At 36.5% G+C, this 144,179-nt stretch overlaps 2 protein-coding genes across 3 annotated transcripts; one reads left to right on the top strand and one right to left on the bottom strand.

Annotated features, from left to right (window-relative positions):
* Positions 1-33,047: 33,047 nt before the first annotated feature.
* UGP2 (UDP-glucose pyrophosphorylase 2) lies at positions 33,048-43,483 on the top strand (the record flags this gene model as incomplete). The annotated part of the gene is made up of 8 exons (XM_084234850.1): positions 33,048-33,107; positions 33,581-33,766; positions 35,435-35,568; positions 36,696-36,993; positions 38,040-38,237; positions 38,749-38,991; positions 41,855-41,959; positions 43,376-43,483. 8 exons carry the CDS (start codon positions 33,048-33,050, stop codon positions 43,481-43,483), a joined length of 1,332 nt encoding a protein of 443 aa, XP_084090976.1.
* Positions 43,484-45,685: 2,202 nt separating this feature from the next.
* Positions 45,686-107,780, bottom strand: VPS54 (VPS54 subunit of GARP complex; the record flags this gene model as incomplete). 2 transcript variants are annotated; one of them, XM_084235479.1, is made up of 22 exons in its annotated part: positions 45,686-45,791; positions 56,430-56,524; positions 58,782-58,889; positions 62,155-62,235; positions 62,349-62,470; positions 62,987-63,074; positions 63,944-64,049; positions 66,303-66,366; positions 70,278-70,390; positions 70,963-71,144; positions 72,025-72,154; positions 75,290-75,630; positions 78,031-78,127; positions 79,669-79,724; positions 81,545-81,652; positions 82,819-82,945; positions 89,677-90,062; positions 93,491-93,622; positions 96,614-96,648; positions 100,051-100,129; positions 106,029-106,270; positions 107,645-107,780. In XM_084235479.1, 22 exons carry the CDS (start codon positions 107,778-107,780, stop codon positions 45,686-45,688), a joined length of 2,934 nt encoding a protein of 977 aa, XP_084091605.1. The 2 variants fall into 2 exon arrangements, with proteins under 2 accessions (XP_084091605.1, XP_084091606.1); XM_084235480.1 differs by having other exon boundaries at positions 106,029-106,234.
* Positions 107,781-144,179: the final 36,399 nt, after the last annotated feature.

The raw sequence follows: 144,179 nt of genomic DNA, 5'->3' as shown, positions 1-144,179 counted from the left end.
TAGTACTTTAATAAAGCCCTAAAATGTCAAGATTTGTTCAAGGTAAGACGCTTCTTCTTATATCTTGGGTTGCTTCAGCTAACTTTGGGTTCTGATAGTCGAGCGGTTGGTGGGTTGTTTGGAAGTGGAAATGTTCATACTACTTGCAACCCCCCTTCCCTTTTTTTTTTTTTTTTTTTTTTTTTAAATTAAATTGACATCTGCACTGCCTAAGAGCAGCTGGGTTGGTCTTTCAGATACCTATACCCTGTTCTCTTCTGGGTTTACTTCTCCCTCCCTGAAATCAGGTTAGCAGCTCTTTGACTTCTCAGGATAGTGGCTGTAAATGATGATGAGACAGAAATTTGGCTGTTGATAATTCCTGTTCTCTTTTCCTTTTCGGTTTCAAGGTGCTGTGTGCATGGACAGGAGGAGAACAGGGAGGATTGAGGGAAGGCAGGTGGGGTTTGCCAGGGTGGTAGGTCGAAGCTTTAGTGTTCTCGGGTTCTGCTCCGGGTTTGTGTGTACGTGGTTTGAGTCTCAGATTCTTTTATTGCGAAACCGGGAGTAGCTTGTAGAAGCTGGAGGTCATTTCGGCAGGAAAAATGACTTTGCTGCATTGCTGTTTATTTTTATTCTTTGAAATCGGGGATGATTATTAAGATTTCTTTGAAATTTGAAAATCGTCCCTAATTTCTACATATGTATTTAAAAGGAATTAGGGAATGCCTCACAGTAAGTTAAACTGTAACAGTGAGTATATGTGTATGTGTACAGTGTACACATTGAAATTGGTGCTACCTTACACTACCCTGTCATCAATTTGTACACAGAATTTGCCTTCTGGTATGCAAGAAAACCCTTTTATGGACTTAAAAAAAAAAGTTGTTTCAGTAATGGCCATCATGTGACCCTGGGGATAAAAATGCAGAAGTAAGTTTTACCTTACTTTACTGACTCTTTTTTGAGTTTTGTATGACAGATTACAAAGAATCTGACTGCCCGCATTGTAGTGGAGACCGATGAGACACTTATGCTTGACTTAAGCACTAAACTAGATATGCCACTTGTCATTAGACTTTTATATGTATGTGCATATAAACTCTCAAACTTTGTATGTGTTGAGATGTATTACCTATGTTCTCTTTAGTCAAGAATAGAAAGGCAGAGATAACTTAGAAATTTGCTGGTTTTCTAATAGTGACAACAAAACAATTGCCAGAAAGCTGGTATTTTGCAAGAATATGATAATGAAAAGTGGACAAGTCTTTTTAAAAGTTAAGGATTTTATTAAACTCCAGATGTTTCTTGTAGTTATACTTTAGAGTAGCCTGCACAGGTAGTGTGTATTGTTTGATATTACAGCCATTCCTGTTAATGACTAACTGTCTTCAGGAGATTCTAAATCAAATGGCAGTATTTAAGAGTTGTTATAATTAGTTTGTTGTGTTTTTAGTTTCTCTTGGAATAAAAAATTAAGTTTTTCTAATCTTGGAATAATTTTATTTAAAAAAAGCTGCATAATTGTCAGAACTAAGAAATGATTATAGGCACATTACTGTTAACTGTACTATAGACTAATTCAGACTACTGTCCCATGATTCAATCCATAATACCGCATTCCATTTAGTTGCCATCTATGTTTGCTTTAAATGGTAGTTTTCCTTTAAAACTGGCAGGTTTGCACAAAAAGATGACCCCTCCCCTCACAGAAAATTTTAATTTGTTGGTGCTTCTACTGTTTAAATTTTGTACTAAAAGTGTAAAGCCCTGTATCTATTTAATTCTGCTAATAAACCTTGTTGGCAAAGATTTGCTATTTCCACAGACCAGGTTTCAGTGTAAAAGTCAGGAATTTTGGTTTTGAATGTTTTTGTAGCAAATCAAATTGTTTGATCTTTGCTGTAGCACTCATTAATATTTCTGGTCATTGACACTGAACTCATATCATTTAATAGGGAAAAGATTGATCCAGTATTAGGCTCCTGACTGTTTTTCATATGTTGTCTCTTTTAAGCTTCACAAGTGCTGGGGCAGGTACTTGTCATCATAATCTCACAGTTGAGGAAAGTTAAGTGTCTTACCCAAAGTTTGCAGCTAGTGAGCATTAAAATTCATATATATAGGACCTCCCCTGGTGGTGCAGGTGGTTGAGCACAGCACTGTGAAGCTGTCTGCAGCCTCTGCAGCGCAGGTTTGATCCTGGCCTGCGAGAATCCCACATAGCGCAGCAGACCTCTGCTGTCTCGCCTGCTGCTCCCCTCAACAGTGTATTTCAGTCAGTCTGCTTGTTCTGTTCCCTGCTCTGTCTCTGGTGAATCCTCTCACCCTCCCACGAATCTGGCCTGTACCCGGGTTCTTGTATGCATGAATAAATAAATCTTTAAAAAAAAATTCATATAGAAATGTCTAAAACCCTTGTCCTTTCCAATACCTTTAGTTGTTGCTTATTTTAAAAGCATATCTAAGCAACTTATTTTTTCAAACAGACTATTTGTTTCCTGGGGACAAAAATAATACTATATCTCTGGGGGAAATAGTAGTTTCATGAAGTGGGGAATGTTGTAAAAGATTTTGTCATAATGACAAATGAGAAACTGCACTTTCTATGTAATTTTCAGTAGGTAGCCTCCATTGTTGGTTGTAATTTTTTTTTATGACACCTCTTAGATTACATAAATGTTAAAATAAAAAGGTATGGATTTAGGCTTGAATCCTGTTACTAACAGTTGATCTTAGACACATACTTTTTCTGAGCCTCAATTTCTACTTATATAAACTTTGGGTACTAATGCTTATGCCATAGGGTTAATAAATTGAAATGGATTATGTGAATGTATTGGTTATGTATTAGATGGCCAGTCAATTTTACTTTTCTTTCATAAGTTGATGGGGGCCTTTCAGATAGCATTGCCACCGTAAGTAGAACCACATGTCATCGACAGAAATAAACAGAAACAAGACAAATATGACAGTTTATTTTCCTACTTCAGGTTTGATGTTCAGGGTGGCAGCTTATGTTTGGGGGGAAAAAAAGGTAGGTAGATGGGAGGCAGGAGATGCTTGAACAGTATTGTAAATAACCTAGTTGGTTTTGTTTCAGTCCAGTCAGCAAAAAAAAATTTTGAGCACTTTATATGTACACTGTTATGTAGTGGGATTTCTCATGTACCTCTTATGTTGGACACCTGCAGTTCAGAAGATCTGGGTGTTATGCCTGTGTGCTCTGTACATGTGTTTTTAAATGTCCTGGAACTTGGGGTTGCTACACTTAGCTTGAGATATTCTCCCAAATCTAGCAATGTGCTTAAGGGACTCAAAGGAAGACTTTTTTACAAGACCTGGTACATAAGGTCCCTAGTGTGCATATTCTAGCCTCAGGTCACCTTCTGCTTGCTTGTGAAATTATTTCTCCAGTTGCTAGTTTTCTGTACCCTAGGGGCTGTTGCAGGGCTCTCACTTGTAAATGTGCGTACTACCTAAATGAGAAGGGATTCCTTTGTCACAATTGGATGGACGAGGGGTCATAAGAAGATTTAATTATTTTTTTGTCAGGTTTGTCAAAGTGTATCTGGGGTTTTGCTTTTGAAAGTTCTGAGGATGATGGGGTGATCTCCCTGCATGATTTGAAATTTATAAATGGCCCAAGGACTGACGACATTCAGCGAGCTAAAGCCATGTCATATGCTTGTACTGTAGTACTAGAGAAACTTCAAACTTTTTAATAGGCCATTATCTATCTAAATTATGTAAAAGGACCCTTAATGTTCTTAAATTGAGGTACTTTCATATTCCAGAGGAAGGCATTTGAGTGCCTGTGTCACCAAAATAGTTGAGGCCTGTCAACTTTCCCATTTGTTGAAATTCTCTTTTTTTGACTTTTGGTGATTCCTGTTTGGTAGATGGTAGCTAGCCAGGGAGGATTAACTGAGCTAATTATAACTGGAGAGGTCTCAGATGAATACAGGGATGAGAAGTATTCTGGTGCCTGGTTCTTCTCAAACCCAAAGACCAAATTTAGCCTGTTGCTGATTATTTAGATGACTAGGGTGCTTTTAGCCAAGGGGATTGTGGTATGAGGCAGGACTAGGGATAACGAAACAGTGACTAATACACACTCATTTTTTTAAAGATGTGATTATGTCATTAGAGAGATTGGGCTTATGTGCAAGAAAGGGGGATAGTTAAAATAGGAGTCATGGTTTAAAATGGAAATAAAAAGAAAGTAAAAAATATTTTGCTACAGATTTATTAATTGCAGGGGAGAAGAGTAGTAACTTTACAGTGGAGAGAATGGAAAACTCAAAGTTAGTACCACCATTGAGGGTCACGATGTGCCTCTAAGGTGTGCAATCCTGAAAAGGATATAACGTACTTATGTAGTATTGTATCCACAAGCATAACTTATTTCTAGTCATGAGAAAATTGCAGAAAAACCCAAAATAAGGAATACTCTTTTAAAAAGGGAGAATTCTGTTGTTATCAATGATAATGTAATTATCATTGAATTACAGAGTAGATTATACAGTGGATATAAATTATAAATGCATGTGTAAGCATGTATATACATTATGTTATATATTATAAATATATAAATGTGTATAATATAAATATATGTGAAAGAGAATGATCAAAAGTATGAGATAAAATATTAATACATCTGAGTAAAAAGTATATGAGTATTTTTTGTACTATTGCAATTTTTATCTAAGTGTGAAATTGGTTTTGAAACAAAGTTTTTAAAAAGGAGTTAAGCTAATGAAAACTTTGTTTGCTAACACGGACCTTGTACTCTCTATGGTTAGATTGCATTTGCTCTTTTTTTTAAAAAAAAAAAGATTTATTTATTTATGCATACAAGAACTGGGGCTAGGCCACAGGTGTGGGGGGTGAGAGGATTGACCAGAGACAAAATGGGGAGCAGAACAGGCACATCTCCTGAAATATGCTGGTGAGGGCCGCAGCGCGCAGGCAAGGCAGGAGAGGTCTGCTGTGTCATGTGGGTTAGCTCCCTGGCCAGGGGATCAAACTCATGCCGCAGTGGCTGGACAGCTTCATAGCTGTACCACCGAGGCCCCTGCATTTGTTCTTGATAACTGGGTGTTTCTTCTCCTAAGATGGATAATTTTCATTGTGAAAACCTGTGGAGGAAAAAGAAATTGAGAAGGAACATTAGAGAAATAAGAAATATTAACTGGCATATTACTCATAAGTGTCAATTTAATATTTAAAAGATAAACTAAAAAATAAGTTGGAAAGGAAATTATTCTAATATGTTAATTTGTTTTGGTTTAGTTTTGTTATTCTTTTGTTTCCTCTGTATTCCACGTGAGTGAAAAGCATCTGGTGTTTATTTTTCTTAGATGTTAATTTTGGACATTAATTTTGGACATTTTGTAATGTTTTCACAGAGACCATTCTCGGTGTATATATGTTATTTTTACTTTCATAGAAAGTTGTGAATTACAGTAATTTTATTTTTTTAAGATTTATTTATTTATACATATAAGAACTGGGATATAAGGCAGAGGTGTAGGGGGATGAGAGGATTCAGAGACAGAGTTGGGGAACAGAACAGGCAGACCTACAGAAATACACTGCTGAGGGGAGCAGCGGACAAGACAGGAGAGGTCTGTTGTGTCATGTGGGTTGCTTCCTGGCTGGCTGGGGATCCTGGGGAATCAAACTCCTGCTGCAGTGACTGGTGATAACTTGATAGAGCTGAGACTTTAACCCATGCACCACCAGGGAAGCCCTTGAATTATAGTAATTTTAATTAAAATAATGGGATACTTAGTTTGTGTGAGGAACATTGGTTGGTCTAATAATGAAAATATTCTAGCTAAAATAATGATTACACGGTAGTTTTCCAGTTTCCACCAAGTTGTATGTGCAGATTTTTGTGAAAGCGTTACTAACTGAAACATTCGTTGCTTGATGTATTTTAGCCATTTGACCAGACCAAGTTGGAGAGTCATGGTAAAGAGGATTTTATAACTGAATCAAGCAAGGGGACATGAAATTGATATCAAAGCACTGTCTCTCTTTCTAAAGGGAGTTGGGATTTTTATAGGACTATCAATATTTGGACAGGGCTGTGACAGGGTAGCCTGTCTGGAATTTTGGCTGTGCAGTTTCATTACCAGCGCATGCCTCTGCATGGATTGCATGATCAGAAAATGGCAGCTAAGCACCCCTCTTGGGCAGGGATTTTATTATGCAAATAGTATTAATGAATTTAAGGTAATTTTAGGTCAGCAAGGGTACTTTGTGTGCTTATTGCTATAGAGTTTAACCAGTTTGGGCTGGAATGAATACCTGACCCTATACTAAACAGCTCCAAATAACTTTAAGGATTTTTTTAAGGTCAGCTTTGACAGCCTTCTGCCCCTGGGAAGCATAAGTGCCTGTATTAGGAGTACCAGAAAGTCAGATGTATCCGTTACAGAAAAGTTAATATAAACAAATATTTGAAAATCAGATTATCTCTGGATTATCTGTAAAAATGAATATGAAGAGTTGACTGTACTAACTTAATGTAATGCTTTTTTTCTTGATATCCAGAACTTAAAAAATGGTGGGAGATGTTTTCAGAGTTTGGTATTTAGTGAATGAGGAAACATGATTCACTTACCATACTTTTTTGACTGCTTGGGATCTGGAAAAACTGGAGCTTTTCTAAAACACTAGTGTCCTCTGACACAGCCTATAGTTTGTTTTCCAAAACATCGTATTTTCAACTTCCTGTAATAGTGTTTGAATTGTGGACATTGTGGTTATGGGTAACTTACTTGATTGTCTAGTCACAGTGACTATTAGTTGGAACCATATTTCTTAAATCTCAATAATTCATCTACGGGGCATGCATCTCTCTGTTTATAAGTTATTAAATTCTTTGAAAGTTGCTTCCCAAGCTTTTGAATGAAAATAAACTTTGTATTTTTTTTTGAGTGGGTTTATGTGTGAGAAAGGGGATGATAGTCCATTTGAAAGCTGTTTCCCAGCTCTCTTGATTTCTGATGCAGGCATCTCCTTTAATTTGCTCAAAGTAATTGTTTAGGGCTCAAATTCTGCCTCTGCCAACAGTCCCATTGTTTATTTTTTCAGTCATTGCCAAATGAAATCAATTGTGCCCCAGACCATCTTGACAATTAAGGATTGTTTTTCAGAACCATGGAAAATTTGGCAGTGTTATCTTAGTTAATGTACATAAACAACAAAATTCCACTTTCTAAAATATTTCTGTTTTTCTTATGTGTACTGAGAGTTCCCCTTGTCTCTGTGATTTCATTTGTATCTTTCATTTGTATCTTTTATTTGTTGCATTTATGTACATGAAATAATCATACTATATTTAGTCTACTTCTTGCTAGTCACCAAATTGTAAAAAATACTATTTTAGGGGATGCTACCTTTAACAATTGCTCCATTTGCTCCATAGCTCCAGAGACCTGCAGATAAAATGACTGGAGTTTGTGTATTCCTCTGGTTGCTGCTCTGGCAGAGGCTGATGCGATGTTTCATTTATGTTATAACTCTGCCTAGAATTTTAGAACTTCCAAAGAGTGTAGGAAAATGTAATAATAACTACTGTTTTGGGTTCATTTATGCCAATGAAGAAATACTTAAGTCTTGGTAATAAAATATTTATAGAGTGCATAAAAGCTTTCTTTTTTGTTTTTTTTTAATTGCCCAGAAAGCAAACAATATAGAAGGAAAAGTTGAAGCGCATAAGAGAATGCATTTTCTGATATGTAGGTTTTTTTTTTTAAAGATTTATTTATTTATGCATACAAGAACTGGGATACAGGCCAGAGGTGCGGGAGGGTGAGAGGATTTACCAGAGACAGAGCAGGGAACAGAACAGACAGACCGACTGAAATACACTGCTGAGGGGAGCAGTGGGCAAGACAGGAGAGGTCTGATGCGCCATGTGGGTATCTCTGTGGCTGGCCTGTATCGAACCCATGCTGCAGAGGCTGCAGCTCAACCGCAGACCTACAGAAATACACTGCTGAGGGAAGAAGCGGACAATATAGGAGAGGTCTGCTGTGTCATGTGGGTTGCTTCCTGGCTGGCTGGGGATCCTGGGGAATCAAACTCCTGCTGCAGTGACTGGTGATAACTTGATAGAGCTGAGACTTTAACCCATGTACCACCAGGGAAGCCCCTGAATTATAGTAATTTTAATTAAAATAATGGGATACTTAATTTGTGTGAGGAACATTGGTTGGTCTAATAATGAAAATATTCTAGCTAAAATAATGATTACACGGAAGTTTTCCAGTTTCCACCAAGTTGTATGTGCAGATTTTTGTGAAAGCGTTACTAACTGAAGCATTCGTTGCTTGGTGTGTTTTAGCCATTTGACCAGACCAAGTTGGAGAGTCATGGTAAAGAGGATTTTATAACTGAATCAAGCAAGGGGACATGAGATTGACCTCAAAGCACTGTCTCTCTTTCTAAATGGAGTTGGGATTTTTATAGGACTATCAATACTTGGACAGGGCCTGCACCACCATTAAGATTTAGTGTTACACGCCTAGAGGTGCTAAACCATGTAAAGGCACTGTAATCGAAGAGACCTTCCTTTAGGAAGGAGAAGCAGAACATCAGGCAGCAGGCTTGGGATTCTAACCCCACACTGCTGCTGTGCCCTTAGACATGGCAGCATCTCTTCTCTGGTCACCTTTCATCTCCGTTATAAGGGAATTGCACTAATTCACTTTAAAGCCTTTCCAAGCTAAATGCAAATATACCTAATTATAGGGCAGGGCTGCCAAATAATTTTTTTTCCTTGATGGTGACTTTATGTTTTATCCCTTTGCTCTCCTCTCAGCCAGTGAGTGATAAAGGCCCCTTGGCATGCTTTCATGCTTTAATGTAAAGCGATCTTACTTAACTAGTAGACACATCTCTTTTCTTTTTTCCAGTGATTTCTTTCTTTCTTTTTAAGATTTTAAGAGCTACTCTTGTATGATAATTATTAATAAGAAGTCTGGTTTATGTATAAATTTTAACAATTGTTTAAAGTAATGGATAATTAGCATACATCTTAATTAGCAAGTAGCTCTGCATATTTAGGGTTGGAACAATTCTTGAAAGCTGGTACCTTTTTATTTTTGTTATTAAAAAGCATTTATTAAATATATATGTAAGACTGAGTTGTTTAAAAATCTATGTAAATGTGAGCAGTGATACTACAGTTTGCAATCTAAAATAATCTATTGACTTTAATACTAAAGATATAAAATTGTAGGTACTAATTGATTTTTCTTATTGAATGGCATGGATTACATTTTTCCTAAACCAAAATAAATCTTTTTTTTTTTTTTTTGCATAGAACTGGGCCAGAGGTGCGGGGGTGGTGGTAGAGGGGTTAGAGGATTTACCAGAGACAAAGTAGGGAGCAGAACAGGTGGGTTTACTGAAATACACTGCTGTGGGGAGCAGCAGGCAAGACAGGAGAGGTCTGTTGTGCCATATGTGGGTTAGCTCCCTGACTGGGGATGGAACTCGGCCATAGTGGTGATAGCACTGAGACTTAACCCCTAAGCTACCAGGGAGACCCTAAAATAAATCTAATTATGAAAATTTCCAATATTATTAATCTCTAAAGTTAGTGAAAACATACTTATACAGGAGAATAAAAATTGAAAGAAATTTAAGATTTAATTTGTCTAGACTGCCTACCAGTTTGGAATTTCTTTGACTTTATCCCTAGTATTTGATTTATAAATCAGCTTCTGCTTAAGAAGCCTTAGGGACTTGAAGTACATGAGACACAATTCTTACTTTTCTTAGTCCTGCTTTCCCATGATTAGAAATCATGGTTCTTAAATGATTCCTGTTTGGCCTTATCAGATAATACCTCCACTAGACTGGGTTCTACTTCCTTTACTCAGCACATGGCTGGATTATAATAGACTCTTACACATTTATTTTAAAAACTGCTTGAGTACTGTCTTGAGCTCTGTCGAGCTATGGGAATATAGGTAGGGGGACTATTGTGTGAACAAAGTAGACATGATCTATTCTTAGATTATAATCCATTGGGTAAGATAGACATTGAATAAAATTTTACAAGTATTATGTTATGATGATGTTCTAATGGAGAGGTACAAGGATCTACCATGTGAGAATTAAATAGACAACCTTGTTTAGAAAGATTTCTAGGAGGGGATTACATTTAAATTGAACTCTGACAAATGATATATAAGTAACTGGTCAATATACATGAGAATTATATGGGAATTTAATAAATATTCATCTTCAGTTTATTTACGTATTATTGAGTAGCTACCTGTGCCATGTGGTGAAGTAATTGTGGGGGGGGGTAACTGAATGTTATAATATAACACACTTTGTATGTGTTATGTGTTACAGACATATCAAAACAAAAGGTGAAGTTTTGGGTGTGTTTGTATCATATAGAGGCAAAAGTAATTAAAACTTACATACGGAAGAATTGCAATAGAAAGGAAATCCTCTTTGAATGTTCAGAAGCTACTACTTAGAACAGTAGGAACACCACCCATACAAATGTCAGAAGCTACTCATGTCACAGAATTTGAACCTTTGGCAGCGAAGGATCAGGGAGGTTTCCTAGAAGTTGGGATGATTCTCATGATTTTGTAATTCACAGCTGAGCCAACTGAATATGTGTGTTTTGGAACAATCTTACAATAGGTTGTTTTAATTTAATGGAGCAGAACAGTATCAATTCAGGTGTCTTTAAAAATGAGAGACTTCTATCACATAAATCTTGAAGTAGGATGTTCCAGGGTTGGTTATATATTGGTTAATAGTACAAAGACTGCACCTTTCTGTTCTGTTCTCGGAAATATTTGTCTCATTCTTGGGTCAGCTTCCTTCAAGGTCACTAAATAGTAGAAGAAACTGGAAATGAGGGGTGGGCATTTACTTATTATGTCCAGTGGTGCTGAAGGTTCTATTTCTTCTCATATGTCTCTTTTTTCAGTGACAAATGCCTTTTCCAAAGTTCTTTGGCATACTATACCCACTGGTTCACTGGCTAGAATCATTATATTTCATGCTTGAAGTAATGACTGGGAAGGCTTTCAGCAAATCTGGGTCACATGCCAATTATGAAACACATGGTCTCTGAATAGAAGATAGGTGACAGAATAGATTGGGATAGGAAGAAAAACAAGAATCATGGCTATGAACATACTAAGATAAATGGAATATAATCTATATCAGAGCTATTCAAAGTTAAACAACATTTACTTATGAGAAATTAATATTCTCCCCCATTCCAGACCCACTGAGTCAAAAATCTCTGCGAGTTTGCCCAAGAATCTGTTTTAACAAGCCCTTCAGGTTATTTATATACACATTATAAAGTTTTAGAAGCACTACTGAGATGTCACAAATGAAGCAGGAAATTGCAGCCTTTAGGCATTCTGCGTTAGCACTTTCATTAACTTGACTACTCATAAAGGTGCTTCAGCTTGTCTTTTAAGATTTGCCTTCCTAAGGAATTTATATTTATTTCAGTAGATAATGAAAGTCCCATCAAATGAGGAAGACAAGTGACATGATTGAGTTGCAACTTAGGGGGACCAGTCCATTTTGCTTGGTACCACTAGCTTGGTGTGACATGGCAGACTGGTTAGGAGTTGTCATCCATGACTAGGAGAGGGAAAATAAGGCAATAGCTTGGGAATAGAAAGCAATGAATGGAATTGTGCTTTAATTAAGAAGTTTGGTATTAGATTGGATGTAATATAAGGGAAAAGGAGGGAAGAGCCCAGTTGTGAGTAGGATTTCTAGGTCACCTTGGAGGACTAGGACAGTGTTAATGCTGTGGAGAGCATAGAAGGTAGGGGGATAAATTTAGTAGGGAATGTGAGCCTGGAGCTCTGAAAGAGAGATCAGGAAAGGAGGCACATATTTGATATTATCAGTGAGGAGATTGGTGAAGGAATAACTGAGGGGAGAAATAGTCTAGGGTTAGAATTTTAGGAAACCCAAGGAGTAAGAGAAGGAAGGAAAAGCCTGTTTTGGAAACTCAGACCTGGCTTTGGAGGTAGGAGAAGATATAGGAAAATTTTGAGTAATGTAGCCCAAAGAAGAACTTTGCTAGGTGAATATTAACAAATAAAAGAAAGGATTACAGTGAAGCCCAAAAGCTGTTTAATTGGTCATAAATCTTGTCAGTGTATGTCTTTATCTCTATTCATGGTTATTTCCAGTTGCCACAGCATTCTTGGAGTTTTATACTTCGGTGGACCACAAGTACTCTCCTGTTTAAAGATCAAGTGAGCTCTCCGGTTCTGAGTGTGGATACCTCTCAATGCGTTTCCAAGGAAGGTTGGGACTGTCAGACCTAATGAGTGATAGGAGCTGGCCTGGGAGATGATCTCCTCTTTATTGCGCTTAATGTTATTTCTATAGCCTTTCCATGGCCTGTGTACGATGAAGCTTATTTTTCTCTTTAGAATGTGGATTGTTTATGCCTGTATCAGGATATCAGGGAAAGGTATCATGTGTACATCTAGTTACTGAAATGGAAGAAATAAAATACCTGAATTAAGATGAAAACATTAGTTAGATTGAATGTCACTTACCTCTTGAATCTATTGCTTTCCTTCTTATTCTTTTTTTTTTTTTTTTTTTTTTTGCTTTTTTCCCCCCATTTGGATAAGGGAGAGTTCATGATGTTGAAATTTTAGTTCTTGTAAACAAGGAAGAATTAGGAAATTGAGGTGGTATAGGGGAGGCTTCTAAAAAAAAAGTTATTGCCTATTCTATCCCAAATTTGCTAAATTGTGATTGTCATCCAAGATAATTCTTTTTATTTATTTGTTTATTTATTTATTTATTTTTTGTGGGACCCTCGCCGGTGGCCAGGGAATGAACCGGCGCTGCAGAGGCTGCGGGCAGCCTCGCAGCCCAGCGTTCAACCGCTGTGCCACCAGGGGAGGCCCATCCAAGATAATTCTAATAAGCTGGGTTTTATCCCATAAGGAGTATCCTTCTGTTCTGTTGGGCATAAAAAGACATTCTTATGCTTTTGGAGGAGGGTGTTATTTAAGGACTTTGTGCCAAGGATTAAAGAGACCCAGATTAGGAGGGAAAATGAGCACCTCATTGTGGTAGAATGTAGCTCAGAATAAATTGGCTTTGCTTCTGGGCTCCAGCATTGCCTACTTTGTGACCCTGCATAAATTATTTAACTCTTTCAACTTCAGTTTCCTCATCTGTAAAATGATGAAGGTAGATTGAAAACTCCCTCTCACCTCTAAAAATGTTTTATGACTGAGGTAATGAAACATTTGGTTCCTAAACCATTCTCTATCTGAATTAAAAAGGATCAATTCTTTATTGCTAGGAAGTGAGGACAAGACATTTTAGGATGTTAGAAATCTTGCATCATTCAGGGATTCTTTAATTGACCTTTCTTTAGAAACACAGTTGTCATTGCCAGAGTGTAACCTGAGAATGTAAAGTCCAAGAAAGCTTCTAAGATCTGACTTCTTTTCATACCAGCAATGTCAGACCTTTCTTTAGAAAAAATCCACATGGATAGATAAGAGGTTACTGCCAAAGGAAATGGCTGCTTCCTGGTTTGTGCCTGGTACACAGGTAGAGGTAAAATAAGCTCTTCTTCATAGCGCTGTGAAGCTATCCCCAGCCTCTGCAGAGTGAGTTTGATCCCCGGCCAGGGAGCTACCCACATGGTGCAGCAGACCTCTCCTGTCTTGCCCGCTGCTCCCCTCAGCAGTGTATTTCGTCAGTCTGCCTGTTCTGCTCCCCACTCTGTCTCTGGTGAATCCTCTCACGTCTCACACCTCTGACCTGTACCCCAGTTCTTGTAATTATAAATAAATAAATCTTTTTTTTTTTTTCAAAAAAGCTCTTCTTGATTAGGCATACATCCTTGTTCTTCTTGAGGATTTTCTTTTCCCTTAAACACTTTCCTTATACGCTTACAACGATAAAACCATAGTAACACTTTTGCCTAGGGAAGGGCAAGGGAAAAGTGGAATGAAATGGAGGAGGTAATAGGCTAGTTGTAATGTTCTTTTGTTGTGTAAGCTGTTAATATTTGTAAAGGGGGTATAAGGAAGACAAAATTGCTTTTTGTTTGTGTTTGGTGCTTTATCAAACATGGAAGGAATAAAGGTTAGGGATATTTGTCACAACTTGAGTTTGAATCTGTGTCTGTTTTTTTCAAATCTGTATGGGAAATTTGGATCTGCTGCAGCTGACAAAGATCACATGTGGTAATAAATGTGAGTCTTTCCACCAACCTTTCCTAGTTTTCCTTGATAGGGTGGGCCCTGACAGTGGTTCTGTGTGTTGCAACCTAAAATCATGTACATTGATAGGCTGTTGTTCTGCAGGAGTCTCTAAATTTTTTCTTTCTCTTTGATCTTCCATTTATATAAATCTCAAACAGCTACTAAAGTTATTTTTAAACTTTGCGGCTACCTTTACTTTTATCTCATTTTGGCATTTACCCAAAATATAAGTAAGTGAAATGTTTCCATGACTATTTTTTTGGAATGTGACTTGAATGCTGCCCTTTAGGATCTAGCTTCAACAACAGATACCAAGTCTGTAAATGTCTTTGAGTCTAACCAAAAAAAAAAAAAAGTATTTAAAAAAATCATATAGTTAATTTTTTAATCTATTTTTATCATTCTCTAACACAGAGAATCAACCAAATCATGTGTGCTTTAATTTAGAGCTTTTATACTTAGCTGATTTTTCTTCAAAATTATTATAGACATTAATATGGGAGTTGAAGATTGGGGAAGAGGAATTTAGGTGTTCATCGGAATGCAGGGTGGGCGACTTATAACCTGTGACAAATTTTAAATGACAATTAAATCTGCCAGTGGATTACTGTGTGTGGATGTCACATTAACTCTAGTTAAAAATGTTCTGTATGAGATCCTGACTGTCTTATCATAGTTATGCAAATATGCTCACTGTTTAGGTTCTAACAGATTATAATCAAATTGCTACCTGTAGTGGCAGCATCTTTAAATTGTTTATGGAACACATACACACACGTGTTACTTAACTTACAAAGAAGTTATTTATGAACCACAGTTTGTGTCAGTTTGGTAGTTTTACTGGAATCCTTAAATTTAGTTGTGTTGTAGTTTATGCCTATAAAGAGGGCACAGTTAGAAAATGACTGTTTTAGGATTTTAGTTTCCTGGGACATTTTCTCTTGGATTTTAGTGTGTAAAAAAGATTTTTTTTAAAGAGCTTTGTTAAATATCTCATTTGTTAACACTTATTTTAAGAACTTTTTATTTATTTTATTATTTTTTTAAAGATTTATTTATTTATTTATATAGGCACTGGGTACAGTCAGAAGTGCGGGAGGGTGAGAGAATTCACCAGAGCCAGAGGGGAGAGCAGAGCAGGCAGAGCGACGAAGTATACTGCTGAGGGGAGCAGCGGGCGGCAGGAGAGGTCTGCGTGCCATGTGGGACCCTCGCTGGCGGCCTGGGATGGAACCGGTGCTGCAAGAGGCTGCGGGCAGCTTCGCAGCCCAGCGCTCAACAGCTGCACCACCGGGGAGGCCCATTAAGAACTTTTTAGATATTTGAGAGAGGCTGTGTACATTAATAGCCTCAGGAGTTATATAATTTACTAATTTCTCCTCTCAAAAGTATTTAAAAATATTATGTTGGCTTTAATAATGTCTGTTTAAATGTTTCCTGCTGCCCAGATATCAAATGAAGGAATTTGGGGGAGTTTTTAGCCTTGTTGAAATACGATTCTGCTCATGAATGTTTTGAACAAATAATTATTAAATGAAATGTTTGAAAATAATCTTCAAAAGATATTTTTCTATATTTATAAAAATATATTTATAAAATACATTAAGTTAGATATTGAGAAAGGGGGAAAATCTGTTCCTTGTTTCATAAGTAGTACATAGGATAACTACTGTCTACATAGTAAAGTGTGTAAAACATCTTATGTTGGCATTTTTTCCTCAAGGACATAGGCTGTTTTCTTTTTCCGTATTTTTCTAGTTTCTGTTTGTTTTCTTCTATAAGTATTTCTGTCACCTTTAGTGAGATCCATCTGACACAGAGGTGCACAGCTACACCAGACGTCCTGACAGTCTTGTCACACACAGACAAGATTGGCTTAGTCGGGAACTAGAAGTGGAGATCCAACCCTGTGCCCCTCTCCTTTTAAAGTGAAAATGTTGATGCCAGGAAAGTAGGGCACCTTGGAATTCCACTATCTCTCAAGGGATTCGTCTTTAGTAAGGAGTATGAAACTGTCCTGAAGAATCTTCTGCTTCAATTGCCAAACCCCTTCAGTCCTCTCATGGGAAAGGAGTTCCATAAGGGCATGTTCTGTAAAGTGGTATTCCAATTTTCATTTTTCTCCAGTTTTGATGGCTAAGAGGGAAACACTAGAAGACAGGGAAGTATATGATCAAGTGAAGATTGATTATTTTACTTCCACCTGTCCCCAACGTGTGACTGTTTCAGATACATGATTAAAACATATAGATGGGCCAGACTTTTAAATTTGACCTCATAGGATTATAATCATCCTGTTTAGTTGACTGCTAAAATGGGAACTTAGGATTGGGCCCATTTCATTTGCTTGAACAATAGAAAGAAATCATTTGTGGCTTACCAGCTAGCTGTTTGTGTGTCTTTATGATTTCTCAGTTGGTGGTTTTATATTTTTGTTTTAAGATCTCAGCAAAGCAATGTCTCAAGATGGCGCTTCTCAGTTCCAAGAAGTCATCCGACAAGAGTTAGAATTCTCTGTGAAGAAGGAACTAGAAAAAATACTCACCACAGCACCATCACATGAGTTTGAGGTAAGGACTCTACAATGTGCTTTGCTTTCCTCCATTTACGTGCTAATTTGCTGTTGCTACTACTGTGCAACCAGCCTGAAATAAGCACAAGAGTAATAATAACATAAAATATTAGGATTGCTTAATGGTTAAAGATTTTCAACATTTTCTCATTATGAAACCGTTTTTTTCCCTAGAAAGTTTCCAAAGTCTAGAAGAAGCAGAAGAAAGTTATACTTTATTTTTTCTCTTTTGATATCACTGGGTGGAGAAATGGGTTCTATTGTTCTAAGTTAGAATTGTTAGTTTATCAACCATCTATCCTGGATATCTTTTTCAAAGAGTCCATCCTTATAGAACCATGATACTTTGACAGCTGTAATAGATTTTCCAAAATAGGCAGGTGATTTTAAGTTTATCCCGGTAAACCAATAGCTTATCCTTTTCATTTTCAAATTATATTTAATATTTTGAGGGTAGCTGCATTTTGTTCTTTATGTTCTTTTGGTGAATATTAATTTTCACTTAAAAGAGGTAGAGAAATATTGGTGACTAAAAGAATGAAGTGGAATTCTCACAGACCAAGTGATGTTCCGATTATATGATACTGGAAGACAAGGGGAGGATTATTTGCTTCTACTCTTTTTAAATGTGGTTCCTGTTACCTTTTCTTTCTCTTTACATTGAGTTGTAAAAAAACTCTCTGTTGTACTCCAAGTTCCAATAGTATAAGAATTTCATTTACATATATTTTAAATATATAATGCATTTATTTTTATTAAATAATAGGCATTCTGCTAGTTGTAACAATGACTTCTGTTTTCATAGCACACTAAAAAAGACCTTGATGGATTTCGGAAGCTATTTCATAGATTTTTGCAAGAAAAGGGACCTTCTGTGGATTGGGGAAAAATCCAGAGACCTCCAGAAGATTCGGTAAGTTTTAGATAAAATAGGAAAATTTAAGGTAATTTAGGGAATTGTTTTAATTTTGGGGGTGGTACAGTGTAGAGGACCTGTAACAACTATTACTTAAAACAGAAATTGCTTTGCATTCTGTTCTCTCAGGCTGAAACTATAGAGTACACTTCTGTAATTTTTCCTTCTGTTGGCCCCATCTTTCTAGTCATGCAGAGGACTTATGGAAGTCTAGTCACCCTAAATACTACTCCATAACTTTAACATTCCTGAATATGAGACAATTCTTTTGTGAAGTAACAAACACATGGTAAGAACTGCATATATGCTCTGTTCTTCCTTCTCTCTCCCAAACTGTCTGATTTCTCATTTCTTGTAGGGTCATGTACAGATGCGAAGTCAGCCATTCTAAGCCCTCTCCACATTTTAAAACCATTTTTTACAGCTCTGGTCCCCTGCCTACCTTTGTGAACCATCTCAATACTCATATATCCCTACTTCTAGACTTCTTGTATGTTTCTTCCTTAGAAGGATATGATCACTTTGGGTCTCCCTGGTGGTGCAGGGGTTAAAGTCTCAGCGCTATCAAGCTATCACCAACCACTGCAGCATGAGTTTGATTCCAGGCCAGGGAGTGAACCCACATGGAGCAGCAGACCTCCCCTATCTTGCCTGCTGTTCTCCTCAGCAGTGTATTTTAATAGATCTGCCTTTTCTGCTCCCTACTCTGTCTCTGGTGAATCCTCCCAACCCCTGTACCTCTGGCTTAGACCCCAGTTCTTATGTGCATAAATAAGTAAATCTTTTTTTAAAAAAGAAAGATATGGTCACTTCACCTATCAAAATTTTGCCCATTCGTCAAGACTTAGTCCAAATGCTTCTACCTTTGTTATCAGCATTAAAGAGGTATAGTGTAGTAGTGTCACAAGTTCAAATCCTAACATCAAACCCTAGCACTACTCCTTATGAGTTTTGTATAAAATGATACTAATACCAAGGACCTTATGTACTTCACAGGGTTTATTAAGGAACACATGTGGAAACAAGTTAAACAGTGAAGCATTTTGCAGATATTTCGACCATCATGTTGTATGTGGCTGGTTTAATTAGTAGTAGTTATTATATGCATGTTATCTTCATGTTAGTCTCTGAGACCAAGCTATCATGTGTCCTGAGCAAATGTTTGTGGAATGGTCGATTTATTTATTTATTTATTTTAAAGTTTTTCTGCAACTTTTTATTTTGAAGATTTATTTATTTATACAAGAACCGGGGTATAGGCCAGATGTGTGGGAGGGTGAGAGGATTCACCAGAGACAGAACAGGGAACAGAACAGGCAGACTGGCGAAATACACTGCTGAGGAGAGCAGCGGGTGAGACAGGAGAGGTCTGCTGCACCATGTGGGACCCTTACCGGCCAGCCAGGATCAAACTGGTGCTGCAGAGGCTGCGGACAGCTTCACAGTGCTGTGCTCAACTGCATGTGCCACCAGGGGAGGCCCTATTTATTTATTTTTTAAAGAACCTGGGGTGCTGATGGTAAATTCATGAGGATGCTACATATTTTTTTAAAGATTTACTTATACAAGCCCTGGGGTACAGGCCAGAGGTGCGGGAAGGTAAGAGAATTCACCAGAGGCAGAGCAGGGAGCAGAATAGGCAGAAGGACCAAAATACACTGCTGAGGGGAGCAACGGGCGGGACAGGAGAGGTCTGCCGCGCCATGTGGGCATCTCCCTGGCCGGCCGGGAATCGAACCAGCACTGCAGAGGCTGCGGACAGCTTTATAGCGCTGTGCTCAACCCCCTGTGCCAACGGGGAGGCCCTGAATAGTTGATTTAAAGGAAGCAGTTGTCTAAGGAATAGGTACTGTTAACACATTGACCTTTTTAACAATCCTAATTGTGATAACTTAGGATTATCACAATTATTTTGAAATATCATTTGTCCACCATTAGGCTAACAGGAGGGTTTGCTTATAAAATAATGCAAGATGATTTTTTTAAAAAGATTTATTTATTTATGCATACCAGAGCTGGGGTACAAGTCAGAGATGCAAGGGAGTGAGAGGATTCACCAGAGACAGTGTGGGAAACAGAACAGGCAGATGGACTGAAATACACTGCTGAGGAGAGTAGCAGGCGAGACAGGAGAGGTCTGCCTCACCATGTGGGTTGTTCCCTGGCTGGCCGGGGATAGAACTCGTGCTGCAGGGGCTGCGGATTGCTTCATAGTGTGGTGCTTAACCCCTTGTGCCACCAGGGAGGCCCGCAAGGTGATTTTAATAAACAGCTAATCCTACTCACATAAACAAATTGTGATATAAGCAGAGATTGACTTCCTATATCCTCTGCTAGAACTCTTTTCCAACTCCCTGGGTCATCTACCTTTGTCCTTTCTAATCCATACTAAAGTGGAATGTTCTTTGAAAAGTACCATTTTAGCTGATAAGAATATGGGCCTAATGTCTCACAAGGGTAACTGATTTCATGACTTTACTTGACTTCCATAAAAGGTTGAGGAACATAAAGCTATTGGTAGTTTATCATTATTTTTTTTTTACCTTCAGTGTATATTACTTTCACCTTTAGCAGTTATAGAAACATCCAAATCTTTGAACTCCCTAGAATTTCTATTTTAAAATTTTGAATACAGGAAGATTTAGGAAGCAGTTAGCCTCTAACTTTGTACCTCTTATTTTGTACCTCTTACTTTGTAGGATCATTTGCCATCTAAAGCCACACTGTTTCTTTCTTTCTTTTTGTCACCTGCGTTTTCTGCAAGTTATTTCATTGTCAACTCTTTTCTAATTTATCAGCTTTAAAGTACACAGTTATAATAGGAGAATTATAATTGTTCATCTCTTTAGCATTTTGGAAATTGCTACAATTTAAAAAAATTGTTGAGCAGCATTGGTTTGTAACATGCACATTTCACATGAGTTGCTGTAATTTTTAATGAGATGGTAGGTCTGAGAGTTTGGAAGGCCACAATATCAAGAGTAATAAAATGCTATTTAAAACACAAGCATTGAACAAGTGAGAAGCAATTTACAATAAAAGTTTTTAAATCAGCTTTTAATTTTAGGATAGTTTGATTAATAGAAGAGTTGCTAAGACATACTGTGCTTTTAGTTAGAAACATTCTATAGTTATCCAAACTGATTTTTGTTTCCTGTTCTCCATTTTTAAACTTCTTGCTGAGTCAAAAGAAAATACAAAATAATTGTAGAACATGCTGGTGGAATTTTTCTGCCAAGTTCAAAATGGAAAATAAACAAGGGGTAGTTGAAAAGAAACATGGAAGTAAGTACCAGAGGGGTACCTGTGATTAGAGTAAATGATGGGAAAGAGTTGAAGTAACTTTTTTTTTAAGATTTATTTATTTATTTATACAAGCACTGGGTACAGTCAGAAGTGTGGGAGGGTGAGAGAATTCACCAGAGCCAGAGTGGGGAACAGAACAGGCAGACTGACAAAATACACTGCCGAGGGGAGCAGCAGGCACGGCAGGAGAGGTCTGTGCACCATGTGGTACTCTTGCTGGTGGCCGGGGATCGAACCGGTGCTGCAGAGGCTGCGGGCACCAGGGGGGGCCCTGAAGTAACTTTTTAAGGAAAGATTTCTACTGTAGATGGGCTTAAGACAAGTGTCTTCATTGTAATGGTTCAAAAGCCACCAGGAGACTGGAAAATAGTCTATTTCAAGTGAGTATGAAACAAATACCATTCATCTCTTCCTTTTAAAGAAATATTCTGTCATTTTTATGATGGAAGTACTTTAATGGTGTGCTACCATTGCCAACTCTGCCTGCAATGAATGTCCTCTTGGAGTCTGAAACAGACTGTGGTGGATTATTTAAACCATGGAAATGAACAAATAGAGAAATCAGGGTGTTTTGGGGTTCGTAGTACAGTGGGGAAAGGGAACCAGTCTTTTTTATTTTGTGCCCCTTAATTTTTTTTTTTAAAGGTTAACAAAAGGTTTATTTACAAGGAAAGGGTAATGAAGAAATGTACAACTCAGGGAGAAAAGAGGGAGAGAAATTCTTAAATGTGTCCTACCCATTCTGCTGACCTGGAATCCCAAATGACCTGCCAAGAGCATGAGCCAGTGTACCCGACCCTACTAACATGGCTGGTTTTTATTTATAAACAGAGAAATGGCTGCTTAATTCCGCCCTTAGGTCCTCGCCACTTCCCTTTGGGGATCCTGGGATTTGTAGTTCCCGGTGTCTTGATGGAGGTGGGGTGGCATCCACAAAGCCTGTATGGAATTAGCTTCACTTTTTGTCACCATTTCCATGGTGTTGAAGATTAAATGTGTGGATGCTGGGGTACAGTCTCAGATGAAAATTTTTCTCAAGGTTCTCATTGGAAAGAAAACCAGTCTCTCCAGGTAGTGTCCATTGTGGAAAGCAAAAGTCCTCCATTCCTGGGAAATAGTTTATCAGTCCAAGCAAAAAAAAAAAGAAAGAGAGAAAAAATCTGGAGGCATTAGGCAAAACAAAACAGCAAAGGTATCAAATCACAGGAAAACTTAAAATTGATTCAACTTACGCAAAAACAGTTTCTCTCATCCTTGATCCCAAATTGTTTCAACAGCATAGCAAAAGTTTGCAAACCAAATCTACTTTGCAACCATATTACCTATTTTTGCATAAAATCACAGGGCAGAATAACTAAACAGCAATTTTAGCTGGCTTTGTTGGAATACTCCATAAAGGATCAGAGCGAACTCTTGACATCTGGTCCACGTAGGCTTCAAGAACAAAGTTGGTCTCATCAGACTCCACGTGGACTTCCTCTTCTCAAGGGTACCAGGGCTTTTTCTTTTTCCAGGTTGTCTAGTCCTGCCCATGGAGGCAGCTTCCCCACCTCTCTTGGAGTTCTCTGGAGCCTACAAACAAAGCAACAGGGGAACCAGTCTTTAAAAGTTACCAGCATACCACTAGTGGAATCCATAGTTCCTGGTCTGGAAGTGACTGTATTCTGTGAGGGCTCCAGCCTTAATCTTAGTACTTCTGTTTTCCTTGGTAAAATTTGCAGGCATCTCTGATTTCCTTATTAATCACATTCAGGCTCCGGAAAACTATGTATTTATATTCCCCTATACTGTAAGCTGACAACCAGTTATCCTTAGATTTGCAGACTCTCCATGCCATTCCCACAGAAACAGGCTACTGTCTCCAGTGACTTTCGGTATTCATACACTCCATAAAGTTCCCATATACCCATATATGAACTTTGGTTTCAAGTTGGGAACAACAAGGAACCCTGAACTTAACCTCTGTATTCTACCTCTGTTTCCGTTTTTCTCCATGATATTACCAGATTTGCAGGGGTAAGATACTTTCCTGCTTTCACTTAATTTTGTATGGAAACTTTGTAGAAATTCTGTGTTCAAATCTATCATATCTGGGTTGATGTTTTTACATTGTAAGAGAAAGTAATTTTAAAAATCTTTTTTTCTCTTGACAAATCCTAGCTTTTATGCCACCTGTCTTGCTACAGACATGAAAACCTACTGGCCACCAGAAACTAAAGAGAATTTTTTTTTCTGATTTATTTCTACTATGACTTTACTGTCCTAATCTTTCCTAACCATATCTCCCACAACTTTTTTGCATATTGATGCTTTACTTGGCTAGAGATGAGGTCCTGTTCATAGATATGCAAATGGAAAAGCACATGAAGATAAGTAAAATTATTAACTTCTTTATGGAGGTATCAATGTCAGAGCAATGTAAAACTGTGTTTTCTCCAGTGACTGGGGGAATATAAGGAGCTGGTATGTCTCATTTTATTTTTTGATGTGAAAGAAGATGTTATATATTCAAAGACTATTTATTTTTTAGACGTCAGGTGCTTTCCGGGGCACATTGAAAACAACAAAATTGTATTCAAGCTTACAGATAGCAATTCCTTTTTAAATTCTATTAACTTTCATATTTATGTATTCTATTTTTCTTAGGGTATAAATATATTTTGTATATTTGCATGCTTAATTTGATATGTATTTCACTTATGGTCATGAATATCTTATTGCTTTTTCTGTTTGTATTATGCTTAGCAAAATATTGAATATCTTATTGCTTTTTCTGTTTATATTATGCTTAGCAAAATATTTCATCAAATAGATGAACTGTAATTTTCCTCTCTGTAATTTTAATATCAGATATTCCAAGATTTCAGTTTTCATTGTAACAGATAAAGCTTACCTATTGCTAACATTTTTTCCTTATTGCAAAGACAAATTTACTAATTCTTTAACCTTCAAGATTGTGTACTCTGTCAGGTCAGTGAGAATAAACAGTGTAATGCCCTCCATTATAAAAGTAATTAGCTGTACATTCTCTTTGAATTTTATCGAGGGGTAATTAGACCTACATAGTGAAAACTCTAGGCTATATATAAAATTGTCTTTAAGCAGTAACTCCATCCATGATTATAGATTATTTAAAATTTAAGCTCAAGATTGATTAAAGGAGCTAGCCTTGTTTCAGGGAACACTTCTAGCTATTGAAAGGACTGGGTGTCCATTTTCATAAAATGTGGATGTATGAGTATTTAAAGGATTGGTATGTATTAATTGTAAGGTATAAGATTTAGTGAACTGGGGAAACTTTGCAGAGTGTGTTTGGCATTGGATAATTAAAGCTTAGGTGAAATTGTAGAAAAGATGGCTAATAACCATTTATAGGATTAATTCTTTAATCATCTTTTACTGAGCATAGCAAAACTTTGGAATTTTTTTTTTTTAATTTGGTAGGAAATAAGACAATCCAACTTATCACTTGAAACAAATGTATTAATTGGAACAGTTTAAGATTGTGAGGGTTGGGAGTTTGTGCAAGGGTATCAATGTATGTTACTTTTGGTGATTCTGCTGTAGTTGCACATGTAAGTAGATTCTGATTTTTTGCTACTATACAAACGCTTTGATGAACATACATAAATCTTTGCATCTCTGAATCATTTTTTGATGTTTTATTCAGAGGGCATAAGCTTTTTATAGTATATTATTATATATATTATATATCATATAAAGTCGGTAAAATATTATTAAAATTACTTTCCAGAAAAATTATACTAATGTGCATTCCCATTCATACTAATTTATTGGTTCAACAGTTATTTTTTGAATGCCAGGTGTGTATTAGTAGTGGACCATATTATAAAGCCCTGCTCTCATCTAGTTTCTAGTTTATAATCTAGTGGAGAAATGAACAACAAAAGATATATAATATAATTTCAAGTAGTGATTAGTAACTCGAAGAAAAATTAAAGAAGGATACGGTCACAGAGAATGAGAGGTTAGTAGGCAGAAATAGGGTAGGCCGCTCTGAGTTGATACTGATTAGAGACCTGCAATCTATTGTATTGTTGGTCTCACTGCATTTATTAAAGCATATTGAGTATTATTGCTTTAAAAATATTTGCCTCTGTAGATGAAAAATATTTTAAAAATTTTATTGTGTTGATTTTTTTTTAATCTGTGAACTTTTTTTTTCCAATTTTAAAAATACCTTTATTTTTCACAATATAAATTTCTTCCCTCAGGTGTGGTCACCATAGTTTTCCTACCACCAAAGCACCCCTATAGTCCTCCATCATATTTCATTGTGGTCTTCTTCCCCGCTATTTTCTACCCTTCCCCTCTCCACCAGTTTCCCCCTCTCCTCCTGAATGTCTCAGATCTATGGTCTGCTGTCAAGGATTGGTTTTACAGTTTGCCTTTGTCTGATTCTTTGGTTTCTCTGGATTCCACATGTAAGTGAAACCATTCAGTATTTATCTTTCTTCTTCTGACTCACTTCATTTTAGAATAATCCCTTCCAGTTCCTTCTATGTTGCAGCAAATGGCAAGAGTATTTTTTTTTTATCACTGCGTAGTATTTCCTTTATATAGATACCACACCTTCTTGATGTACTCATCTGTTCTGGGGCATTAGGTTGTCTCCATATCTTGGCTATTGTAAATAGTGCTGCTATAAACATAGGGGTGCAGGTTTCCTTCCGAATTAGTATTTTTGTCACATTGGATAGATACCTAGAAGTGAATTTTTCATTGGCTGTTTGTATTGCTGCTTAAAATATTTAATATAGACCTACCCTCTTATTTGTAGTTATTGGTTACTGGATTTGAATTACTATGATCATTTCCTTTATATAACAAAAGGGCACAGTATTCAACTTTGGCTTCCCAGAGAGAACAACACACAAGATGAAAATAAGTGACTTTTTGTTTCTGGCTCCTGGTTACGTTCTTGCCGAGATCTTAGGTTGGCTTTAGTAACCAGTAGCAGATTGTATTGAAGGATATGGAGCGTGAGTTATTGAGTTGCTGCTGATGAGCATAATTGTTTATAGAATATTGTTGGTGCCAGGATTTCTGACTTGTTCTTTGGAAGGGCATGTTTACTTACCCTCTCGTAAATTTTTGCCTTTGGACATGTAAGGACAGCTGATTATTTTTTACATACCACTGTAGTGAAGTAAATTGTACGTAAAAAGTTTTTTTTTTGAGGGATGGTGTTGGAAGTTTCTAAAACAGAATCCATTAACTTCTGATTTTCACAAGTGCCTGATTTCTCATAAAGCATGAGAATCATGGTCTGAACTGAAATGTGGAGGATGAAGCAAGGTAATTAGAAAAGTGAGGTTGCATGACAGGGAGAAGTACAGAGGCCTACAGTAAGAGATGTCGTATGTTAAGAGATTCCAATGTTCTATGTTCTGGGAGCACTGTGTGTGTGTGTATGTGTATGTGTATGTGTGTAAAAACTGTCGGCTTATTAAGGGCCTTGTAAATCATGACTTTGAGTTAGGATTAGAATCAGCCACATTTAATAGTGAAACCATAGTAACTAAATCTAGGGAAAGCTAGTATGGCAGCTTGGTAGTCATCAACCATGAGGGCTTTTTTATATTGCTACTTTGCCAGTCTTGCGTATCTCCTATGGTTCCAGATGGCTATCTAAATCAACTCCATCATCTTGTCTCTATTCCCAACAGGAAGGAGGAAGAAGGGCATACCTCCTGCCCTTTCAGAGACTTATTAGAAATCTTTCAACACACTTCCAGTTAATTACATTGACAAAATAATAGCTGCAAGAGCAACTGGGGAATAGTCTTTTTTGGGACAGATGGTGGTGTACCTAAATGAAAATCAGAGTTCCGAAGGGGAAGGAAAAAGATGACATTGTGGTAGCAAGCTAATTGTCACTGCCATGCCATGTCAGTTCTTTTTTAATGAATGATGTAAAAAGGGGGAAAACATGTTTAAATTCTGTTTTCTGAAACATTACCACCTGTGAGGTGTGACGTAAAGGTTGGAGGAAGGTAAGGGTACCAAAGAGACCACTGTAGTAACACAAGTGAGAGAGTGGGATATTGTTGCTTATGGTAGCAGAGACAGTTTCCTGAGACTAACAGACTTGGTCATTGACTAGAGGTGAGTAGGCCTCTGGTTTAGCAACTGTGTATATCTTTGTGGCATTAAAGATAGGAGTGATTGCATGGGACTAGAGCAGATTGCAGAGGAGAGAGGTCTATTTAGAATGGGCTTCAAAAGAAATTGGCAGAAAGAGAATAACAGAATGTGGTATTTCAGAAATGTATTTCAAGATTTTGGGAGTGGTCAATTGTATGAAATGCAACTAAGAGCACAAGAAAGAGAAGTATTGATGATATTGACAGGATTTAGCAGTTAGGAGGATGTTGATGACCTGGTTAAGAGTAATTCATTGACTGATAGAGAAAACCAGATTGTAATGGGTGATGCTTGAAAAAAGGAAGTGAGAAAGTAGAGGTGAAACTAACAAATTTTTAAAGTTTTGCTGCTAATAGGTGGGGAAAAAAAGGAATTGGGTATAGGAAGGGATGAGTGTGTGTTGCTATTTTCTTGTTTTGTTGGCACATATTTGAATGTGTCATGTTAATGGAAAGGAATAGAGAGAAAGGGGGAGGCTGATAATGAGACTGGATGATTGATGAAGTAGGGTTCTTGAAAGGGGCACTGGTAGAGCAGTTGCCTTGAGGTGGGGGATAGCTCTTTCTGTAATCAAAAGGAAGGAGAACAAACAGATGGAGATGCAGGGAAGTGGGAGGAAGTTGAGGACATTCTCATATATGACGACTTTTATTTGCTCTATGAAAGGGGTGTTTAATTGAAGGCGTGTTGGTGAGCTTGGTGGATCATGTGATAATATACATAATTTGTCAGCTTTTCCTTAATGAAAAAAGTACCTCTGGTTTAGATATGACTTTTCTGTCATTGAATCTGTAAGAGCTTTCATATGATCCAGGTTTGTAAAATGAGTCAATATATGAAAGTGCCTAGCACAAAACTTGGCACATGGACACTATGTAACAAGGACTTAGTGAATAAGCCTGTGTTCTTGGAACACTTCCTGTACATATGGCACGTCATAAACCCGTTTTACTGTTTACACAGTTTATTTTCTTTCAGGCGAACTTGCTTGTGTTGGGGGAAGAAAAAGAAACAAATTTCAGATTTCAATAATCATACCCTTGTGAACCATAACAGGGCAGGTACTGTTAACTTGTTTTGGGTATTTGGCACTGTTTCCAGAAATAGCACAAATATGCTACCAAGAACTGGGTTAAACTCTTGCTAATGAGAACAGTGTGTCCATGGCTGTGTGATGAATTCAGCTTTTCTTCTAACTGGAAACTAAGTTGTGAACAGACTTGGCAAGAATGCAGATCATGGTAGACAGATTTTAAAAGATATTTTAAAAAATCTCATAGTTTCTGCAGAAAATCTAGGTTGACATCCCAGTGGGCAGAATATTGTTTAAATCATGTTCTTTAGTAGATTGCTAGCTACTTTCTTTTGTCATTCCCAGAGGAAATTGGGTCTTTAACCAACTCTTTTCTTCTAGTGAGAAGAGAAAATGTATGGAGTGGTCTAGCTTCCCCTGCACATTTTGCAGAAAGCTCATGGGTCTTGACTCACCTCATCTGTAACTATAAACTTGCCCTACTGTATATTTAGTTGCAGTGGTTTTTCTCAAACACTGAATTCTATTCATGCCTGGGAGAAAGAGAAACAGGGTGATTAGGATCGAAAGCACAAAGATTGAGCTAGTGACTGACTAAAGTGATTCAGTCAGAGTACCACAGAGGCTGTGACTGGCAGTGCATGGTATTCTCTGGTGTCTCTGAACATCACCCGCCCTTGCTTGAGTGATATCTTTGTGCATTTTCCTGGGAGAAATGCGAAGGGGAAAGTGGAAGGCAGATCTAAAAATGTCTTTGTGACTAGGTATGTCTGGTGTGGCTTCTGTTGCCAAATAACTTTCTAACACAGATATCACATTGACTTGTGGAACTAAACTGAGCTCTGGGGATTGCTTGGGGGACCTCTGGTGGAGGTCAGCACAGCATCACCAACAAAGAGAACTTTTTTGGGCATATAGGGTGATTTATGTGATGGAAAGCTGTGTTGGCTACCAGATTTAACCTATAATAAGCTTTGCAAAGAAAGTTCCTTGGCTTCCTGAAATTGAACCATTGGTACCTCTATCTTACTTTGCATATGTGTATGTGTGGGTGGATATAAGTCATGAAACACAAATGAAAGACCTCCAGTGGTGGCTTCTAACAGCACCACTAATCTGATAACTCTGGACATTTTCCCTCTCTTCACACTTCGTTTCTTCCTACCTGTAACTCTTCTTCCCTCTCTGTCCATAGTTCTCTCAGAGCCCTTTTATTGTTAATAGTCAAATAGTCAACACACATTAGCTACATGTTGATTTACATTAATATTGAATAGAAACTTGAGTTCCTCATTTACTTTAGCCACATTTAAAGTGCTCAATCAGTAGCCACATGTGGCCAGTAAAAATTATAGGATATTTCTATAACTGCAGAAAATTTCATTGGACAGTACTGTGTCTAGAGAGTGACAGTGGAAAAAGTGCCATCCTGTTGATCTTTTCACTATATACTTAAATATGAAGAAATCTTTTTTACATTGTTTACAGTTTTGTAAAGTTTTTTTCCTTGAAACAATGGTTAGCCCATCCGGGAGGTACTAGTCAGAACATAGGCCTTGAATAATGTCTAAAACCCAAGTCCTGCCATTCTGCTTTGTTTTCACATGTATCTGAAGAGCAGCATTTTCTTAGATTGATACTTTTGGAACTGGTTACACCTGTAACCTCCTTTTCATCTTTTAATTCAAAGTTAAGGGTGTATTGTTGTGTTTATTAAATTCAAAAATTTTATTCTATTCCAATTTTAGTGTCTGCAAATGAAATAAATAAGGTTTATACAGCTTAATTTGCCATATAATTTCTCAACTTGTACCTGTATTCCCTTTCTTCAAAGCAACCCCACATCCTCCCAGAAATGTCACATACACACAAATAGGCTTTATTAATTTTTTTTAAAAATCTGCATTAATTTGGAAAATCCTTAAATATATGTTTTAAATTTCTTAAAATGTTTATTGCATCGTGAGGACATTATGCTAAGTGAAATAAGTAATCACAAGAAGACCTTGTAGGATTCCACTTGTATGAGATACCTAGTATGGTCAAACTCACAAAGTAGAAGGGATATGCCAGGGGTGTGGGTGGAGGAGTGAAATGGGAACTTGTTTTGTAATGGGTATAGTTCCAGTTTTGCAAGATAGAGACTGGTTGTACAACTTTGAATATACTTAAAACTATTGAACTGAACTGTGCATTCAAATATGTTTAAGATGGCAAATATCATGTTATGCATATTTACTATAAGTAAAAACAAAGTGATATAAACCTGGTTCTTACAACTTACTGGTTTCTTTGAGTGTCGTGACTATTTTTGGCCCTTTGCAATTTCTTCTTTATTTTATTAAAAATGCATTTTTTCTCAGGCCTCCCTGGTGGCCTAGGGGTTGGGTCTCAGCACTGTCACCGCTATAGCTTGAGTTTGATCCCCAGCCAGGGAGCAACCCACATGGCGCAGCAGACCTCTCATGTCTTGCCTGCTGCTCCCCTCAGCAGTGTATTTCAGTAGATCTGCTTGTTCTGCACCCCACCTCTGACCTACACCCCAGTTCTTTTTTTAACGATTTATTCATTTATGTGTACAAAAACTGGGGTGTAGGCCAGAGGTGCAGGGGGTGAGAGGATTCACCAGAGACAGAGTGGGAAGCAGAACAGGCAAATCTACTGAAATATACACTGCTGAGGGGAGCAGTAGGTGGGCAAGGCAGGAGAGGTCTGCTGTGCCATGTGGGTAGCTCCCTGCCCAGTGGATCGAACTCGTGCTGCAGTTGCTGCCAGTAGTTTGATGGTGCTGTGTCTTTAACCCCTGCACCACCAGGGAGGCCCTACATCCCAGTTCTTACACACACACACACACACACACACACAATTTTTCTCATACCATCTACCCCTTTGACCCTTTTCCCAAGCCCCTTCCCTCTTAATATCAGAAACTTCCTTTTGTTATATCAATGTTAGTTTGTAATTATTTTGCTCTGTCGGCATTTGCATTGACCCCTCATTTTGTCCAATGTGTGGAACTGTCTACTATTTGTCTTTATCTTTCTGACCTGCTTTGCTGCACATAATTCCATCAAATTCCTTCCATTTTGATATAAATGTAATATTCATTATGTGGCTATACCACATCTTTAATCCTCCATCATAGACTCTTAGGTTGTTTCAGAATCCTCGCTATTGTAAATAATGCTGCAATAAACATGTGGGGCATAAAACTTTTGGAATTGATGGATTCATATTCTTCAGATAGAGACCCAAAAATGAGATTACTGCATCATATGGTGTATCATTTTCAGGGTTTTTTGGTTTTTTTAAGGTAGGTCCAGATTGCTTTCCACAATGGCTGCACGAGTTTACATTTCCATCAGCAGTGCATCAGGGTTCCTCTTTCTCCACTCCTCTCCAGCACTTGTTAATGAAGTCTTTTTTAATGCATGCCAGTCTCACAGTTGTGAGATTGTATCTCATTGTGGTTTTGAAAACTACCCCCTTACTAAAAGTGATGATGAACATTTTCCACATCTCCGGTGGTCCTCTGTATATCCCCTTTGGTAGATATATATCCTCTCATGTGTAAATGCCCAGTCAGACAGGGTTGGCCTGGAGCAGGGTCACAAATCTTTGGTACCTTCTGGCAGAGAAAGGGGCAGAAGGGGCCAGGCAAGCCTGGGACAAAAAGCAAAATCAAAGTACAAATCAAGATAACAGCTGCTATTGTCAGTCTCCCTGCCTCTCTCACCCACATCCCTTCCAATTGTCTTTCCATATTTCTACTCCATATGTTTCCTTCCATGTCCCCCAAGTCCCTGGTACAAATCTGAAGCTGAGAAGCAAGCACACCCTCCTTCGCATATCTCTCTGTGCCATGTGTCTCTAGCCTCTGTCGCCCCTTCATGTTTTCTATAGCTGCCCCTGGCCATTCAGCCCTGCCCTTCTTTAGGTGGGAAGGGAACCTGGAACTTGCCCTTTTAATGGCAATTCCTCTGTTACAGTAGCATCCCAGTACAGTAGTACCCATGTTGCTCACAGGCTTGGCCCCTACTCCAGTCTTTTTCTATCACCAGTCCTTTTTTCAAACATGCATGACTACACTGAGAGTTTCTTACTAGGAAGATTGTCAGTGCTACCACATTAAGGAATAACTGGAATGAGTGTTAACTGGAGAGCGTTGGAGAAGAGTGCTTCATGTTTCTCAATACTAACACCAAGGAAGAAAATGTCGGCATCTGTGCTTGGCAGTTCATGTAGTGTATTGTAGAATAGGAGATACAAGAATCCGACTAGTTTTCCGTGGAAGAGCTGTTAACAACAAGAATTGCGTGGTGAGGGATCTGCACACGACTCTTATGTATGTCTGTCTGATCAAGTACAAAGGGAATTTTGTCTCTGCAGCCTAATCCCTATAGTGTGACCCCATCAGCTCCTTTCCCAAATAGAGTTCATCCATCACACACACTTATAAGTAGAAAGTATATCGTAATCTTTTTTAAATGCCTTCCTTTTTGCTATGAGATGTTTAGACTTGCTTGTCCCTCTGCTTTGAACAAAACAATGTGGGCTTCTACTGTGTCAGTGTTCTCCTCCTTTGCGGGAGAAGGCTCTGTGCTCATGGAAGATGATGAGGGGGATACAGGGAAGAGACTGAGTAGGCTCTTCTCAAGCCCTAGCTCCCGCCCTCTCCCTCCCTACCAGGACATTTGTTGGAACAATGAGACACTTTATTTTCCAAATGTAATCTTTTGTACAATGGTGCCCAGCAGTTAAATTCTTAAGGAAGGAATTCTGTCCCTTTTTCTATCTAGAAGTATGACAAAAACCCTACGGCCACCTTCCTCTGAAAGCAAATTTATAACTGAATGGAGAATGGTAAGGAGCATTTTAGTTTTGGTTTTTGCCTTCTTCAGAAGGGATAATGTGTGGTCATATATATGCTTTTCCAGAAGTGAAGTAGGTCCACAGTGCTCCACTCATACATACAGACTTGATGAATTTTATGTATCCTATTTGTTGGCGCGAATTGGGAATTTGTAATTATTGAAGGTAATGTAAGAAATTAGGTATTCTCATCAGCCAATCAAATATTTGTAGCTGTAACTTAACCCTGTCTTGTACTCCATTGTAGTATAAATGAATCACTGAATTACTTCCGTGTACAAGGGAAATTGCCTATATGTACTTGATTTTGAACCAAAGGGGCCCATACATTAAAGGAATTGCAGTTGAAACTTTCCACAGAGAAACCATAACTCTTTAAGGAAGCTTGGAAATAATCCTAGGATTGATTTAACTTCTCACAAAGCTTTTTAAATTACTTACATCCTTTTTTTTTTTAATTTCAGATTCAGCCCTATGAAAAGATAAAGGCCAGGGGCCTACCTGATAATATATCTTCTGTATTGAACAAGCTGGTAGTGGTGAAACTCAATGGTGGTTTGGGAACCAGCATGGGCTGCAAAGGTCCCAAAAGTCTGATTGGTGTGAGGAATGAGAATACCTTTTTGGATCTGACTGTTCAGCAAATTGAAGTGAGTAACATTTAGTTTTTCTCAACACTTGTTTATAGGTTATTAAAAATGTTACCTTATAAAATAACATGTGGATTTGAACCAATCAACTGTCTCTAGTTTATTAGTACATAAAATATAAAAAAAGTTTGCTGTTCCTAAGGGTAAATCCTTGGGTCATGTTAAAGTTTCTGATCTTTAAATGACATTTGTAGTTGCTAATATCTCTGGATATATTTGGATTCTTCTTTGTCCCAACTACTCCGCCTTCCTTTCTTTTTAGTGGCAGCCTTCATCACAGTTGGGATGATCTAGTCTTATTAACCCCTTTTGAGAGGCTGGTGAGAATTAAATATACCTGGTTGTATGTGTGGATACGAAGAACTGTTCTTGACTTTTCCCTTATGATGAAATCAATAATGAAAGATCATAAACTCTTCAGGAGCAGTGGCCCTGTCTTTTTCTTTTCTTTCTTTTTGTATTTACAAGTTAATTCTTTTTTAAAGATTTATTTATTTATACAAGAACTGGGGTACAGGCCAGATGTGAAAGAACATGAGAGGACTCACCAGAGACAGAGTGGGGAACAGAACAGGCAGACTGACTGAAACACACTGCTGAGGGGAGTAGCGGGCGAGACAGGAGAGGTCTGCTCGCCATGTGGGTTGCTCCGAGGCCGGTGGGGATCGAACCGGCACTGCAGAGGCTGCGGACAGCATCACAGCACTGTGCTCAACTGCCTGCACCACCAGGGAGGCCCCTACAAGTTAATTTTGAAAAAATGACAATAGATTATTTTAGTCCTTCCCAAAGAATATAAACAGAATAATCACTAAGAAAACTATAGGGCAAATTTGGCCCTTTTTCATCCTTTATCTCTGGTGTCTAATACAGTACTGACAGTCACAACAATAACACTTAACTTTATCCAGCAGTCCTGTACACCAAGTATTACTCTGAGCTTTTTACATGAGTTGACTCATTTGTTTCTGGCAACAACTCTGTAAGATAAGTACTTTTATCTTCTCCATTATATATAGCTGAGAAACCAAAGTATAAAGAGGTTGAGTTACTTACCCAAGGTCCCTTAGCTAGTTGGTACAGCATCATACTTTGAACACAGTCCATTCTGTCTTCTGTGACCTTGTTTTGTTCCCAGTCTGTGTTGCGTCATAGCTCTTCCTATTGATTAAGATTTTACTTGGGTTCTGATTACAGTTTTTGACATTAATCCTGAGAATAGAGAGCCTTGTCTTTATGACATTTCCATTTTCATCTCCACATTCCTCTGGACACAGAGTAAATGCTTAGGCAGCACTTGCCACCCAGAAAGGACCCACTAAGGGTTACTATGACTGGGCACATAACTTCCAAGTCAGGCTGTGGGATGGGGGCAGGAGCTTCTCAGCTCTGCCACTGGACCTCAGATTAGCCATCTGTAAAATGCAGATAATAACAATTTCTCTCTTGTAGAGTTGTGATTTAATGAGCAAGTGCATGGTGAATTGCTTAGAAGAATGTCTGTTTATGCTAATTTATTTATTTCAAATCTATATTTCAAATCTGTATTTTTTGCTTTATGTAGATGAAGTTTTGGACATTTTATGATTAACTATTAAGAGTTAGTCTTATACTTTTAAGTAAAAGATATGCAAGTCTTGGTAATCTGATTGTCAATTTCCTCCCTAGCATTTGAACAAAACCTATAATACAGATGTTCCTCTTGTTCTAATGAACTCTTTCAATACGGATGAAGATACAAAGAAAATACTACAAAAGTACAATCATTGTCGTGTGAAAATCTACACTTTTAATCAAAGCAGGTACAAGGAGTAAAAAAACTTTCATCATGTTACTCCTGGGATAAAGAACAACTTTGTTTTGTTAAACAGAGCAGCATGTGCCAAAATCTAATGTTTGTGTTTAAAGGCTGAACATTTGTTAATACATATGTGATTGTTATAATCATTCTGTGATTCTGTAACTTCTAGTTCTTAAAAAGAAAATCTGCTTGGAATTCTGTTACATATACAGAATAATTGAGGATAGCTGAGGTTCCGGCTTTCTAAGGGCATATTTGGAATCCAGATGGGTCTTTGAAATCCTCCTGTAGGCTATAACATTAATAACCTTCTTTTCTATGGGAAGTTATCTCAACATTCTTAGTAGAGTTGGAGGAAAATCAACAAATTCTACTGAAAAATCATTTACTTTAGGGAAGAGGAGTGTAAGTAGAATTCAGATGATGAATGGTGATGAAGCTCAGGCGCCTTGGGAGAAAAGGCTTCCATGTCAGAATAGACACGACCTATATGAGCTTGTATAGAGGGCTAGTTCTGAAGTTGTACCACTAGTTGTATTTTTCTTTTAAACCTATTTTTCCATGGGCACTTTCTTATGCTGTAGGTGCTCTGCCTCTGTTTTCTGGTTGGTCTTTAGCCTGTTCTGTGCTAGCTCTTCTGTGCTCCTACACATGTTCTCATGAGTGATAGGCAGCAAATGTCCCTGAGCATTAGCCTGCTGCTAGTTTCTTGGGAAAGAAAGAGCACCACCGTCTGTAGGGATGCACACCTTTTCCTAAATAGGTTTTTAAGGGGAAAAAACCAAACCCCAAACCAAATAAATCTGAGAAAATTTACTTAATATATTCCTCTTCTTGCAGAGCCATAAAACATACTAACATCTTAAAATATGAGGTGTTTTCCCATATACATGACCATGGAAAACTCTCATTTGCAGTAAATACCACTATCTAGAAAACAGATTTTTGGCAATATAGATGAGAGATTTTCTTAAATGGATTTACATATGACTAAGTAACTTACTATTGAAAGGCTGAAAAGGAGAAGAATTTTATTTAATTTTAAGTATATTGTTTTACTTGAAGGTCTGAGATACTCTCCAGAGTTGATGTTGAAAATAACTGGGGTTTTTTGTTGTTTTTTTTAAGGTACCCAAGGATTAATAAAGAATCTTTACTGCCAGTAGCAAAGGATGTATCTTACTCAGGGGAGAATACAGAAGCTTGGTACCCCCCAGGTCATGGTGATATTTATGCCAGTTTCTACAATTCTGGTTTGCTTGACACATTTATAGGAGAAGGCAAAGAGTATATTTTTGTGTCTAACATCGATAATCTGGGTGCCACCGTGGATCTTTATATTCTTAATCATCTAATGAACTCACCCAATGGAAAACGCTGTGAATTTGTCATGGAAGTCACAAATAAAACACGTGCAGATGTAAAGGTAAATAAATACTGAGAAGGAAGCAGTTTGGAGATAAACATCTTTACAGTCATTCATGTTATATAGTTCAGACACTTGTATTGAAAAGTTTCTATGTTAAGCAGACACATCTATCCACTTAATGACATCATATAAGATGGAGTGGGATAGTGTTCTATAGAGTACCTTAGCTTCCATTGGCTATAAGTGTGTACATAAATTCAGATTTACTAGTATTAAAAATCTTTATTTTTTAAAATAATCCATATGGGTAATTTTAACTGAATACACTTCCACATGTAGTTATGAACTAAATCTGAAGCATGTGAAAACATTGTGAAGTTTGGTCAAACCTTAATATTCTTCTAGTTTGTTACTTAAATGTTTTTATTTCACTGCCCAACTCATGGAATTTTCTGTATTTTTTAATCACTGTAATATCTCTGCAGTGCAAAAAAAGTGTCAGTTGTTTGGTGCAAAGCAAAAATTTATTTTTTTTAATCTTGCATGTTTTATGGTGATGACATTTGGTACACAAGATTTTACAACCTACCCATGGAAAGTAAGAGCAGTAGGGTGTGTAATACTAAAGTGGTTAGTTCCTGGGCTGGGTTCTCTGCAAATGTCCCCTTCACATGAATGATTGCCCCCCCGCCCTCCACTGCCATGGCCTTGTGCCTATAAGAACATCTTCAGGCTGAGGCTACTCAGGAGCCACTTCTTGTCCACTGTGCCTTTGTCTTCTGTCCACTGTGCCTGTTCTCCCTTTGTCCTACTGCCAGTCAGAGGGGGTCTAAGAGGGAAGACTGGTGGTGAAAGTATGCTGTTTCTCACTCCCACTGCTTTTGTATTATGGACAAGAGGGTGGATAGGCAGCAGAAAGCCATAGACAACCTGAATTATTCTTTTCTTTGGTTCTACCTTCAAACATTCATTGCCAATGCTTATTTCTGGAGGATTTCATCTTTAGTTTCTTTTCTTTTAACTTTCACAGACTACAAACTATGTGGTATGGTTGTGATTGGGAGAAGTTGGGGGCACACATTCACTCTTTCATACTTTTCTAGGGTGGGACACTCACTCAGTATGAAGGCAAACTGAGATTGGTGGAAATTGCTCAAGTGCCAAAAGCACATGTGGATGAGTTCAAGTCTGTATCAAAATTCAAAATATTCAACACAAACAATCTATGGATCTCTCTTGCAGCAGTTAAAAGACTGCAGGAGCAGAATGCTATCGACATGGAAATCATTGTTAATCCAAAGGTAAGCCAAAGTTTTGGCCCATTTGACTCCCTTGTTCCTAAGATCATAGTAGGCTATACACAGACCCACTGCCCACTCCAGCCAGTCTACTCTGTTGGTTTCTCCTTTTTGCCTATTCAGATTCTCCAGGTTTTAGCCCTGTTTGTCAGAAGACTCTTTAGTATGCCAACCACGGTGCCCTTACTTGACCCTGGGCTGTGGCAGAGGCAAGAGGACTGAATAGAAAAGTAAAAGAATATCTCAGTCTTAGTTATAGGCACTTTGCATGAATTTTCAGAATCTTTGGTTTTTTTATTGTAAAATAGAAATATTACTGAGCAAAAGAGTTATGATACTGAATAAAGTTCAAGCGCCTGGCATATGACAGGTGCTTGATAAATGTTAGATTTCAAAATTGTTTTTTCCTTCAATAGATCTGAAACCACTCCCCAAACATTAACCAGCCCATATGGAATTAAGTTGTATGTACCTAAAACCTGTTTCTCTCTCCCCCCTCATCCCTTTCCTGTAGACTTTGGACGGAGGCCTGAATGTCATTCAGTTAGAAACTGCTGTTGGAGCCGCCATTAAAAGTTTTGAGAACTCTCTAGGTATTAATGTTCCTAGGAGCCGTTTTCTGCCTGTCAAAACCACATCAGATCTTTTACTTGTGATGTCAAACCTCTACAGCCTTAATGCAGGATCTCTGACAATGAGTGAAAAACGGGAATTTCCTACAGTGCCCTTAGTTAAATTAGGAAGTTCTTTTACAAAGGTATGTAATTATAAAGCTGTGATATATACATGAATTTGTATTTCTTAAGTGTGTAATTATAAAGAAATGATAGACATGTGAATTGGAGGCTAATTACAGCTCCACTACTAATCTTTGATGTCTTTTAATAGGGAATTGACCATGTAAGAAAAAGATGTGGCTCACTTTTGAAACCTGACTGTATAGGGAACAATGTTTACATCTGGGGATGTTTTATGTATTTTCTAAGACCAGCACTGCTTTCATCAGTGGAAGAATTTTCTGGTCTAACAAGTATTTATTGAGCCCCTTCCATGATCTGGGCTGTGTTTTAGATGCTATATTTTTAACAGTAAATTAAGCAGACTAAAATTCTTACCTTCAAGGATATCTTAGTGGGAAAAGACAGTAATATAAATAAATGAAATGTACAGTGTGCCAAGTGATATAAAATGGAAAATAAAACAAAAATAGGGAATGTGTAAGTGGGGTGGTAGAGGTGGTAGTGTAATTCTACATGGGGTGGCCAGTGAACGGCCTTACTGAGAAATTGAGTTCACCAGTTGGGCAGAAAGTGTTCCAGACAGAAGGCATGGCTAGTAAAACCCAACCCTAACATAGTAAGTGGAGTCCAAGTAACTTAGTCAAAATTCAGTGAAATGAATTTTGGGAGCCATTGTGGCTGGCTTGTAAGGTCCTACTAGCCATCCACTTCTACTTCTGGTCGTGGTTTAGTGCCATCTGGTGGGGATGTGTGTACTGCCTTACATATTAATGGGGGATGATTCTGGGTCCTACGACTGGGCTGAGACTTGTAAGACAGCATCAGGCATTTTAGGAATCTCCCTTTTCTGCGGTGCCTCTCTCATTAACCTGGTAGGCAAGGAAAATACTGGCATAGAAGTACCCATTGGCTTCATACAACCTGAGGTGGAATGGGCAATTGTTTTTCTACCCAGCGTCACTCTCCTTTCACTTCCTTCTCATTCTTCATAGCCTCTTCCACACCCTACAAGAGTTAAGAACTTTATCTGCCCCAATGTGAGGTGGCTGAGTAGGCCAATGGCTAGTTGCTCCGAGGAAGAACATTTTGGGGACATTAAAAAGCAGTGTGGCTGGAGCAGGTGAGGGGGTAGGGATAATTGATCAGAAAGCAGGTGAGGGGGCAGGGATAATTGATTATGCAGAACATTGTGAGTATTGGGAGTGGGGTTTTTTCCTGATAAGGAAGCTACCATTGGAGAGCTGTGAACGGAGATGAAAGTTATACCTATAGGATTTGCTGTTGGAAAAGACAGGAGGGAAAGTTAAGGAGAAAGGAGTAAGGCTATCTCAAAGTTTTAGGCCTGTGCACCAGAAAGCCTGGAATTGCCATTTATTATATTAAGATGAGGGAATGCTTGAATAGAGTAGGTTGGGGGGAGAAGGTTGGGAATTAAGTTTTGCAGGTACTCTACTTATTATTGTAGAAGTTGACTCTAGAGTCTGGAGCACAGAAAAAGATTCAGGTGAGATTGGTAATTTGAAAATTGTTAGTTTATACCTGGCTTGCAAACCCTTAAAGACCACCTGAGGAGTGAGTGGCACTCACTGGAAATCCAGAATGGAGCCCCTGAGGTACTCCAGTGTCTAGGGAGAAAAGGATGAGTTAGAAGATGTGGCAAAGATGACAGAGGAGTTGCAGGTGAGAAATTGGGTAGGAAACTATGAATGTGTCTGTCCTGAAAGGCAAAATGAAGAAAATGTTTCAAGAAAGAGGGAGTGATTATTTGTGTCAGGTGCTCTTGCCAGTTCAAGTAAGATGAATGAGAATTCACCATTAGGTTTGTCAATATAGAGATTTTGGAGCCTCACTGGATGGATTCACGAGAGAATAGAAATTAGAGATGTTGATATAGACAATTTATATAAGACTTGAGGTTTCTTTGCTTTTCAAAGATGGATTTATAGCATGTTTATACGTTGATGGGAATCAATGCAATCATGAGGGAAAAGGAGAATTCACTGCACAATTCTCTTGAACAAGCCATCAGAACAGTTGCCCTTAAATTGTAGTAGTAGGGACAGAATAATGAGCTAGGAGACAAGTGGTGGAAACCATTGGAAGTTTTCATAGTCTGTTATTCTCAGCAAAATAGTAAATGCCATATGGGAAAATTCCTAGAGCCTGAAATTAAATAATTTGTGCTGTTATCTTTCCAAAATATAATTTTCTTATTAAATCTCCTTATCCTACAAAGTCCAGCTCTGGTCTAGCTTGCTTTAAACCATAATGATCTTTCTTTTTCCAACTAACTCCAGATTATTTGAACTACACATCTGTCTCTTAGCATGTTGGTTGGTTATTTTTTCACTTTTAATTCATTTATTTTTGTCTGAAGTGCTTAGCAATATTGTAATCACTTGATTTTAGGGTCAGTGTTAATATCTCCTGGTCTCTCTGTATAGGATCTACCTATATGGTGCTAAATAGCTTTGTTTCATAAAGGCTCTGAGCTTGGCTATAAAATGTTTTTACAGTTCCATTATCTTGTGGGCCTCCCTGGTGGCACAGGGGTTAAATATCAGCGCTGTCAAGCTAGTGCCAGCCACTGCAGCATGAGTTCGATCCCTCGCCAGGGAGCTGACTCACATGGTGCAGCAGACTTCTTTTGTCTCAGCCTCTGTTCCCCTCAGCAGTATATTTCAGTAGATCTGCCTGTCTGCTCCCTAATCTGTCTCTGATTAATCCTCTCACCGCCCCCATACCTCTAGCCTAGATCCCAGTTCTTGCATGCATAAAAAAACTAAACCTCTCTAAAAAATTAACTTATTAATCTTTTTTCCCCCAAAGATTTATTAATCCACTTTTGAAACAATTTACATGTTTCTTTTTTCTTTTCAGGTTCAGGATTATCTAAGGAGATTTGAAAGTATACCAGATATGCTTGAATTGGATCACCTCACAGTTTCAGGAGATGTGACATTTGGCAAAAATGTTTCTTTAAAGGTATGCTATGATGAAAATTACAGTTATTACCACTTCACAAAACAGGTTTCATTTTAGTCCTTAATCTATGTTTATTTAAGTAATAGTTTTTAGTCTTTACCAGTTGTTTATACACATTTTTTAACAAGTAATTTACCATACTATTTAGGTTTAATACTGTCTTCCAGAGATATACAACACAGTTAAAATCAATTATAATTGTTGTATATAGGAATGTTGTGGAATATAGCATTCAAATGGAAAGAAAACACTAGTAATTGAACTACTACAATTTTATTGAAATATGACAGTTGTTAAAATAGCATTGGCTCTCACTCAAGATGACTATTTGGATATGAATGGAGAAAAAGACAACTTATTTATACTGGATGTAATCTATTTGTGTTAAAGTAATCTGTTATCAGTATAAAGATTATTTTTTCACATTACTGTAGTACTTGGGTACTCTGAGTATTAGTCCAGCCTAGCATAACAAAGAGGAAGGGCTATGGATATAAGTATTAAAGCATTAGAACCAAAGATCCAACAGTTTCTTTCTAATCAAGTATTTTTTTAAAAATCCATACCTAGATGTCATATGCCTCCTGTTAAAACTACTTAAATGAAGATCTTGGAAAAAAAAAAAAATATATATATATAAAACTTTATTGCCAATATGGCCTCATCTAAATAGTCTTACTTAAGACATGCAAAATATATCAGTAAACTGTTCTCTGTCTATATATATATATATATATAAAAACACCCAAACAGATATATATAAATATAAACCAAGCACCATTTGGTTTCTTTGAGAAGGCTGGTGACCTTGCAAGTAGTTCCTTGAAAGGACCAACCGTGCTGTGGCATTGGGTCCACTTCCTATTCTTGGTACCACCTCTGTCTGCTAAGGAAGCAAGGAATCTAGAACTGCTGCCAGGACTGTTACAGAAAGACCTATTGTTAACAGAAAGACGATTTCTTTAAGATATTCTTTGTTTTTCACTTTTTTTTTAACATTTTATTTTTTTTTTAAAGATTTATTTATTTATGCATACAAGAACTGGGGTACAGGCCAGAAGTGTGGAGGGTGAGAGGATTCACCAGAGACAGAGTGGGGAACAGAACAGGCAGACTGACTGAAATACACTGCTGAGGGAAGCAGCGGGCGAGTGAGCAGAGGTCTGCTACTCCATGTGGATCACCTCCCTGGTCGGGGATCCAACTCGTGCTGCAGTAGCCACGGATAGCTTCATAGTGGTGTGTCTTAACCCCTTGCGCCACCAGGGAGGCCCCTGTTTTTCACTTTTAATATTATTTATAATTACTTTGCTATAAATGGAATGCTACATAAACTTGATAAATATAATAAAATAAATTGTATCTCAGCTGCAGTTTCAAGTATACGCTTACCTTTTTTTCCCCACCCCCACTTAGGGAACAGTTATCATCATCGCAAACCATGGTGATAGAATTGACATCCCACCTGGAGCAGTATTAGAGAACAAGATTGTATCTGGGAATCTTCGTATATTGGACCACTGAAATGAAAAATACTGTGTGCACTTTATACTAATTTTGGGCTAGTTTCTTACAATGAAATGTTCTAAAATAGGCAGGTACTTTACTATGTTACTGTACCCTGCAGTGTTAATTTTTAAAATTTTCTGCAGTATGCTTTTAGTTTAAGAAAAGCACAGATGGAAGCAATATTTTTCTTCTTTGAAGAGGATCCTAAAAGTTCATCTTAAAGTGCAATATCGTTGAATCTTAAAACTGGGGCAACTCTGCTGGAAGATCTAACAGAGGCCTCGATGATGGTCACTTTGAATTGCTCATGTTTTCAAAAATAAAGCTGTGAAGCAGTACATGTGTACACTTATACCTTTCAATGCTAACTTTATGAAATGGTGAAATGAAATGGTTTACTTTTGCTAAAATTACTATATCAGTTGGAAGATTTGCTCTTGAAATATTTACTCATTGCCCAATTACCTAATAAATCCAGTTTTTGCATTTCTAAGAATCTTAACCATATCATTATTTTTATAGGAATTAAACTTGAAGCTATTCAGTACCTTTCATCTAATTCTAAAGCTGGGATGCCTGCCATGTTTTCCACAGACTCTCCATTTATTGAAACAAAGTGGTGTTTCTTTTCTAAGCTGAAGGGGATGGCATAGGCTGAGGTAGGGGGCATTTCTTTCACATCCTTTTTCTCTAGTATAGTGGGCGGGTTTATATCTTTATAAAAAGTTCTCTTTCTTTCACGTTTCATTTCTTGAGACTTGCTATTGTCTCTGAAAAATATTATGGACAACCTTCTAAGTCAGGTCTGCTGGTAGTTCAACTGGTGCCTTTTCATTAAGAATCACATTTTCCACTTCTTCCATACTTGCATAGGTAGGCTGCTTGCTTAAAGTTTACTGCATACTATTAAAAAAAAGTTGTCTTTTAAAGTCTGGTAATTTTTTACAGCTTTATTTTAGACAGTTTAAGAACCAATGACATACCTCTGTAATGATAAAGGAAAGAAAACACCCAGGCTTTCCTTTTAGGAAACCAAAGAGCACAAAATAAGACTGTTTCATAGTACATTATCACCACAGGGTTAGGCACTCTGACAGGGTTAGGCAGATTCCTGGTGTGAAGTGAGGCACAGGCACTTTCATTTGTAGAGTGCTGCTTATTCTAATCTTGAAGGTAGGTATTATAAAAGTCTTTAAGTAACTACTTATCATCTTGTGTTTCTGGCCCAACATAGCAACTTATATTTTAGAAGTACTGTTTCTCCCTGGTCTTTGTTCATATACACACCCAAAGTAACTTAAAAACAAGAACACAAGGGGCCCACACTTCATGTTATCTAAATGTTAAAATGAGAACTCATGAACAGGCAGAATACATGATTAAGTATTCTTACCTTTGCTAGAAATAAAAAGCCCCCCCTGCCAAAATTCACCAACGCTTCATAGATGATACTTTTATAAAAATAGTCATTGACCTATATAGCCTTTCACATAACACTTCTGAAAATTATTTCTATTCGAAGGTGCATAAATAAATGCCAAAATCTTTGTGATGAGCCTTTCAAGTATTTAGACTGTTCTGAAGGCTTTCCCCAGTTAACATATGATGGTCGTAGAAAGATTGACTACAAGACACACAAAGCCTCAAATTCGACATTGTTCACTAAAACAAAAACTGAATTTCTAAATCCAAGCAATCAAAAGATGTTTATTTTTTATAGAAAGATCTGTAAAAAAATAATTTTTCAAACAGCTTTACTTTCATAGAGAAAACTTTCTACAGAGGTTGACTAAGATTTTAATATTTTAAATTGTACCATCATTAAATAAGGTGGGACACCATATGAATTTCATTGCACTGGAAGAAATGCAAAGCATTTTTTAATATAAAGTATACAGAGCATTCTAGTCAACTACAGCTGTGTTACAGCTATGTGTTCTTTTGGATTTGGTCCAAAGAAACCTGAGTCTGTTTCCAGAGAGAATGAAAAATGTTAGACACCTGATCAGTTACTCCTCACTGAAGGAAGCACAAAAATGGCATTCCTTGTAGATCCCACTGAATCCCAGTTTCCCAACACTGATACTTTCCTTTTCCCCTTACCCCACCCCACTTTGGGTTCCAGGTTCAGTTCTTGAATCACAGGCATCCATATTTTCTTCACAAACATACACATCCCATGGTCAGACGAAGTACCCAATTTTCCTGTATGTCATATCACCTCTTCTGTTCCCAGATCTCAGCCATATTTAGGTCCAAATCTTTAAGGCCTTTTAAGGCTTGAAGATTTCCAGTGTAAAAAGCTACATCTGCTGTGACCAACCTAAACATTGGAGAGAAAATTAGTTTTAAATCTCACACTTAAAAAAATTACTTTGAAGTAACAGATTACAATACTGTATATGTTTTAGGGGTACAGGTTCACACCTCTTCAAATGTATGTTTAACCTGCCATGCCTATCACCAGAGCACCAGTATTCCTCTACATGGTCCTAAGGGCTCCTTCCCTTCTCCTCCCGTCTGGTAGCCTTAGTTCTACAATCAGTAAAGCTCCCACTTTTTATTCAGATGATTAAAGTAGCAAAGCTTACAGAATCAGAGCCCTACCATCATTGCTAAATTATTATTTGTAATTCAGATTTCTTAGGGACCAAATGTGAAGATTCCCCTTAGCAGGATTCCTGTTACCACATAGTTAGACCATTTAATGTTCTATTGCAACAAGCATTTTGAAAGGAATAAACCAACACAGTTTGAAGACAGTCTTGTAATTATGCCCAATATAACTGCTTAAAACAGCATCAAACAGAAAAATAGTTTAAGATATTTGTTAATTGTCATTAAAGTATACATACATGTGACAAGTGTAATTAAGGGAAAGACAAGGTTTCTGTATGTCATCCCAAGGAGTTAAATGAAGGCTGGGAATTCAAGTTTAAGTAATACTGGAAATGAAGTTTGATTATGATAATTATATTAACACTTGATGAAAAAGGAAAGAATTATACTTTTGAGTAGAGAGACATCACATACACCTGAAAGAATACTCCCAGAAAGAATGCTCAGATAAACAGAAATATCAACACCCCATTCATAAAAAATAGGAGCTGTCAGGTTTAGAAACTGGCAAATTAGATGTATATTTTGATGGATGTGGCCCAGAGAGAAACAAATAAGAGACTGATTTATTTAGTAGTTTTTAATAGAGAAGAAGTACTCTGACTTCAGTTTTTTAATGAATATATAAATTCTAGGTTGCTGGACTACATGGGGGTAAACGTGTTGTAAGCAACCTTAATATTCAGTCTAATTTATAAATGTTCTAATTTGTAAATACCTTTGGACTTAGGTACTTGAAGTTTCACCTGTTTTCACATGACAGTTTAATAAGGACCGTATTTTTCATCTGCAACTCATTCAGGGTGTCTTTTGAAAAGTTTAATTTACACTATACTTTCTGTGAAAAATGTGGTCAGTAAGTATACTGAACTGACAGCAACAGTTCAAAGCAAATCCTTTCTAAGGCAAGCTCCCCACATTAAAAATTAAACAAAATTAACATAAATCTCCATTTAAAAATATCAAGTTATATTTAATAGACACACTGTTTACAGTTCAATAGAAAGTGTATGTTTACATCAAAATTGAAAAAAATTTGACAAAAGAACACAAAAGAAAAGCATATATAACCACGAGAGCATGTACAATTAAGATAAAAAACACCCAAGAGAAAAACAGGGAAAGAACACAAACAGGGAAAGATGAGAAAATCTGAATGACCAATAAACATGAAACGATGACAAACATCAGGAAATGCAAATCAAAACAAGATATTGTCTCCCGGCATGAACAACAATGAAAACTTTAACAACAAATGTTGGCAAAATGTGGGGAAATGGTGGAAGTATAAGCTTGGAACAGCCACTTTGGAGAACATTCTGACAATAACTAGTAAAGTGGGAATGTACTTGTGATCTGATCACGCCCTAAACAAGTATAGGGATGTTCACTACAGCGTGTTTGTATTGGGGGAAAAAGTAATATAACCTTGAAATCTGTCACTAGGGGAAATGTATACATTAACATGGTTTTTCATGTGAGAGAATACACCACAGCAGTCAAAGAAAGGGCAACATCTGTGTCAACAGAGAAATCAATTCAGTGGAAAAAGCTACAAAGTACCATGTAAGTAAACAAATTTATAAAATAGAACCACACATTTTCCTTAGATATAAAGATAATAAATGAGAAAGAGTTGAAGGATGTATACTAAACTTACTAAAAATAATGTCTAAAGATTAGGGAAAAGTGAATGGAACTGGAGTTGGGGTGAAAGGGGTACTTCAGCTTCATTCAAAATGCCATGTTTTTCATATTTTTCAAGTAAAACTGAAAAATGTTTATGATCAATTCTCAGTAGCAGGAATTCAAGTATTTTATGTCTATGTTTTAAATAACTTAAAATACAGAAAATTCATTGGAAAAGTACAGGGCTAAGAGGAAAAGGGACAAACTGCTTAGTGGGTACAGGATTTGTTGGAGTAGTGAAAATCTGTTGAACTATCAATAGGTAGAGGTGGTGGATGCACAACTGTGAGTATGCAAGGGCCACTAAATTGTTGATTTTTAAAACCATTTTATGGACAGAATCAACATGGCGGGGGGGAAAACGCTGCGAGTAAGACCTCCCATAAAAAAAAAAGTGAATAGGGAGGAAAAGCGGCAGGTCCCTGTGAGAACTGGGACATGGGAGAGAAACGGGAGACTGGCAAATTGCCCAAAGAAGAAAGTTGCCATAAAAGAGACTAGAAGGGAGGAAAGCTCAGAACCCTGCTACCTACCCTCCCCCTCCCACAAAGTCAGCACTCTGACCAACAGAAAGGAGGAAAACAACAACAACAGCAAAACTAAAACAACCAATAAGAACAAACTACGCATCAAACAGGACTGTGAGTGGAAAGGAACAATTTCAGGCACCGCACCCTGTGAGCTGGAACTGTGGAGAACAGTGCAGGAATTGCTGAGGAGGTGAGCAAATTGCTCCAGGCGCCATTAGAGAACAAAGACTCCCAGAGACCCACAAATAGCCCAAGGCCAGCCGGTAAGCTTGTGGGAAAAAGCAGCTCGCTTGAAAATCATACAGGGAAGGCAGCTGCGCAGGTCCCCGTGTCTGCGACCTAGGCTTGCAGGGAGAAGCATGGGAGCTCTCATTGAGGTGAATGTCCCTCACTGAGTAATCAGAAACCAGGCGCCCGGACTTGGGAGCGGGGTGCAAAAGGTGCCATTTCTGCGGACACTGAACTTGGCTACAGCCCAAGTCCTGGATCTGAGGGCTTTGGAACTGAGACCCGGGGCACAAAATTCGGGGCGTGGGATCCCAACGACAGTGGGGCACAAGGCAGACACAGCAACCCCCATGCCATTGAGGCTCTCTACGCCACTCCCACTCTGTTCCACCCACCCATGGGAAAGAGAAACAGTTCTGGAAGGACACTAATAAAGATCTCTGGCGCCACCTACTGACCAGGAAGAAAAATCACCAAATCCTGATAGCTGGAAACCAGGGATTCCCAAAAACACCCTCAGGCTCTGAGAGAGGGTGGGACACGCAAACCAGGGTAAGGTGGGAAATAAGGCGTGGAACTGAGAGCCAGGCGCAGGATCCGGGGTGTGGGAAGCGCCATAGCAGCAGGCACTGCACAAGGTGACAGCCAGCGTTTTGGACCTGATAGCCCTGGAACTGAGACTTAGAGTGCAGAATTCAGGGCGTGGAATCCATACAGCTGTGGGCACAAAATCACCAACTAGCTGATTTCCTCTCTGAACTGAGTAAATACAGAGGGAGGGAACCGTAAAATAGTGCCCAGCAACATAGCATCAACACCCTGGTGGAGTTTTGGCCTACCAGTGCTGGTCTCAGTCTGGTAAACAGTTTCTGAGACCCCCAAAGCAGCACTCCAAAGAGATGCCTGCCAACACCAGTGGCACAATGTCCCAACGCAGAGAACTAATTAGAAAGCAAACAACAGGGAGAAGAAAAAATATAAATAACTAAGCAAGCCCGCAGGAGGACACACCACAAAAATACAGTCACCAGAGCTCAACAATGACACTGAAAAACTTCTCGGCCTATCAGATAGAGAATTAATAATCATTATGATTAAAAAGCAGAAAGAAAACAAAAAAAAAAATGATTTGAGACAAATAATCAATGAATTGAAGAATGAAATTGAGACCTTAAGAAAGAAAAGAAACGCAGGAGATTAAAAGATTACTAGAGGAGATAAAGAACTCTGGGAAAAGCAATGAAAATAGAATCGATGAAATGGAAGAACAGATCAGTACTATCGAAGATACAGAAATAAAACAAGCCAAAAGAGAAAAGGAGAGAGAAATGAATATGAAGCAGTATAGAATACTCTTAGACAATTATCAGACTCCATGAAGAGAGGAAATGCAAGAGTTATAGGCATTCCAGAAAGTGAGGAGAGAGACAAAGGAACTGAGAAATTATTCAAAGAGATAATTGAAGAAAACTTCCCAAGCATGAAAAAGGAGACGAATATAGACATACAAGAAGCAAGAACTCCCAATTACCACAATGAAAAAGAAAACCACAGCAAGACACCTAATAGTAAAGCTTGCAAGAGTCCAAGACAAGAAAAAAATAATGAAACTGGCAAGGGGGAAGAAACAGATAACTTATAAGTGAAAACCAATCAGGTTAATTTCAGACTTCTCCGAAGAAACATTATGGGCAAGAAGAGGAAGGAGTAACATATTCAGCAAACTTCAAGACAACAAATGCCAACCAAGAATACTTTACCCTGCAAAGCTTTCCTTCCTCTACAAAGAAAAAATATGGACCTTCTCAAACAAACTCCAGAAATTCATTACAAGTAAACCTCCACTCCAAAAAATTCTACAAGAGGTCCTAAAGCCAAAACCAACAAAGGAATGAACAAGAACAGAATAAAGCAAGGAATAAAATCAAAAAAAAAAGGGCAAACAAAATAGCAAACATAGATGCCAACATATCAATATTATGTTGGCAATAGATGCCAACATATCAATGTAAATGGATAAAACTCATCAATAAAAAGACACAGAGTAGCAGGCTGGATTAAAAAACAAAATCCAACTTTCTGCTGTCTCCAGGAAACACATTTAACCACAAAAGATAAACACAGGCTGAAAGTAAAAGGTTGGAAAACAATCCTACAAGCAAATGGACCAAAAAAGAAGGCAGGAACAGCCATACTTATATCAGATGAAATAGACTTCAAATTAAAAAAGGTAAAAAGAGACATAGACAGACACTACATTATGATCAAGGAGACAATACATCAGGAAGATATAATACTCATCAACTTATACTCACCAAATGAAGGGCACCAAAATATATTAGACAATTATTATCAGCTCTGAAAAGACATTAAAGAAAATACATATATAGTGGGAGACTTCAACACCCCACTCTCACCAATGGACAGATCAACGACACAAAAAATAAACAAAGACAGTAGAGCCCTAAATAAAGACATAGAACTCATGGACTTAACAGACATCTATAGGACACTGCACCAAAAAATCCGAGCATACATTTTTCTCAAGTGCACGTGGATCATTCTCCAGAATCTATAACACACTGGGCCACAAGACAAACATGAACAGATACATGAAGACCAAATCATCCCAACTATCTTCTCCGATCATAAAGGCATCAAGCTAGAAATAAATCATGAAAAGAAAACAAGGAACCCTCCCATTTCATGGAGATTGAAATCCACACTACTGGGAGACCACTGGACTAATGAGGGGATCAAAGAAGAAATTAAAAAATACTTTGAGTTGAATGACAAGGAAGAGACCATTTTCCAGAATGTATGGGATGTAGCAGAAGCAGTAATAAGAGGAAAATATATAGCAATTCTGGCTCACATCAACAAACAAGAAAGAACTCAAAGAAACAACCTAATCTCATCTCTCCAAGAGCTAGAAAAAGAACAACAAAAAAACCCTAAAGCCAGTAGACGAAAGGAAATAATAAAAATCAAAGCAGAAATTAATGAATTGGAAATTAAATAATCCAAAAGATCAATGAAACCAAAAGCTGGTTCTTTGAAAAAATAAACAAAATAGACAAACCTCTAGCCAGGCTCACAAAGAAAAAATGGGAGAAAACACATATAAACAGGATTATAAATGAAAGAGAAGAAATCACAACAGACGCACTAGAAATCAAAAGAATAATCAGACATTACTATGAACACCTATATGCAAACAAACTCAACAACCTAGAAGAGATGGACAAATTCCTAGAATGATATAATCATCCAAAACTGGACAAAGAAGAAATAGAACAACTAAACAGACTAATTACAAGCAGCGGAATTGAGGCAGTAATCAAAGCACTCCCCAAAAACAAAAGCCCAGGCCCAGATGGCTTCACAAATGAATTCTACCAAACGTTCAGCAGTGAATTAGTGCCTATCCTACACAAACTCTTTCAAAAAATTGAAAAAGAAGGAATACTACCAAATACGTTCTACAAAGCCAACATTACACTAATACCAAAACCCAACAAAGACAGCACAAAAAAAAAAAAAAAATTACAGACCAATCTCCCTAATGAACACTGATGTAAAAATCCTCAACAAAATCCTTGCCAACAGAATCCAACAATGCATCAAAGAGATAGTACACCTGGGATTCATCCCAGGGGCACAAGGATGGTTCAACATATGAAAATCGATAAGCGTAATCCAATACATCAACAACAAAAAAATAAAAACCATATGATCATATCAATAGATGCTGAGAAAGCATTCGACAAAGTCCAACATCCATTTATGATGAAGCCCCTTGAAATTCTCAGGATAGAAAGAACATACCTTACATGATAAAAGCCATATATGACAAACCCACTGCCAACATTATTCTCAATGGTGGAAAGCTGAAGGCCTTTCCTTTAAGGTCAGGAACAAGACAAGGATGTCCTCTCTCACCACAGCTCTTCAAAATAATACAGGAGGTCCTAACCAGGGCAATAAGACAAGAGAAAGACATACAAGGAATCCAGATAGGGAAAGAAGAAGTAAAACTATCACTATTTGCAGACAATATGATGATATACATAGAGAACCCTAAGAACTCCACAGAAAAACTACTCAAAATAATCAGTTCAGTAAAGTAGCAGGAGACAAAATCAACACACAAAAATCAGTAGCCTACCTATACATAGTCAATTGGAAGAAGAACAAATCAAAATAAAAAATCTCTTTCATAACTGAAACCAAAAAAAATCAAATACTTGGCAATAAACCTAACAAAAGAGGTGAAAGACCTATACAAAGAAAATTATAAAACACTGTTAAAAGAAATTGAAGAAGACACAAAGAAATGGAAAGACATCCCCTGCTTACAGACTGGAAGAATCAACATTATTAAAATGGCCATCCTCCCAAAAGCAATATACAGATTCAATGCTATTTCAATAAAAATCCCAATGACATTCTTCAAAGAAATAGATCAAATATTGATGAAATTCATATGGAACCACAAAAAAACCACGAATAGCCAAAGCCCTATTGATGAAAACAAAGGAGAAAGGATGTATCACACTTCCAAACTTCAATCTATACTACAAAGTCATAATAATTAAAACAGTTTGGTATTGGAACAAAACCAGAACACACAGACCAATGGAATTGAATAGAGCGCCCAGAAATAAAGCCACACTTATATGAACAACTAATCTCTGATAAAGGAGCAAAGAACATGCACTGGAACACGGACAGTTTGTTCAATAAATGGTGCTGGGAAAACTGGACCTCCACATGCAAAAAAATGAAACTAGACCACTACCTCTCACTGTGCACAAAAATCAACTCAAAATGGATAAAAGAACTGGACATAAGACCTGAAACCATAAAATATATAGAAGAAAATATAGGTAAAACACTACAAGACATACATCTCAAAAACATCTTTAAAGACTCATCACCCAAAGCAGTGATAGTGAAGACAAAGATAAACACCTGGGATTACATCAAACTGAAAAGCTTCTGCACAGCAAAAAAGACATTAACCAAAACTGAGAGACACCCTACTGATTGGGAAAAAATCTTTAAACTCCATCCAACTGATAAGGAACTGATCACAATGATATACAAAGAACTCACACGGCTCAACAAAAACAAAATAAACAATCCAGTCAAGAAATGGGCAGAAGAACTCAAAAGACATTTCTCCAAAGAGGAAATGCAAATGGCCAACAGGCATATGAAAAAATGTTCAACATCCCTTATAGTCAGAGAAACGCAAATCAAAACCACACTGAGATACCACCTTACACCATTAAGAATGGCACATATTAAAAAAACTAGCAACAACAAATGTTGGCGAGACTGCGGTGAAAAAGGAACTTTCCTACATTGCTGGTGGGAGTGCAAACTGGTCCAACCACTGTGGAAAGCTGTCTGGAGGTTCCTCAGTCTACTAAAAATGGAGCTACCATACGATCTGGCAATGCCACTCCTAGGGATCTACCCAAAGGACACAAAAACAGTGATTCAAAAGAGTACCTGTACACCTATGTTTATTGCAGCAGTATTTACAATAGGTAAAACCTGGAAACAACCCAAATGCCCAAAAATAGATGACTGGATCAAGAAGATGTGGTATATATACACAATGGAATATTATTCAGCAATCAAAAAAGATAAACTCATGTCATTTGCAGCAACATGGATGGAACTAGAAGGAATTATGCTCAGTGAAATAAGCCAGAAGGAAAAAGAAAAATACCAGATGGTTTCACTTGTAACAGGAATATAGGGGAACCAAATAAAACATCAATGTAAAAAAAATAGTAACAGTACAAAACACAACAAAGCAAAAACAGACAATTATAAACCAGAGACATACTGCAGGGGAGGAGGAGGGAGAGGAGTGAGAGGGCGGAGCATAGGGAACTGAGGTGATGGTGTTTGGGTACCTTGGGGAAGGAGATTCTATGGGGACTCAATCTGAGGGGGTGGGGGGAAGCAAATATTGTCTAAAAAATGTAAAAAATGATAAATGTTAAAATTTTAAAAAATGGAAAAAAAATATAATAAAATAAAAAAATAAACTTTGGAGAACAGTATTCTAACCCCCCAGCCAGGACACCATGATAAGGCTCCTGTCTTTCCAGCCTTTCCTCCTCCTACTTGCTGCCTAGGCTGAACATTCCTTCTGGTTTGTCCCCTACACCCTACTTCCTGTGCTCCTTTCCTTCCTGGAAGACTCTGCTCTAGTGTCACTTCTAGAATCTTCTGTGGCTCACTCGCCCCACCTAAGACTGGCTTGGGCCACTCTCTTCACGCTCCTATAAAGCCCAAATGCCAGTTTCTTACATTGTCTCGGTCCTGAACATTCTCACCCACCACCCTGTGCACGTCTCAACGAGACTTTCTCATCTTTGTCCTCAGCCTTGCATGGTGCCTGACATGTGGGAATTGAGCAAATGCACACATACACACACTCATGTTCAAAAGCTTTGCCAAATGACTGACATTATAGGGAATATCCTACATCTCAAAAACAAAGGATCCAAAACAATAGAAGGCATTTATCTGTCACAGAATTATATTAAAATAAAATTTCATGAAAAAAAAAAAATTTTTATGTTACAGGATTTTCATCTCAAAAAAAAAAAAAAGATACATTTTTAGAACCATTTCAGGAACAAAATTTCCTTATAAACAGTTTGTCAGTATGTCTCACTTAAGTCTAGAGTTTAATTTGCAAGGAATTGTATCTTTTAAAGTATCACTCAAAAACATAAATTGATTTGCACAGAATTAGTGTCTCCAAGTACGTGAGTGAAAATTTCTAAGGTTGTACTGACCCCCAACAGCTATATTAACAAAATAATAGATAATAAGTGAATGGTTTAGAACTATTAATCTGGAAAAAAAAAGTCAAACCACCAACCTAGATTTAGTTATGAGAATAAAAGCAGAAGGTATGATTTAAGTGAGGCTTAAAAAATATTAGTTTTTTTGAACAGTCTCTGGGAAGAATTTGATATTCACTCTACTATACTTGAATGTTTTGAAATTTTTGAAAAATAACAATTCTAAAAAAGAAATAACCTCCAGATAATAATAAAGGGAAAGAATCAGATTACTGCCAGATATAGCCTGGTCACAGACACAGCAGTCCCAAGTTTTCTAAACTGCTTTTTGCAAAATCTTTTTTTTTTTTTACAGTGAGGTCAATTTCTGACTTCAAAATAATTTTCAGTTTGTTCATGTAAGTTTGAAATTTAAGCCTGAAACTCCTTTAACAGGGAATAAAATATTTTGTCCCTAAAAATCCATGCAATAGATAACATACCCAGGAAATACTAAGGTGATTTGCCCATAGTTATACAACTAGTAAGTAGCAGAACTTAACCCAAATTTTCTGATTGTAAATCCTACGTTCTCCCATATACTATACTATACTATTTCACCAATAACACAATTTGTCCAAAAGCTTACAATAAAATATATACATATACATTATTTTTTGCAATCCTTTGAAGGAATTTAAGGCAGATCTTATTTCTCATTTTACAAATGAGATAGAGTTTATGTGACTTTCACATGGTCACACAACTACAAAGTAGGACACTGAGTCCTGTGTGCATAAAGGAAGAATACTGGGGAAGCTAAGGAGGTCCCACTAACACTGCCTCAAGGTGGCTCTATATCAGTTAAGTAATTGATCACTTATAAAACACCTTAACATAGATAGAATATAGGTAGGCAGATTAAAAAGATCTCCATAGAGGGAAGGAAAGGCAAAATTTGCTGATTTTACCATACTTGTGCTCCATCATGGAAAAAGATAGTATAAAGAATAAAATCAGTATAAAGAATAAAATCAATTTAATATGGGAGTATGTGGCAAAACCATGGCAAAAACATACCCATTTTGAGGTCCTCCATCATTTATCACATTTAAATGAGATAACTGTTTTTTCAAGTGGAGTTTATAACTTGCATTAATTCTTAAAAATAACACCTGGAAAAGAAATAAAATTATATTTTTGACACTCTACTAAATAGAAGATATAAGAATCTGTGTTATCAATATCAGATCAGTGTTAGAAAGAGAAAATATCCTTAGAAAATTTTGTTTGGCATACATTTGAAAAATGCTCCTCAGAAAGTATTATTTCAGTATAGGTTTTTTTTCTGTAGTTAGATAAAGCTGTCTTTTCCTGTTCTCTCAGTGATACTTGTGTAGTGATACGACTTAGTACTGTCATTCTGTACCTTGGAAGAAGTTCTCTAGAATATGAAAGTGGGATCAACCATGACAGGTAAAAAGAATGAAAAGAAATGGAGAATTCTGATATATATTAACTAGGAACTTGACAAAGAAAACAAAAAGTTATAATGAAGATAAAGATACCTTCATTCTTTTAAACTGGTAAAATTACCTTAATTTGTTCCTGCATGCAGATTTTCATGCAGTGGTCCAATACTACTTTGGGCAACATCTAAAAATTATGGAAACAATTTTGTAGAAAAATATATTTTCTATGGGAAAAATTATAAGATCATCTGTGGAAAAGTTTTGTAGAATTACTGGTATTTTCAAGTGGCACTACTGATATCAAACTTTTAACCTTTGTCCAGTTTTAGTGTGAATTTCCCTTAAATGATGATGCAAATAAACACATAAAATACCTGTATGCCCAGCTCCCTAAGCGGGTTAGTCTTACCCTAGGATTAGAACTCAGAAAGCAAATCCAGAAGGTGAGACTATCAAAGGTGGGGGGAATCTTACAAAAAATGGTTGGTTAGAAAGAAATAAAAAGTAAGAAACCCTAGTGGGTGCTCCATATTTCATGGTTCCCCTCAGTCTTCACAGAACTCTCAAGGAGCTGGATGATACTTAATTATAAGGGTGCTTATGATTAATGAAAACCTATGGAAAACATGAAGAAAAATGGTAATAGTTAGTAAGGGATAGAAGTCTGAGGTAGCATGGTGAAGGAAACCAGCAGGAACAAGTGCAGGCAAGAGACACTAAGAAAGACACCTTCTCCCAAATATCATTTTCATGCATTCAACCACTTGATGAAAAACTGAAATAACAACCTTATCTAAACAGCAAAAATTCCAGTGAAAATTAAGTTCATTAGCTATACAACTAGGTTTGTATGATAACATTGTATCATTCTACGACTAGGCTTGAATGAGATCACCTGGTACAGAGGAAACAAGCTAAGTTAGGTAAGGACTAGGGAAAAAAGGGAATACTGGAACTTTTTTTTTTTAATTTTCTTTTTATTTATATATTTTTTACATCATTCATTTTTTTGCAACTTTTTTTAAGAATTATTTTATTTTATATAATTCTTACATCATTTTTCATTTTTGCATAATGTATGCATTTTCATTTTGGTTATATTCCCCATACAATTCCCACCCCCTTTTTCTGACCCTAATCCCTCTTCTCCTCCCCCTGCCCCCCACTGTAGTGTGTCTCTGGTCTATAGCTGCTTGTTGATTTTGATTTTTACTTTATTGCAATTAGTCTTTTTCCTGGTCCCTTATTTAGGTTTTCTAAATTCCTGCTATGAGTGCGACCATCTGGGAATACTGGAACTTTTAAAGTGTCAGAAGAGGGACGAGAGGGACGTTGGGGATAGGATTGTAACTGATAAACAAAAAGAACTGCATTACTTTTCTAGAGGAAGTAAGAGGGACAGAGAATGGATAACTTCATAAGTAAGAAGGAGGTGACATGTGACAGAGACTACCATTTTGTTATTTTTCCTGGTCAGTGGTCTCTACAGATGACTGATGATCTAACAAATATTACCTACAAGGCATATTGCTTGAGTTACTTTATGTGTCAAACTATTAAATCAAAATGAGTTTCTCCTAAATTCAATTTGGATTATAATCACAGTGGCTAACATTTTATTATGCACTGATAAATGCCAACTCTGATCTTTAAACAAGTAATATAGTGAATGTTGTAAGCAGAACCTAGGATCTCTAATATTCAAAGGACAAATACAAAATCTACCCTTTAGAAATACTGACCATTTAGCAAAGTTATTGTTCTGGCTTGTCAGAGCAAGAGCACTTTGAAATCAGAAATTTTTATTTATGTTCCATTAGTCAATACAACAACCTGAAAATACAACACAGTCATATTGGAATATGACTGTGCCAAAAGTATGTAAAAACACTCCAATTCTGCATGATATTATACGGCATATATTTTCAAAATGATTTAGGAATTAGGAATTACTACTCACTTGTGTTTGTTCTTCTGGAAGGAGATCAAATATAGCTTCATGCATTTTTGCCATTTGCTTACAAATATTCCTGAAACAGGCAGAAGGAACGGGAGCTTTCACTTCATACTAGCAGGGAAAAATAATGAGAATTATGTTCATGTCCTCTGGATTGCAATACTGTTCCCACCATTCAGCTAAGTTCAGTATCCTACACTGACCAAAGCAGAGGTTAGCTACCACTGGAGGAAGAGGATCACTGAGAAAGTTAAACACCGAATGATTCATATTACTTGATTTTAAGAAATGGCAAACTAACACATGGAGGATGCACATTTATCATTATGTAAATTAAAGCCACAATGAGAGATCACTTTACACAGATCTACTAGACTAACATTCAAAAACAGACAGACAATAGAAAGTGCTGGGGTACCTGAATTCTTAAATATCACCTAGAGTTCTTATATATCACAAATAGGAAGAAAAAATGGTATAGTCGCTTTAGAAAATAACCTGGCAGTTTTTTATAAAGTTATCAATAATTTTTACATTTCTATACAACCATCAATCAACCACATTCCAAGGCATTTACACAAAAGAAATGAAAACACATACCCACAAAGATGTACACATGGATGTTTATCAAGATTATTCATATAAGCCCATTATTTCATAGACAACCCAAAGGTCTATCAACTATAAACATGATATATCCATACAAGGGGCAACACTCTAGTAAAACGGGACAAACCACTAACACATGCTATATCATCCATGAATCCCAACAGCATTATGCAAATAAAAGGAATCTAGCACAACAGTGTATATTCTGTATAATCCCATTTGTAGACATTCTGGAAACTGCAAACTATGTGGATGAAAGTCAGATCAGTGGTTGTCAGGGGCCAAAAGGAGAGGACTGACTGGTGATGTGCCCAAGAGAAAGTTTAACAATGATGTAACTTGGTCTATGTCCTGGCTACAGTAGTTCTACTGTACATCTGTTAAAGTCATCAAACTTAGAAAGGGTGAATTTTACTGAATATAACTCATACCTCTAGAAGCCTAACTTACACTGCTTAGTTTTCTACTGGCAGTCAGAGCTCTCCACTACTATGTTTCTTACTCCTGATTCATCTACCCTAATACATTAGGTAAAAGGAATTACTTTTGTTAATATTAACAGCAGCAAAAGCATTAGTAGTCAATATTTACTGGAACTTGCTATATACTCAGACACATGATTAAAAAAAAAAATACTCCAAATATTATCTCTTTATCCTCACTACAACCTTATGAGGCTCTATTATTATCATCTCTATTTAGAAATAGAAACGAAGATTTAAGGAGATTAATAATTTACTTAAGGTCCTGCAAAGGCTAACATGGGAAAAACATGGAATTTGAACTTAGGTCTACTCCAGAACTCTAATATAAAACTTTATTTTTATGACTCCATATCAACATATGTTTATGCTGTTCCTTCAGAATATCTCCTCACCTCAACTTCATTTACTTTAATCTTAACTCTCTTTAAAAGTAAAATAGGGGCAAATCTCAGTGCTATCACATTATCACCACAGTACCCTGAGTTTGATCCCCGGCCAGGGAGCTAACCCACATATGGTGCAGCAGACCTCTCCTGTCTCACCTGCTGCTCCTCTTAGCAGTGTATTTCAGTAGATGCACCTGTTCTGCTTCCCACTCTGTCTCTGGTGAATCCTCTCACTCCCTGCACCTCTGGCCTACACCCCACTTCTTCTATGCATAAATAAATCTTCTAAAAATATAGAACTTATATATACATGCCTCATCCATAGTTTTTCTAAATCTTGTTCTCCAGATGGCAGCCACTGCTTTCAAAGTATTAAAAATTACAACAGCACTGAATCAATTCAGTTCTCACGACACTTTATATATTCTACCTCTGTTACAGTTATCAACATAGTTTTCCTATTAAACAATTAGTATTTGAGAATAAAGACTTATTTACCCTTATATATAGCTGTTACCTAACACAATTTAATTGAATGAGTGAATGAATGGTGGCTGGGACACTGATCCAGCCAGTAATAAAATTAGATGTTAATGATCACTCTACCCAAGCAATGTACCCTTACTTATTAGCTTCTTAGACTCATTATATTACTGTGTTATTCTTCTTTCCCCAAATTAAATGTCTATGTGTGTGAAATGACACCATCTTATCTGTTTTTTTCCATGATTTGTCTCCTGCTATCAGAATCTGATGGATCCAAGTAGGAGAAAAAGCCTATCAAAGTGACTTGCTTTGTAGGATTACTCTAAGCATATTCTTGGTCAAAAAAGTATGAACTAAGTAAACCTTCAGACTTTCAAGTTATGAAATTTCTGTTTTCTCCCTGAGATCTGTGTTGAAGAACCTAGGGAAAGGAAAAGAGTGAGATAGAGCAAAAGTGACTGGGCTAGATAAATGAAATCTTTTGGAAGATATCTTCTCAATGTAATTGAGAATTCTTTGGGAAATATTACTCCTTTTAATGACTGATTGGGAATGAGAAGCAAATAAGAAATTAATGTAAAAATTGTGTATCTAGGGCCTCCCCGGTGGCGCAGTGGTTGAGCACTGGGTTGCAAAGCTGCCCGCAGCCTCTGCAGTGCCGGTTCGATCCCCGGTTGTTCCCCGGCCACCGGAGGAGGGTCCCACATGGCGCGCAGACCTCTCCTGCCGCCCACTGCTCCCCTCAGCAGTGTATTTCGGTCCTTCTGCCTGCTCTGCTCCCCACTCTGGCTCTGGTGAATTCTCTCACCCTCCAGAGCTTCTGACTGTACCCAGCGCTTGTATAAATAAATAAAAATCTTTAAAAAAAAAAATTGTGTATCTATGAAGGAAATAACAGAGCATCTCAAAGTGCCTTGTTAGTCTGGAAAGTAAGTAATAATACACTATCAGAAATGATTTATTTACTTTTCTATTTTGATCTTTGTTCTTTCAATTCTGCCTCTAGAAGGCTTTCAAGGGTTTTAAAGAAAGTGTGTTATTTGTCAATGCAGCCACTATAAAATTACTTTTGTATAGGGTTTCTATAATTCTAGAAATCATCTTCCCTCCCCTTACCTACCTGGCCCCTTCAGAGATGAATGGCAACTATTTTTTTGAGTTTTTCTAGAACCTGAAGAATTTGATTTGTTAGACTATTGTGGGTTAGGCCATTATAAGTGGCCTTTACAACAGCAGATGCTCACTTTTTGGGAAAGAACTAAAAAATATTCTAACAATTGGTGAATGATTATCTTGGAAAGAGAATGGTATCTTTGAAAGAGATATGACTCTTTCATCACTTTTTATCTTTATAAGATGAAAAGTCACAAGGCCTTTAAGCAAACCCTAATAATTTCCATAAATCATTACCTTAGATAACAGCTTGTCAAATAAGCTATCCATTATCGCTACAAGTTTAGCTGATATTTCAGCTATGTGGTCATGGTAGTCCTGTAATGAAAAATGACATTGTATTTTAAAATCCCAGAGACAAATCTAAAGAAGACTTAACAATTAAGGAATTAAATTTATGAAAATCCAGTAGGAAAAATATTTTAAAATACCTTAGTAATATGATCAAAATGCCTAAGCATATTATATTGCTTAGGCTGCAGTCGAGCTTCAAAATGAGCCCGGATCACAGGAATGTAGTGTACAATTAACTGCAAACAGCGTGAAGAAAGAGCTGAACATCCAGGGAGTGGATATATTATGGAGAAACAAAAAAAGATATTAGTTGACTTCAATTATGTATCAAAAAAAAGTTAATTTTATACAGATTCCAGTTTATTTCATAAGTGAAGAACACAGTGGCAGAAAGCAACTTTTCATTTTGTTTAAGTGTTTGGTACAGAACAATGTAATAAATGTGCTGTCCCCAAGTTAGACTCAAGTCATGAGCACTGTTGGCATAAGGAAACTAATGGAACAACTGATTCTCCTCTAACATTCAGATGGCTTGCGCCCCAAAGTACTTCATACATATTATATCTTAATATTTTCTAAAGTGGTGCAACTTCCAAATAACATACTTATTAATGTAGAAGATCCTCATTACATTTCCCCAAAAGTTAGTTTTCCAATATGGTAATACATAAGCCAACAAAGCCGTGTTTGTTACTTTTAGAACCATAAAAACACAATGAGTATAGCAACATCATTGTAACACCTCAGCAAGTGAATTAAATTTAAGAATTCATACCCAAATTTTTTGTAGTTATTGTTTTTAGTCCAACAACTTGCAGTGCACCAGCTCCAAGAACTAACTGGCAACTTCTTGAATTGAAGTACTAACAAAGGAAGGAGAAAAAAAAATTAAACAATTTATTAAAAACTGTTTTTTATATGTTGGTAGTGTGGTAACAGTTCTATAAAAAACATTGCTGTTTTCTCTCATTCAAGGACCAAATGAATTTTCTATTAGAAGCAATTATAACCTATTTATGTAATGACCAAAAAAGGTGAGGGGGAAGGTAATTTAAAATATTTACAAAAATTTTTGAGAAATTCTGAAAATCAGTTGTTCAGCAATTAATCTAGCTTACATTCATAAAACTACTTCAGTTCTAGTTATTCTTACTGGATAATCCTATTTTCACAAGGGTAAACAAAACCTTTCTGGACTAAAATATAACAACTCGATTTTTGGACAGAATTGACTAGACATTTGAAAAGACAAAGCCTTTTCTCTAAACTAGCAGCTAAAAATATCTGTTAATATGAAATGGCTGAATTAATTATCACCACATTTTCATTTTACATCAATGGTTCTTAAAGAATGATTTAAGAAAAACATCTAACCTTAGTGAGATGAATTTTGTAAAGTTCAGTGAATTCTTCCATGCACATTTGAAACCAGTCCAGGTTTTTTGACCTAAGTGGCCTCAGTCATGTTCAGCACCTAACGAACAAATCATCTCCTGTCTCCAATGTCATTAACAACTCTATGAGTGTAATGAGGAATCACTAAATGCATAGTGGGAAGGAAGCAGGCAGCCTTCTTCCAATAACATGTTGTGATTCAACCACAATCAAATGTCACAAAATGTCTTAAAGATAATTTAACCTTGAAATGTCTTAGAATTGGAAGATCAGTCACATCCTAGCGAATTACTTCCTCCAACTATTTTTCCACTAACAAGAGTAAAATCATACACACCTTTAATAAATCAGACAGACGAGTAAGCATGTCAGTAGTAACAGATGGGATATTATCCACACACTGGCAATATTCAAGAATAATTCTTATTAACAGCAATACAGTTCTGCAAGAAAAGAAAGATGACCCAGTAGGCAGTAGGAACAAGAAAAATTAAAGTGATTTGGTATATAAAATCAGTACTTGGTAAATTATATATTTTACCTACATGTGCAGCAAAGTAGGGACTAGGGTGAGGTAAGTGATTCCTAGAGTGGAAAATTAAGGAAGCACTCAATTTCAGGGGCAAGCAATAGCAGGATCAGAACTTGTATGACACTGAAAAGAGTACCTCCTTAAATTTTTTTGTGCAGTGGGCATATTATTCTGTGTAGCATTCTTATTAAGTAAGTCTCTTCAATATAAAAGTATCCCTCCCTTGGCTAATTCAGAAACACTAACAAAAAGCCTAGCCAGTGAATCTTATTATATAACAGGTCTTCATTAATAACTGTTGAATTAATGAAGGAACCCTAAATCCAGATTTTCTTAGTGAGGTGAAAGAGAAACTGCAATGGATTCTAAGAACAATTTATCTCCTGTTTATTGGTAAGCAAAAAAAAAAAAAAAAAAAAGTTCTCTAGAGATGAGAATGTTATCATCAATTCATTAGCAGGACATATCAGATATTGAAAAGAGATACTACTAGGAGATAAAATAAATTTGAAGTAAGAGGGAAAGAGCCCTTACATGCCCTAATAGGATCTCTAAGTCCAACGAGATGCTTAGAAATGAAGACATATATAAAATAGTATTTTATGAGTATGAAGGATATCCAGAAAGTAGTGATTCAGAAAAGATAGTGTCTAGACGTCAATCCATCTTAATGTCACAGACCATATAATACTATCCACACACACAATCCTACAGCCTGCTTTATTGGGCAGGATTCCACTGCCTATCATGTATAATCTTCTCTAAGAAGATATAATATTCTCCCTTAGGCCAGGGCATTGTTTTGGCAGTAGTCTCCGCATGAAGAGACAAAAGCCAGAAAAACCAGAGGGGACTGTTCCTTTAAGCACAGAAAAGAAAAGTTAAAATTATAATTTCTTAACTAGAAATAATAATTAAATTAAAGGAATAAGATGATACAGAAATTGAAATAAACTTTCCCCTCCAAGAAAAGAACTCCAGAGGAGAAGGAACTCCAGAGAAGCTGTTAATTTACAACGTGCGTATTTCAGAGTTTCACAAATAAGAAAAAATATCATAGAATTGATATTTTGAATATCAAGAATTGATATACTTTTTGAGTGCTTATTAGATCCCAAGAGAAGTCAAAATGTAAGATGTGATCCCTACCTTTGAGGAACCAAGAATCTAACCAGGGAGAGAGATAATTAAATAAATAATTCTAATATACAGGATAAAATGCCACAATAGAGGCATTTCAGAAAAGACTTATTCAGTGACCCAAAAAAAACAAAGAAATATAAAGAATTCTGCTCTAGATAACGGGGACCTAAACCTTGACTCCAAATTTGGCTCCATTTGAGTCATTTATATTAACTACTTAACCTTCTAAGCTTCAATTTTTGTAACTACAGAAAAGCACATTAATCCTGAAATGTCTACTTCACAATATGGTTATTAAGATCAAATGAGATGGTCTATATGAAAATATTTAAACCATGAAGTGCCATTAAATAACGACGACATTATTTTAGTTACCCATTTAGTAAAAAGCATGTAATACCAGACTAACAATACTAGAACTTATGTTTTTCTTTGTTAACTTCAATTTGAAATACAGTTATCGGTAAAAGTAAAAAACCTAATGACAAATGATTAAAAAAACTAGCAACAACCATCAGCTTCTTACTAGGTGCTAGAACTGTGGCAGATACTTTACATTTATTGCCTCTTTACTTTGCAATAATTCTACAAATAGTATTATTTTCCACATTTTGTTTTATAGATAAGGGAAATGAGATACCCAGGGCAACTTTCTTTCCCAAGGTCACAAGTACTTTGACTCCAGAGCCCACAACTTCAACTACTGTGCTATATTTTACACACTAAAAAAGCCATGGAAAAAAAGGAACATTATGGAGCCACTATACCACCTTAGATTGTGTACCTCTAGATTTCTTTTTTTACAAGAAAAATCATCCAATCCCTCTCTTGTTAAGCCAGTATATTCTCTAATAGCTACAGAATTCTACAACATACAGTAAATAAAAAGGAATCTGGAAATTTCTTTTGAATTCTTAGTAGGCTTTTAGATTGTTAATACAAAATTCCCAGTTCACATCAAGAGAACTAGAAGAATTACTTTTTAAATAACTGACAACTAATTAATGAAAGTGTCACTCACCCAACAACGGCATACTGTTGTCCCTCAACAATGAGAACTTCAGCTGGTTTCCTTTCTTCTTTTGCTAGAGAATAAAGCAAATAAGTGAGACATGGATATAAGATGAAGTAAATACTGGAGGAAAAAATTTAAACTAGGAAAAAGCTGAAGAAGATAGTCCTTGTTTGGGAATTAGAATCATTTATTTCTGAAAACAAACATCTATTTCTTGGGAAGCAGTCTGTCACAGAGTAAAGTATTCTGGGTTTGGAATCAGAGCAACCTGGATTTGAGTTTCAGTCTTGCCAATTACTGGCCAATTATTAACTTCTTTAAGTCTCATAATTTATATCCATTAAACACAGGAAGCATTATCTTTAAAAAGGCTGATGAAATGCATATCCTCTATGTCTTGTACATAATAGATGATCAGTAAGTAATTAAAAAAATTGGAAAGGCAGAACTAGCATTTTAACTGGTTGTCTTTTCTTTATTAAAATTATTAGACCACAGGTTAATACCTATAATCAAAGTAGACATACATTTAATATTCAAAATTTAAATCTAGAAGTCACTTTATTTCCAGCATATGATATTTTTTACCATTATAAAACAAAATTCTGCATACCGAATTTTGTGAAAAGCACAGTGGGCTAGATTACTGACCTTAATCAGCCAATCATTTTATTATCATGCTTCCCTAAGCTTCCAGTCCCTTGAGTTCTACATTAAATGTCTTTGCTTAAAGAAATTCAGTATTTTATAATTTCAAATCACAATTCACTATGTAGGTCATTAAATTTTTTGAGGACAGGGATTGTTTCTTAATTTTCTATATGGTAGAGAAGCAGCACAGTATAGTAGTTAAAAGGCCCTAAAAATCAGACTACCTAACTCTGAATCCCAACTCTACGACTTCCTAGCTATCTAACATTAGGCAAGTTGCTTAATTTCTTTGTTTCCATATTTGTGAAATATGTTAAGTATGGTAAGTAAGTGCCATGAACCTATAAATGAGGTAACAATGTAAAGTGCTTTGAAAAAACTGTCTATAAAACAAACTGTCTATAAAACAATCAATTAATATTAATTGCTATCCATTAACCTTTGTTTCTCCAATGCCTACTCAAATAGGTAGTCACTCAATAAATGGTGGATGAATGAATAATAAACAAAGACCTTTAACTTAGTAAGAACTACCAAATGTTAAAACATGAACTTCTAATACATGTATTTTCTTCTCCCTGAGAAGAAAAAAAATTAGGGAAGAAATAGGGTTTGTAAGAGAAACCTCCTATTGTCATTATCCTCCCGAAAGGAAATGAAAATAAACAGTTCACTTAGAGGGAAAAATACATGGTTAAATTCAACCACTTCATCATTTTAATTAAAAACTGTTACGTCTACCAACAGTATATTGCAAGACTATGATCTATGCAGGGAGAGAAAACATGTCTTAGTCATCTGGCATCGCACCTCACAAATATAGCTTGAAAGAGTAGGTAAGTGATGTCTTATAATTTTTAACTTGTGATTTAGAATGATTAGAGTGATTTATTTTTCTTTCAGCTTTTGCTATTTGAATGTTTTTGTTTTGCTAATATCACACAATCAACGAAAAAACTGACTACCAATCTACATTGTTATCTACCAAAAATGGTCACTAGACAACAGAAATTCATTTACTTCAGTTCCTCTCTCTATATGAATTATCTATAATAATAATATGAATTATCTATTTTATATCTGTTCTTACACCCTTCTCTCTTGTTATAGTGGTAGAAGAGATAGTCTCTCTGTTTAACTCTGGATTCAATTCCGGAGCCTTGCTCCACAATCATTTTCTCACTCTTATTCTAATTAATCTTTCTAGTTATAGTAAGCATAAAAATAATTCAACTTCTCCTACCTTAAAACTCTCCTCTTACTCCCTTAGTGAATTAAGTGATCTAATTTCTCTTAAATATTGAGCTGCCACTTCATCACTCACTTCTTCACATCACATTTGTTAAAGGTAGGTTAACTCTTCCTCACCTTTTGAGTTACTTATCACTGAACTAGTCTGACTCTATCATGCCACTGAATTACCAAGATTACAAATGATCTCCTATATGTCAAACTCTAGTGTTCATCACTTAGTCTTTCTCTAACAGTACAATTACATTTTCTACAAATATGAAGTATATAATTTAAAAATATTTCTATGTAAAAATATTAAATTTTCAACATATACACAAAATTTGAAAATGCAGGTACCTGCATCAAAAACATTCAAGAACTTCATAATTTCAAATATACAGTATTACAGGATGAGTTCTACATAAGTTTACATTATTGCATGACAATTCCACTCTAATTGGTACACAAAAAATTCCTTAAACATTGCATTTCTTTCAGATGGAACCCAACCAGTATGTGATACTAATGACAATTCTCTCCATTAATTTTTTTATTTCTATGTTCCTCTGCATTTCGTCCTACCTCTCTATCCCTTACTTCTTAGTTTCCTTCATAGTTTTTTTTATGTTACTTTATATTTTGGTTTTCTCTACCATATCACTACTACAATACTTGTGATTGCTAATGTATATTTTTTCCAATGGACTTTGCTCTTTCGAAGTAGATTTATAACTATCTCTATCTCAATATCTGACACATAGTACAAGCTTACTAGTGCTCAATGAATGGATACATGTGTCTAAACAATATGTTACAGTGGTTAAGAACATATCTAGGGCCTCCCCGGTGGCGCAGCGGTAGAGCGCTGGGTTGCGAAGCTGCCCGCGGCCTCTGAGGTGCCGGTTCAATCCCCGGCTGTTCCCCGGCCACCGGAGGAGGGTCCCACATGGCGCGCAGACCTCTCCTGCCGCCTGCTGCTCCCCTCAGCAGTGTACTGCGGTCCCTCTGCCTGCTCTGCCCCTCGCTCTGGCTCTGGTGAATTCTCTCACCCTCCCGACTTCTGACTGTACCCAGTGCATGTATAAACAAAACAAACAAGCAAACAAATAAATAAAGAAAAACATGCCTCTATTAAAAAAAAAAAAATCTTTAAAAAAAAAAAAGAACATATCTAAATTATTCCCTTAGAGACAGAGGAGTGCAATTGCTGGGTCATACAGCAGATCCATTTTAATCCTTTGAGAAACCTCTATATTGTTTTCCACAGGGGCTGGACCAGCCTACATTCCTAACAAGAAGGTTTCTTTTTCTCTAATTCCTCACCAGCACTTGTTTTTGGTCTTTTTGATATGGGCCAGACTCTCACATGTGAGGTGATATCTCATTGTAGTTTTGATGTTTTTCCCTGATAATAAGTGATGATAAACATTTTGTCATGTGCCTGTCTGTATATCTTCTTTGAAGAATATATAAACACTAATTCAAATGGAAACATGAACTCCCATGTGCACTGCAGTACCATTTACAAAATAGCCAAGCTATGGAAACAAACTAAGTGCCCAAATACAGATAAGTGGATCAGGAAGATGTGGTATATATATATAAAGTGGAATACTACTCAGCTATCAAAAAAGATGAACTCTTGCCATTTGCAGAAACATGGACGGAGCTGGAAGGGACTAGGCTAAGGGAAATAAGTCAAAGGGGACAGACACATACCAAATATATTTGTCACTTCTATATGGGATACAGAAAAACCAAAAATAGGATTAAAGTAAAACTAAGAACTAGCCCCAGGAAGGTGACTACAGAACTAAGATTATTGGGGGAGTGAGAAGATGGAGGAGGGGAGACCAGAGCAAAGTGAAGAGGGAGCATGATGGACTATGATGGTGGAGTACAGGTGTCTTGGTAGTGGGTGTGGTGTGGTAATAATGCCTGGCAACACCTGGTGAAGGGAGATCCTATACTTCTAATACAAAAATAATGAGGTAAAACAATGTTACCTCAATAATAGGACAAAAAGGAAAAGAAATATTACAGTAATAACAATTTTAAAATATTGGAGGAAATTTTGTTTAAAAAAAATACACATACCTCCCGATTTTTTTTCAGGTAAAGCAATCTTTCCATCTGATATGGAGTCAACAAGATCCTGGAATTCTGCAGGAACATCAGCTTGCTTCCAGCGCTCGTTGTCTAAGAGGAGGCTATTGAGAAGTATAAAGAAAGGAGGGTAAACTTTAATAATACCTCAACACCATCTTCCTTGGCAGAAAAGGAAAAGCTGAGTGAGCACATAAGACTTTAGTTGTTTTTTTAGTAACCACAAAGACTACATGTATCTTGGTTAAAGCAAGTAGAGAGTCCATGCAATAAAAGGCACTGAGTTTTCAAATCGTTAATGGCCATTATTATTAGTTCCCATGACTTATCAGTGATTAACACCGTAATGAACAGTACAAATGCTTTCATAAAAGCTTTCCCTTTTAATATCTCCCAGCCTAACCAAGAAAAGTGGTGAAACAGAATTTACTTTGGGTGGGAAAGGAAAAGCCAATCTATTGAGTGTCTTCTTGGAAAGCACTTTCATGAAAATAAACATTTTTGTCCCATTTCAAAAGCTAAGAAATGTGATTTTAATTCCACAATCTGCCTAATTAAAAGAAAAAAAAAGTCACGGTTTTGGCTAGTGAATTAAGTTTTCTTCTTTTAAATATAATTATATTTTATAAAGAAAAGGAAAAAAATTTGAAAAATGGAATGGAGATGATAATGATACCTGAGTTTGGTTTTTCTCTCTTCATGAAACCTATTTACAAATTTGTTAGCTTGACTCTGAAGTGCTCCAAGTAATGACATGCTTTTTCTTCCACAGATTTGTTCAGTGTCTGAAATGAATGTTTCCATTACTCTAGAAAGTGTTATGAATTCTGTAGAATTTAGCTTCTCAAGAAAACCATCCTGAATTTTAAAGATGAGACAAAAATCATGACAGAGAGTTAATAGCAAATATGGATATTTTATAAAACCAACTTAGCTGAGGAAATGTAAATATTATATTATTTTATATTGTGCCATATGATCATCTTAATTCATTTTAAAAATTCATTTAAAATGAAATTGCTCAATAATTCAGTCTAAGAATTTAAACATAAAAAGCGTAAGATTGTCTAGATTTTATTCTAACCATTCTATAATGTTTTAGCTCAAGTAAATCCAAGTCCATGGGCCTCTCTGGTAGTACAAGGGGTTAAGTCTCAGCACTATTAAGCTATCTCCAGCTAGTATGGCATGAGTTCGATCTCTGGCCAGGGAGCTAACCCACATGGCGCAGCAAACCTCTGTTTCCACCTGTTCTGCTCCTCACTCTGTCTCAAATGAATCCTCTCACCCCCTACACCTCTGGCCTATACCCCAGTTTTTGTATTCATAAATAAGTCTTAAAAAGAAAAAGTAATTTTAAAAAATTATAAAAATAAATAAGTCCAGGTCATACTATACAATTTTCACAATATTTGAGTTCCATTAATTTTATTAATACATTGTTTGACTAGTTATACATACATTTACATATATATACACATATAAAACAGTATTCATTTCAAATTAAATATTAAGGCATTATGTTTCAAAATAAATCCTTTAATCATTCATTTGTAAAGAAGATTAGTTTCCCTGTTTCTTTTATTTGAGTTATTTTAAATTTCAATCAGACCAGTACAATTAACCTAATTGTTAAGAATAAAATATGCATTATGGAGAATAAAGGGGCATGCAAGGATGTAATTTCAGATCTTCAAAATAATTATATTATGTATAAAATTTTATCAAAATAGCTAACCTTTGCTCTTGACATGAGAAATTTAACAGCTCGATCATGGCATATATCTGAGGCACTATACAATAACTCCTGGATATTATTTGCCAGTTTTCCTAGCTCTAAGTCAGTTAATTTCATGTCTTCACTGGCCCTGAAAGTGATAAAAAGAGGTTAAGTCAGGGAAAGTTTTGAACACATTATTCTCCATAGGTAACATCAATAAAATACAAAAAGCTATAAAATTCACATTTGCAGAAAAATTCTGTAATATATCAAACATTTAGTTTTTGTTGTAAAGAATCACTTAAAGAAGTTCAAACAATATTTTAGCCTAATCTTACATAAGATAATTTTCTCTCTCTGCTTTAGTGTTCTTAATAGTTCACACTCCAACTGAATATTCTGTAAAAACTAAGCAAAACTTCTAATTTTGGTACAAGGAGGTAGCTGTAGGTTATGCAACAGCAGAAGGAAGAAGAAAGGGATATTACTCTATGGCAAGGAGGTCCTTTTTTCATTTGTAATTATAAATAATTATTAATGTGCAATTCAACTGAACTAATTATTTCCTAAGCATTTACTATGTTTAAGTGCTATACACAGGAGAGGATACAATAGGTTGCTGCCCTCAAGGAATTTACAGTAGAACAGTGGTTTTAAGAAGTAATTTTCAAAAAAAAAAAAGTCATTTTCCAGTTCTGAGAAGCAAATATAAGACATTTTGTTTTAAACATATCCCCCCTGAATCATTTATAAAGACTGCTGGTTCCAAGTTTAGAATTCAGCTTACTGTTACCAGGAGCCACATTAAATGTATTAGCATTACTTTTCTCCCTTTTAGTTGAATTCAAATAACTTTCAAAGATATTACAAAGAATCTGTATGTATGAGAATTAGAGGGAAACTATTCCTCCTGGGTTAAATATTAGAGAAAGGTTACACATTGTTCTTCAGAAGTACAATATCACTAAACAAATTTAATAATGCTTTAAATAAGAGGAATTAATATTTTAAAAATACTGTCAGAAATATCTTGCTCGATTTTCACTCTCTAAGACAGATACGTACATATCTAATTATAGACAAGGAAACTGAATCTTTAAAAGTTCAAGTGATCTACCCAAGGTGACAAGATTATGAGGCTAGGACTACAACGCTAGATTATTCTATTGCTAACCTCGAAGCTTCCTCTACTCCAACATTTGTTCGAGTCCAGAGCTATTTCAATACCACCTCCTACAAAACTGTTTAAATTTCTTTTTTTTCAAGATTTTATTTATTTTTAATTTATATTATTATTTTTTAATTTTATATATTTTTACATCATTTTTCATTTTTGCACAATCTATGCATTTTCATCTTGGTTATAGTCCCCATTACAATTCCCACCCCTCCCCCTTGTTTTTATCTTACTCCCTCGCCCGCCCCCCAGTGTGTCTTTGGTTTATAGTTGCTTGTTGATTTTGATTTTACTTTATTATAATTAGTCTTTTTCCTGGTCCCTTATTTCTTATATAAAAAAAGGAAAGAAAAAGGACACTTGTAGACATGAGTGAGCAGAAAGAGTTGCTCTGAAAGAAGCATGTTTGTTAAAAGAGATGCCTGCATAGGCACAGGTGGGCAGTAGAGCTGCCTGTTTGCTTAAATTTCAAAGCTCTAATTTACTATTGAAATAAAATTTTATTTTCTGAAGGATTTCTAAAAATTGACAGCATTTAACAATAAGATTAACAATTTGAAATACTTGGCAATGTGCTACCAATTCACAAAGATAAAAACATCAAATAAGAAAAGTCTTTTAAAAAGTACAGAGTGAGGGTCTCCCTGGTGGCACAGGTGGTTGAGCGCTGCACTGTGAAGCTGTCCGCAACCTGTGCAGCACGGGTTCGATTCAGGCCAACCAGCGAGGGTCCCACATGGCAAAGCAGATCTCTCCTGTCTCGCCCACTGCTCCCCTCAGCAGTATATTTCGTCAGTCTGCCTGTTTTGTTCCCTGCTCTGTCTTTGGTGAATCCTCTCACCCTCCCCCACATCTGGTCTATACCCCAGATCTTGTATAAACAAATAAATAAATCTTTAAAAAAAAAAAAGGTACAGAGTGAGCATACATTGTACAAAAAGGAAGAATGATGCAAAATATTAAAAAAAAAAAAAAAAAAAGGACAGAGAGGCCATCTGGTGATGCAGGGGTCTCTGCGTTATCAGTCAGGCTATCTCCAGCCCTCCAGCCACAGCAGCTTGAGTTCGATCCCTGGCCAGGGAGCTGACCCACACGGCTCAGGGGGCCTCTCCTGTCTCTCCCACTGCTCCCTTCAGCAGTGTATTTTGGTAGGTCTGCCTGTTCTGCTCCCCATCCTGACTCTGGTGAATCCTCTCGTTCCCTGTCTCCTGCACATGTGGCCTACATACCAGTTCTTGTATGCATAAATAAATAAAAATAAATCTTTAAAAAAGGTATAGAGTGCCAATCAAAAAAGTTGGGAAGTTTGGTGGGGAGTTTGGTGGTTTTAACAATAATTTATTTAATTACTTGCAATTTTACTTTTTAAAAATATTTCTTCTTTTTAAAGTTTAAATGGATCTCTTTCATGTTAATAGAAAAAAAAACCAAAACCCTCCAAAACATGATCAAGCAGTTCTACCTGTGAGTATAAATAGACAAAAGATTTGAAAACGGGAGCTCAAAGACATTCGCATAACTATGTTCACTGTAGCTCTATTCACAATAGCCAAAAGATGAATGGGTAAACAACATGTGGTATATACACACAAAAGTCTTTAAAAGGAAGGCAATTCCAATACATACTACAACATGGATGAATCTTGAGAAAATTATGCTAAGTTAAATAAGCCAGTTACATAAGAACAAATAACAATATGATTCCACTTAGGTGAAATATCTATAGTAGTCAAATTCATAAAGACAGAAAGAAGGGTGATTACCTGGGGATAGGTGGAGGAGGAAATTGGGAAATGTTGCTTATTGGGGTATATTCAATAGTTTGTTTTGCAAGGTAAACATTCTGGAGATAGGTTGTAAAACAATGTGTATATACTTACTACTTGAGCTGTGTACTCAGAAACAGTGAAGATGGGAAATTTTGTTATGTGACTTTTACAACATTTTTAAAATAAAAAAAATTTTAATGACAAAACTTAATTCTTTTCATTACTTTTCTTTTTCCATTTTCTGCCTCGAAAATTACTTTTTTGTGTCCATATCTGCATATAGTTTACATAGAATGACTCAAAATATCCTTACATTGGCAGCGGCCATAATACTTACATAATATCCACACCTCCTGGAGTAGCAGAACATGATGTCTGCTCTTTGCTGGATGAAGAATCAGTAGTACATTCTGGTTCAGATACGGAATCACTACTGCAGGGCTCACTATTTGGAGATACATTTCTTTGAGAGGTAGTGTCAACTGCTGTAGGTGCTAATTCACCCTCAATGAATGCATCACTTATAAACATGCCTTCATGGATTAAATAAGCCACCTCTGTGTCCAGTGAATTATCTTTTGTAGCATTCTTCTGTTGTGAAATCTCCTCCAATTCTTTAGTCCTTTGGTTTTTGTCAAGAACTGAGAGAACAACACTGTGAATAGTATTTAACGTTGCCTACAAGAAAACAGGACACATTTTAAAAAGGTTTAAAATATCTTTTATCTAAAGTTCCCAAAAGTGAATCTGTGTATGTACTCTTAACATCTTATAAATGAGTGAGGGTCATGCTTATCATAATTGCTACTGATCTTTTACTATACTGTAAAGGTCACCTGTAAAAAAGTACTCAAGAGAAATAAGTCCCCTAAAGTTTAGGAATAAAGTTTTATGTAGTCATTGAATTTGTAACTAAAAAGCGCCCTTAAATACACTGCATAACTTCTTTAAAAGGTTACACTAAACATAACACTACCTTGCTTGTCAGACAATCATATTCATTGTTGTGCCTACTTAAAAGGAAAAAAATTCATACTCCTTACCATGCCTACCTACCTAGCCCAACACATATTTCATCTTGTGCCTATGTCTCACTCACAAACTACTCTCCAGACATTCTGGTTTTCTTTCTAGTCTTCTAACATTCCACTTTTCCTGTATCATTACCTGGAATCTTCTTCACATTGATGTTTGCATACACATTTCCTTCTTATCATTCAGTTTCTTGTACGAATGTCACTTCCACAAGGAGGCCCTCCCTGACTATTCTCCCAGAACTCCATGGCTTTACCCATTCTTATCACTATGTTAAATTTTTTAATTCTAAGTCTCTTTTTCACTAGAATATTACCTCCATGAGATACTATAATCCTAATAATGCCTTGAGTAGTGGTTAGCACACAGCAGGTATTCAAATACTGCTGCATGTAAAAGAATGAAACAATACTATTTTACATCATACACAAAAATCAAATCAATCAAAATGGATAAAAGACCTGGATATAATATCTGACCATAAAATACATAGAAGACAGGCAAAAAACTTCATGATACAAGCTTCAGAGATATCTTTACAGATTCATCCCCAAAAGCAAGGAAAATAAAAGAGAATATAAGCAATTGGGACAACATCAAGCTAAAAAGCTTCTGCATAGCAATAGAGACTGTAACTAAAACAAAGAGACTCCTTACTGAATGGGAGAAAATATTTGCACACCATACATCTGACAAGGGATGAATATCAAAGATCTACAAAGAGTTCATACACCTCAACAAATAAAAACCATCAAAAATTGGGCCAAAGAGTTAAATAGTCACTTCTCCAAAGAAGACATATAGATAGCCAAAAGGCACATGAAAAATGTTCACATTATCAGGGAAATGCAAATTAAAAAATGCAATCAGATACCACTTCATTCTTGTGAGAAGGCCCTATCAAAAAGACCAGAAACAACAAATGCTGGCAAGGGTGTGGAGAAGAAGGAACCCTCTTCTACTATTCGTGGGAATATAGACTGGTCCAGCCCCTAGAGAAAGCTGTGTGGAGGTTATTCAAAAGACTAAAAGTGGATCTGCCATACAACCCAGCAATTCTATTCCTAGGAATCTACCCAAAGAATATAAAAACACTAATTCAAAAGGAAACTGCACTCCTATGTTCGCTGTAGCACTACTAACAACAGCCAAGATATGAAAATAACCAAAACCAGATGAACAGATGGAGAAAATGTGGTATATACACACAATGGAATACAACTCAATGATCAAAAAAAAAAAACAACAAAAAACTCATGTTATTTGCAGCAACATGGATAGAGCTAGAAGAGGTTATGTTAAGTGAGTTGAGGCAGAAAGAAAAAGAGAAACACAGGATGGTATCACTTATAAGTGGGATACAAAGAAACCAAACAAAGGGTAAGACAAATTCAAATACTAAAACCAACCCGTGAAAGCTGACCATGAAGCTGAGGCGTCCAGAGGGAGTAGAAGGAATGAGAAGAGGGGAAGAGGGAGAGCACAACAGACTATGGTGAAGATTATTGGTGATTGGTGGTAGAAATGCTATGGTGACTACACCTGAGGGAGAAATCCTATACTGTCAAAACCCGAACAAGGATGTAAACTAATGGTACTTCAATAAAATAAAAAAAGAAAACTGCAATAGAGCACATGAGTAGGGCAATTTGAATATGCACTATAAATTCAAAAATGTATTTATAGCAACATTAAATTTCTAGAATAAGTATTGGGAGGGATTATTGAGTGTTTCACAATATTGTAACTCCAGATAATCTAGAGAAAGTCACGCATTACAATGTCATAAGTGAAAATATTATTATATAACAGGTAAAGCCAAATAAGCATTGTATTTCTTTGTAAGATAAAGCGAAACATTAAAAACTATAAAAATTACCAAGATACTCTAAGCACTTTAAATTTTAATTATAACAAAGTTTCTTTAGAAAAATTATAAAAACAAAGAAATTACTTTATTCTATTTTGATTCTATACGTATGTTATATATCTAGAAAACTGATAACTTAGGGATATTATGGACAAATAATCACATAAGCTTACCTTAACTCTCTGTAGAAAAATTGTAAATTTAGAGAATATATCCTTTAGTAGTTCAAACCACTGAGGAAAATTCAACATTCTCATCTGATCTGCAAGTCTAGAAAAAATAATTCAAACAAAAACAATGACTGTGTTTTGGTCACACAATACCTACAAATTGGAGAAAACCGTGCTAACTATTCTCTAGTAACAGGAGAATAAACTTCAATTTCATTATATATCTAACTAAAATCATAGAATTGAATTGGTCAACTACCAAACAACTCCTACTTGTTTAAATATGTCTAATGCTAATCCAGTCAAGTATACTGACTATCATATAGTAATTCCATGTGACTGCTAAATGACTACTGAGAGTAAGCTCATAGACAAATAAACCAACTTTTGTTAAAGGCGGAAAATATATATTCCATAATAAAACTTTTTAAATGATATCTTCCCCAATGAACTTAATAATAACCTACTTTTCTAACTATAAACTAAAAAGTACTTTTCCACATATGAAAGTTAATATAGCATGATGGTTAAGAGCATGGGCTCTTGGGACATACTGCCTTAGGTCACTAGCTATTTAACTCTGGGCAAGTTACTTAATCCCTCCATGCTCTAATTTTCTCCTCTTAATAACTGGGTACACTCAGAAGCGCAGGAGTGTGAGAGAATTCACCAGAGCCACAGGGGAGAGCAGAGAAGGCAGACTGACGAAGTATACTGCTGAGGGGAGCAGCGGGCGGCAGGAGAGGTCTGCACACCATGTGGGACCCTTGCCTGGCGGCGGGGGATTGAACTGGCACTGTAGTGGCTGTGGGCAGCTTCGCAACCCAGTGCTCAACCACTGCGCCACAGGGGAGGCCCCTGGTCATAGGGCTTTTAATAGAGTCTCAATAATTGTTTCAATTACTAGTGAATTCTGCCATGTTTAGAGTTGTTTCAACAGTTCAAATTGAGTTTTCATTAGGTAAAAGTGTAGAAATTAAAACTCCATAATTCACATTCTATGAGTTTGGCCTTAATAAATTCAATTGTTCTTGCCATTCATCTTAGGTCAATAAAGTTTAGATACATGTGCATGAGTAATTCATAGTTACAAATTATTTATCACTATTCTCAAAATAAAATAAGAATTTCAAGAGTGAAGATAAAAATTTACAGATTGGATAATTCAAAATTATACTAAAATTTCTTAAAGCCAATTTTAAGCTGGGTTCTAATTAGATAAGTAAATAATTTATATTTGACACACTTTCTCTTTTATGAATTATCTTCAATTCTCCCTTAATGTCTACATTATTATTCCTCTCCATCTACTCTCTGCTCTGGAGAGCTTGGAGAACCATGAACCCTTACAAAAGCCTGGAAATAGGAAAGGTACTTAACTGATAGCTCCATCTCCCTTCCTGAAGGGTTGCTCAGAAATATTGTCTTCCTCCAGAGAACATCATAGATTTTTTTCCAATTACTACCTATTTTCCTCCTGAGTTTTATTAACTTCTCTTTTCCCTTGTTCCTTAAAGGTACTGAAGTTTTTCTATACACTACCTGTACCTTAGTCAATAATTCTTTAAATCCCCCTCACTATCAGTATGATGGGTAATCTTTTCCTTGGCTGATTGTTTCTAACCTAGTATTTATACTTACTTCACAACAGCATCAGTGTCTATGTCTTCTATTTGCGAAATTTTGTTAATTACACACTGGAAATTTAAAAAAAAATTTTGATTAATGTCTTCCAAATTCTAAGTGTTACATGTTCATTATAAAAAGGACCTCAATGATGTTGATAATCATTTTACCAGAAGTTTTGACTCATATATAGTTAAATGTGTTTAAATAACTGTAGCATTACCCTTACCCTATTAAATTATTACAGAGTATGCTTGAACTATAATAAAATGTCCTATTATATAGTTCTTCAAAATTATACACCAAAATCACAAAACTTTAATACGTAGGACTAAGGTAGAAGTTCCATATTGAAATCCCCCCAAAAATTCATTTTAAAGGTTATATTTCCTTGCAATACACGAACAGTTTAAAGTTAAAAAACAACAAAGCCTTATACTTCAGAAGTCTAGAAATTAAAACATAGCAGTTTAAACTTACTTAAAAATATGACATACATACACAGAAAATTGTATAAATTATGTTAAACTCAAAAACTTTGATAAGAAATTTATCTCTGTAAACAGAATTCAGATAATGAAATTGGAAATTGCCTATAAGCTCCTCTCTTGCTCCCCTTCTAGTCATTACTTCTTTCCAAAAGAAGCCACTATCCTAATTTCTGACACTTTAGATTAATTTTCCCTGTGTCTAAAGTTTACATACATAGAATGAGATTGTGTATATTCCTTTGTGTCTGATTCCTTTGACTCTTCACTATGTATGTATTGTTATCCACATTGCTCCAAACAAATTTATTCATTCACCATTCTATTTATTTTTTTCTGTTGATGATGGGTTGTTTCCAGTTTCTATTAGAAATAGTGCTGTCATGAACATTCTTGTGTTCCATTTAGAAAGCTTATGTAAACATAAGTCACAATGTATATTTTGTGTTAGTACCTATTGTCAACAATTTTCAAAATTTTACAGTGTTTTAGTCAGTGACAGAAAAAGGTAAAATGGGGTAACTATAATCTTTTTCAGCTTGTTTAAATAAAACATTAAAATCCTAACCATGTGTGTCAATTTAATGATCATTACCAATGAAGTATAATCAATACATTAAAAATTTTTTTTTTCAAATATAGAACTGATGTTCAGTGAATGAGATTTCTCTGAGTAAAAGAATCAAAGATCAGGGAAGATCAAGAAACAATTTTAATTTATAAATGAAATTTTAATTTATAACTTAAATAAATTTTAATTTATAAATTAAGTTTTAATTTATAATTTATTAGAGATTAGGTAAGAGCAAATAAATATTTATCTACTGCTGATGAGAGTATAAATTGGTAAAAACTTTCTAGAAAGCAATTCTGCTCCATTCCAAACAATTTAAAAATACTTTCCACTCTCCGACTGAGAATTCCACTTCTTAGACTCAATTATAAGAAAATAGTCTCAAATATGAAAAACCAAGGAAACTAAAGTTTACACCAAAGATGTCTGTCAGTGTTCCTTATAGTACCAAATTGAAAACTAAATAGCCAATATAGAGAAAAGGTTAAAAAGGATTAACCAACATAATGGTAGAATATTATATAACCAGTAACAATTGTTTTTCAAGGCTTATATAATGAAAATATGTTCATGCCATCTCGTGATTCAGCTAAAATACATGTACAACTCAAAATCATACTCACAGTGTGATAACAATAAAAAACTAAGAAGCTACACAAAGAAATAAAGTGATAATCTTGACTAGTAGGGATATGCTTTTCTTCTATTTTTTCTATGTTCAAATAAATGAGAAAATATTACTATTATGCTACATACATTATTACTAGGATCATGCAAAAAAACTTTTTACAAGATTCTAGACCAAAATGTAATAAAAATATATACTTACCTGTTTAATGATATTCTTTGCTGTAATAATCATTTCTTCACTATAGATTTCTAAAAAATTAAGTTTTCTTTGTTTTAAAAGTCCAAATACAAGAGATACTAGTCTTTCCTATTAAAATAAAACAAATGTATGTAATTTCACACTTTAATCTCAGAAGAAGAAATATTCAATATCAAGGGTTTTATTGCTTGATCCTCAATCTCTACCCTACATACAGTGTTTTCTATAAGCTTAAAAGAAATCCTTCCATAGCAACCTTGTCATTATATTTTTCTAAAATCTGATCATTTCTAAAAATGGTTAAATCCTTATTCCACTACACTGGATCATGTGAAGTTGATTTAGGGACAAAACAATATAAGAGGTTTTTTTGGCCAACCTCCAACAAGCTAGAAATTATCCTACTCAAACTGTGATGACCAAAAATATTCTATGAAACCCATAGTTATTTTTATTAACTTTTAAATATTTTTTCATAAAAAATTTATTGATTTGTCATTTACAAAAATACCTAGGTTTGGGAGTACACCTTCACATTTCAACATGCTTCACTTGCCATCAACCAAAGCTCCAATGTCACTATACTATTTACCTTCCCCCTGCCCTTTCTTTACCTTCCTCCCTCCTTCACCCCCAGACTGCTGGGAACTATCATCCAGAATTACATTTGTTATGTTTTGCCAATTTTCTTTGGGTAGAGACCTGTGCTTTTTAATTTGTGGTCTAAAAGACTAGAATATTGATCTGGACTATGTTATCCATAGGGAATTAACTGAAATGTACACAAAAATCTCTTTATCTACATATGCTGCTCAGCTTTTTGGTAGTAATCAGCATTGTGTAGCTAACAAATAAGCAAAGCCTAAATATGATCTATTTGTATAAAACATGTTCATAATAGGTACTAAGTGAATGTGAAGGTCTGAAAATAACCACATAATGATAATCACTTTTTATAAGACCTATGCCAGTGCATGCATACATGTGGATAAAAGTTCATCTGCCCTATATCTATACTTTGAACTCAGTTTTTAACCATGTGACATTGTTTTAACTCTAATTTCTAATTAAGTTATAAAGTTATTTTATTCTCTAATTTTGTAAGATAATGACCAATTAAATGGTAACATAGTGAAGGACTTCATAGATCAGCTAGAACTTGAAATTTAAGAAAATTTTGCTCACACTAATCTGAGAAGAACATATTCTAAACTAAGGTTGTTTGGAATTAACACTAATGACATCAATTTCATTCCAGAGTTCAAAACACATACCTCTTCTAAAATCTGACAGTCATCTTCCAGTGGTCTATTTAAGTCACTGTGAGAATAAGTAGAAAATTCTGCAATCATCATTTTATCTATCAGTTTTTCTAATTCACAAAGTTGTGATCCCAAATGCCTATGAAGGAAAATGTTATATTATATATATGTATATATATGCATATATATATTCATTAAATATCCAAGTTTACATCATGATAAGGGAAAGCAGCTGGCAAAACTTTCCCTGCTGACAGTATTTGTGCAAATATGTGATGTTTTAGTAAAATGGTAACTTTCAACTTATTAAATAACTAAAATAGCTTTATTTAACCTCCCAAATACTAATTTTCTTTTTATGTCTTTAAACCCCAGATACTTAAATGTGTTGCATAAAACTAGGATACAGAAATTTCAGGACTGCTTTCTTGTCTTTTTTCACAGATAAAATATTCAGATATTCTAAGTTTGTTCCTTATTAACCACTTACTGAATAGCAACACTGGTAATTCACCAGCTACTCATTTATTCAGCAAACTAGTCAACAAATACAAATATGTGCCAGGCTGTATTCTGGGAGGGTATAAATATCTGAAGGACTATCAGTACAGACTGACTCAATTCTCTATCATTATCAGTTTGAGTTATGGTATAACATCCCTCTGGTCATTAAACTAAAAGTCAATACACAATATGTTTAAAACTGAAATACCAACATACAGGAGTCTCCCTGGTGGTGCAGGAGTTAAAGTCTCAGCACTATCAAGCTATGGTCAGTCACTGTACCATTCAATCCTGGGCCAGGGAGCTAACCCACAAGGTGCAGCAGATTTTTGCTGTCTCGCCTACCTTTCCTTAGCGTATTTCAGAAGCTCTGCCTGTTCTGCTCCCCACTCAGTCTCTGGTGAATCCTTTCACTCCCACCTCTTTACCTCCCGCCCCGCACCAGTGGCCTATACCCCAGGTTCCTGTATGCATAAGTAAAAATAAATCTTAAAAAAAAATACCAATATACAATTTATCCATGAACAACTTCTCACTTAAAATATAATGCTTCTTTTTAGTCTACCGCTAACATTTGCAGATTTTAGCTGCAGTTAAAGTGAGAAGTACTCTAATCTGGGGTGAGCTGGGGGGGTAGTAAAGACAAGTACTACTAAAGGTATTTGGAATATTTTCCCTTGAAAAAACATGGCTTATATCCAAATGACAAGATAGGAACCGTGAAGTTTCTGCTCTGCAAGGTAGTAAGGATGAGTACCTTAATATATAAAAGGATGTTTGCGACACAATACAATGACTTTATAAAAACAAGAGAGTGAAAAATCTAGATAATTAAGTTAGTTAAAGATATTTCAAAACATAAGTGAAATACGCTAACAGGAAATCTATACTTCAGTGTTAAAAAAAAAAATCCTTTTAAAAAGGCTCTATTTTTTGGGGCAATTTAAAAACATTTATATTTAAACGTTTAAATTTAATCTTAAAATTAAGCAATTAAAATTTATAATTAAATAATGAACAAACATCTAAAAAATCTACATTTACTTGGGGAAAACCACGTAATGTTGACCACTGTCTTTACTAAGAACAGATATATAGCACATTAACAAAAACACTTTAAAAATCTATATATCAGGCCTCTCTGGTGGCACAAGGGGTTAAGCTCCGCACTATGAAGCAATCTGCAGCCTCTGCAGCATGAATTCAATCCCCGGCTGGCCAGGGAGCTACCCACATGGCACGCAGACCTCTCCTGCCTCGCCCACTGCTCCCCTCAGCAGTGTACTTCAGTCAATCTGCCTGTTCTGTTCCCCACTCTGTCTCTGGTGAATCCTCTCACCCCCCGCATCTCTGGCCTGTACCCCAGCTCTTGTATGCATAAATAAATAAATCTTAAAAAAAAATCTGTACATTTACTTGGGGAGAAACCACTTAATGTTGGCAACTGTCTTTAGTAAGAACAAATATATGCACATTAACAAAAACAGTTGAAGACATGTAAACTTTTAGACAAATCCACTGCTACTGTATAAACAACATATGGGAAGTGGGTACAATGATAATGGTGAAAAATCTGATAATTGAAAAACTATAGATTTGTTTAGCCTATGAACATTATTTCTTACAGTGAATTAGATGGCTAATAAGGTTCTCAGAAATGGCACCAACATCTCACACTAAACCAATTTAGAAGATATCCACTAGTATAAACTAAAACATTGCCGTAAAGAAAATTTGGCAATGTCTAGCAAAATTACATAGGTAACTAGCCTTTGATATAGGATTCTCACTTATCAGAATCTGTCTCAAAAACATAATCATGCATTGCTTAATGACAGGGTTACATTCTGAGAAATACAATGTTAGGCAATTTTGTTGTGTAAATGTCAGTAATTATACAAAATGACATAGCACTGCCTACACTACATGCCTAGGCTATATGGAAAAGTCTACTGGGACCACTGTTGTAATATTCAGTCCCCATTGTTGACTGAAAACTCATTAAGCAACATGACTCTATGATGATTAAAAGACAAAGAAACAAAAATAAAATAAAATAAAATAAAATAAAATACAAAGAAACATATACTTACTGTAGTACGGGTTGTAACTACAAATGAATAGGAGACTAGTTGAATATATCATAATATTATATACTTTAAAGAGAATTTAGAAATGCCAATAACTAATATAGCTACAGAGAAGTTTTTCAATTGTTTTTTTCATTACTGCCCTTCTTATTCCTAATAAATATTTTCAGACATTTTTATTCTTAATGATACCCCTATACACACACAGTATATCTGTTTAACGATCTAAGATCCTTCCCACTCTTCAAGAATCAATTTTGTTCTCTTAGGGTGATAGTTCCCATTGAGAATGCATATTGTAGAGTGATTTTCAGAGTATACTGTAAGGTGAAAACAACAAGGTAGAAAAATGTATATATAAATGCAGATAAGAAAGACAAATGAATAAACATGAACTAAAACTTTTTTAAATGGTGACTTAAAGAGTAGGGAAGAAAATGAAGGGGAATAAGATTAAAGTTATATTTCTCTGAATATTTTTTGTTTCATAGATTTGACTTTGGAGTCATGTAATTACTTAGCATGGTTATAAAACATCACATTAAAAATTAATCCTTAATATCCAAAAGAAAGTTTTAAAAAAAATTTACGTGTGTATCAAATTATTGACAATTTTACACAAAAAAGGTATTTCTTTTTTGTTTATTTGTTTTGAAATTGCATTATTTTTTTATTGAGGTTATACTGGTTTACAACACTGTATATGATTTAAGAGTATGGATTTATATCTCTTCAGATGTCTGTTGTCACACCACACCCCCACAAAAGCATCTATAATCCCAAAGAAGAATGACTTTAAATGACTTTAAAACCTAGCAATGTATCAGTTCATCATACAAGGCCTGTATCTTAAAGAAAGGAAGAGAAAGAAATCTATGTGTTTGTAGTAACATTAGCTTTAAGAACACTGCATATATAGTGTGTGATAAAACAAATGAGTAATTACATTGGGTTCATTAAAAAACAGTTTTCAGCCTGTTTGAGAAGATACATATGTAAGATTAAAGAATTAAAAACTCTTATAGACCTGAATTTAAATTAGAAATATGAATTCATACATTTTCTTGAAAAAGGTAGTTATTTTCTAGTCCCGCCCACTACAATAATGACAAATCCAATAACAAGGAACACCTCTGGTACCAGATTATGATTTATAAATACCACTTCCTATACAATTTAAAATAGCCTGCACATTATTACTAAGCTTATCAAAAATATTTTGTAGTAGATTAATCTGTCAAGACATATAGTAGAGTGGTAAAAGTAATCTACTGAAAAGATAAAAAACGAAAACATCACTGCGTGTAAAAGGACTTAGGTCTATATATCTAGCTAAATAAATTGGAACAATTCCAATGCTTTCTACTTTGATATGCCTCAATCTGTACTGTAATTCAGATCTCCTAAACTGTATCTTTTCCATGAAGATCTCTGCGCTGCTTTTTATCAGTGTAACTTACATGTCAATAAACTATAGTAATACTAGTTTCATCAAAGAGTAGAAAGTCTGTTTTTTTGTCCTTATCCCAGAGTATACAATGTGGATGTTTTCTTACTATCATGTTTTGAATATCTAAATTTAGGAGATTTTCAGGATCAAAGAAAATGTTGAATACCTTTGATAAATACCTTTGATTCCCTTACATGGAATCTCAATATGGCGTATGATCAATGAACTCACAATAAGCTTGAACTTACAATTAATTCTGAATATTTTCCATCTTTTCTTTGCAGAAAGAAAAAAGGATTGTGACTAGAAAACAAGCTAGCTTCATTAACTTTTATCCTAAAATCAATTATTATGCTAAGTTCTAATTCAGTAAACATGTAACTCAATTGCCCACAGTTTTACATCTAACGCACTTATAAAGTTAGTATTGATGTTCAGAGTGATCTGTTTGTAGTTCTATAAATCCTCACACAAATATATTAAAAATCATACACATTTCTAGGGTCAGATGAGAACTGGGTTGAATATGGGCTCCACTGTTTTATAACTTGACCTGCAGCAAGTTATCTAGGACTTTCTCTGTCTCGCTTTCCTTATCTTTTGAAATGGGGTAAGATTACCTATCTAATAAAGGTTTTTTTTGGTAGGGGGAGTCAAATAATAAATGTAATATACTTAACACAGTTTTTGGTACAGAGTACCAAAATATTCAATAACTGTTCTTAGGTTTTATGGTGGTGTTGGTAAGAGTGGTAGTAAGTAGTAAGAAAAGTTATCAATGGTGAAAACTAAGTTTCTACAAAAACCTTTACAAGATAGAGCAAATAACATTTCATCTCTGAATATCAAAGTAACTGATATTTAGCTATATCAAAGTAACTTTTTATTTCAAAAGCTACACGATACCAAGGTTCAAATATAGATGTAGACCCTATATTACATTTGCTTAATAAGTATTTAAATGCCATTAACCTCACCAACACTTAAATTAGTATAGATCATAAATGACATATTGTCACAGTGATTACCATTCACTTTTATTAACAGAAAATTTTCACTTCATAAAAAATGAGTAAAAATATTTATTTTTTAGTAATTGAAACTGCCAAACTTTGCAACAATTTAGGCAGTAAATTCATAGTTTTTAAAATCATAAAGCTCAATATATGTGCAAAAGATCCATTTTAAAAACGAGCCAACACTTCCCACTGTGTAAATTAGTCTTCACATTCAGAAGAGGGTATCAAACCATGGGATTTTTATGTTGATAACAAATACATTGTACCCCTAACATATCAGTAAAAGCCCTTTTGAACAGACAAGAAGATATTTCATTTCAAAGTTTCATTTTAAAAAGAATAAAATCATGTAGGAAGATGTTACCACTTTAATTCCAAATCCTAAAACTGTTGAGAACCCAGAGGTAATTAGAAACCAGCCTTCTCAATTCTAAAGAACACTACACTTGCCTAGAGAGCTTAAAAACGTGGACGTGCAGTCTTACCCATTAGAAAGTCTGACTTAATTGATCTGGATGTGGTATGCTGTAACTTTTTAAAAGTTCCTCCAAGGTTCTAGTACATAGCTAGGATTAAGAACTATAGTCACAAAAACTATGTAAGTAGTTAATTAGGGACAGTGATGTAAGAAAGAACAGGGGGGAAAAGAGTAGAACAGTACAAAGAGTCAATATAAATTTGTTAATATACTTAATAATTCAGATTACACACATAAGTATTAAGATGTGTATACGTAATTCTTGCCCAAGATACTTGGGGACCAATAAAAAGGTTTTTAAAAAGCCCTAAACCCCAAATAATATTAAATATGTTAAAGTGTTAAAAAATTTCATTAGAGGGCCTCCTTGGTGGCGCAAGTGGTTAAGCTCCGCACTATGAAGCAATCGGCAGCCTCTGCAGCACGAGTTCGATTCCCGGCCGGCCAGGGAGAATCCCACATGGTGAGGCACACCTCTCCTGTCTCGCCTGCTGCTCCCCTCAGCAGGGTATTGCAGTCAATCTGCCTGTTCTGTTCCCCACTCTGTCTCTGGTGGATCCTCTCACCCCCCACATCTCTGACCTGTACCCCAGCTCTTGTATGCATAAATAAATCTTTTTAAAAAATGTGTAAGAAATTTATTTAAAAAATATTTCATTAGAGAGTACAAACAAAATGTTCTGGGAGTTCAGAAATTATAAGAAAAGTTTATAAAGGAAAGGTAAAAAATACAGAAAAAAGAAAACATAAACATTCCTTATCACCACTAACTAAAAAAGATTAACAGTATATAGAAAAATCATAAAAAATATTTAAATTCTTTTAAAGTGGATTTGCATTAGAGTAATTTGATTATTGATAGATTTTGATACGAAGGTTCCCTTTAAACACAATAGAAAGAACATAATATTCAACTCCATGAAAGAAAAATATGCCTATTTAGCTTAAAATAACAGTCATAGTTCTTCTGCTAACATTACACACTAAAATTTACCCTTAAAAATTCCTAACATTGGATCTCCCCGGTGGCGCAGCAGGTTGAGTGCAGCACTGTGAAGCTGTCCGCAGCCTCTGCAGCGCAGGTTAGATTCCAGGTAGGCCAGGGAACAACCCACATGGCGCCACAGACCTCTCCTGTCTCGACTGCTGATCCCCTCAGCAGTGTTTTCGGTCCATCTGCCTGTTCTGCACCCTGCTCTGTCTCTGGTGAATCCTCTCACCCTCTGGTGCCTCTGACCTGTACCCCAGTTCTTGTATAAAAATAAATCTTTAAAAATTTTTTTTTTACATTTCTAACATTATTTCTGATGATTTATTTAAGGCACATACCGGAAGCTGTGAATGCCCTGAAGTTCCTGCTGTAGAACCTCCTGTGTTGTAGCTATTAAGTCCAATGCTCCAACAAATTCAGAAGTAGATAACAACACCTGTACTGTAGGCTGCGTCTGATGTACAGTTGCCATTAACTTCAGTTTATTGTACACTTTCACACAATTATTTCTGCTAAGTGCGAGTCTTAAAATGTGTAGTGATCCTTCACACATTACTTTATCAATCTGTGCAATTTTATCTCGGAGCATTTTTACAGCCTGGGAAGTTTTCTTGAGGTAGTCCTGCAATTCATGTTGAGAGGTCATTGCGTGAAAAAATGCTTCTGAACGTAGGGAGATCTGGTGAGCAATGTTTACTTCCACAATATCCAGATAATAGCTCAGCTAAAGAGGGAAGGGGAAAAAAAAAATCATGGAATATTACAAGTATACCTTCCTTGACAATCCAAATACTTTCTGAAATTATATGAGATTTTTAAATGAATTTTAAATTCCATTGTGTAAACTTTGATTTGGAACTTGTGGGAGTTGATATTGGGCATAACAAAATGGAAGGGAAGATTAATAAATATAAGAGAAAAGAATAGAAGGTCATTTACCTTCTACTCCTGCCATTACTGCCTTCCAAACACCAATTACTTTCTTGAAAGTAAGAGTACTTCTAGTCATCTCAGATTATAATCTAGTTCCAGAAATTCTAAAATGTGAGAATGACCTCCATAGGCACCCTTCCTCCACGTCATCACCCTTCCCCATGCATCATTTAGCTTAACTAAGAGATGTGTATAGTAATCATTTATTGACCTGTTCTTCCATCAGTCCCTGGTATTTTATATGCATAATTTTCTAATTTTAACAATCTTGAAATACAGATATTATTACTATTATTTACATGAGATTAATTTGAGTAAAGTTATATGGTGAGTAAAGCAGCAAATCTAAAATCTGAACCCAGATGTATGTGACTCAAAGGTTGAAACACTTTCTACTATACTATGCTGCTTCAAAATGCCAAGGAATCTGTGTAAGTCACAAACTATAGAAAGTACAAGAATTCATTTGGATCTTTTTTCCAAGGCTGCATATTTCATATTTTAAAAGTTATCTCTTTACCAATTTGTCAAATTCAGTTTACTGACAATTTATTTTCTTCTTAAAATGTTAACAAATGCCTTCTAATAAAACTAGTTCTATATATTTATTTTAACATTATCAAGACTAATTCCTAGAACATGTTTTCTAATTTTCTAAGTAATGTTCTAAGCAAAAATGCTTTCTAATTTCAAATACCAACTTTGAAAACATAAATTGCTTTTTTTTTTTCCTATCTAACTTTATATGCCTTTTTGGTCTATATTACTTTTCCCTTTCTCTCCTTTTTTTATTAAAAATTTTTCAACCTGGGCCTCCCTGGTGGTGCAAGGATTAAGTAGCAGCCTATGAAGCTATCTGCAGCCATTGCAGCATGAATTTGATTCCCAGCCAGCCAGGGAGCAACCCACATGGCACAGCAGACCTCTCCTGATGCCCTGCTGCTCCCCTCAGCAGTGTACTTCAGTTAGTCTGTCTGTTCTGTTTTCCACTCTGTCTCTGGTGAATCCTCTCACCACCCCACCACATTTCTGGCCTATACCCCAGTTTTTATATGCATAAATAAATAAATCTTTTAAAAAAATTTTTTTTCAACCTAAAGTTCAAATGTTAGGCATTATCTCTGAATATCTCAAGAGAATTCATGGCGTAAAAGGTCTTTCAACATTTAGAAATCATAAGATAAGATCATCTGGTTAACCAAGTCTATTTTCTTCAAACTACACAGAGTCACACATTTCTTCAATAATCTACTGTACCATATAATAAGTTACAAACAAAATTCTTCCATAGTGTAAGTCTCATACATAGCTGTTCTCTTCATCTTTGATATGGATGTTCTTTTTTATTTACCTAAAAAACAGTATGGCGACAAAGGTACTTGGGTATATCGCAAGCTAAAGTGAACTCAATTTTTAGAATAGTAAATGCAAAATGGATATGTTCTTTAGGACAGTGCTTCTCAAAATGCAGTTTAAATGCTGTTGCCAGTGTGTGAACTATTTAATAAGGAAATTGCTGGAGAGTGAATCAAATACATCGCTAAGCACACTGCATTATTTTTTTGAACAAATTCTTTGTGAAAGAAGAAGTCCTACTGATTTACATTCTAATGCAAACTTCTTATCTCATTGCTGATCAGCACTTTGGGTGGCACTACAATAAAATACAAATTTCTCTAATCTTGGTTATAGTATCTCCTCTCTTCAAAGTTAGTTGTCATGCCTGAGTGTGAAAGAGCTGCCACAGAATCCTTTCTTGGATTCCTTTTCTAAAAACAGAGCAGAATGAGAAGTCAAAATGTAAATACGACAGACCTGAAAAAAATTCCATTACTTTAATTACTTTAAACATGTAGCAGAGAAATTTATTTCATTTGAATTTCAAAGATTTAAGCAATTTATCAAGATTCCATTGATCCATTATTTTAAAAGGTGTTAATGCTTTTATAACTCATTTCCTGTTAGAGTTCTACAAGGGGAACAATTTTTAAAGTATTCCAAAAGGCATCTGTATAGATTGATGAGATTTTTATTGACTTTTGTCCTTTCCCTTTCTTAAGATATTACACTACCAAGGCACATACTTGGAAAGTGAAAAAGCAGTCTGGGTGTGAACCTGTGTCCATATAGGTTGTATCCATCACTTACAACAATTTTATGAATTTGTTTTATTCAAGGAAAATCTTTATAAGTGAAAATGTTGCCAAAGGGAAAAACTGGTTTCATTCAACTGTGAGAAAAGGAATAATCAGTTTTTCCTCCACATTTCTTCTCTCAACCACAAGCTAATCTTTCTAGGTACTGAGGAAGACTGGACCTAATTAATTGAATAGGGTTTCAGACTGCCTGAGATAGGGTTTCAAACTGCCAAGAGATGTCACTAGACTGAAACAAATGCTTTCTTCTCATTTTAACACCAATCTGTTTTTGAAAAGCTGTAAACTGGGTGTTGAGAAAGAACAATGATCAGAAATCTCTACTTCCTATTAAAGTTTTAAAGATTCTTGAAAAGTTAAAATGTTTAAAATTCTATATTTTAAATGTTCTTCAAGATATTGATTTCTGAAATACAGAACACTGGGATGTTTTAAAAATTGCTGCCTAATAAAACGCAGAAAACTAAGTTTTACAAAGGCAAAAATATATTTTTGTATCTTATTTTTTAACTATGACATTTTTGCTTCAAAACAATGTCTTTACTATGTATAAATGAAGAAAAGCAGTACCTCAGGAAAAGGTGATTTTCTATGCTTTAATTCATAAGACTATAAAATCAGCCAATTTATTATTTGGAATATATTTAATGCAATTAACTGTAATAATATAATATACACTTTCAATTAAAATTCAACTACTGCTGTTTTAGATAAGAAGTACTAAAACAGTAATATTTTCCTTTTTCACCAGTTCAACTTGTATTCTATTGACTCAAAATGCTATTATCTTATCAGTTAAGATTTTATTATCAGTAATAATAAAAATGAAATTAAATGACAATAGATTTTACTAAATAACTAAATCTGAATTCACACAACAAGCACCACTTCACTAGCATAAAGTTTCTACATGGAAAAAGTCAATGGGGGCCTCCCCTGGGGGCGCAGCGGTTGAGCGCTGGGTTGCGAGGCTGCCCGCAGCCTCTACAGCGCCACCTCGATCCCCGGGCCACGCGAGGGTCCCACAAAAAAAAAAAAAAAAAAAAAGTCAATGGACAATTACCTTTTCTTGTAGCAACTTTGATGAAGCTGCATCACGGTTTCCTTTTCCACCAGCAGTATTAAAATGAGACCATGGTAAAACTGAATTAAAAGTTAAGGAATCGTCCAAGGCAAAATCTGGTTTCATAAAAATCTATTAAAAAATACATTTCCCTCAATTAGATAACCATTTTCTTTACATCCATTATTTAGTCTTTACATCATAGTACCATTTAACAATAATTAACTTGGCTCGAGCATAAAACAACAAAAGCAAGTGATAAGCAGGTTGAATTATATGTACAACAATCCATATAAGAAAAACATATAAACAATGTTTCACCAAGCCAAAAATGCTTATGAAAGATAGAAAAATTTTTTTGCCTTTATCAATGAAGATAATCATTCCAATAATCAAACTCACTAATACTGTCCCACTAGACACAAACCAAAAGTTATAATCTAAAATTTCCATATTATTTGCCACTGATAGTTTTTCACCTATCAGTGTTTAACCAAATATCAATTTCTCCACTTAATTTCTATTTTTCCCTGCTCAAAATTCTTTCAAAGTGATTTTTTTAGATATACACTAAATTTTAAAACCAAAAACAAATTACATTTTGTGAAAAGACTACTCCTGATCCTTTACATAACTTACCCATCTTTCCCAATATATTTCCTACATATAATGAATCCCCTCTCCTTTATCCTTACAGCATTTCATTGGTTTAGCTCTTTATTATCTGTGTGTTACTTGCTAATGTCCTTCTGATAGGAAGTTAGGGTGGAAAGGAAGGGCACCGTACCTAGAACAGGAATCTGTATATACACATAGGCTGCACATACACACAGTATGATTAACAATCTTTTTCTTATTTAACTAAAACTCTTCCTTCGACCTGAGATTCCTGCACTGATGATGCTCAAAGGAGTGCTGGACACTGATGCCATCACATGTACCAAGGTCAGTATAACCAGGATGCTGATAACTAGTTCTGGTGGCTGAATGTGAGGAATGCCAGAAACATCAATTGTGATGGGCTGTTCTGATGAGCTGTTAGCTTATGACTGTTTTGTTTAACTCAATATGAAAAGATTAGCTAGAGGTTTGGTGACAGAGTGGTTTCTTCAGAGAGTTATTACTGCCATTTTCTTAGATTTCTGGCCACTGAACTGAAATAAAGTGTTTCTTACAGATCAATTCCTGTCTCTGCTTATTGGCGTTCTGTAGTGACAGGCAGCACCAAGAACCCAGACAATTCCTGTATCACTTCCACAACCTATGCCCTCTATTTGCTGTCAGACATAACTTTAAAATACAAGTATAATGATATTTAATTTCTCTGTTTAAAAGTCTTAGTGGATTCCCATGGGCCACAAACCAAACTCTTTAGGATGGTATTGAAAGTCCTTCATTTATTGACCCCACTTACTTCTTTGCATCTTGCTACTCCAACCATTTACAAATGACATTCTAGTAATATTCAACTATCTTCCATACCCTCATATGCTTAAGTATCTTTGTACTTTCACTTAAAAAGCCTTTTCTTGGGCCTCCCCAGTGGCGCAGCAGTTGAGCGCTGGGTTGCGAAGCTGCCCGCAGCCTCTGCAGCACCGGTTCGATCCCCGGCCGCAGGGCGAGGGTCCCACATGGCGCGCAGACCTCTCCTGCCGCCCACTGCTCCCCTCAGCAGTGTACTTCGTCACTCTGCCTGTTCTACTCTCCGCTCTAGCTCTGGTGAATTCTTTTACCCTCCCACGCCTCTGACTGTACCCAGTGCTTGTATAAATAAATAAATAAATCTTAAAAAAAAAAAAAGTGTGTTAGCAATTTTAATTAAAAAAAAAAGTCTTTTCTTACTTATCTTCCTGGAGAACATGACCCAATCAAAAAATTAAATGTCTCTTTATATAAGACAGAAATTAATCACTCTCTGAACACAAGTATACCATGAATACTTATTTATCTCATACCTCACAAAAATTATTTAGTATATACATTTCTCTCGACCCTCGGAGACCATATGTTCCTATAAGATTAGATTTATAGCTTATTAATTAATCTTTGTATTCCCAGCATAGACTCTGAAAAATGGTTTAATCAATTAATTATTTTCTATACTGTATTTATTGACTTATTTTACCTATATCCAAAAATTAGTATTAATGTGAGAGGGAAAAATCTAACTAGGGACATGAATATATCTTCTAATACCCGCTTTCATAGAATTGAAAGTATTAATTCAATATATATTTACTGATTGTTTAATTCTGATGCTATGCACTGAGGGGGAAACAAAGGGAAATGAATACATATGTTCTGAGATCAAGATCCTCAACCCAGGTGATATGATAAAATATATTCATAAACGTAATGGGAAAAGTGACAAATGTCTTAAAATGGAGGGCAGAGAGCTAAATAAAATGGTATGGAAATTTGAGAATGTGGAAATTATCTTCAGTTGGGGGAAATGTATTAATGTTAAATTTGCTTAGAGCAAAAGACTGTAAAGGATATAGAAAGATAAGGGAAACGCCTTAGAGGTTAAAGCAACTGTACAAATGAAGTACAGAGTCACCAAAAAAGGTTTGACTGAAGTAAGTAATGTGAAGATTAGTAGGCAAAAGTTAAGAGTGTGTCAAGGATAGAAATGAATAAAGGTATTAATAACAAAACTTTAATTGTGTAAGAATCAAAGAACTTAATAAATGACTTCCCTCTCCTTTTTGTTTCTGACTTTTTGCCTTTCTATCTCTTTTCACCCTAAAGAGTGATCATCACAGACTTCACTGAGAATCTAATGAATCAAATGGACTCTTCCTGCAGTGGAGGTAAAAAACATCTATCACATACAGCTACAGGTTTTTTCATATAAAGAAAACATCTTTTAATAATTTGAAGGGGTATGAAGGTCACCAAAATTCTTCTTTAGAATGGAGAGACTTAAATATATTTGTAGGCTTCTGTGATGAGGAAGAAAGACACTGATGATTCAAAAGCAAAAGAAGAAAAGTGATGCAACAAAGTCCCAGAAGAAGCAAAAGGGTCAGTGTCAGAAAGCAGTGAAATGAAAGCTGCTTATAAGGCAAATTAAAGACCAAATGTTAAATAACAATATTCTGATTTTATAAGATTTGTTACCTTAGGTACTTGTTCCAGATCTGTCCTGGATTTATCTATGAAAAAAGGGGAAAATACGATTTTTTAAACTTGTTTTAATTTTACTTCCATAAACTGTATTTTGACAGATTCAATACTGTACTGGGTCACAACCAAATAATTACTTAACCTTCTTCCTTCAATAACCATCTACTAAGTACCTCCCATATACCTATTAGTAGGCAAAGCACTGAATAAGGCATATATTTCATATAATTTTAATCCCTTGTACAGTAGCAATAAAAACACCTAAATACAATTCAAGTCTTTTTTAAGTGGACACAGAAAGCTATATGCTACCTTATTAAGTTTTGGTGAGATTGTTTGGTATCCTATGTAATTTTAAAAATGAATTAAATTCTAAAATAGGAATACTGTTTTTATTGTTTAAAATAGCCAATATCCCATCCAGAAATTTTTATAATCAAAGGTCTTTCTAATTCCCATTAATTTTCTTCTTAGACATCTTAGTTTGTATCATCTACAAATGTATCTGCAAATGAACCTACTTTACCTTCATCTCACCAACTATCTCAAAGCACCTTCCTTTTCAAACTAACCTTTCTGCACTTGGACTCCTCCCCCCTGGCCTTACATGAACCCATTTCACTAATTATGCTCCGTATCTTCAATCTTTATATTTTCATATCTTCAATCTCTTCCCTTCTAATAACTCATTCTTCTCTACATATAAAGATCCTAATTTTCTCCCATTAAGAAAAAAGAAAATGAAAAGATAAAACACAGGGCCTAGATTAGGGTGAGGCAAGGGAGGACCTTGGGTGCAAAACTTAAGGAAGCACTCACTCACAGGGTTATATAAATGCCTCTCTGGCCACATCCTAATTCTAGCCATGCAAAAAAATTCTTCTACTCTATTCCCACTAGTCAATATCCCATATTTCAAGTTTTCAAGTCACATCCATACTGGTAGTCTTCATTTCTTCTCCTGTACTTACTCCTTAACATACAGAATTGAGTTTTCTGTAACCATTACTTCTAGTCTGGAGTATTTCTCTATAGTCTCCTTCACCAGAACCTTTTATTTAATCTATCCCTTAAAAATGCCACTTATGGGCCTCCCTGGTGGCACAAGGGGTTAAGCAACACACTATGAAGCAATCCACAGCCTCTGCAGCAGGAGTTCGATCCCCAGCCGGCCAAGGAGAAACCCACATGGTGAGAAAGACCTCTCCTGTCTTGCCTGCTGCTCCCCTCGGCAGTGTATTTCAGTCAATCTACCTGTTCTGTTCCCCACTCTGTCTCTGATGGATCCTCTCACCCCCCCCCCACTTCTCTGGCCTGTACCCCAGCTCTTGTACGCATAAATAATTCTTTTTTAAAAAATGCCACTTCCTAGTGTTCTAGCATCAGTTCTTCTCACTATTCATACCTGCCCTGAGTGATCCTGTCACTTGAACCCAATTATTATGCTATTAATTAGCATAGTATCTGTGATAATATCTACCATACTTAAATCTGCAGGCTCTTTCCTGAGCTCCCAGTTGCACACCAGACCCCTCCTCTCTGCAAATCTGCACTCAAACTAGCCTTCATCGCTTCCACAGTTTCTCCTCTTATACTGCTTCTCTCATTGAACTGCACTTCTCACCTAACTAACTGTCCAAGCAAGTAATCTTGGGAATCATCCTTTAGTCATCTTGCTCCATTACCAATTGACTGACCACCAAAACCTATGTCTTGATCTCTGAGGCCTAATTTCCTCTCTATCTTCATTATAACTGCTACTGAGGCTACAAGATCTCTTAGTTATATTACTGTAATAATCTCCAACTGACCCCTTACCTCCAGTTTTATCATCACCCATAAATTTATTATACACAGCTATTTTCACTATAAAATGTATAACTATAAACCCAGCCACGTCTATTAACATTATTTTATAGTTCAGGCCACCCTGGTGGCGCATGGGTTAAGACACAACCTATGAGGCTGTCCGCAGCCACTGCAGCACAAGTTCGATTCCTGGCCAGCCAGGGAGCAACCTACATGGCACGGCAGACCTCTCCTGACTCACACGCTGCTCCCCTCAGCAGTGTACTTTGGTCAATCTGCCTGTTCTGTTCCACACTCTGTCTCTGGTGAATCCTCTCACCTCTCCCCACCCCCACACCTCTGGCCTGTGCCCCAGCTCTGTATGCATGAATAAATCTTAAAAAAAATATATTTTATAATTCTAGGACCTCCCTGGTGGCATAAGGGATTAAGACAGCAATGTGAAGCTATCGTTAGCCACTGCAGTGTGCGTTCAATTCCCAGCCAGGGAGCTGACCCCCATGGCACAGCAGACCTCTCCTGTCTCGCCCACTGCTCCCCTCAGCAGTTATTTCAGTAGATCGGCCTGTTCTACTCCCCACTGTCTCTGGTGAATCCTCTCACCCCTTGCAGCTCTGGCCTGTACGCCAGTTCTTATATGCATAAATAAATAAATCTTTAAAAAAAAAAACATTATTTTATAGTTCTATAATGCTTTCAGAAAAATGGTTTAGCATAGTATACAAGTCTCTGTATGATTTCATTCCCACCTATTTCTTCAGTCTCAGTGTTTGCTCCCAGTAGAGACAATATACTAAACTCCTGCAGTTCCTTGAACATGCTATGTTCTCTCTTGATTCTTTTTTAAAGATTTATTTATTCATTCATACAGAACTGGGGTGTAAGCCAGAGGTGCGGGAAGTGAAAGGATTCACCAGAGAAAGTGGGGAGCAGAACAGGCAGATCTACTGAAATACACTGCTGAGGGGAGCAGCGGGTCAGGCAGGAGAGGTCTGCTGTGCCATGGGGGTTGCTCCCTGGCTGGCGTGGGATGGAACTTGTGCTACAGTGGTTGGCTGCAGTGGCTAGCGATAGCTTGATAGTGCTGTCTCTAACGCCTGCACCACCAGGGAGGCCCATCTCTCTTGATTCTATGGCTTTGCATAAACCACTTCCTGAAATGACTTTTCCACATATAAATCTCTCTGATACAAATAATCATCAACTCTAGGAAGTCTTCCAAAGTTAGGTTAGTAGCTTTATGCAATGTTACCATACTGAAATTGATACACAGTGCTGCAATTTTTGGTTTATTTATTTAATCTTACCCAGAAGACCATCAGCTTCTTAAGGACAGGGACTATTTCTTATTCACCTATTTTTAAGCAACAAGCAAAGTACCAAGCATTCAGATATTAGTATTAGTTGAACTGAAGGATAACACTACCATTAGACTCATTCCTTTTCTCATAAAAGCTTTTAATAAAGATTATGGTTGTAGACTACAAACACTTCACTAGAAATAAAAATTATACCTATGACTGCCAGCAAGGTCCCGAAATTAAGATTTTATTAATTTTATGCTATACTACAAATAGCACATATTCATCCACACATTATTTACTAATAGCACATATTCATACCATGAGTATGTAAGAGAGTTCTGTCAAAGGTATCTTTAGGAGGACAAATATTCTTGCATCTTTCATGGATCTTCTCTCTCTAATAAAAAGGCAATTAAATAAATAATGTGATCAATGCTATGTGGCAATATAAGGATTCAAAACATCACAATATTTCACAACAGAGTATCAGAATATATCAAATTACTTCTAAATTTCCAATATAAAATCACTAGCCACTTGAACTTAAATACTAATAAACAAGTATTCTTAACAAAGCAAAAAGCACTGAAAACTATGGTCTACCACCTATATACCCTTTACATAGTTGTAGTAAACTCTACATAAACTTGAAATGAAATAGGAAAGCAAACAGGAAAAAAAATTATATAACAGAAATCAAGAGAGTAACTTTTAAAACAAGAAAGAAAATCCAAAAACCTATATAACTAAGATATATAGATAGGTTGACACCTTCTGAGTAAAAAAAAAAAGACTAGATGGTCTAGATGGTCACTTATGCCACTATTTATCTTTTTAGAGATACTTGGAAAAGTAGCAATGGTAAGGAAAAAACAGTGGGCCAGTAGTGTTCAGAGCTCTGATAACAGTTCTGTCAAAGTAACCATACAATTTTGTATTCCTACACACAATGAATGAGAGTTTCTATTATTCCCCATCCTTGCCACCATTTGGTGCTGTCAGTGTCTTGGATTTTTGCCATTATAATAGTTATGTAGTGGCATGTCATTATTAAACATGAAAAGTGATGTTGAACATCTTTTCATATGCTTATTTGCCATCTATCTGTATGTCTTCTTTGATGAGATGCCTGTTCTGTTCTTTTGCCCATTTTTTGAATTGTGGTAAAATATACATAAAAAATACCTTTTAAAACCACTAGTGATACTGACCATCTTTTCATTTGTTTATTAGTTATTTGAATATTTTTTAAGAGAAATGTCTTTCAAGTCCTTTGTACATTTATCATTCAGTTTTAAGATCATCTGCATAATTATAGTTCAAAGTAGAAAGTTTTAAATTTTAACAAGTCCAACCTGTCAACATTTTCTTTCATGAACTGGGCTTTTGATGACTAGGCTACAGATTTTATCCTATTTTTCTTCTGAAAGTTTTACAGTTTTGGGCCTCCCCAGGGGTGCAGTGGTTGAGCGCTGGGTTGCGAAGCTGCCCGCAGCCTCTGCAGCATGGGTTCGATCCCCGGCCGCTGGGTGAGGGCCCCACATGGTGCGCAGACCTCTCCTGCTGCTCACTGCTCCCCTCAGCAGTGTACTTGGTCACTCTGCCTGTTCTGCTCTCCCCTCTGGCTCTGGCTCTGGCTCTCACCCTTCTGTGCTTCTGACTGTACCCAGTGCTTGTATAAATAAATAAATCTTTAAAAAAAAAAAGTTTTACAGTTTTGTATTTTACACTTAATTTAGGTATGTGCTCATTTCTGTGAGTCTGTTTCTCAATTCCTTTTTTTTTTGCATGTAGGTGTCTAGTTTCGGCACTGTTTATTCAAAAGTCTACCCTTTATTAAATTTCCTTTGCACCTTCGTCAGAAATCCGTTGACTGTATTTGTGTGAGTCTATTTCTGGGCTTTTTATTCTGTTCCTTTGCTCTACACTCCTATCTATACCACATGGTCTTTATCACTGTAGCTTTAAATAAGTCTTGAATTCAGGTAGTGTCACTTTGAACTTTATTCTCACCTTCAATACTGTGTTAGCTATTCTCTTTTTACTTCCCATGTAAACTTTAGAATCAGTATTTTGATATCTATGAAACAAATTGGTGGCATTTTAATTGGATTATGTTGAATATATAAATCAAGTTGGGAAAAACATGTTGGCAATATTTGAGTATTCCCATTCATATAATGGAATGGAATCTATTTAAATTTTCCTTGATTTCTTTTATCAGCAGTTTGTAGTTCTTCTCATATACCTCTTCTATATATTTTGTTAGAATTATACCTAAGTATATAGCACTGTTTTTATTTCAAATTCCAGTTGTACACTATAGTATATAAGAAAGCAATAAACTTTTGTGATATTAATTTTGTTCCTATAATCTTTCCATAATTGCTCAGCCTAGGAGCTTCTTTTTTGATTATTTAGGGTTTTCTACATACATAATCATGTCATCTATGAATAAAGAGTTTTATTGCTTCCTTCTCAATCTGTACACATCTTTTTTTCCATTTCCATTGCCTTAGTTAGGTGTTCCAATAAGATACTGAAAAGGAGAGCAGACATCTTCATCTTGTTTCCAATCTTAGTAGAAAAGCTTCTAGCTTCTCACCACTAGCTGCAGGGTTTTAGAGATACCTTTAACAAGTTGAGGAAGCTCCTCCAGTTTGCTGAGTTTACTTCCATTATCATTAATGAGTATTGGATTTTGCCAAATGTTTTTCCTATATCTATTGACCAGATCATGATGTTTTTCCTTTAGTCTGTCTGTTAATGTGATAGATTACACTAATTGCTTTTGAATACTGAGTGAGTCTTGCATATCTGGAATAAATCCCACTTAGCTGTGGTGCATAATTCTTTTTATACATTATTGAGTTTGACTTTCTAAATATTTTAAGGATTTTTATATCCATGTTAAAAGAGATAAGTTTATCTTTTCTGTAACGTCTTTGTCAAATTTTAGTATTAGATTTACTTGGAGTCAGAAGAAATCAGAAAGTATCCCCTTTGCTTCTGTTTCTCTGGAATAGATTATAAAGAATTGGGTATAATTTCTTCCTCAAATGGTTAGCACAATCCATCAATGAACCCATCTAACCATGGTCCTTTCTGCTTTGAAAGGTTATTAAATGATTCAATTCCTTTAATAAGCATGGGCATATTGAAAGTACCTATTTCTCATGTGTAAGTTTTGGTAGATTGTGTTTTTCACAGAATTGGTCCATTTCATATACATTATCAAATCTATGACATAAAGCCATTCATAATATCCTTTTATTATTCACTTCCGATATTAGTAATTAATGTCTTCTTTTCTTGGCTTGAGGCTTATCAATTTTAATGATTTTTTAAAAAAAACAACTTTGGTTTTATTTTCTCTATCAATTTCCTATTTTTAATTTTACTTATTTCTGCTATAATTTTCATATTTTCCTCCTGATTACTTTGGGTCATTTTCTGGACCCCCAAGCTGGGAGCTTAGATTATTAGGTCTTTCTCCTTTACTAACATATGTAACAATATCATTAAATTTCCCTCTAGTGCTGCTTTCAGTTCAACCTACACCTTTTGCTAAGTTTCTATCAACCTTTCCTTAGTCAATGAGTCTCTCCTCTGCCATTTTCTATTGATAAATCCATCAAAAACAGTCTTCGTTTATGTTAGTGTTTTTCAGATGTGGAAATGCAACAACATGTCACTGAAAAATTCTTGGGTTAATGAGGAAACCAAAGGAGAAATAAAAAAAGACCTGGAAACAAATGAAAATGAAGATATGAGCTATCAGAACCTATGGGTGCAACAAAAGTTGTATTGAGAGGAAGCGCATAGCAATTCAAGCCTATATCAAGAAACAACAAAGAGCTTAAATAAACAATCCAACTTTTCATCTGAAGGAGCTAGACAAAGAAGAACAAATAAAACCAAAGGCAGTATAAGGAAGGATATAAAAAGAACCAGAGCAAAAATAAATGAAATAAGAAATAAAAAAGACAGCACAAAAGATCAATGTAACCAAAAGGTGGTTCTCTGAAGAGTTAAACAAAATTAATAAACCTGCAACTAGACTCACCAAGAAAAGGAGAGAGAAAACATTTAAGAAAAGAATCAGAAATGACAGCACAAAAATACAAAGGATCACAAGAGACTACCCTGAATATCTATATGCCAACAAATTGGATGATTTAGAAGACAAATTCTTACAAGTATACACCCTTCTAAGATTGAATTGATTTCCTCTTCATTTTTTTTTTTTTGAGTTTCTATCTCTATTTACATTATCCATCTATTCTTACATTTTGTTCATATTTTTTGTTAAAGCCCTTAGCATATTAACCATAGTTGTTTGAAATTCCTAGTCTGAATAATTCCAACATTATTTACATATCTAAGTCTTGTTCTGTTATTTGTTGTCTCTTTAAATTGTGTTTTTGACTTTTTTTTTTGGTCTTTAGTATATATTTAAACTTCTGTTGAAACCAGGTAATGATGTGTTAGGTAAAAGGAACTAGGGTAAACAGGCCGTTAATGTAAGGTTTTATGTTTTTCTGGCTTCAAGTATTAAGCTGTATTTATTGTACCTGTAGGTGTCAGAGGCTAAAATTTCCTCTGGTATCCTGTTTTTGTCTCCCTTGAAATACTTAGAAATATCTTAAATAAGGTCTGAGGCACACATTTCTTCTAGTTGTAATCTCCTATTATTACACAGGTGTCCTACTGATGTGGTAAGAAGTGTATGGGGACAAGAAGGAGTCTATCGTCTAATGATTAGATGTCAGTCTTCAATAAGTTTGTGCCCAAAGGGTAGTGCTACCTTCAAAAAGCTTCTCAATTGATGGTTTTCAGTTTTAGGGTTTCTCCCTGTTGTGAAAACTTCCAAGCTTTTTTTTTTTTTTTCAGACTTTGATTCTTAATTCTCATACACTTAACAATTTTTTAAAATAAATTTTATTTTTATATTACCCATACAATTGCAACCCCCTTATTTTGACCCCAATCCCTCCCCTCCTGCCCCCTATCCCCCATAGAGTGTCTCTGGTTCATAGTTTTTTGTTGATTTTGATTTTCACTTTCTTATAGTTATTCATTTTCCTGGTCCCTTATTTAAGTTTTCTAGACTTCCAGCTTCTTATATGCTGGACCAGACTAATCTTAGCTTTTTTAAGAAACCACCAAACTGCTTTCAAAAGGGTTCCTGATACACTGAAGGCACTTGATAAATATTTCATCAATAAATAGATAAAAAGGGCCTCCCCGGTGGCGCGCAGACCTCTCCTGCCGCCAGCTGCTCCCCTCAGCAGTGTATTTCATCCGTCTGCCTGTTCTGCTCCCCACTCTGGCTCTGGTAAATTCTCTCACCCTCCCGCACTTCTGACTGTACCCGGTGCTTGTATAAATAAATAAATAAATCTTTTTTTAAAAATAAATTAAATAAATAAATAAATATATAAAAAGAAAAGTCAAATTATAGGTTATAAAATATGAGATTAAAAACCGCCAAAAAGAAGGCATATTAAAACTCATCTATTTGGCATCCAAAAAGTTAGATGTGATCATTTTTATGTGTATGTACACATGTAAAGGTATATAACAGTTACAGGTTCTGTGTAAAAATAGTAGGTAATGCTAGAAATGAAACAGATACTGTGTAGTATGAATACCAACAACAGAGCCATATTCACACTATTTTTACAAAAGAACTAAGCAATCAAATACAATAAAATCAACTCAATATAAATTAGGCTTGCTAATGAAAAAAGCACAAAAATAAATTACTATAAAAACATAAACTTTCCCTGTATCACCTTAAGAATGACTTTAAAATTGAAATGGTAAATATATTACACTGATAAGTTACCTTCTAAAACTTATTAATAAGTCATCTCAAACAGCACTGCACTCAATTCTTGCTCTCAGAACTGAGTTCAGAGGTATAGATTATGTATAGAGATACTCAGATCATATACTAAAGCTAGGATGCTCTATTAATTGTTTGCATGACATAGAAACAATTCCATTCTGCTAATTTCATAGACCTCATAAATCATCTATGTCTAATAGACCATTTTCTCCTTGGTAGGAAGGGTGGGTTTCATGTTGAATGTTAGTATTAGGAATGTGTAATTCTGAAAAATCAATAGAGTAAGAGAAATTTACTTACATATATCTAAGCAAAACTTTAATGCAACCCAGAAAAATAAAATGTATATAAACAGGAAAGATTATAGGTTCATCAAAGATTATAAATGAAACTAAAAATGTATTACTTTTGACTTATCGGCAACTTCAAGATTGGATATTACCTGAGAGATTTCCTGTTGATATATTGTAAAATGTTCCTTGCTGATCTGTGGGAGGTAGAATGAAGGTGTGACTTCAGTGTCCACAAAGTCCAATCCCCATGTTTTTGTGAAGAAGTCAGATTCTCTTTTTGCTAATCTAGGATCATTTAATGCTGCTGGGAGATTTACTTTGGAATGATATACAGTCCATCTATGTTGATCTGTAACTAGAGATGGGGCAACACATAAGCTATTTGAATCACCTGTAAAAAGTAAACAAGAGAACTCTGTAAAGTTAATTCTATGCTACAAAGTACGCCCTAGAAAAATAAAAATGCTTAGATTCTACTTTATATAAAGCAACTAAACTCTCTTTTCTATAGTATTTTAATAAATGTCAACCTAATTAAATGAACTTCAGTTTTCAGCATCAAAGGGAGGAAAATCTTGTGTGAGATAAAGGATATGTAAAATTTGAGGTTATAGTAGTAGAGTGGGGTAGATGGTAAATAAAATTTTAATTAATTCTTCTCCCTGACATACAATTTCTCCACTTTTTAACAGCAAAATTCTTCTACACCCCCCCCACAAACACACACCTTTTATCCTCCTGTAATACTTCAACTTTTTCTCAAATAGCTCTTTTCTATTGCAGTAGAGGCAGATACATTTGTTTCTAATATCCTTTGGTTTTTAAATAGATCACAAAAAGGCTGCTGTGGCATTAACCACAGAAAAAAGTAAAAAATATTAGGAGTCCATTCTTGTTATTTACGGCTTTTTTGCTTCAAAAAATCACCTGGACGCTTAATTAGAAAATACTGAATCATTGTTTCTAGGAGAAATAAATGTTACGTTCCTGCAAGTCTCTGGTCATTTTTATCAATACATAACTTTATTTTTATGGGTTTCTGTTTAAAGATACCTAACTTAATATAAATTGTTCATTCATTAACACTGAACTGATAGTTAATATCACTTTAACTCATGGCTGAATAAAATTTATATAACATAAATATTTTCTCCATAAGCCACATTACAGCCTTCTTATGCTTAGGAACACTACACAGGACTTGAATTCCTCATTTGGGGACCATTTTAGATAGCAAATATACCAATGAAAAAGCACATGAATGCAAAAAAGTGTGGCACTATATAGACCATTAAAATTTCACTTATTTACAAGATGACAGCTAAAATAAGAAGGTAGACATCATCTTGTTCAACCTCAGCTGGCAATCTTTGTAACAAAAAATTCAAATTTTTTACTCCTCTGCACATGTTTGCAAATGACCACTAACATCCCACAAGTATTGATTTGGAGTTATAGGTAAGTTTTAGGGAGTAGGCAAATTTGGAAACTACAGAATCCACAAATTTGAAGATTGATTATAATATGCTTAACTAATCTGTACCTTCATTTTCAAAACTTTTTTCTGCTTAAGTAAGTGGCTTCTTTTATGGAAAAGCATAAAAAAGAACTACATTACAATTTCTCAATCAACTTACTTCCAAATTACTTGTTTTTATTTTTAACATCATAAAATTTACTTTTAAGGTAAGTATATGAAACCTAACTCTTCATTTAAATATAATACAAATCATTCAGCAAAAGTCCCTCCCCCTCAAAAAATTACCTGTGGGTTCCTTGGGACACACATCTGGCAGTGACTGCACAGGCCGAATATGTTTTGTTGGATCTACCTCTTTTTTAAAGAAAACATCACTGCTGCTTCCTTGAGGCACTGGTGAAGAACTGTGGCTTGAAGCCATTGCATAAAATCACCACTCAACTGAAAAAAGTAACAAACAATAATCAAGCCACTTAACACAAATAAAAACCCATTTTTAAATATTATATATGTCACACACTTTTGGAAACAGATTTGTTATTCATAATCTCTTAATTTTAAATTACTCATGAAATATTTACTTTCCTAAGAAAGTTACTTATCCTACCTTAAAAGGATTTCTCCTCAAAGTGAAATATTATTTAGTCTTTTATCCAAAATGCAAAAAAATACTGTAGTTGCACCCAATGTATATTAAAAATGAAAGCACTCCATTCAACAAGTATGCAATTATACATTACAGCAAAATGGGTAAGTGTATGTTTTTGAGGTTGTTTGCCTGAATTCATATCCCAGATTCATTCACAGTGTAACATCGAGAAAATTTACTTAACCTTGTATGCTTTTTCCTCACCTCTAAAGTTGGAAATGAAAACTCATCTCATAGATATTTTATAAGAGAGAATACACATAAAGCATTTAAAACAGTGCTTGTGTTTATAAATGTCAGATATCATTATGATTATTACTATGTGATTGTCACTAAAAATAAAAAGTAGTATCATTCTTCAAGATACTTGCAATTACATTAAGTAATTAAAACCATCAAAACAGGGGCCTCCCCTGGTCGCAGCGTTTGAGCACTGGGCTGCGAGGCAGTGCCAGTTCGTTCCCTGGCCTCCGGCGAGGGTCCCCCCACCAAAAAAAAAAAAATCAAAACAATAAGCAAAACACAAGTTAACCTAAGTCTACATTTTTTTAGTAAGTGCTAAAAAGAATTTATGATTCTAGACAAACAAGCTACAGTATAAGACTTTACAAATGGAGATATAGTTAAACTAGATACTGACAAATATATTTATTACTGAAGGACAGATGACCTTATATTGCTGAGCATGTCTATCAAACAGCAGGCATTCAATAAATATTTTTTAATGATAGAATAAGTGAAGATAAAAGTTTACGTCTGCAAGGGAACTTAGAGATCATGTAGTCTAAGCTCCCTCACTCTACATCTAACAAAAAGAGTCAGAAAGAGCAGGTGGCTTACAAAGATACATGAGGTTTAACAAATCTGAACAGAAAAATAATATTAAAAAATAAAAAGCAAAGACATGGACCAATGACAAACAGTTTATCCACAATAACTCCCTAGTCTGGTGGATAGCTAACAATTACATTTACTAGTCTTCCTTGGCTATCTGTCTCTGTACTTCTAATGCTAAGGAAACTCATCCAATTACACCATTCAGAGAGATAAGAAAAAAGTTGTTAAGAAAATACAGAAAGGTAAATTGACTTCCTCAATGTCCCTGAACAGAAAGTAAACAATACTCTGAATAAAAGGGACATGGAATGATAAGACTGTAGAAACTGATCTGGCTAGAGTGAAATGTTTGCATTATAAAGTATTGACAAATAAGACTTATTTACACACACACACACACACACACAATGCAAGACAATAGTCAGTTCTCTAAGCAATAAAGAGCCATTAGAGCTTGGGGCAAAAGAATGCATGATGAAAATATGTGGGCAAGTGAATCAGGGCACTGTTTTAAAAGGTATCACTGGCCTGTTGCATTTATAGCTCCACACAGTAAATGTATGGTAGTTTCTGTATAAAAGCATACACACATTTAAAAGAAAAAAAATACCTAAAAGATAGGAAACACTGTATAACAAACAATCCTGTACATTACTTACTTTGTAAAGACAATTCTAGGGCCTCCCTGGTGGTGCAAGGGGTTAAGCACTGCACTATGAAGCAATCCACAGCCTCTGCAGCATGAGCTCAATCCCTGGCTGGTCAGGGAGCAACCCACATGGCCAAGCAGACCTCTCCTGTTTCATCTGCTACTCCCCTCAGCAGTGTACTTCAATCTGCCCTGCTCTGTTCCCTGCTCTTGTCTCTGGTGAGTCCCCTCACTCCCTGCATCTCTGGCCTGTACCTCAACTTTTGTGTGCATAAATAAATAAATCTTTACAAAATAAATAAATAAAGGAACTCCATAAGCAAACATCTTTAATTAAAAAAAAAAAGACAATTCTAAATGTAAGATGGTCTGTTTAAAAATGTTTTGTTAAAAAAATGTTTTTTGTTAATTTCATCAATTAGCTAAACTAAATACATTTTTACATCAATAGAGGTAAGCTGCAGATATGTGAAAATGTATTTACATTGAATGCCCACTGTTTTATGCCAGGCAGTTAAATACTGAATCCAATAATATTACATTACTATTTCACTTTATTCTATTTACCATCATGTTGTTTTAACAGCAAAAAGAAATCCTAAGTGTCATCTTACGAGTTGAATATACTTGAGAAAACAGGGACTTGCGTAAAAGTATTTCTAGACATATAGTTATTTCTATATGAGGGTGGGTGAGTAACTGGTTTTCATAGAATTTTTGAAAATTCCGAAAAGCACTGACAAGCAAAAGCAAAAATTTTCTGTAATTTTTTCACTTGGAGGTTAACACCATTGTTAATATTGTGGTATATTTCCTTGTAGTCTATTTTCCATTGGGACCATACTGTACATATCGTTTTGAAAACTGTTTCCACTGAACAGTATATGTTACACATATTTATATCATTAAATATTCTGCAAACATAAAATTTTTAAAATAGTAAAATATATATAACAAAAATTACCATGGTAATCATTTTTAAAGTACAAGTTTAGTAATGTTAAGTATATTCACATTATTGTACAGCCAATCTCCAGATCTTTTTCATCTTGCGAAACTGAAGCCTCCCTATATCCCCTTCTTCCAGCCCCTGAGCATCACCACTTTTCCTTCTGTATATATGAATCTGACTACTTAGATACCTCATATAAGTGGAATCAATCATAAAGTATTTATGCTTTTGTGACTAGCTTACTTCATTTAGCTTAATATCCTCAAAGTTTATTCATGCTGCAGCACATGTCAAAATATCCTTCCTTTTTAAAGTTGAGTAATTTCAATGTATACATATTACACATTTGTTCATCAATTCAGCTCTCAATGGACACTTGAATTGCTTCTACCTTTGGTTATAATGAATAATGCTGCTAAGAACACAGTACAAATGGAAACGGGTGTAGAGATATTTCCTTAGGACCCTGCTTTCAACTCTTTGGGGTGTATACCCTAGAAGTGGAATGACTGGATCATATGGCAGTTCTGTTTTTACTTTTTTGAAGAATCATCATGCTGTTTTCCTTAGTGGTTCTAACGTAGGATAGAATTTTTGGGAAAAAAAGAGGGAAACAGAATGAGTAGCTAATATACTTATGTGTCAGCCACTCTGGTAATATTTTTGTATAGACTGGAATGTTAGAGAAGAAAAAAGACTTGCTATTAAAAGCTTACCTGTAAATAGGCAATTTCATAGGTAGTTCAGAGCTGATTGTAAATGATTTGTAGTATTTAGTATTTTCTCTAAGTAGTTACTATTACAATATAGAAATCAGGAAGGAAATTTTTGCACAGTATCTGGATAATGCTTATGGTAAATGTTTATCTCAGGGGCCTCTCATTCAGCCTTTAAGGATTTACAGTTTCTGCAAATGGTATTATTCAGCAACAATATTTGATTTGATTTTTTTTTAATTTATTTTTATTTGTTTGTTTGTTTGTTTGTTTATACAAGCACTGGGTACAGTCAGAAGTGCAGGAGGGTGAGAGAATTCACCAGAGCGGGGAGCAGAGGAGGCAGAAGGACCGAAGTACACTGCTAAGGGGAGCAGCGGGCAGCAGGAGAGGTCTGCGCGCCATGTGGGACCCTCCTGCGGTGGCCGGGGAGCAGCCGGGGATCGAACCGGCGCCACAGAGGCTGCGGGCAGCTTCGCAACCCAGTGCTCAACCGCTGCGCCACCGGGGAGGCCCTGATTTGATATTTTTTCCTCCATATTTGAAGTTGTACAATAATGCCATCTTGCAATTACCAGTTACAAATGGAATGTTTTTAATTTTCATTCATACTCACTTTGCATTATTTTTCTATTTAACATTTCACACATAATTTCATTCCCCCATTTTATTGTGAAAACTTAAAAATATACAGAAATGTGAAAGACTAGAACATGGAACATTCAGACATACTTCATTTAGATAAACTTATTTTTTAAATATTTGGCCATATTTGTTCTAAGTGTGTTTTTTGCTGTATCATTTGAAAGTAAGTTGCCCATGACATCACACTTCACTCCTAAATACTTTATTATCCATGTCCTCAATACAAAGACAGTTTCCATAGTCTCATTATTCCACTAATACACCTAAGAAAATTAATAATTCCAAAATATCACTAACATCCAGCCCATACTCAGAATTTCCCAATTGTCTCAAGAATGTATTAGAGCCAATTTTTTTTCTTTTTTAAATAGGATCCAGTCAAAACTCACACATTATCTTTAGGTGCCATGTAGTTATTTACTAGATGGAAATTTTTGAAAGATTAAAAAAGGGGAAGACTTAAAATCTTAATTTATTAATGTCACAAAAATACTTTTTGCTCTTATTCCTAAATGATAGCAATGTGACTCAGTATGCCTTTTATTATTAAAAATCTTGATTTAATAATTTATGAAGTAGTGATTCAAGGGTTTGGTTCTAAGGTCAATTTGTTTGACTACTTGGCTTTACTATTTCTACAGAAAAAATACCTTTCTTACAAATATATGTAGAACCCAATAGAAGACATATATTACTGAATCACTGATCACATTTTCTAAACTTTCTACTTAGAGGTTTTTTTTGTGTTTTTTAAAAAAGATTTATTTATACATACAAGAATTGGGGTACAGGCCAGGGTTGTGGGGGGTAAGAGGATTCACCAGAGACAGAGTGGGGAACAGAACAGGCAGATTGACTGAAATACACTGAGGGGAGCAGTGGGCGAGTCAGGAGAAGTCTGCTGTGCCATGTGGGTAGCTCCCTGCCTGGGGATCGAACTCGTGCTGCGGTGGCTGTGGTTGCGTCTTAACCTTTTGCATCACCAGGGAGACCCTCTATTTAGAGGTATTTAAAAAAAAGAAAATTCTGTTCTGAATTTTTAGTTCATAATTAAACAAAATCATAAAGCAATGGAATATTTCCAAACACTTATTTTCAAAATACATTTACAACAAAACATGTTTCCAGAAAAATCAACTTTTTTTTTAATTTATTTTTTTTATACAAGCGCTAGGGAACAGGCTAGAGTTGTGGGGGGTGAGAGGATTCACCAGAGACAGAATGGGGAGCAGAACAGGCAGACGACTGAAATACACCGCTGAGAGAAGCAGCAGGCGAGGCAGGAGAGGTCTGCCACGCCATGTGGGACTCTCCCTGGCCGGCCGGGAATCAAGCCTGCGCTGCAGACGCTGCGGACAGCTTCACAGCACTGCGCTCAACCTGCTGTGCCACCGGGGAGGCCCAAAATCAACTTATTTTTTAAAAAGAAACGACACTTAAGAGAGCAGACTAAATGTGGGGTGTGTGTACACATGTGCATGTAACTATGCTAGTTGGATAAATATTATCAGTCACACACCATCTCTGGGGGGGGGGGAATCAGCAAATTTGGAATACATTTTTTGTTGTTAAAAACAACACACAAGATACTCTTAAGCTTGACAACTCTTGAGTACTTCTATGTATGGCTATTGGAAAGCTTGTATTAAGAGTAGAACTCAGCTCTGCACGTTGTTTACCTGTAGTTCCACTATTAGTATTATCTTTCATCTGAGTTTTTCTACAGCAATCATTTTAGATTACTAGGACATTTCAGAGTTGGTTTAGTTAAAACTGGAAAATATAATCTATAAACTAAATTAACCATTCGTGTAAACCATACTATATCACAAGAATAAATTAAGTAAGGGATACCACTGTTAATTCTGGGTCCCCGCCTTTCTTTCAACACAGTATAACATGCTGGATAAGAAAACTGTCCACAGAGTAGACTAGTTCTGTCATTTATTAGTGTGTAACCTCTGACAACTTTCTTACCATCCTAAGTTCTGTTTCCTCATTTGTCGATGGACAGCAACAATATCTTCCTCATGTAATGTGGTAAGATTTAAGTGAAATATAACTTACATAACTAAATAAACTCATGGCACAATAATTAGCAAATAGTAGACAATACATAATTGCAACTACTACTCTTATTTCAAACATCTTATTTTTAAAATAACCTGTAAGTATTAACATTTGGACTGTGCCATACACTGCTTCAAATAAATTTAAACTTTAAGAACCCAAGCCTCCTCTGTTGATGTTCTTTGTTTGAGTTTCTAGTTTGGGGAAGTTAGGGGAAAGAAGAGGAGGCAGAAAATCAGTATGAGCACATAGAATTTACTATCAGAAAAGTAGCCAAAACTTATAACAATGATCCTCAAAGCCATGCCAGTAAAAGGAATGACTATCAGAAAATGATGAAACTAGAAAACACAGAAGCAATTTTGATGACAAAAACTGTGCTTGTGAGAGGAGAGGGATGAGGAAGCAGAAAAGTTGGAAATAATGTTTTGGAAGACATTTAAATAAAGATCAAAGAACCCACTGGAGTAAAGTTGATGAGATAAAAGTTACAGGGCCTCCCTGGTGGTGCAGGGTTGGGACGCAACCTATGAAGCTGTCTGCAGCCTCTGCAGCATGAGTTCGATTCCCGGCCAGCCAGGGAGCAACCCACATGGCACAGCAGACTTCTCCTGGCTCACCTGCTGCTCCCCTCAGCAGTGTACTTTGGTCAGTCTGCCTGTTCTGTTCCCCACTCTGTCTCTAGTGGGTCCTCTCACCCCCCGTGCCTCTGACCTGTACCCCAGCTCTTGTATGCATAAATAAATCTTTAAAAAAAAAAAAAGTAACAGATACATTTAACTTCATACCCCCAAAAAAGAATAGAAAAAAATTCTCATATGTCTTCCCTTCATTCCTAAGCATAACCAAACCTTACCTGCATCAACTCCTAACTTTCTGAAGTACAATATAGATTTCTCCCACCAATTGTTCTTAATCGTATCTATCCTCACTCAGAGACCTTGTTCTTTTAATTATTCCCTGACTCTCCTATTTCTATCTTTTCATCAACCCATCAAAAAAAATTTTTTTTCAAGTACTAAATTAAAGTTCTTTTCTTCAATTCTGTCTCATCAAGCTACTTCTTGCTTCACCTTCATCAACAAAGTTTTATTCTCTCTTTGGTCCACCTCTTAGCAATCTATATATCATCCTCATCACTTGCTTGGCTCTGGAAAAGGTGAGGGAAAAACCTGCTTTCTAAATTCAATAGACTGTATTCAGCCTTCATCTAACCTGACCTCTCTGCCTCAAAAGTCAATGAAAGTAAAAATACAGGTGGAACAAAAAAATTACAAAATCGTTTGTAATTTTCTAATGCAATGATTGGTTTTAGCAGGGATCATTAACAGATACTGAAATCATTGGTTAAAAGGTTGTTAGGAACAGGATATTTACATGGCCACAAACTATTACACTATCAATTATTTTGCAATTTAATAGCAGAGAGATCTGTCAGTTACCAACTTTACCAAGTGATCAAGCTGCTATCACCAACAGAGGGACAGCCCAACAATACGATAAAGCTCCTGATGTGATAAAGTAGTAGGTATACATACCACCTGTGTGAGTATTCTTGACAGAAATTTCATTAAGAAACAGACTAATTGGGGATATCAAACATACTCTAGGACAAATACCTCTACTTCTGAAAGGAAAAGCCAAATAGAGGGAAACAGTGGAACTAGGCCAGACTGGGGAAGACTAGGACAGATGGGGAAATAAAACTATAAAAAAGTTACTGAGCAGTTGTTGATATTCTTAGGTGTCACAGTGGTATTGTGGTTATGTAGAAGAATGTTCCTGTAACTGGGAGGTGCATGTTAAGTATTTAGGTGTGACATCAATAGACTGGTTTTCAAATTTGGCAAAAGGGAAATGTGTGTATGTTTATAGGTGTACAAAGTTCATTCTACTATTGTTTTCATTTTTCCATGGGTTTAAATTTTTCAATTCTAATAAACAACCAATGAAGATTTTCCAAGAACCAAAGTACAGATGAATCAGACAAATGGAGGGTGGGGAGCATTTTATAAGGGGCAATATAATGGGAATAGGGAACAATAACTGCAAGTGCTTAGAGGGAAGAAAGTGCATATTGTCAGAAACCACAATCAAATATGTCTGAGAAAAGTACGTATTTGGGGGTAGAGAGGAACTGTAGAGTCACTAGGATAGAGAAATGGTTGGGAAAAGAACTTAAATAAAATTATAAATCTGTTAAAGGAATAAGGAATGTGGATTTCAGTTCATCATGAGGATAAAACAAAATCAAAAAAACAAGTTGAGGAATGACAGAATCAGCTTTGCCCTTCAGAAAGATTATGGATTGTAGCACAAACAATAGAAAACTAAGACTTAAAGTGACCAAATAGAAAATCTGCAACAATCTAGGTGAGAGATGACAGTTGCCTGAATTCATATAATGGTAAAGGAGATGGAGAAAAGTGGATAGATTCCAGATCTTTCTCAAGTCTTATTCTCTTTTCAGTGTCCTGCACCCAAATTTACAACCGCCTACTGGGCATCTTTTCTTGCAAGTGTTATAGATACCTAAAATTCAAAATATCCAAACTTAAACTCACTATCCACTCTCTTTACACCCTCCTTATGCATTCCTTTTCTAGCTCAATTAATAGCAACACCATCTATGTCGTTTCCCAAGCCAGAAACCCTAGAGCCAACTTGCTCCAACCTCTCTACATGTTTCAATTTCTACACCAACTTGAGCTGTCCTATGGATTCAAAATTTACCACAAATCCATTCTTTGCTCTCCATTCCAAATGTCACTGCTCTAGTTCTGCATTTTATTTGCGATTTAGACTACTTTGAAAGTCTGCTACTCAAAGTCCTTGTTAGTCCTAACCTCACTCAACTTCATAATCATTCCAAAATTCATTCCTGATTAGGTCCCTCTCTCCTCATGAGTACTTTGACAAACACATACAGCAAGTCTATCAAGTTTTAAAACTCTTCACAATGTGGTCCTAATATCCCTCAGTTCAGTGAAATTGTCAAAAACAAACCAGGGCATGAACTTTCTTGACATAATTATTATGCTTTCAAATGTTACTTTATTCACTCCATAAGAAAAGAAATCATAAAATATAATTAACCATCACAATATTCATACACACCCAGTCTCTGAACTTCACTTAGTCAAAAATTCAATTATTTGGGCCTCCCTGGTGGTGCAAGGGGTTAAGTACCACACTATGAAGGAACCTGCAGCCTCTGCGGCACAAGTTTGATCCCCGGCCGGCCAGGGAGCAATCCACATGGCTCAGCAGACCTCTCCTGTCTCACCCACTGCTCCCCTCAGCAGTGTATTTCAGTCAATCTGCTTGTTCTATTCCCCACTCTGTCTCTGGAAAATCCGCTCATCCCTCACATCTGTGGCCTATACTCCAGCTCTTATATGCATCAATAAATATATCTTCTAAAAAATTCAATTTTTTAAATACAAAATTTTCTAAATCAGCAGCATTTTGCCATGAAAACTTCACCCAATTTTCCAAGATCCATTTTTTAATTCACTGTATTGGGGGCAGGGGGAACACTGTAATACCATATATGATTTATTCTGAACACTGTCTGCGACTATTCTTCAAACCACCCAAGAAAAATCTTACTGAAACTCTTACTGGAGCACTATTTATATCCAGTCTTGCTTTCCTATGATTGTGAAAGTTGACCAGTTAACAAAATTCAAGAGAGTACATTTTTCACCATTCATCTCACATATTTTAGTCAATTCAACCCTAAATGCTACAGCAGAACTATGGACTGACATGCAGAAACTTTTTTTGTGTAAAAAAAAAAAAGGTGATAAATAGAAAAAAAAAAAAGAAATTCAGAAAGAGATGAAGGTTTAAAACCTTCTCTTTAGTTAAATCCTCACATTTGAGGAACAATTACCTCTGGTAGAAAACCCTTCAAATATAAAGGAAAGCATGAATAATAAATGAAGACAGATGGAATTATCCCAACAAGGAGATTAATCCAGATAACTGAAAGTTTCTCTTGAAAAGGCTGAAATTTTCTGTACAAATAAGTCACTTCTGAAAAATTTAATTTTGAAATAAATTACATATTTTCATGATATTTCAAATAGCATTATTTTGAAAACAAGATAACCATTTCTTAATAACCTAATCTCGTCATTACAATAGTCACTTACACTGTGCTATAACTGTGATACTCTCAGGCACTACTGAAGGAAGTAGGGTTTGGGTTGGCCCTATATTAAAGAGTTTAAGAGTATAGTGATAATGCTAGTGTTTCACTGGTTTGTTATCAATATATTTTTAAATTTTCTCTCTCTTCATGAGAGGTCTGTCAGCAGTCACTCCTCTCTGCCATGCTATCTTTATTATCTTCCTGCCTTTGCCAGGAATATCCCTTTCTAACCTGATAATTCTGAAACAAGTAACTAACTCTCGTACAGTATTTTATGGTTGGCATGGCATCTTAACACACATTATCTCATTTGATTTTCACAGTAACTTTATAATACAGGAATTATCACTATTCCTACTTTATACATAAGAAAATTGAGGCTATGAAAGTTCATAAGGCTGGTAAATAGCAAAAGTGATTTCAACTGTCAAAGCTTCTCCTTCATTGCCAAAGCAAGTTTATTTAAAAAAAAATTAGTCAGAGGAAGACCTGTAAGAAAAAGGGGGAAAAAAGATGAAAGTGTGAGGGGACATTCACAACATACATAATCAAGTAATTAACTAATTAATTAAAACACCTAGCTTACTTCTCCTTTCTTGGCAGTTGAAGCTACCAGGAAAAAAATCACCTCAAGAGAAAGGAAATACTACTATTTATCTATTTCCAATTTCAATAACCTATGAACCAGTAGCCAACAACTGAAAACATAGTAGTTCAAATCTGCAGTAAAAGTAGATTCTCATTTCAGAAAAAAAAAATTTTTTCTTCAGATTTGAAGACATAGTAAACAAAGAATATTTTCATTATGTCATAAATAAATTTCCTTTTACTTCCCCCCCAACTGCCTCCTCCTACAAAGAGAATAGCTAGAGGATCTAAAGTATTAATCCAATCCACCAAATGGTGCCCGCTGAGAGTATTTCCCCAACTAGTGAGAATCAAAAACATGCAAACCACAAAAATTTAGAACAAAACCATTGATATTTTGGCTATGCTCATTATTTTATGTGGGAGGTAAGAGTGGGGTGGGAGATATATTCTGTGCATTATAGGATATTTACCAACATCCCTGGCTAGATTAGTTGTGACAACCAAAAAATGTTTCCAGACATTGCCAAATGTCCTTTGGAGGAAAAAAGGAAAAAATCATCTCTGAGATCTACTGGTTAATTTTTTTTTAAGATTATTTACTTATGCATACAAGAACTGGGGTACAGGCCAGAGGTGGGGGGGGCGAGAAGATTCACCAGAGACAGAGTGGGGAACAGAACAGGCAGACTGACTGAAATACACTGCTGAAGGGAGCAGCAGGCAAGTCAGGAGAGGTCTGCTGTGCCATGTGAGTCACCTTGCTGACCTCAGGGAATCGAACTTGTGCTGCAGTGGCTACAGATAGCTTCACAGTGCTATGTCTTAACCCTCTGCACCACTAGGGAGGCCCCTAAGATCTACTGGTTTAGATGTGAGGGTGCCGGGCAGTTGAAAAGAAGGCCTTCAAATAGCCCTGTTAATTAATAATCTTTAAAACCAATTTTATTTTTAAGATTTGGTGGTGTCAAAATAAGATGGTAATAGTGTAAGAAGACACTAGAATAATATATATACATTAGTCGTTTAGGTCAAAGCATTTCTAGACCATTCTGAAAAATGGATATCATCTACATGAATACAAACTCCTCCTTCCTCCCCACTCCAAAGTTGAAATGTCTAGTTTTATCCCTACTCTGATAGTAAAATATCAAATACATACATACATACAACATGCACATACACAGAAGAAGCTAAACAATTCAAAATTTCAAATCAACCTTTCTTGCCTTAAATGGCCTCATTGTGATTCTTGAGCCATGCATTCTACAGATTCAAGCTTCCACTCTTCAGATTTCCTTATCTGGTTCCTGTCATCTATTTGTAAAGCAAGCAGGAAGTTGATGACCTTTAATATCTATTCCAGACCTGATATCCTAATAGTCAATGGCAAAAAGTATTCCTTCAACTTTATCTTACTGACACCCAGCTGACCAAACCACCTCTTAGGGTCACTGAAGCCATGCATACTGACTTTTTTCTCTCTACAAACTTATTAAAAATATGCTGACTACAACCAGTTTGTCAGTTGTTCAAAACATCACTTACTAATGCCAACAATCAATTGTTTGTTCTGACACAAAGTATTTTAAACAAATAAACTGATTTTAAAAGAACCATTTTTGAGATTATGAGCTGACAATGGGCAAATACTGAGACAGAAAGCAGATTAGGTTTTGGAAAGGTGTGGGGGAGAATGAGGAGTAACTGGTAATAGGTACAAGATTTCTTTCCAGGTGATGAAAATATTCTGAAATTAGATTCAGATAATGGTTTCACAACTCTGAAAATATATACTAAACATCACTGAAATATACCAGTTAAATGGGCACACTTTATGGTTTGTTAATGGTATCTCAAAAACGTCTGTAAAAAGCTAACCACAGGAAAGAGGAATTTTAATTAACTTTCACTGACAGGAAATAGAATGTGATTGAGAACAAATTCTGAGTTACTTAGTTTCAACAGGGTGTATATGTTACTATTAAACTTCATTTTGGTTTTCTTCCTTTATCAATTTGCCAGACTCCAAGAACCCAGAGGGGTACAAAAGATTTCCCCCCACCCCCATACCTATAATTTGGAAGTCATCCAGGAGGTCCTATCAAAAAGCTGGATGCTGCAACCCTGAGGGAAGGCCAAACCACTAAAGCCATGTGAGTATGTGATCTTGGAAGCAGACCCTTCAAGCCCAATCAAGTTTTCAGGCTGCAACCTCTAGCGAACTTCTTAACTAAACTTCTGAGATATACCAAGTCAGAATCACCCTAATTTACTCCTGGATTCCCTACCCTTAGAAATTCTGTAAAGGAATAAATGCGTACTCTTGATTAAAGCCCCTAAATTTGGGTGTACCTGTTACACAGTAATAGATAACTAACAATATGTTCATAGTTACCAAAAAAAGCAAACAAATTCTACAAAGTTTGCTATTTCCTGAGTTATATAAGATCTATTTTAATTCGGACATAAAAACTTAAAACCTATCAAGAAATAAATTTTAACTTTTCCACAAAGCAAACATATTATCTTTTTTGGGTAAACTTTGAATAATTTGAATGCAACGAAGAACATTTCAGAAACTTAAATGCTAGAGTGAGCTCTAGAAAACACAATATAGGAATATTCGAAACGACAAAACATGGTCAGTTCTTAAAGATTTGTAGTGATTCATTCTTAATAAAGAAAATCACTAAAATACTGTTTATTTTAAAAATGATCCTCAGACTGAATGTCTCTCCCTGCTAATGAAATAATTCTGAAGTTACTGGAGAATCATTTTAAAACAGCCAAATCATAATTAAACTGAAAACATCTAATCCTCCAAACCACCATTATCAATCCCCTAAACTTTGCACATATTGATCATTTTAATTAAAATCTATAATGAGCAATGTTGGTCACTATGAACCATCAAGTAATAGCTATTTCTAGGAAATAAGACCCTTACTGCAATACAAATACAGTCAAACAAACATATCCCATCATTCCATCTGTTCCAGCATAACTGCTTAGAAATCAAGGCTCTCAAGGTACTTTTCCAATTACAACTCTCCATCGAATTTATAAGTCAACCTGAATACCCATCAAAATCTACAGTTTAGGTTACCACACTAGCATTTCTCAGCATACTCTCACGATATCACTTGCTTAGCAAGCATTTGCTAATGAAGATCTCCCTGGGGATTGACAAATCAGAAATAGAGCCAATTAAAAACAAACAAAAAACCCTCAAAACAATTTAATTCTTCGAAAGTAAGAAAAGCCTCAATAAATGCCAAAAATAAAACTCGTTAAAGGGGATTTTTTTTTTTTTTTAATTTTGCCATCCGGGTCAGGGAAAATTCTAAAAATACCAGCATTTGGACAGACTAAGTGGTTAATTATAATGGGCAGGCAAAAGTTCCCGTGTCAACGCCGGGAGGGCAGGGGAGGCCTACCTTTGTATCAATGCAGATAGAAAGAAGCAAAACTGAAGAAAATTAATTAATGACCAAAATAGTGAGTGCTAAACTGCAAAACACCGAGTAATTCTTTGGGTCCGCCTTCCCTGGGAAGAAAACTCATTTTTAAAATTTAAATTATTCCAGCAGGCTCGAAAGGGAGATAAAGGCCCAGCTGTTAAAAGAAAGGCAAAGTTTGGGGCAGCACCGAAGGAGGCTGGTGGAAGTTCCACCGCCGGATCCGCGAGAGTGGAGCGAGGGGCCAGAGCGGCCGCCGGCTGGAAACAGGGAGCACAGCAGGCGCCGGCCGCGACCGCCGAGGGAGAGCGAGAGGGAGGACGAGGGGTGGCCGAGAGGAGAATGGAAGCTTCGGCGCCGGTCAGTTGAGACCGAAACTCCGTCAGCCCAGGGCCGGGGAGGAGACAGAGGGGGTGGGGTCTCGGTCCCTCTCTCCTCAGTGGGTCCGGTCAGGGTGGGCAGCGAGACGCCGGCGAGCGAGGGGGGCCCGCCCGGCACCTACCTGCGGGTCGCGGGCTGCCGCCCCGGAGAGAGGCCTAGTGCATCGCCGCCGCCTCCAGCCCTCCACGTCGCGCCGAGGCTGCTGCTCCGCGGCCGCCGCCGCCCTGAGCCCGGCTGGGCCCGAGCCCGGCTTCCCGCCCCCGCCCCGCGCCGGCTAGCCCGTCGGCCGGGGCAGCACAGGGCCGCCCTCTCGAGCCCAGCTCCGCTCGGGGGTGAGAGGCGGCAGCGGCGGCTCCCTCACGTCTCTCCCGGGTGTCCTGTCAGCCAGCAGTTTCCCCCGGGTCCGCAGCGCCGCCTCCGCCGCTGCTGCCACCGCCTCTCCCACATCCCCGGCCTCCAGAGGAGCCGCCGCCGCGCCGCGACCACTACCCCTCGCGCTTCTGCTCCCCGCTCCACTGCTTCTCCCCACCCCGCCGGCCCAGCTCGGCCCGGCTAGGTCCGGGGAGACAGCGCCGAAGGCCGCCGCGAGGCCTCCGCAGCCCCCAGCCCACAATCCACCGCGCGGCTCCGCCGGGGCGGGAGGGCCGCGGCCCGGGCCGCGGGGGAGGCCGGCCGCCTCGGGAGCGGGGCCGCGGCGCGGGCGCAGCCGGCGTTCCCCTCGAGTGGGAAATGCCCCGCGCGGCTCTCTGCGCCGCCTTTACACGCGGAGACAGAAACCCACGCCGAACTCCACTTTTTCCCACGACACTTCCCCCCGCCCGCGTCGTTGTCAGGAGCCCCCAGGAGCCCCCTTTCCGCCTCCCGGGGGCTGATCCGGGGCCTCTCAGTGTGACCCTCGCCTCCTCCCCCCACCCCCTCGGACCAACCGACTCCAAACGTTCTCGTATCACCCAGGGTCCATTAAAGTCACTACTTCCACAACATTCCATTTCTTCCTTACACCCCTTCAAAGTGAACATTGTTCAGTTTCCCAAATAAACGTCCTTTCAAAAATTAAAGGTCATGCCCTCTCCAGCAATCCACTGGCCTCTGAAAACAGTGCATTGTCTCTTCTATTGAGGCCTTCCCCCACCCATTCCTTCTCCAAGTTTTCCCCTAGTTCCAGGCCTTTCTCCTAAGCACCTATCACTTCTCTGGCACTGAAACCAGTCATTACTGCTGTTTGACTGAGATCCTTGAAGTGTGTTTATATTAATACTACCTCATTGTGATTCAACAGCAATCCAATTCAGCCTAGTTTCAGAGACTTGCTATCAAAACAGTAAAATACAATCCACAAGAAAGGGAATGTCTTAGGGTATTTTTACAAGAGAAAAAAAGGGCCCTCCAATCATTTGAATATGTATGTCTTAATTTTAGGAAGATTTCTGTCAATTTTGAAACTATTTCTTTGCCTAAAAATATCAAAGGTCCAGGCACTTATAAGACACTGTGTTTTAACAAATCAAAAGTGAAAACGTAACTCTTCACAGTTGAGGACTTAAAAAAAAAAAAAGCTGATGCAAGTTTGACTTCCAAGAAGTTACTTTGAAACTGCAAACATAAAACTATTTGTGAAATAACATTTTACTCACTAACGGTCGGATGGTGGGGGAAGGGAAGGACAAAAAAGAAGTAAGCAAAGAAAATAGATGAGAGGGAATTCTTACATTATATTTTTCTAAATTCTGTTCCCTACAGCTTTGTCATGAAAGTGATAATAATATCAATCCCCAGATATGAAATGAGTTTAAATATAAAATATTGATAATAAAGAAATCCTAAATCCCTGATCTCATATAAAACCAAATGAATTTATATTATGAACATGTTAAGGAAAGATCTGCCAAATTTTATTTAAGTCCACTTTCACTTTAAATATAGAATCAGTTCAGAGATTATAGTAAGAAATGGATTTAGCAATTTCCTGTAATTTTGAATCTACATCAGGAAGTCAACAACAGTTCCAAAGCTGCCTTAAGCCTGCTGTTTTGCCTTTTAAAAAATATTTACAGCTATACCCCACCTTGTTTCAAAAAAGATTCCAAATTGCTCTAGTTGCTACTTGCATTAAATAATAGCCATGAAGTATTTCCCATAGATTAGAACAAGACAAACTGGTTTGCTTTCCTTATTATCCACCTTTAGATAACACAGTAAAAAAAGGAAAATACACATTGAATGCTGTACTTTGTTCTTTCAAGAATCCAACATGATGTTTACTTTTAATTTTCCACAGAACAATTCATAATCATGAATCTAAACAGAAAAGTAAATGCTGATGATCAGTTTTGCAAAAGAAAAAAGCAAAACAAAACCTGTAAACTGTAACAAGTAGTTTGAATGTAAAAGAAGACAAATTTCAAATTCATTAATATGTTCACATATCCCTTGAATCATTTTAGTTTTAGAAAGAAAAGCCAAATCACAAGTAAGTGTAGACATATTATTAGCATTCATTTTCGGAGAGCACAGATAACAGAAAATTAAGAAAAACTAATAGAATCATCATTGCCCTCAAAAGAAGCAACTATGAAGAAAATAATTAGCCATGATATTACTGACACTGCCTTTGGCATAATGTTTATTATACCTATTAAGAATCAGGAATATGGCGAGGCAGACCTCTCCCATCTGTCTCACCCACTCTCTCTCTGGTGGATTCTCTCACCCCCCGCATCTCTGGCCTGTACCCCAGCTCGTGTATGCATAAATAAATAAATCTTTAAAAAAAAAAGAATTAGGAATGGTGACAATCATCAGGGGCATTTATTCTTATCAGAAGAATGGGTACATTTTCTATACCATAACACCTGTAAAGATTATGCTTCTGTTTACTATATGTTCTGTCCATATTTGAATATGGTGCTATACTGAGGTTAATGCATCCACTCAATGAACATCATTTTAATGGTTTGTTTGACAGAAATTACACATTCACATGGCAGTATAAACATAGAAGGAAAAGAGGTCACTTGTAGAAGGAGCAATCAGAAAAATCATTTTGCAATTTAGCTAGACATGAGCACTACCTCCTCTTTTTTCCACAATATGGAATTGTGATTTTTAAACTTTTTAAAATAGCTTAAATATGATTGATAAAATAATTTAGTACATTGGCTCTAAGCATTAGGAGAGTACTAAAAGGCAAAAAAACATGTTTATTTGGAATCAAAGAATTGCAATTCAAGAAGTACAGATTCAGGTAGAAATCCAAATATGAGTCCTTAGGAGGGTCAAAATTCAGTTTGTTTGGTTTTGTTCCCCTCCCCAACCCCGCCCCAAGAGAAAAAAAGAAGGATGAAGTAATGTTCAGGTGAAGGGAATCACAAGGCAAGAATAGTAAAGTTGACATTCGTTAGCCTTTTCGACAGGACATTCTCATTCTTGCTGACAGCTTGAAATGTTGGCAGTTTCGTCCACTTATATGAACTTTCACATCAAAAAACCAAACCCTAATGAAACTACTGTCAGCATAAAACTTTCAGTTCATGAGTTCATTGTATTTTACTTAGCAAAGATACTTTATACTAAGCACATAAGTGTAATTATACACACTCAGCTACAGAGGAGGTTTTAGAATGTGAATGGGTTTCATTTGATTGACTGAAGGTTTGCTATTGTGTATAATTCTGTCAAATAAGTCATTAAAATGTTATTCATGGGCCTCCCCAGTGGCGCAGCTGTTGAGCACTGGGTTGCGAAGCTGCCCGCAGCCTCTGCAGCGCCAGTTCGATCCCCGGCTGCTCCCCGGCCACCGCAGGAGGGTCCTACATGGTGCGCAGACCTCTCCTGCCACCCGCTGCTCCCCCTTAGCAGTGTATTTCGTTAGTCTGCCTGTTCTGCTCTCCGCTCTGGCTCTGGTGAATTCTCTCACCCTCCCGCGCTTCTGACTGTACCCAGTGCTTGTAAAAATAAATAAATATATCTTTTTTTAAAAATGTTATTCATTGATTAAGAGAACTTAATGACTTAATGGGATTGGCTTTTTTTTTTTTAACCTCACTCTGAATCATGTTTCATATGCATTTGGTACCAAAGGACATGTTGTGGCATAGTAGTATTGGTGGACCCTTAATAACCTTGGGCATGTTAGGCTCTCTAAAGGCCAGTTTCTTATGTGGATAGTGACAGTACCCACTTCAGAGACCTCCTGTGAGAATTCATTTAAAGTATAAAATAGTATAGCTCAGTGCCTAGCTCATAGTCAGTACTTGAAAATATTAGCCATCACACTCATTATCGTAATCTTCACTATCTCGTCATTCTTGGGAAGGCTGTGTAAATGAAAACCACATAGAAGTGGCAATGAAATGAATGAAGTGCATGAGAAGTCACAGATCTCAAAAGTCCTCATATGCTAAAGAGGGGAAGTAAGATCAGTGGTCAGAAGTTCTGAAAATTAGCAAGACAGAAAGCGGGCACATAAGAACTAAGGGCCAAGGTAAGATTGAGACTTCGCAATCAAACAGCCTAACATAGCAGCAAAACATCACATGAAACAAAACAAACAATTCCTATCTCCTATATAAAACCTTTTATGTAGGACCAGCATTTTGAATATAGGAACCAGACAAGTCAGATTACTATTGGAAAACAGTGAATAAGTTGTTGAACAGATTGGAGGGAGTATAGCCATCAGAAATATGGGCATATACTCATATGTAAAATTTTTTTCAAATCGGACCATTTCCCAAATGGAGTAAGTTATATTGACAAGATTCAGTCTCATATTTTTTCTTAAGTTGCTTTATACAGTATTTGTTTCTTTTATGTGTGGAGGCATTGTCTAGTTTTCTAAGTTATAAATGTTTCCAGGACAGGATTTTTCGTCGTTGCTGCTATTGTACTTTAAAAAAAGTCTTCAGAATCTGGAAAAATACACTAAATAGTAGACTTGCGGGCCTCCCTGGTGGCGCAGGTGGTTGAGCACGGCTCTGTGAAGCCTCTGCAGCGCGGGTTTGATCCCGGCCGGCCAGGGAGATTCCCACATGGCACAGCAGACCTCTCCTGTCTCGCCTGCTGCTCCCCTCAGCAGTGTATTTCAGTTGATCTGCCTGTTCTGTTCCCTACTCTGGTGAATCCTCTCACCCTCCCACACATCTGGCCTGTACCCTGATTCTTGTATGAATAAATAAATCTTTAAAAATAAATAAATAAATAAATAAATAGTAGACTTACAATGCATGCTTGTTGAACTAAAAAATAAATATGAATTACCCCTCGTTAGTAAATAGTATTTTGTATAATAAATATCAATAGTTCATAAAATTAATGGATGACCTTGAAATCATATTTGCTTTCATATCTCAAAACTATGGTGTCAGCAAATCCTATTAGTTTTACTTTCAAAATGTATCTAATATAAACACTTCTTACCACTCACACTGCATCCACCCTGGTGGAAGCCATTTCGCCTGCAAGGTCCCTAACTGAAACTGTTGGGTTATACACGACTCATTATAGGAAGTACAATTCATGGAGACTTCAGGGTGAATGATGCTTCTTGGAGTGGTCCAGCACAACAATCCTACTTGCTTAGATTTTGGCAAAAGTGCCCTAGCCCTGTGCTCCACCAATCCATTCTGAATACAATAGCTTGATCCCGCTAAAACTTAAAAATCAGATCATGTCATTCCTTAAAACTCATAACATTGCTTAAATGTTTCCAGTGGTTCTGTCTAATTCATAGTAAAAGGCCCCAGATGATTTCCTCCTACTCTTACCTCTCTGACTTCATCTCTTCCTGTTCCCACATTTCTTGTTTTGCTCTAGTCATATTGGGCTCCTCACTGTTCTGGGACGTGCCAGACATGCTACAACCCTAGAGTATTTGTATGTGCCCTTCCATCTGCTGGGAATGCTTCTCCTCCAGGTAGCTAAATGGCTAAGTCCCTTACCTCCTTCAGGTCTTTATTCTAATCTTCTCTGTGAGGCATTTTGTGAGGCATTTGCTCTGTCAGGCATTCAAATGTGACACTCATATTTGCCATTGCAGTCCCAGGCCCTAAAAACATTTCCATTTTATTGTTTGCCTTAGTCTTTTTTTTTTTATCATCTAACTCTGATATGTTTTACTTATGCATTTTCTTTCTTCTGCAGGAATACAAACTCCTTGAGGGCAGAGAGTTTTGACTGTTTTGTTTACCACTTCCCACACCTGGAAGAGTGCTGTTACAAGGTAAAAAACACTTGTTGCAATAATTAATGGATGATAAAGACAAACTGTGCTTATAAATATAAACCACTTCCTTTCATACACTAAGCAGAATGAGTATTAGTCTAATGTCTTAAAAACAATTTGCCACCGATATATTATAGGGTCCAAGATTTGGGTTTGTTTTGTTTTTGTTTTTATTTGTTTTTTTTTTAAAGATTTATTTATGCATACAAAAGCTGGGGTACAGGCCAGAGGTGTGGGGTGTGAGAGGATTCACCAGAGACAGAGTGGGGAACAGAACAGGCAGATCAACTGAAATACACTGCTGAGGGGAGCAGTGGGCAAAGCAGGAGAGGTCTGCTGCACCATGTGGGTATTTCCCTGGCTGGGGATCGAACTTGCGCTGCAGTGGCTGCAGATAGCTTCATAGGTTGCATCTTAACCCCTTGCGCCACCAGGGAGGCCCTTGTTGTTGTTTTTAAATATGGGACGATTCAGGAGCTTGGCACCATCCTGTGCAGGCATCATGCTATCATTTTAGTATTATTCAAGTTTTAGTATATGTGCTGTCAAAGCAAACATGGGCCCAAGATTTTGTAAATCAATATTAGCTTAGTCAATTTATGATAAACATGGTAGTCTCAGCTATTTTACAATTGAAGTATTTTAAGTATTAAGTATATGAAATTATTTTTAAGGACAGAATGATTAAATATTTATTAGGAAAAAGTTTTCACATAAAGCTTTCCTAAGAAAAGGACAAATTTCATTTAAAAGTTTTCTAGGAAAATTATGGGCAACTTAGAAGCCACACTTTCCCAGAGAAACAGCAGCCATATTTGGCCTCTCAAGGGATTTCCTCAAGAACCACCTCTTGCATCAACCAGTTATGTACCTTAACCCAGGTATTGCTCAGAAAGAGCTTCCAAAGCAGCAGGAATACAAATCGCTATACTGCTATGTAATACTTATAAATAGAAAAAAAAATTAACTGTAAGAAATATTTTACAAGCAAAATAAACAGAAACAAATGACAGCAACAACAACAACAAAAAAAAAATGCTGAATATGAAACTAGAACAATTTTACAACATAATCCAAAGTAAGAGATTACTGTAACAATGGACTGCAATCATATAAAGGACTTTTCTTGGATACCAAAATACATTAGAAAGTTCATTTAATTCTCATGCCACTGACTGGGGTTTTGGTTCCTATTGTACTAGGCAGTAGAATATCTGTTTTCCTGCCTTATTCTCTTTACTTTTATGAATTCCTGAGCATTAATAAAACAAATTCTCAGCCAGAATCTGATTTCAATCTAGAAGTCTTATTTCCAAAAATCTAACTTTAGATTTAGAACAGCATTTCCCCCTTTCATACTTTGATTTATTAACTCTTAAGGGTTCCATTTAAGATAAAAGTAATAAACTCAAAAGAAAGAAAACATCATTAAATTCAAAGACTTGGGACAGATGAGGCCTCACATTTGACAGCAAAGGAAATGGAGGTCCAAAGGACTCAGATAATGTTTCAGCAGTGGCAGCTGATTTCCAATCAGAAGCCCTGTTTAAAGACATCCTGTCCAGTGCTCTTTGTCCCACTTTATATTGCAGGAATGCTACAGCAACAGATTACTGATAAAGCTACGAATTAGAATTATGTTAAGTGGAATCATTTACATGAGTTAAAAAACAAAAAAACTAAAAACAAATTCCATTTACATGAGTTAAAAAACAAAAAAACTAAAAACAAATTCCCCCTCTCCTTCAAAGAAAGTTAAAGCTTTCTCTCAAGTATGAAATACAAAGTTTCTTAATACTTTTAAGAAAAACATCTTGTAGGGAAGAGTTTGCCTGACAATAAGTATTTAATAACTTAAGAAATAATCAGTGTAGATTAATTTGTTAATTTAGGTTTAGTTCACAAATCCAAGTTTATTTGTTTGCAAAAATGCAGTATTTTAGAAAATGTATACCTTGTCCTTGTTTATTCCTCCTTAGTAAATATTTAAAAGCCTATTTCCATTCTTCTAAGTTTATTCCAACTTTGCAGTTCCATATGAACAGCAAAGAAATGGTAAAGTGAGCATAAAGGACACATTCATGAAACATAAGTATTTCTGTGTCTGTTACAAATTGAAAGTCAGGCTACTTATAGTTTTTTCCCACAAATCCATACAACAAGCATATATCAAATCAACGAGCAAACAAAAAACTTGTATAAATGGCTTTGCCTTATGATTAAGCTGGCTCCCTGATGCATGCTAGTGGAGTGTTATATTGATTCCAGGTGGTCAGCATATATTCTGGTGAATGGCATTCAGAGGGAAATTGCTTTCCTCTATGTCTGTTGGATTCTTTATGGTCTGCCCGAACTGCTGCATTTTGCCCCAGTATGTTAGAGGCTACCTTAGTTACCCACTACTTGACCCCAATACGAGGCTAAATTTTAATCAAAATCACAATTCTCTTAGTGGTGGAACCAATATTCTGATTGTGATTCTAAACCTTTTATTATGAGGAAGTAGGGGAAATATTCCTTCACCAATACTTCCAAACCCATTGCACTCATCCTCATTCTCAAGTAGACATTCAGACCTCCATTCACACTCAGTGCATATTTCTCAAGGATGTTTCTGGGTCTGTGATCAGCAAGTCTGATTCAGTTAATGTTCTCATTAAGCTCCCTCCCTCTCTCCATGGGATGGTATACCTTTGGGAGGTAATTAGGTTTCAGATAAAGTCCTGATCTGGGGTAGGGTAGAAAGTAAAGAAGAGAGGCATTAAACAAATAATTATAGGAATTGTTCAACAATAGTTGGGCTACATGTCATGAAGCAGTAAAAGAAGAAGCTATGAGACTTTTAAAGGTGAGTGTACTTTAATGTATTGATGGATGAGCAGAGAATCCTTGCCCAAGGAAGCAGCTTTTAAACTGAATAATGAGTTTAAGTTGGCCATGGAAGAATGGTGGTAGAAACAACCAGCAGAAACATCTCTGAGACATGAAGGAGCTCAGTGAGCAGGGCAAACAGAGAAGAGGCCATTGTGACATACAGTAAGAAATGCAGTAAGATAAAGGTAGGCTTTCGCTATACTGGGAGCTATAGGTCACATTGGAGTATGAATTTTATTATAAGCTCTAGTAGAGTTTTGACAAATACAAACTTATTTTTAAAAGATTAGGTTGACTGCTCTGTGGAGAATGAGTTGAGGGAAAAAACCAAGAGAAGATGTGGCCTGTGCCACTTCATAATGGACACACTTCTGTATGGTCTAAATGTTTGTGCATGCCCGCCCCCTCCAAATTCATTTGTTGAAGTCCTACCCTCCATCCCTCCGTGTGATGGTGTATACCTTTGGGAGATAATTGGGTTTAGATAACTTCCTGATGGTGAAGCCCCCACAATAGGATTAGAAGAGGAAGACACAGATTGAGAGAGAGAGAGAGAAAGAGGGAGAGAGAGAGAGAGAGAGAGCGTGCGTGCTTTGTCTCTCTTTACCACATCAGGACATTGCAATAAAATGGCCACCTACAAGTCAAGAAGCAGGTCCAGAATGTTCCTCACCAGCAACAGAATCTACTGGCCCCTGGATCGTGGACTTATCAGACTCTGTGACTATGAGAAATGAATGTCTATTGTTTAAGCCACTCAGTTTATGGTATCTTGTAATAGCAGTCCATGCTAACTAAGAATGGTCTGTCCCACTCAGGTGATGGTAATAAAGACAAAAAGGCAGTAGACAGATTTGAGAGGTATCCTAGGAGACAGAATTGAAGTACTTGGTGATTAGTTGGTCAAAGAGGTTAAGAAATAAGCAGACATTGAAGATGATTCCTAGTTTTTAATTTAAGCAACTGGGAGAAGGGTGGAGCCATTTAATGAGGTAGGAAACATTGGAGGAGGAAAAGATTTGGCACCACAAGTTCCAATGGACATATTCAATTTGGAATGTCAGTGTAATAGCTACTGGAAATGTTAAGGAGGTAATAAAACATATGGGTCTGAAACTCAGGAGAGAGACCTGAATGGATATATAAATTAGGAAGTTGTCAACATGTAATTAATAATTGAAAGGATGAATGTGTATAAGATGAGAGAGAGAGACAATAGAGAGATGAGATGAAAGGAGAAGGGAAAGGAAAGGAAATGAAGGGAAGAGTGCTTGCTACTGGCAACAAATCCATTCAACAAGCACATATCAAGCCAAATAAACAAATCAAGTTTGTATAAATGGTTTTGTCTTTATGATTAAAGTGGCTCACTGGTATGTGCCAAAGAGTGCTGCTTTGAGTCTGAGCAGTTAGCATATCCTTCTGGGTAATGGACTAATCCTGAGAAGAGGTAAAGCAACCAAGCAAGACTGGAAAGAGGAACCAGAAAAATAGCAGGAAATCTAGGAGACTGTGGGGGTTACAGGAAGTACTTTAGTGGAAGCAGCTGGAAATGGTCAACTATGGCCAACAGATGTGTGCTGCCCATTATGTTAACCAGCACGAATGTCACTGCTGATTCTAGCAAGACAAGTATGGTAGGTGAAAGAATTAGAAGCAGGTTATTATGAACTGAGAATTGTTATATGAAGAACAAAGAATGGGTAAACTGTTTCTAGAACTGGGCATAAAAAAAAAGAGAGAATAGATGGAATAGTAGGGGGAAGTAGATATGAGGTCTAGGGATTTTATTAATATAGTAGATGTTTGAACATGTTTGAATTTCCAGAAGTGTCTTCAAAAGTAAAGCAAAAGTAATTCCACTAAGTGTAACAATTTTCTCCCAATATTTGTTTGCTAATGTTAATCTATGGGTCAGGCAGTCTAATACCATTTAAAACTTTTGATTGGACTTGACAAAAAAATCTGCCTTAATCAAAAAAGAATAAAACGATAATTTTCTTTTTGCCTATGTCATTAAAAAGTCCTTATTAGTGATGGCTTATACATGGTAGGATTTAGTGGCTCACATGTCAAGTAGAAATCAGTGTTTTCCTGGCTCTCAGCTTTGCTGTCATTCATTTCTCCATTTAAAAATATTACTTGATAAACTACCATTTAAAAAAGGAGACACGTTTCCTGTCCTGTGGACTTTGTAATCTACGGTGAGGATCCCTGTACTCCTCGGTGTTGACAGGTGTAGGGTAAGGTAAAAGGTATCGGGCTTTTCTGCCCTCCCGTCATCAGGATAGATGAGGGAACCCTGTGATCCTGAATGCATGCCTGATGGCGGGCACCTGAAGTGGGTACACCTGCACTAAGACTGTGCTTTTTTAAGGGCGGTGTCACAGGGACGTTAGAAGCCGAGAAAGCCGCAGCAGAAGCTGAAGAGAAGCCAAGATCACCAGAGAGCCCAGATAGAGTGAGGATTTGCTGGGGGCTGGGAGGCCTGCCAGCCTCCCGGCCCCCCAGCACCCCTGCTTGCCATATGCCTGGTGAACCCCAATAAAAGACCTGCAAAAAACCACTGAGGAAGAGTCCTCCTTTACCCGGTCTGCATGGGATCAGGAAACCTGCACCGTGTTTATTTCAGCCCTTACAACAGGCATCAAGCAATGGGAAATGGAAGGGAGATGACTGCTAGCTGCTCCTACAACTGCCTATGTGCAGACCAGTAAAGCCAAGACAAACTTGTTTTACAGGTTCAGAAAAAGTCCCAGATTGCTTCTCTCTAGCTTTGCTTGTGTGCTGGGCCCATCCCTGAACCAATCACAACAGCTAATGTGAGGCCCCAGTTGGCTAGATCTGAATCACACCTCACCAGAACACAGAAAATTAGAATGAGGAAAGATGTGATTCTCCAGAAAAGAAAAGCAAACAAACAAAACTGCGTTCCCAATTCAAAAGAGGAAATAAGTGTGGGTTGAGAGTCCAGCAAATGTTCACAACTGGTCTCCTACACACAGTAACCTAGATTTGTTACTGCAAATTAGCTCAACTTCCCTTTAATTGCTTTCATTTTACCACACACATTTAGGAACTTGCCTTGCTTACTTCTTCCACTGCGATTGTGATTGCAAATGAAGTCCCTTTCATTTGCTGAGGAACTGGGGCCTCTCTTCCATGCCATCTATATTTTCTGACTTTGAAATAAACCCCAGTCAACCAACAAGTAAGAAAACAAAAATCCATTCAGAGTTTTAAATGTTGTTTCTTCTAGTGACTACAGTGTAACAAAAAAAGATTAATAAAAATAATCAGATCTCAGGTAACAATAAGTTATATTACCTTATATTAACTTATTATTGACTTTTAATAATAAGTTCTATTACCTAACTTTAGAGGCTCCTTTCAGGTACCTTAGGCACTACCTGTCTTTACTGTTCCTTTCTCTGAGCTGAGCAATTCAGCAACTCTAACCTGTGCTCACACTGTTTTGAAATTTTGCTTACTGATCTCTTTCCCACTGACTCATGGGTTCCTGGAGGACAGGGCTTCAGCCTTTATCTCTATATTACCAGTACAAAGCTCATTGTGTAAAACTAACACGGTGGAGGGTCAGTGTTTTCTGAATGAGTGCTTTATGCTTCGATTGCATTTAATCCTGATCACAGCCCTATGAGACAGAAATGATCAAACAGAGACTTGGAGAGGTAAGGAAAGTGACTTCAGCATTTGAACTTGAATCTATATTATGCCAACGTCTGGATTCTTGACCACTGCCTTGATCAAAATGTATTCATTTTTTTTGGAATAAGATTCAAATCTAGGGCCTCCCTGGTGGCGCAAGGGGTTAAGTCTCAGCACTATGAAACAATCCGCAGCCACTGCAGCATGAGTTCCATCCCCAGCCGCCCCATGCTCTCCCCAGCAGTGTATTTCAGTCAGTCTGCCTGTTCTGTTCCCCAGTCTGTCTCTGGTAAATCCTCTCACTCCCCCGCCCCCTGCCCCATACCTCTGCCCTATACCCCAGTTCCTGTATGCATAAATAAATAATTAAAAAAAAAAAGATTCAAACTCTAGTCTGACAGATTTGCTTAGTTGGAACCTGTCTGCCTTATAAGTTTTTCTGTCATAATTCTCCTTCATGCATCTTTTTTCACAGTCCCTGACCAGCATTATTTCTGCCTCTTTGTTTTTGCTGGACTCCCTCAACTCTGCATACTAAAATCTTATACATTCTTTGAGGATCAGCTCAGACATCAGTCCTTTTGTGCAATGTTCCCTTATCATTTAGCCAGAAGTGACTGCCTCTTCTCCTCCCCCTCCTCTTCTGGACCCCTCCCCTCCACACCCCCTTCCTCTCTCCCATCCTCTCCTTCTACCCCTCTTTTTAAAAATTTATTTTTATTATTATTTTTTAAGATTTATTTATTTATGCATACAAGAACTGGGGTACAGGTCAGAGGTGCGGGGAGGGTGGGGTAAGAGGATTCACCAGAGACAGAGTGGAGAACAGAGCAGGCAGATTGACTGAAATACACTGCTGAGGGGAGCAGCGGGTGAGACTGGAGAGGTCTGTTGTGCCATATGGATTGCTCCCTGGCCGGGGATTGAACTCATGCTGCAGAGGCTGCAGATTGCTTCATAGTGCTGTGCTTACCTCCTTGCGCCACCAGGGAGGCCCTCTCCTTCTACCCCTCTTCTCTCCTCCCCTCTCCATCCTCTTCCCTATTATCATATTATTTATTTCTGAGCCACAAATATGGCATCTATGACACACTAGCTCCTGTTCAAACTAAAAGCAATCCTGCTAGTTTCCCTATTAGATACTGCACCATGTCTTATCCTCTCCATGACCCCTAGAACAGTGATTTGCACACAGTAAATGTAAAAAAAAAAAAAAAAAATTACTGAATGAATTAGTGATAGTATCAGTGCCTTGGTGGTCTGCCATCCATTTCCTTCAGTATCCAGGGCTTAAGACTGTGCACATCTGTAAAGGCCGGACCGGACACAGTGCAGGTTTTCTGATCCCATGCAGACCGGGTAAAGGAGGAGTCAGAGTCCTCAGTAGTTTTGCAGGTTTTTTATTTGGGGTTCACCAGGCATATGGCAGGCAGGGGTGCTGGCTGGGGGGCCGGGAGGCTGGCAGGCTTCCCAGCCCCCAGCAAGTCTTCACTCTACCTGGGCTCTCTAGCGTTCGTTATGCTGCTTCGGCTTCTTTTACTGCTGCTGCTGCTCCTGCTTCTGCTGGCGTCCCTGTGACGCCGCCCTTAAAAGCACAGTCTTAGCCCAGGTGAATCCTATCTACATCTGCCCACACCCTACTCCAGGTGCCCGCCATCAGGCATGCATTCAGGACAAGGATCCATCATCTATCCTGATGGCGGAAGGGCAGAAAAGCCTGACATTTTCTTTACCCTACAACATCATTATTAAATCTATTCTCACATTCCATATCCTCCTCATTGCTTGGAGTTTATGTTCTCTCTAGATAGTCAGGAAGGACTTATGCATTCAGAACCACCAGCTCTCAACCCAGCAAACTGAAGTATAGAAAAGACTTTTGATAACTGTTAACAACATGGTTTCATAAATAGTTTGAAGATATGGCTCTGTGAATAATATTTTTAGTTTAAAAGGATTAGTGACTTGAAGAAGAAAAATAAATTTATTGTAGATGTTTCTAGAGATGAGATAATTTGCTCTGCTAACATTAAAACCTCAGATTAACCAGAACCCAGTTAACTGGCATTAATTGGCATCTCCAATTATATATATATATAATTGGAGATGCCATTAATATATTGTAGGGTAAGGAAAAATGTCAGGCTTTTCAGCCCTCCCACCATCAGGATAGATGATGGATCCTTGTGGTCCTGAATGCATGCCTGATGGCGGGCACCTGGAGTAGGGTGTGGGCATAGGTAGATGGGATTCACCTGGGCTGAGTGAGACTGGGCTTTTAAGGGCGGCATCACGGGGACGCCAGCAGAAGAAGAAGCCGAAAGAGAAGCCGAGAAAGCAAGCAGCAGAAGCCAAGAAGCAACAGAACGAACTCCAGAGAGCTCAGATAGAGTGAAGACTTGCTGGGGGCTGGGAGGCTGCCAGCCCCCCAGCCAGCACCCCTGCCTGCCATATGCCTGGTGAACCCCAATAAAAGACCTGCAAAAAAGCCACTGAGAACTCTGACTCCTCCTTTACCCAGTCTGCATGGGATCAGAAAACCTGCACTGTGTCCAGTCCTGCCTATATATATATATATATATAAAAGAGAGAGATTCGGTAGAAAAAGACAAATGACAGCAACAACAAAATATTTTCAGGGGGTTTTTTCAGACCAGCAACTAGCAGCATCAATCCTGTAAATTAACAGCATCATTTCCAAAAATGAAGCGACTCAAAATTCCAAATAATGCAATGAGATAGACAGGTAAAAGGGGTTAACCAAAAAACGTATTTAACAAGTACATGTCCTTTCCCTCAAACTGTGGTTAAGCAATGTTACAGCATAAGACTAGTGAGCTGCCTATGAGTTGTGGGTAAATATAATATTTCATAAAAAAACAATTTTGCAAACTTGTTTAAGGAAAGAATTATAGCAACTAAATTAACTGGAAATATAAGGCCATTTTCAGAAAGAGACTGGAATCCTCAATGTGCAGCTGGAGCAGAAGATCCTGATGTGCCTTGTTTTCTGCTAAATTGCAGGCTTCTTCAATGATCAGGTTTCAAGTTTCACTGCAGCAACTGACTCAAAGTGATTATTTAGCCTGCAAAAGAGAAATCAGTATAAAGGGGCATGATTGAGGTATTGAAAATTGCAATTACGGAAGGCACATGAAAATTGATCTGTTCTTCCTTTGAATTCTGGTTGAACAAAACAAGAACAAGAGAGTTTAAAATAAAGTTTAATCTTAATGAAAGTAGAGATCAGTGTGATTTCATGCAGCATTTTAAAAGGGGGTGCTTTCACAGTGACAGAGGGGGCGTAGAGAAAAAGGCTGAAATAAGAAATATATTAATATATTTTAAAAAAGACTTATTTATTTATGCATACAAGAGCTGGGGTATAGGCCAGAGATGCGGGGAGGAGCAGGGATGAGAGGATTCACCAGAGACAGAGTGGGGAGCAGACTGACTGAAAGACTCTGCTGAGGGGAGCAGAGGGTGAGACAGGAGAGGTCTGCTTCACCATGTAGGAATCTTCCTGGCTGGCTGGGGATCGAACTCCTGCTGCAGAGGCTGCGGGTTGCTTCATAGCGCAGTGCTTAACCCCTTGTGCCACCAGGGAGGCCCCTATATATTAATATTTTAACTGAATAATCACATGTATTAGCATTTAATGACAGACTCAACAAAACCAAGTTTCAGGTAGTTAGAAAATAAGAACTTGAAGGCTAGCATTGAAGATTCTGCTGGAAGAACGTAATAGTTACAATATTATAATCCAATTCTAAGTAAATGCTCATGGTGAACAAAGTGGTCATTAGGAAGCATCTGTTCAGATAATAACAACAATGCAGCTGGTGTGTTTACAGTTATTTCACCATTATTAAAAAAAATTACCTGCATTTATTTTTGTTTTGCTTTGTTTTTCTCCGTATTTTCAATTACCTTCCTGGGGCTCCTTCCCACCCTCCCTAATCCAGCTCTTCAAACCAAATTCTACTTCAAAGACCCTTTTCAAACTGCAGTTTAGTCCAGGAAGTGATCTCTGACCTCGCTACTGGGAAAAAGCAAGTCTAATCTTTCCTCCATATCTCTTGTGCAACATTAGTCATTTTCATTCATTTAATATGGGTTTGTATTATATGGCTTTTTTCCCATACTAGGCCATAAGCCTAACATTCATGATTTATCTGTGGATTCTCTACTTATTTCTTTCTTATATATAGAAAGCAATCAACAACTCTTTGTAAATAATGATTAAATATTTATTTAATAAATAGGACAATAAGAATGTGGTTGTATTGATGGAACTGTAGCTTAACCAAATTCCTTTTGACCAGTATCTCACTTTTCAAAGGCAAGATGAATTTCTTATGACTTCATGAGCTAAGCATTGCCATACAATAGATATGTTCCAGAATCTCTCTGTGAATTAATTTGATAAATATAATTATAATTTAATAGCAGAAGTGTCTTCAAGGGAATTATGCATAGGGTCTTTTTGAAATACCTAATTTAAGTATTTTCTAAGTGGTGATTTTAACATGGGATAAGCTGATTTTTTTTTTTAAAGATCTATTTATTTATGCATACAAGAGCTAGGGTGCAGGCCAGAGATGTGGGGAGGGGGAGTTGGTGAGAGGATTCACCAGAGACAGAGTAGGGAGCAGAACAGGCAGATGTACTGAAATACACCGCTGAGGGGAGCAGTGGGCAAGACAGGGGAGGTCTGCTGTGCCATGTGGGTCACCCCCTTGGCTTGGGATGGAACTTGTGCTGCAGTGGCTGCAGATAGCTTCATAACGCTGTCTTTAACCCCTTATGCCACCAGGGAGGCTCCTGATTTTTTTTAAGTATTTATTTACATATAATAAAAAGCATTTTTTTAGTGCACAGCACTTTAAGTTTTGACAAATACATGGAGTCACATAACCAAGAAAAAGAACAGTGTGATCACTCAAAAATTTCCCTTATGCTGTCCCTTAGTTCTTCACTCATTCCAAGCCCTGCAACCACAGATCTGTTCTCTATTCCTATAGTTTTGCCTTTTCCAGAATGTCACATAAATGGAATCAGATAACGTATGGCCTTTTGAGTCTGGCATCTTTCACTTAGCAAAATGCATTTGAGAGTCATCCATATTGTTAAAGTATCAATAGCTCATTTTTAAAATTGTTGAGTAGTATTCCGAGGCATCGAAGTACTATAATTGAAGGATATTTGTTTCCAACTAAGTTAGCTATTATGATTAAATCTGATATAAATATTCATTTACAAGTTTTTGTTTGAGTATACATTTTCATTTCTAAATATCTAAGAGTAGGACGGCTTGATCATATGGTAAGTGTGCAACTTCACAAAACCACCAGGCTATTGTTTAAAATTCCTGCACCATTTTTGTCTCCATCAACGCATCAACAATCTACAAGAATTGTTCCGCACTTGTTATTCTAAATTTTGTTTTAAAAAGCCATTCTAGTGAGTGTGCAATGGTATAGCACTGTGGTTTTAATTTGTGTTTCCGAATGACCAATGATAATATACATCTTCTCATGTGCTTATTTGCTCTCTGTATATATGTTCTTTGGGGAAATAACTGTTGAAGTCTTTGGTCCATTTTTTTAAAAAAGATTTATTTTATTTATTTATGTATACAAGAGCTGGGGTGTAGGCCAGAGGTACAGGGTGGGTGAGAGGATTCACAAGAGACAGAGTGGGGAACAGAACAGGCAGATATATTGAAATACACTGCTGAGGGGAGCAGTGGGAGAGACAGGAGAGGTCTGCTGCGCCATGTGGGTTCACTCGCTAGCCGGGGATCGAACATGTGCTGCAGTGGCTGCAGAGAGCTTCATAGTGCTGATGCTTAACCCCTTGTGCCACCAGGAAGGCCCCCTTTTGTCCATTTTTAAAATTGCATTTTTTGTTTCTTATGGTTTGCTTTTATTTACATAATTCTTTAAATCGTATAATTATTTTGTAGAAAAATTAGAAATTACAGGTAAGAAAATTTAAATCACCAGTAAACCATATAAGGAGATAACTATAGTTCGATTCTGATATATGTGCTTCAAGAATATTTTTTTTTCAAGAATTTTTTTTTAAGTAGATGTACATGTTGAAACCTGTAACCTGAATTTTCTTGGTTGTCTCAATCTAAACATACAAATAAGATCAGTAAGTAATAACTCAGTATTACTGAGCCCCATTCTATATCTTGTTCAGAAATTGCTTAAGATAGGCAAGGGAGGATCCTGTTTATTATTATTAATATTTTTTTTATTTTTATATTCCCCGTACAATTGCACCCCTAAGGGAGGATACTTTAATGGAGAAACTGTTAGCCCCAGAAAAATTTTTTTTCACATACTGGAATTTGTAAATGCTGATTACTGAATTAACAAAAAAAAAAATCCCTTATGACATTTTTTGCCTAAAAGGGCTGCAATGTGATATTTAAAGATTATGTTAAAATTATAGCAGGAGTAGTGGGAAGGAAAGTTGAAGGTGGAAGTTGTAGAGAAAAAGAGCTAAATCCTCAACTACCATAACAGGATACCAATAGACAATGTCTTAAATCTATAAATCAAGAAATTGCTGAATGAGCAAATTACTTAAACACAAATAGATGGACAACAGATGAAATAGTAGCTCCTGGCTGCTCTTAAGAGCAGTGTGGATAAGAAGTAGCACAGGGGGATAAACATCAGCACTGTGAGGCTGTCTGCAGCTAGCCCACTGCTCCCCTCAGCAGTGTATTGCAGTAGGCCTGCCTGTTCTGCTCCCCACTCTCTCTGGTGACTCTTCACACACACCCTCATCTCTGGCCTGCACCCCAGTTCTTGTATGCATAAATAAATAGATCTTTTTTAAAAAAAGAGGTAGCACAGAGGTCCAACTGTAGCCCCACATTAATATTTAAAATTTTTTTTATAGGGCCTCCCCTGGTGGCGCAGCGGTTGAGCGCTGGGCTGCAAAGCTGCCCACAGTCTCTGCAGCGCCGGTTTGATCCCTGGCTGCCGGCGAGGGTCCCACATGGCGTGCAAACCTCTCCTGCTGCGCCCGCTGCTCCCTTCAGCAGTGCATTTGGTCAGTCTGTCTGTTCTGCTCCCTGCTCTGGCTCTGGTGAATTCTCTCACCCTCCCCCACTTCTGACTGTACCCAGTGCTTGTATAAATAAATAAATAAAAGCTTTAAAAAAAAAAACTTAAAAAAAAATTTTTTATACCATGTACATATATTACTTTGATAAAAAAATAAATAAAATTATTTGTGTACTCCTCAAATAGAATTGGAACTGATGACTCAAAAGCCTAACATTTTTTAGTTCTTGCTACTGTAAAATTATCTACCAGAAGTTATAGGCACTTACATTGCTACCAGCATATATGACAAGTATCCATTTCCCTACCTCTCTGCCAACCTAGGCTGTTTTTCAAATCTTTGCCAATTGGGTAGGAAAAAAAGTTTCAGCTATGTGAAGCACATTTTCTTTAAGTAGATCCTACTTAAAGTTGAAGCTAAATGTCATTCTCTGTTTCCTTCCTGCTGAATTCCTAGGTTAATACTTAATGAAATCATTAATCTTCTGTATCAGCTTATGTCTTCACATTTAGACTGTAGTCTAGATGGGCTGTGAAAATTGCCTTCATTGTGAGGTAAGAGAAAAGATAATATATCCCAAAGGGAAGTATTTCTGTTTCCCCAAACTAGTGCCTCTTCCTGACTCTCTATTTCTAATAATTTTAGATGCTTTCCTCCATATTTAGCCAGTATCTAATTAATCAAAATTGACTCTCCTCATGCTCATACCATCACTTCCTTTCTAGTCCCACACTTACCAGTCAAGTATTGGTTTTGCTTTTAGTGGAATTTTAATAGATATTTCCAAATTACCCTTCCAAGAGATTTTATGTGAACCTATATTTCCATCTATAGTATAGGAAAACAACTGTACTCAAATTGGCAACAACACTTGGTATTAACAAACTTTTTGATCTTTATCAATCTAATAAATGAAAAACAGATGATGGATGCCTTATTGTTACTTTGACTTGTATTGCTTATGTATGTAGCTATAAGGTGTGATTTATGCCTATACCTCAGTACCAGCACAGGTCACACAGGCTCAGAGCTTGGGAGCTTAGCAATGCCACCGTTTTACTTTATTAACTTTACAACAGAAGGAAAGGGAGAAGGAGGAGGGAACACATGTTGAAGTCATCATCTTTGCTTTCCTTTGTGAATTTGGGGTTTTATAGCCTTCTCCACCTAAGATTAAAACTTCACCCACGATTTAAAAATACTTTTTATTATAAAAGTATTTAAAGACACAAAAGTAGAGAAAATAGAATAATGAATTTTTATGTATTTATCACATAGCTTAACAAAATTTAACATTTATATTTTTGTCTCCTCTATGCCATACCTAATTAATTTCATGAACTTTTCTTTATAAAAAGATCCCAGGTATATTATTTTACTCGTGAACACATTATTAATTTCTTTAAAAAGAAGGATTTTTATTGATATATAACATGTAGCTCAATTAATTTTCACAAAATAAGAACACTCATGTAACCATTTTCATATCAAGAAATAGAACTATCCATTGGCTCCATAAAAATAGCCATCTCTAAATAACCATGAATAAATAAAATCTGGAAAACTGTTAAAAAAAAAAGACAAGAAATAGAATATCACCATACTACAGAAGTTCTTTTTTGTCCATTCCTGGCCACTACTGTAAGGGAGAAAAAAGTTTATTTCAACCCTTTCAGTGTCCCTGACTGAGTCTGAAAATTAAACTGACAAAGACAGACTAGCAGGGGAAAAACAGATACATGTAGTTAATATTAGTTGTACAAGATAGGAGAGCTTTCATGGAAGCTGAAGAATGCTTAAACCTGTGTATTTTTATCCTAAGTTTGAGGAACAATATTCATAGAGGAATATGATTGGT

Source organism: Talpa europaea (genome assembly GCF_964194135.1).
Source record: "Talpa europaea genome assembly, chromosome: 6".
NCBI classification, from domain to species: domain Eukaryota; kingdom Metazoa; phylum Chordata; class Mammalia; order Eulipotyphla; family Talpidae; genus Talpa; species Talpa europaea.
The sequence above is the reverse complement of the archived record's forward strand: the minus strand, read 5'-3'. Positions and strand labels throughout refer to the sequence as shown.